This window comes from Pyrgilauda ruficollis, unplaced genomic scaffold, assembly GCF_017590135.1.
Source record: "Pyrgilauda ruficollis isolate IOZ18807 unplaced genomic scaffold, ASM1759013v1 scaffold21, whole genome shotgun sequence".
Taxonomy (NCBI): Eukaryota; Metazoa; Chordata; class Aves; order Passeriformes; family Passeridae; genus Pyrgilauda; species Pyrgilauda ruficollis.
Window position 1 is genome coordinate 3048612 of NW_024520318.1, and position 119630 is coordinate 3168241.

General features: G+C 43.3%; 3 protein-coding genes across 7 annotated transcripts; 2 read left to right on the forward strand and 1 right to left on the reverse strand.

Annotated features, from left to right (window-relative positions):
- Window positions 1-21218: 21218 nt before the first annotated feature.
- Window positions 21219-33758, reverse strand: PDCD10 (programmed cell death 10). Of its 5 annotated transcripts, none has more exons than XM_041467569.1 (8): window positions 33621-33758; window positions 27104-27310; window positions 26454-26507; window positions 25017-25134; window positions 24243-24369; window positions 23821-23899; window positions 23458-23540; window positions 21219-21923 (listed from the first exon to the last, which is right to left on the reverse strand). In XM_041467569.1, the coding sequence occupies exons 2-8, from the start codon at window positions 27197-27199 to the stop codon at window positions 21842-21844; spliced, it is 639 nt and encodes a 212-aa protein (XP_041323503.1). In that variant the 5' UTR covers window positions 27200-27310; window positions 33621-33758; the 3' UTR covers window positions 21219-21841. The 5 variants fall into 5 exon arrangements, with proteins under 5 accessions (XP_041323503.1, XP_041323499.1, XP_041323502.1 ...); XM_041467565.1 differs by having other exon boundaries at window positions 27104-27318; XM_041467568.1 differs by having other exon boundaries at window positions 27104-27318; window positions 33492-33628.
- Window positions 33759-33865: 107 nt separating this feature from the next.
- Window positions 33866-78064, forward strand: SERPINI1 (serpin family I member 1). The gene is made up of 10 exons (XM_041467564.1): window positions 33866-33992; window positions 57379-57646; window positions 58930-59160; window positions 61614-61808; window positions 62578-62782; window positions 69721-69818; window positions 74781-74867; window positions 76050-76139; window positions 77294-77431; window positions 77660-78064. The coding sequence occupies exons 2-9, from the start codon at window positions 57397-57399 to the stop codon at window positions 77368-77370; spliced, it is 1233 nt and encodes a 410-aa protein (XP_041323498.1). The 5' UTR covers window positions 33866-33992; window positions 57379-57396; the 3' UTR covers window positions 77371-77431; window positions 77660-78064.
- Window positions 78065-89934: 11870 nt separating this feature from the next.
- LOC121353835 (protein tilB homolog) lies at window positions 89935-102604 on the forward strand. The gene is made up of 6 exons (XM_041467996.1): window positions 89935-89970; window positions 97997-98090; window positions 99211-99329; window positions 99881-100023; window positions 100670-100867; window positions 102443-102604. The coding sequence occupies exons 1-6, from the start codon at window positions 89935-89937 to the stop codon at window positions 102552-102554; spliced, it is 702 nt and encodes a 233-aa protein (XP_041323930.1). The 3' UTR covers window positions 102555-102604.
- The last annotated feature ends 17026 nt before the right edge of the window (window positions 102605-119630 follow it).

Sequence of the window (119630 nt, forward strand, 5' to 3'; positions counted from 1 at the left end):
TGCCAAAAAGGGCAGAAAACCCACTGAGGTTTTGTCAGGTTTCTGACCCAGTCTCTGTCGTTTAGCAGGAAATAATTGAGTTAAAACCAGCAGGATTTCTACCATATGTTGCCCATGCCTTGGATCAAGGATTACAGGTCGTGGTTTTTTGTGAGTGGCTTGGGGTTTAGGTGAGTGATAAAATCAAACTCCATTTCCCCACAGCTCCAACATTTTCCTGAGCAAGGCAGGGGAACACAATTCCCTGTGCTCTGGCCATTTTGTACCAGTGTGGATGAAACTGTGAGACAGGAAAACGCCGTGGAGGGCTCAAGGAGAAGGATGGGCTTTGCCACAGCTTTGCAGCTCCAAAGAGAGCCTGGTGGGGAGAGCCTGGTGCTGCTGGCTTTGAGTGCTGACCCCCAGCATCCCCATGACAACAGCTGGGGTTTGCAGCAAAGGCAGCAGCAGCAGCAATGAGTCTGAGCTAATTACCTGGGGACAGCAGGAGCTGCTCAGATGGAGACTCTGCCTTGATACATCTTCATCAAAATCATCTCATGCCTTCGTGCTCTGAACCTGGGAAGGGCTGAAAGCTGAAACGCACACCACGGAGCACTGGGCACTGATTTTTTGATTTTTCCCCCCACCTTTTTCAATTGGTTGGAAAGACCACACCACGGAGCACTGGGCACTGATTTTTGATTTTTTTCCCCCACCTTTTTCAATTCCTTGGAAAGATTTCTGATCCCACAGTGGCAGAGCTTCCAAGGAGGCAGCTGGGTCACTCCTTTAGAACAGCAGCAGGGCGAAGCAGGGCAGCAGCACAAGTGCTGGAACCTCCTTTAGAACAGCAGCAGGGCGAAGCAGGGCAGCAGCACAAGTGCAGCCCCTGGAAAATGGAATTTAAGGAGGCTGAGGAGACAGCAGCTGAACTGAGAACTCATTGATAAGATCACAGTTAAAAATCAGGAGAAGTTTAATTTAAAATCTATCATCCCTGGGGTTTTTTCCCCCATGTTTTGGCCCCAGGACAACAAAGTCCTGTTGTTTGCTGCAAGCTCCCCTCAGAGAGCTGGGATTGCTGCTGGCCTTCAGTCCAAAGCCAAGGAACCACCTGCAGAACGTGGCATTTTTGACTGCACCATCACAGCCGTGATCCTGCGTTTGTAAATTAAAACTGACAGGCACTTGATGCTCAGGAGCATCCCTGGCAGTGCCCAAATCCAGGCTGGATGGGGCTTGGAGCAGCCTGGGACAGTGGGAATGTCCCTGTCCGTGGAGGGGTGGCACTGGATGAGCTTCAAGGTCCCTCCCAACCCAAACCTCCCGTGGTTCTGTCATTACCTTCCAAATTCTCCTCAGAAAAGCTTCTCACTGTTCCTTGGGGCTTTAAAAACCGAATTTAAATGCTGTATTTCTTCCCAGTGCCAGTGAAACCTGAGAATTTATCCTGAGGTTTGCAGCCAGCACATAAAACAAAACTGCTGAAGCCTCACAGCACAAACCAACATTTGCTCTTATCATTTAAAGCTGTAAATATGACACTGATCTATTCTAGCAAAATCTGGTCAAAGCCATCAGAAATCTCTTCTTGTATCCTTGGAAAAATTCATTGAAGTGAGGCAGCATGATGCTGCCCTTTAGAAAATCTTATTTAATTACTGAAGCCCATTTGAGAAGCAATACACTTCATACTTCCCCAATTACAAAGTCTGCTTCTGCCCTTAAAAAAAAATTCTCAAGCGGAGCCAAAACTAAGCTCTGATTATAATTAAATTTCCTTTTTACATGAATGTTGGTATTTTCTTATGCATTCTGAGCTCTCTGCTGGTTATTGTAGGATACTGAGAGGGTACAGGGTGCTCAAAAGCAAAAGGGAGAGGAAAAAAGAGAGAAAATATTATTTGATCTAACGAATCCTGCACTTTTGCAAAAATATGCTGGGAAATTTGTAGGGGAAAAAAGTTATTTTTAAAAAAAATCATGGCAGTTATCATGATATTATCACTAACTTCATAAGGTTTAATAGATATATCTATATAAATATAAATTTTTATGAGCAACTAGCAGAATCAAGAGCATGGAAAAGTACAATTGAACAAACATGAAAGGATGAAAAGTATTTTTAAAATTATTATAAAAACATAAAAACATATGATATATTAATATACAATATACAACATATTTGTATAATATAAATATAATTATATATATATACACACGGTACAATTGAACAAACATGAAAGGATGAAAAGTATTTTTAAAATTATAATAAAAAAACCCCATGATATATTAATATACAATATACAATATACAACATACAACATATTTATATAATATAAATATAATTTTTATATATATATATATATATATATACACACACATTTAAAGTATATATAAAAATAATTTAAAATTTATTCCAAGGCAAAGTAAATCAAAAGCAAAGACAAGAGGAAAACCAAGGGGAAATGTTGGTTCTTTGGAGAAAGATTTCAGCAACGCCAAGGCCAGAATGTTCAATCCATTATTTAATTAGTCTTATTAAAGATGTCAAGCAGGGAGTTAACACCAAGGACAGGAGGGCGAGGGCTGTCCCTGGACCTTAATGGGAGCAGACAGATGTTTGCAGAGTCTGAGCACTGAACCTCAAACCCCAACAGCTCCCGTTGAGGCACCGTGGAAAACAGCCCAGGAGCAGGAAATTGAAAAAGGCAATTGTTGTCCCTGCCTGCCAGCAAAGGGAGGACAGAACAACATGACAGCATTATTTCCATCCAGGAAAAAAAGAAGTAATCAGGAATAACATAATGATGTTAGTGGGCTGCCAGCAGAGGAGGTGAGCAGTGGCCAGGACACCCTGAGCAAGGAGAAAGCTCCTGCCAGAGCCACAGCCAGAGCAGCACCACAGCCACAGCCAGGGCACTTCAGAGAGCTGGGCTCTAGACAGGCATTCTCCTCATTACTGTGATGCCTCAGGTTTTGGCTTTTATATTTTTCACATTCTGTGCTGCTTCGTTGTGCAGTTCTGAGCTCCACATCAGGGGATGGTGAGCTCTGTGCACAGAGCAGGGAGACAAAACAATTCCTGCTCCAGCTGGGCACCAAGGACAAATGATCCAAATCTCAGCCCAAGAGCACAAACCCCGTGGGCTGCAGAGAGAAAAACAAGCAGGATGGGAGTGCAGGGGCTGAGCTGGAATTGGACACTGAACTGCAATGTGCACATGGAGCAGAGCTGATCCCAGGGAGAGACCCCGGGAGCGCTCGTGCATTTTGGGACCATTTGGGTTCATCTTGGCTGCAGCCCTGGCTGGGCTCTGGTGCTGCCCAAGGTGCATCCATGGAGGAGATCCTTTGAATCAATCCCTGCTTTGTTCTGGAACTCTGCCCAGCCTGCACAAGGCATGAATTGTGAAGGTTAAACCCAGTCAGGAGAGCAGCAAAGCAGGGCGTGGTTGGGGTTCACTCCCAGGGGAGGCTGAGCTCAGCACCTGCTGGTTTTTGGTGTTTTCAAAAATAATAACAACAAGCACCCTGGTGCCAGGCAGCTCCAGGTGCCACCTGGGTGATGGCAAGGGTCTGGTGACATGGATTTGGGAGGCACCACCTGCCAGCCAAGTTAGAGATCAGGATTATTTTAAATGCTGTTCTTTCACAAAACGCAGGAGTTATGGATATATTTAAATATATAAATATTTATACACACATTTATGCATATTTACAGTGCTGGAAAGAGGTCCAGCAAATCTGTGAATCAAGGAGACAACAAGGCAGAGCTGTGTGATTGTTTTAGCTCAAAGGGGACAGAGGGAAGCAGTGACAACAATCCCCAAGTTGTCCTGCACTGCAAGGAAGGAATTCCCCATTATCTGAGTCCAGGAAACTTTGGGGACCTCAAACTGCAGGAAGGAAAATTCTAGTTAGACACCAGAAGAAGTTTTTATAACCATTTTCATTATTTTTTAGAACATAAGTCTAGAAGAAATTATTTGAAACTTGATGAAGACTCCATTACCTGAAATTTTTGATATTTTAGAACAACTTCTGATGGCCCAGGGCTGCCTCCTGAGAGCCACTTGTCCTCTGTGGCCAGCACCCAGAGGCTGAGGAGCAGCTCACCCAAGGTAATCTGAACAAGCAGTGTGAGAGGGAAGTTCACATCTAGAAATGAAGAAACGGGGAGAAATAAGTAAAAAGATAAATTATAAAAGCTGACATTGAGAAATGCAAGTTGCTGTTGCAGGTAAAAGGTACAATAAACCAGAAAATGTGGTTGCACCCCAATATAAAAGTCAGAGAGGTGGGGAAATTTATCCAGGAATGGACAGGTATGGTCACAGCCGCAGATAACTTCTAGAAACTCAAGTTTCATTGTTTCTCTGGTGAGATTTAATTGCCAAAGCAGTAAAATTCAAGATTTGCTTCCCTAACAAGCATTTCATAGCTGAGTGACCAGGCTGGTTCCTCCTGTGAAGGTTCTCCCACCCAAGCTCCCACTCAGGATGCTGAAGGCAGCTTTGATTTGAGCACTAAACTCCAAATTCTTCTTCCCAGCTTGTGCAAACACCAGTTTTCTGGATCAGAGGTTACACAAGGCTTTTTCACCCCTTTTAAGCAATTTCCAAGAGGTGTTTTTAGTGACACATTTATTGGCAGTTGCCACCCATTCTCAGTGTCCAGCTGCACAGTCAAATCTTGCCTTTTAAACCTTGCAGGGAGTATCCCAGGTGGAAAACTCAGATTTTGCAGGACCTGCCCGTGGAAAGGGAGCACATCCCCCAGCTCTGCTGAGCTCTGAGTGTGGTGGCATTCCCAGAAATGAGCTTTGGTGAAATCCAACTCTGTTTCTACCAGTGGGTGGGAGGGAACATGCCCAAATCAATAGATGGACAACAGACACTGCTCAGCTCAAGAAAACCAGCACCTAAAATTGGAATGTTAAATGGCAGAGGGGAAAATAAAACACAGGACAGGGAAAATCAAAACCCAAGAGAACAGTGAGGGTGAAAAATGCACATTTGCAGCCCAGAAAACACAAGTTTCACAGGTACCTGCCCTAGATGTATTTATCATCTTCACAACCATGGTTCCAGATACTAAAAAGCAAAAATAGCTTTAGTAATAAAAAACACAGGCCACAGGGCAAGAAAATAGGTTTAAATCTAGATACTAAGGACTATAAACCTCTGAGGGAAATAAATCTGTAATCTAAATCACATCCATTTATAGATGGGAGACAGATTTGCTCTATAGAAGGAGCTGATTCATCTAAATAAACTACCAGGCTTGTATTTACAGCTCTGCTGAGATGACTCTGTTCTCCTTCACGTGGGTATTACTTTATTACCAGCTTTCTTGGAGCAATATTTCATTTCAGAAAAATGAACTGGAAGTCCAACATTTCATGTCAAACCCAGGATGCTCATTCCAGCCAGGATTAGCTGTGGTATTTAAGCATCTCTTCCCAAACCACCATGAAGCAACATCTTACCTTGTTCCCCTGTGAATCCTGGGGTCATGGAATTGTTTGGGTTGGGAGGGACCTTAAAGCCCATCCAGTGCCACTCCTGCCATGGCAGGGACACCTTCCACTGTCCCAGGCTGCTCCAAACCCTGTCCAGCCTGGCCTTGGGCACTGCCAGGGATCTCTGGGCACCCTGTGCCAGGGCCTGCCCACCCTTACAGGGAAAATTCCTTCCCAAAATCCAATCTAAATCCACCATCCTGCAGCTTAAAGCCATTCCCTGTGTCCTGTCCCTCCATGCCTTGTCCCCAGTCCCTCTCCAGCTCTCCTGGAGCCCCTTCAGGCCCTGGCAGAGCTCTGAGCCCTCCCTGGAGCCTTCTCCTCTCCAGGGGAACATTCCCAGCTCTGCCAGCCCAGCTCCAGAGGGGCTCCAGCCCTGGCATCCCCACTGATGAAACAACAACAGAACTCCTCATCATCAGAGTTTAACTAATCTTTTCTTATCCTTCTGAGAGACCTGTTGAAGAACTATTTTTTTTCTCTAACCTGAGAGCAGTCTGTGCAGAGGGAGCAGATTCCCAGTGATGCTCTCAGCCAGGCTGGACAGGGCTGGAGCAGCCTGGGACAGTGGAAGGTGTCCCTGCCATGGCAGGGGTGGCACTGGGTGATCTTTAAGGTCCCTTTGAACCCAATCCATTCTATGATTTATGATTATGAGATAATTTCCCGTTAAACTTAGGGCTTGTTTCTTCTCCTGCAGCTTAAAGCCATTCCCTGTGTCCTGTCCCTCCATGCCTTGTCCCCAGTCCCTCTCCAGCTCTCCTGGAGCCCCTTCAGGCCCTGGCAGAGCTCTGAGCCCTCCCTGGAGCCTTCTCCTCTCCAGGGGAACATTCCCAGCTCTGCCAGCCCAGCTCCAGAGGGGCTCCAGCCCTGGCATCCCCACTGATGAAACAACAACAGAACTCCTCATCATCAGAGTTTAACTAATCTTTTCTTATCCTTCTGAGAGACCTGTTGAAGAACTATTTTTTTTTTATAATCAGGTGAATCAGAGGCAGCAGAGCCATTGTGTCTGTGCCTCTGGCTCATGCACTCAGAGGGAAATCAGAATTGTCAGAGAGAAGCTGGAACAGCAGCACTGGCAGACCTGCATTTTTGCAAGGGTCTCCACAGACCTGGGAGTGTCGGGCAGGAGCTGTGCAGCCCCTTCCCTTGGGAAGGGATCCAGGGAAAATCCCTGTGGGGTCACCAGGGGCTCAGGTGGGAATGTCATGGTCTGCTGTGCACACAAATGGGCAGGCAGGCTCTAAACTGGTATTTGCTGGGTGTGTTTGAAGGAGCTGATGGATCAGAGGAAGTGTCCTGTTCTGCAGGGGCTGGGGTGGGATCTCTGCAGCGCTCCTGGAGCATTCCTGCAGCATTCCATGGGCTGGCAGGGATCAATAACTGCATGCAGGCAAGGAATAAACCTGTAATCACAGAAATCAAACAGGGTTTGCCTCTCACCTTTCCTGGATCACGTTCTGCTGTCCAGAGAGACAGAGATTTTACCTTGTGGGATATCCCATTTCTCAGGAAAGGAGTGGATGACGTCTTCCATCTATTATATAAATGTAACCATTTTTTACAGTGGTAATAATATATCTTGATTTTTTTTCTTTTAATTCCACCTTCATGTGTGTGTAATTTCACCCAGCTTATTTTCCAGACTCCATTTTCTCCTTTCTTTCAAGCTGATTTATCAGATGAAATCACAGCCACCCTCTAACTGATGCAGTAATTCACTCTGATGGGTGACACACACACAGGTGAAAAAATATTGGCACAACACACAAAGTCATCTTAATAAATCACTGTAAATTAGTAGGGAGAACTCATTTTCAAGCTTTTAGCATAACAATTAAGATGAGAGTGATGAGAGTGAAAAGGAAGAGCTCAGGGCTAGGTTGGATGGAGCTCTGAACAACCTGGCCTGGTGGAAGGTGTCCCTGTCCATGGCAGGGGTGAAAGGAGGTGATATTTAAGTCTTTTCCAAACCATTCTGTGATTCTGTGGAACTCCTTGGGCAATCCTGAAAAACAATTCTTGTAAACAAGGCTCTCTCCACACCAGCACGAGTACATTAATATCACTGGCTGCACTTGAAATAAAGGCATTTAAGGAGGAACTACATGGAACTATAAAGCAGTTCAAGAAATTGATCCGTACAGAAGCAGGCACATAACTTCAAAAGATACCAAACTTCACCTGCAGGCTGGCAGCAAGGGCATTAGGGAATCTGCCCACGATGAAGTGCATTTAGTGGGAATTAGACCTGGAGATGTTGGATCCTGTGAGTTCCCCAGTGCTGGTGCTCCAATGCCAGGCTGCTGACATGCTGAAATCTGTTCCTGGAGACCTGCCAGGGATTTTTGCATGTATTGAGTGCAAGGACATGAATGTGACAATGCTCTGGGTGGTGGGTGCTCAGTCCTGGGGGAGTCCTGTGGCATCAACACTCCAAGGTGTGGGAGCTCCTCTGTTTCAGAAAGGACCAAGAGGAGATCCAGTGAGGGGAGACACTGCCCTGCCCCGTGGGACACTTTGTATTTGGGGGGATCCTCATGGCAGGAAGGAATGATGAATCTGACTCCATGTTCTCAGAAGGCTAATTTATTATTTTATGATACTACATTATATTAAAGAATACTAAACTAAACTATACTAAAGAAAACAGAAAGGATTCTCAAAGCAAGCTAAACATATAATAATGAAAACTCATTACTCTCTCCAGAGTCCCAAGACAGCTTGGCCCTGATTAGCCAAAAAGTCAAAATATTTCACACCAGAATCCAATTAAACAATCACCTGTGGGTAAACAATCTCCAACCACATTCCAAAGCAGCAAAACCCAGGAGAAGCAAATGAGATAAAATTGTTTTCCTTTTTCTCTGAGGCTTCTCAGCTTCCCAAGAGAGAAATTCTGGGCGAGGGCATTTTTCAGAAAATGTGAATGTGACAGGTCACAGCTTCTGGAGCTGGGATAAAGAGTGAGTGTCTGGGAACCACCACTTCAGACCATTCCTGATCAATACCATTTCCATTTCATGGCAAATACAGCTCTGGAGGGATTTCTCCTCAACAACCTGAATTTTGTCCATGCTGCTTCACACTTCCCTCAGCACAGCAAACCTGGTACCAGTGTTTACAAACACGTTTCTTATTCTCCCACAAAGGCACAGCTATTCTATAGATGATCACAAAAGGTTCAAAATGCACAACTTTCCACTTAAAACCCAAGTGCCTTTGTAATTTTTGCTCTTCAGTCTGTACAGAAAGACAAATAAGGAAGGGTTGGAGCCTGATTGTTGCTCTAGGACTCAAATCTGCAAGGCTGTAAGAGGCATTTATGAGAAGTGGTGTTTCATGAGCTTGGTAATTTGCAGTTTGTTACAAAGACAAATTCGTTTCTGACTAAATTGTATTGTAAGTCAGGCTCCTCAGGGAACATCTGACTAAAAGGTGATGTTAAAGTAATTTCCATAACATCAAACTATGAGACAAATTATAAACTTCATAGAGGAGAAAAGTGGGGGAAAGGAGCAGGAGCTGAGATGGAACAAATTTCTTCATGGTAGTGCTGAGAACGGGGAGAACTCAGATAATGCTGTGAAAACTGCAGCGCTAAAGCTGCTTGAAAACAAGCACAGCCTTGGGTTTTCAGCTGTTTGACAGTGACTGACTTCATCCTTGAAAGCATTTCTCACACCATCCAGACACCCTGCAAAGCCTTCTCCAAGGAGGAGACTCCTGGCAGGGACAGCAGCTCAGCCCCTGCTTGGGAAATTCCTCAGGAGGGATTTATCCCCAAAGACTTCTCATCTTAAACAAGGCAGAAAGCAAATCTCACAGGTCAGTAGAGGACTGAACCTGCCAGGGCTCCAGCAACCAGGACTGCCCTGAGCGGTGGGATACTCTGAGGGAAGGAGCCTTTGATCCAGTGCTCTCCAAAAAGGGAACCCCAGCAGTGAGCACAGCTCAGACCTGACACAGCAAGAGCTGATTTGGAATCCCAGGATGGTTTGGGTTGGGAGGGACCTTAAAGCTCACCCAGTGCCACCCCTGCCATGGCAGGGACACCTTTCACCATCCCAGGCTGCTCCCAGCCCTGTCCAGCCTGACCTTGGGCACAGCCAGGGGTCCAGGGGCAGCCACAGCTGCTCTGGGAATTCCAGCCCAGCCCCTCCCCACCTTCCCAGGGAACAATTCCTTCCCAATCTTCCATCCAGCCCTGCTCTCTGGCAGTGGGAGCCATTCCCTGTATCCTGTCCCTCCATCCTTGTCCCCAGTCCCTCTCCAGCTCTCCTGGAGCCCCTTCAGGCCCTGGCAGGGCTCTGAGCTCTCCCTGGATCCTTCTCCTCTCCAGCTGAGCCACCCCAGCTCTCCCAGCCCAGCTCCAGAGGGGCTCCAGCCCTGGAGCAGCTCTGTGCCCTCCTCTGGGCTCATTCCAGCAGCTCCAGGTCTCTCTGGGCACCCAGGGCTGGATGGGAGATTGGGAAGGAATTGGGTCTCACCTGGGCAGAGCAGAGGGGCACAATCCCCTCCCTCACCTGCCCACGCTGCTTTGGGCTTGGAGAGGAAAACCAGAACTTGTCAGCCTTGGAATTTCCAGTCAGGGCATTTATCAAATTGCAGTTACCAACTGCAGCACAGAGATCCCATCTTATTACAGCCCTCACCTGGCAGGTTTCTGCATTTTAATATTTCAGTACCACTGCTGTGGCTGTTTTCCCTAGCGAGACAGAGGAGACTGCAAGGCCTCAGTGTGCCCAGCTTGGGTGGGACAAACAAGGGCTGGCAAAGGGTGGCAGTCACTCAAGGCAGCCAACACAAACAGAAAAAATCGTGTTTAACATGCTGCAATGGTTCTGGATGTGAGGGACGGCATGCAGCAAGGATGAGAGCAATTTATCCTGAATATTAGAAACAGCTCAAACAGCGAGGCTGAATTCGTGTTCGTGTGCCAAGGGAAAGGACTAAATGACATGAGAGAGTTCCTTTTCCTCCTGTAATTCCCATCGCCTCATGAGTCAGTGATAAATTCCCTTCCCATCTCTGCATTTCATTCATGTCATGCACAGATACAGCACCAGAACAAACCTCCAAAGCCTCTGATGCTGTGAGCAACAAAATACAGAGTCTTCCCCAAAAGTTAATCATCCCTCACTTTGCTCCAACATCAGCTGGATATTTTCTTGCTGTTTGGTAATTTCTTTTTTCTTCTTACAGTTCCCACTGAACAGCTGTACTATTGACAAGCTGCTCTAATAAGAATTGCATAACTCAATTATTCAGGGCTAATTTTTATCTATATATGTAACTGTGCTAGTGCTGGACTTTTACCTGACTACATTTTCCCCACAACCTTTATTACCCAAAAATATAAATGAATGCTATCACAGCCTCCCTCAGCCTAGGAAAGACATACTAAAAAAACCCTCTATGTTTACAAATAATACAAGAAAAAAGGGCAAGAAAATAATTTATATCTATATATTATATTTATACTATATAAATATATATTTATATATATTAATATTTATATAAATAAATTTATGTAAACATAAATTTATATATAACTATATTATTATAAATATATATTTATAAGAATATAAATATATAAATTTATATATATTTATATTGTTATAAATAGATATGTTTATACTGTATAAATTATATACAGTACATATATAATTAATATATATGTATTTATACTGTATAAATTATATTATATTTATACAATATTATATTGTATATAATTTTATATATAATGTATTTAAAAAATCTTCAAGCTGAATCAGTTTTCCCCTGCTAGAGATGTTTTAATTCAGATTTAAAGAAATAAAAACCAATGCCTAAAATTTAATTGTTTTTTTAAAAAATAAAACATTCTTTTGCAAATGTTGAGCTAAGTAATCTCGATGTTTTAATAATTTTCTCCCCATACACACACTTCTATTTTTCTAGTTAACTACAAGCTTTGATCCATTTTTAGAGCTGGATGCAATCTGTCCAAAGTGACATTTTTTTTATTCCAAAAGAATTTTGTGCTGAAGGAGCTCACTTAGAGTGGAGCTTCAATTGATCCCTGCATTATATCAGCACTCCCCCAGGTTCCAGCCCCCTTCCAAGCAATTTACACCTTGCTGGACCTCTGCAGGGGGAGGAAGGGATTGCTGCTGTAATGTACACACACAAAATGAGTTTATTTTACCCAGGTGCTTCAGCATTTCCTCCACCTTGCCCCCCAGCCCTGACTCCTGCAGCCACATCTGTCACTCAGAATAAGTCAGAAAAGCCCAGACATCCCCCCCCTGCCACACACACAGAGCCCTAAAATAAATAAAAAATAAATTACAGCAGTCGAGGAAGGCAGAAGCAGATTGCTGGCCCCAGCCAGTGCCCAGTGATGGGCACAGAGAAAATATTTCCAGTGGCTCAGCAGCCTTTGAACCTCCTGCCTTAGGTGGAGATAAGCCCCAGGTATTTATAGACCTGATCTCATCTCCTGTCCTGAGTTACACAATGCTTCCCAAGGACTCCCATTGAGCCAAAACAATTCACCAGTGAAACAATTCACCAGTGAAACCAATGAAACAATCACCTGTTGGATAAACAACCTCCAACCACATTCCAAAGCTGCAAAACACAGGAGAAGCAAAGGAGATAATTTTCTTTTCCTTCTTCTCTGAGGCTTCTCAGCTTCCCGGAAGAAGAATCCTGGGCAAAGGGATTTTTCCAGAAAATATAACTGTGACACCAGCTCATCCTGCCACTGTCCCTCACTGCCATAGAACACTTCCCTGGCTCTGCTGAGGGTGATTCCTCTGCTCTGTTTCAGAAGGAAAGCACGGGAGGCTTTCTCCCAGCTCTCACAGCAGTGCCCTCAGTGGTTCCGTGATCCCTGAGATGTTCTGTGTGTACCTGGTGTGGGAAAAAACCAGCCACTTTTCCAGCATGGGACCCTCAAATCTCATCTTGAGGTGCACCACGGTCAGGCTGCTTAGAAGTGTTACTGAGGTAAAGAGAAAAACACAGTAATTGTTGATTATTATATATTAGGGCAATGATTTGCCAAGACAGGCACCACAGTTTCAATTTTATGTTCAATAGCTCAGAAGTTCTATCTATGAGGTAAATAAAACTTATTTAACCATATAGAGAGGGTGGGTAAGATCCCTTTTTGGGTTTCTGTTCCTCTTTCTGGCAAAAGGGAGCTAAAACACCCCAGAGTTTGACCTGGAATAAAGCAGCACCTGAGCCAGCATCGCCTGGGAGGAGGATTTGTGTCCAGGAGAGGAAGGAGCAGTTTAAGGTACCTGAGCATTTTCCTGCTCCAGGAAGAAAACATTCAGCAGATGAGTGAAACAGTTAATATTTTCACCCTCCACACAATCATTTTCTACAAATTATGACTATTTCCCCCCAGTATTTGCTTCTCCCATTTTCTCCTGCAATATAATCCATGCAGAAAATTATCTGAGCTCTTTAGCTAAAAAGATACTGACTTATTTATTTCATCTCAATTCTGAAATATTTAGAGGGTACCATCTAATTTTGGAGTGTTCCCACACTGTAAGTGATTTGCCTTTGCTCACATTAAACGGTTCTCATTCCAAACACTGCAGCACGCTAAAATGTGACATTCCCTGCCTGCAAAGCTTTCCTTTGTGCTTGGGAAATGTCATTATTACTACTACTATTATTATTATTATTACTATTATTTCATACTGTTATCATTATTATTAATATTAACCACGTTCCTGTTTGGGACAAGGCCACCTTTGTCCTCTGCCAGTGATACCAAAGGGGCTGGGTATTTATTTCTCAAGTGCCACACTGGTGAACACTGGAGCACAGAGGATGGATTTTGACAATAAGGTGATCCAAGAGAAAAGGAAAATGAATCCTCTCCAAAATAGCAAATTACATTTTTAATATTTTGGTGGGTTTTTTTTTTTTTTCATGTGTAGAATTGCCTTTTGAGGGATGTTCTGCACATTGGGAAGGGGTGGAGGCAGTGCTGGCAAAGAAAAGATACAGATTTTGAGCTCCTTGCTAGGAAGGAATTGTTGTGGGCAAGCAAGAGCAGCAATCCCAGCCTCAGATTTCCCAGAGCAGATTTCCCCACACTCCAACATTCTCCTCCAGAAACAGCCTCTAACCCTGAAAACCCCAAAATCTTTCCATACCAACAGCAGCAGCTCTCAGGAATGATGTTCCACTGCCACACTTGGTCTAAGGAAAATGTCAAACCTCATTTTAGTACTTAATTACACAATTTCCAACACTGTCCTTCTAGTTTTCATGCTCTGCTGCCCATAGTGTGAGTCCCTGTGTCCAGTTTGAAGTTATTTCAGTGAGGTAAATCAGCCTAAAAGCAGCTTTTTACCATGGAGACTGAAAGAGAATTGTAAGTGTATTATGTGTGAGATGCAGATTGAGGGTTGGCTTTTCCAGCTCTAATAGCTCAGGGATAAAATTCATACAGCATGATCTCTCTGCTTTCTGCTGCTCATTCAGCTACAAAAATCTGAGGGATGCAACAGCTTTTACAACTCCTTTGCTCCATGGAAGGGGAGATTTCAGCAAAGCAGTGGCAGTCTGGCAGTGAGAAGGGCAGCAATATCATCCCAACAACAGGAACCACATATAATACATATAAAACCAAAATTCTTACCCAGCTCCCACTGTGGCGAGTGACCCCACATTTATTAATTAATATGGAAACATCTTGAGACATTATTTAAAGATTTAACTAATTTGTAATCATAACATGGCCCTCACAAAAAAAAACAAAAAAAACCCAAAACCAAAACCACACAAGACTAATGCTCACCACTTGGGATAGTTTTCGGAGGTCAAGAAAATAAATGTTAAGTCCATGTTTTTAATTAATTTCTACCACATAATTCTCCTCCAAATGGATTTTGGAAAGAGAGAAGTAACAAGTCTTGCCTGCAAGGCAGACAAGCAGCAGGAGGTGCAGGTTTTGAATTGGCTTTTAAGGAGTCAGAAAACCCACAAAGCTGCCAGCTGGTAAAATTTAGTTCTGACTCCTCAGTTTGGAGAGACAGACAACCCAGAGCTGAACAGAAGCAACAGCAGTTTGCAGCTGAACCGTTCCTAGCAAAATCCATTTACTTTAGGCATTTTTGATGATGAACTTTTCCACTTGCTCCTGAATTTGGGCTGGAAGGACAGTGACTGATGGCTTGGGGAAGAGCTGAGCTGGGAGCTGAGCACAGAACACAGCCCAGTGGCTGGAAATAAATGTGTGTGGAGGTGTTGCTGTGCAAAGCAGCCCCATCCATCCTCAGCAGCCTCAAAGGCTTTGGAAATAAACACAAAGTCTGGGCTGGAAGTTCTGCCCTGAGCTAAGGCTGGGGGCAGAGCAGGGACACAGGGCACTCTACAGCCCCAAACCCAGTGACCCCACAGCTTTCCTTTGCAGCCTGTAGAAATTAAGGATGATTTTGTACCAAATTAATTAAATAAACTGTCAGGAGGGGGTTTTGCACCTGATCCTTCTCTACCAGTTAGAATTGCAGCCCACATTAGGTGGAGGAGGATGTGGATGCTGCTTGTTTTGGCCCAAGAATGGGGTAAACTGGGACACCAGGAATACTTGGATATGGTGTCACTGGGACAGCAGGAACGTCCCCCTGGGCTCCACACCCTGGGACAAGGTTACACATCACACCTGACACCTGAGGAAATGAGAACTGGCCAAGGAGCAGCTTTGATCCTTAATTACTGCAGGTGCCAGCCTTGCTGTTTAACTCTTGTCTGCCAGACAGTACAACAGGAGCTTTCACACCTCAGCTCTCCTCTCCTCATTCTTTACTCTGCTAATGCAACTTGCTGCCTTCTATTGGCAGGGAATTACAGATCCATTATTGCATGTTCATGAGAAAAAGCTCCAGACAGCAAGAGGTCAACAGGTTGAGCTTCACTTACTTTGGCACTGTCAGCAGTTGGCACTGCTCGTGTTTCATGACAAAAAAGTCTCTCCTTATGCTGGAAGGGAGAAAAAAAAAAAACCCATACTTTGCTTTTATGTCTTAGTAATGCAGACATTTGGTTTTGAAAAGAACAGCTCAGTTCTCATTCAAATAAAAAATACTGACTTGCACAAGGCCTTACTGTTAAACGTTTGCTTTGGGTTTATATTTAAAGTCATGCAAAAAAGGCAGGCAAAACTCAGCTGAATTACATTTTCTTTGTCCCTTATGCTTTGTAATTCTTACTGAATAGAAATAAGGTGGGACTTTTTTCTCCCATTACCTGCAGCAGCCATGGCTCTTTGTGGGGCTTCAGAGTGCATTAAATTTGTGTCTGACAAGACTCTACCCAGGCTCCCTAAATACTGGGGCTGGGCTAGAGGATCACAGGGGGATTTTATTTAGATATGGCTGTTGGAGAGATTGGGCAGATCCAGAGGATTGAGGGGAGTCTCCATCCCTGGAGGTGTCCAAGGAAGGCCTGGAGGTGGCACTCAGTGCCCTGGGCTGGTGGGGATCAGTCAAAGATTGAGTCCAGCCTTGGAGTTCTCTTCCAACCTCATCACCTCTGTGATTCTGAGAGGTTTCCTTCTGAACCTTCACAGGCAATATTTATTATATCCTTACTGCATTTCAGCCTTGAAAGGAATTTCTGCTCTCCCATTCCAAACCACTTAAGAAAATTCTGTTTGTCACTCATTAAGCAGCTGTAGAGAACCACACAAAATTATTAATACTACACGGCTGTGCAAACAGCAGGGAAAAATTGGTTACCACATTTTCCTCAACAAGCAAGGTAAAATCCTTCCAATTAACATTTTAGTTAAGAAATTCACTCACCATGCCTTTTCTTAAAGGTTGTAGCTCAGTCTTTTAATTTTTTTCACAGCATTTTTCACCGTGGCTCTATTGGAGATTAGATACCCAGCAGCAAGAAGGGAGACAAGTGAATTATACTTTTAGCTCATACTTTATTCTCTTTACTTTAAAACTTCAGGAACTCAGGCATCTATTTCACCCATCATTTATCCTTGGAGACTAAGGCAGCTTCGGGGAAAAAAGCAATTACCTGCTATGGAAAGTCTAGGAGTTACAATTATGAAATAATAAAATGTCAAAGACACGTCTAATTTAGATATAGGGCTTTATACTCAGCTTAGTGAAACAGTACAAAATATTCTCTGAAATTTCTCTATCCATCAGGTGGAATCACTCCTTTGACTGTGATACCAAATGCAAATTCACAAGTGTTTATACAGCAGATCTGAGCGTGCATTAGAAATCAGCAATTGAAAATCTATTTTGCTTACCTTGTCACCAATAATGGGATTACAGCACTAAAAAACACTTTTCCTTCTTGGATACACTAAGTAGAACAGTTCTGTCTCCAGAGAGAGTAGGACTCAATTTCCCTTCCTCTTGGTTCTTGCAGGAATTTGATGTCTCTTCCTCTCAGTGCTTGAAGTGTCAATGACAGTCCCCCAAAAACAACTCCACCTCCCCCCATGGCCATCTCTGGTTACTGCTCAGCAAAGGAATCCTCATGATTTATAAATCCTCATGATTTATAAACCTTTAACAGCAAGAAACAAATTCCAAAAGAACAGCAATAGCAGAGTGTAACCAGACTTTCCACAGTGATCTTTGCCCAACACCACAAGGTTCTCTGCGATGCTCAACTCCTGAACTGCAAATTGTGGCTCTGTGCTGCCAGGGAAAGCCTTTGTGATCTTCACCTGGTGATAAGCAGCACTGCAAGGTGGGGCAGAGAGAGGGAAGAGATAAAATCCTTTATCATATAATCACAGGCTCAGATAGTGCCCAGTGTGGCAGTGCAGCCCAAATTCACAGCCTTGCACCTCGAGTGCTGCTGAGCCCCACTCCTCGCCCTTAAATGAACATTAAAGCCATGAACTTGCCCAAACCTGGCAAAAATAATTGTGAGGATGCCAAGGTGGACTGGGGAAGATGCCAGATGACCAGCAAGGAGTCAGTGCTGGTGCTGTCCCCTGCTCTGCAGGAGCCCTTGGTGTGACAATGTGCTGCCCCAGCCCCTGCTGCTCCCCGAGCTGTCACAGCAGCCAGGCCTGGATGGGGCAAGGGACACAAGGTGCAAAATCAGAAGTCAGGGAGAAAATGCTCAGGAAATCCAGCAAGCAAACCTAGGGGGAAGCATCCTGCATTGTCTCAGACATCAAGGTCTGTGTTACAGCCAGGCTGAGGCACAGAGAAGCCAAGGGACATCCCCTGCACAGACATCTACCACCAGGTGAGCCAAACCCTCCTCCCCTGCCTTGGAGACAACAGCACCGAGGAGTTTTGTAGCAAAATTCAAGCTTGTGTTACAGCATGAGGAAAAAATTGTTTTGTCTCAGCCCCAAAGGAGCAAATTTAGCATTGCCCAACACCTTGTTCTGTTCAGAGGTCCAAACCCTTGGGATTGTGCATTTGTAAGAAGTGAAGCCTGTGGTGGTACAAAATTCATCCCAGGACTAAGTGAAGAAGAGGGAAAAAGAACAGTTGGTTGTGGCTAAGGTTAGTGAATTCTTCATCATAAATTAAATTTATGCAGCATATTAAACTTCAATCTTTGAAAGGTTGTTTTTTTTTAATCCTTTCAGACTGTTATAAAATGACATTTAACAAAAGGAATGAGGACAAAGAAGCTGGCTTTAAAACAGAGCTGGGCAGATTTAGGACCAACATTCTCCAGTACCTTTTAACTTCTGTAAGAGAAGCCAAATGACCCAGGAGCATCTTTTCAGTCCTGTTTTTTAGCACCAAGGATGCTGCTAGGGAACCACGTTCCCTACTGTTCTCTTTCAAAAGCAACATGAGCCCAGATGTGTCTGAGGAAAAGCAGAAGAGCGAACAGTGCCAACGCCCAGGATGATCAGGCACAGCCCAGGGAGCTCCCACAGCTCCCAGCACACCCTGCCTGCAATGCTTCCCCAGGAGGGCAGTCCTGGGGGGAGATGAGCCAGGCTGAGCAGGGCAAAGCAAGATTCTCAGGCAGAACTGCCAGGGCCTCCTCCAAGGGCAAGGGATAATCACTGCTGTGCCCAATCCAGTTATTAGCATTGCACGCATTACTCCAGTCTGAAGGGGAAATCAGATAAATGTAGCAATCTAAAGTTTAGACTTGTGGCAAGTTTGTCTCAACAACCTTCCTTTCCTTCCCCACCCAAGTGAGAGAGGCAGAGCCTCTGTACAAGGAGGAGGTGACACCTGCAGAACAAACAAGGCTGCCCTGGACAGGCAGTGTGAGACCTGAACTTTAAAAGGAGCACTTTGGTGGTGATCCAGATAAGATCATATGAAAAGATAATGTTTAATCCACACTGACACAATCTGCTCGTGCTGGCTGGAGCAAAGGAAGGTCTGACACCAGGACACTGTGGGATTTCATACTCACCACTTCCCCTCAGCTCAACATAAACCTTGCTCTGAGCTGGGCACCTGGCACATCTCACAGACTTGGACACAAATCTGGGGATCAGGATTAAAGCTTCCAGCCAAAAACAAGCCAGCCTAAGATTTTCTTCACTTCTTTATAGGCTGAGGAAAATCAAAACAAGTGATTAAGACGGTTCTTTGCTTCATTAACAAATATACAAAGTTTTATTTTGTTTATTAGATTGGTTTTCTGTATGTTAACATTATCATAGCAGTTATAACCCACATTCACAGCAGAAATTTTCTAAGAGCATTTTGCAACACTAACTGCTGTATCAGAAATCCTTAAGAGAAACTTATCTTTTAGCTACTCAGGTAACTTGAATAATAAAGTGCAAAACCACAATAAAATTTGACAGACATATGTCCCAGCTCATATTCAGTGGAAAAGAAAGGTTTATAAGACCACTAGATATGGATTCACTGCACACAACAGAAGAGTGTGACCTGAAGACACCAGTTTTCAAGTTTTCCCATTACCAGACATTGATTACAATGAATAATTTTCCATTACTTTTAAGGGTAACATATAGAAATCACAATGAGGTTATAAATAAAACAGAACACATTGGCCAGACAACCTGAAGCTTAGCCCTGTATTTGGTACCTTTTACCCAATAAAGGTTTTGGGAAGAACTGATGAACAGGAACAGTTCATTTCTTGATGAAATAGCCTCTGATTTGACAAGGAACCAACTGGCAGGACATAACACAGCAGCTTGTGTGGGACACAAGTCATAAGTGGATTTTTTAGATGTATTTTCTACCACCCATGGACATAGACATGGCCTCATTCAACTTTTGATTGCCAGCACTAATTACTGTCCTGCTCAATCCAAGAAAATGGAGAAATCTCATCAGAATATTATGGGAATCAGGTGCAATTCATAAACCACAACCCAATCTTTTGTGTTTCTCTGTCTCTACAGCCACTGCTGCAGCCTCTCCAGTACCAAGCACTCTTTCCAAGACAGATGAAGTATCACAAACTCCAGGGGCCTTTTCCTTCCTTCTCCCTGACTCATGGATCTTCATGAAGCCCTTTGCAGCTATGACTTAATTGAGAATCACCCACAAGGAGACTACTCAAACCTTTTAGTTACAGAATGCAAAGATGCAAATTAAATATCACTCTAATTTCGTCAGCTCGAACATTGCTGTTCTTCTACCACTTGCCAAAAAATGACAGTTCAGCAGGCCAAGCTTTAAGAAATACCAGAAATTTTGAACTATAAATTGATTCTGCATCCCTTTACTAAGCTCACTTTGCTAAGGACACAGGACACCAGTCAGAACAGAGAACAGGTTAACCAGCAAGCTTTAAGGACCACGTCCTGCTTATAGCTCTATGTGTAACCAAAAATTGCACAACATACATTCCCAAAGAACTCATTTTTACACAATACTCTCCTTCACATTGTTCTATTTGACTACAGTCAGTGCTCTCATCGAGGAAACAATTCCATGCACAGACAGACAGCAGAACATCCAGTGCTATTTGGGAGGCTGCAGATTGCATTTCCCCCCTTTTTGATCCTTTCAGATCAGCAAATGCAAGGACCCAGCTGTTGTACCTGGGATAAGGCACTTGCCCCAGATGAGCAGTACAGCACCAGGCCAGTGTGCCAGACAATCTGCAGGGACCTTTTCTTCACCATTTAGAGCCAAACAAGGAATAGTTCTGGAGCAATTGTGCTCTTTCAGCCTGGAGTGCTCCTCCTGCAACAGCTTGTGCAGCTCTCAGAAGCTGCTTCACATTCTTCCCTAAACCTCCTAGTAATGGCCACAGATTTTGCAAACTTCCAGAGGTTTATTCTATTTCCAAATCAGCTCGAGGTGCACTTCCAAGGGATTAGTCAGAACTTGTGAAACATCACCAGGAAATTACAAAGAGAAAATTTCCACCTGTCCAGCAGCAGCTCTTAACCACCTACACAGCCAAGGTTTGTCAGTCGAGGTCTCAGATGATTTCAATTCCCTGAAAAAACAAAGTTGCCTTATGGCATGCATAGTATAGATATCACTAGTGCTACCTGGAAGAGTTCTAGCTCCAATCCTCCTCCCTCCCAAAGGGGACAAATTCAAACCCACTTATCTGAATAGTTTTAAATTCAATCTTCACTGCATATATTTCAAATAAATCTGTGCTCCAAACCTTGGAATAGCTTAGGAGTAAAAAAACCTGTTAACTTGCCACTAACAGAAGACTAAGAAAGAAGTGAGATCTAGTTTCTATCAAAAACAAAAGCACATCTCACTTCTGGGTTTATTTATTACTTTCTCACAGACATTTTAATATAATTATTCTGATATTCTGGTCTAGATAACAGCCAAAATCTCAGTTTTAAGGAAAAACCCCTCATTTTACACTGATTTGAACTCCCAGTAGCTTTAAGCACCCAAATAATTTTAATTTCTTTTTCTATTGAATGAATGTTCTGCAGTTCTAGAAAGATGAGTTATGCACTTTTGTTCACATACAAAAAGACAGTCTAACAGATGTAAACTATTTATTGAATATTTGCCACCAATATTGTTAAATACATAATCTTGCAGTTTTCCGCTTTCAAGTTAAAATGTCAGAAACAGAACACCAAATATTTACAATTCTTGTAAGGAATGTTACATAATGACACATTAAGGCGTAAATTCTTTTGGCTTATAATTCTGAAAAGAATGATAATAGCAAAAAGTGATGCAAAATCTTTCTTGTGAGATTATGATTAAGCTACAATGTTTTACAAAAATATGGTGTAAGATGGCAATAATCCCATTCAAAATCCTGCATTAGGCCCCTCGAGAGGGGCTGATAATTTATACAGTCAAAACTTTAAAATTTACATATAAAGGTACCCTATCCACCATTGAAAAGTACAACTCTCAACATATACAGTTTTCAGGCCACAGTTTTGAAGGTCTGGAGTATCAAGTTGGTTTGATGAATTAGTCGGTTGGCACTTATGAACACATTTATTGCCCTGTGGAAAGAGAAGAATATTGCTTCAGACACTTCTAGAAACATGGCAGTGGAGAAACCCAGCACTACTGGCATCTAGGCTTGGAGAATTGGAAGCACAGGGATGTTCCACCCTGTGCTGACCTACCTGAAGCTCCCTGCTGGCAGCCAACCAGCCTCATTTGCATAGCTAATCCCAGGAAGGCTGTGTTGATTTGGCAGGAATTTAAAAAGAATTTGGCTCTCAATCATCGCTGACATCTCAATCCTTTCCTTCTGGGATTCAGATAACCAAGGGAAAACCATGGAACAGATGACTGGGGCTTGGAACCAGATGATCTTTAAGGTCACAGCCATTTTCTGACTCTGTGATTGTGAAACACCTTTCCAAAGATGAGCTCTTCACCCCTCAGGAATTCCAGAATTGGCAACCCCTCCCTCTAGGAATACTAAACGTGCCCACATGTGACAGCAACACACTATTTTAGTTACCTTTCTGCACAGAGAGGTGTGGGGTCACAGAATTTTTCAGCTCAGGAATGACATCTGAGCATGGCTTGTGTTTAGTGCTGGGGGAAGCAGGGATCTCACCCAATGTGCAGCTCAGACTGACTGAAATGCCTCCTGACCTCACAAGGATAGGAAATACATCATGGAATTTCTTACACTACTGCAAATAATTAACATACTTTAAGCTTAAGCCCAGAACATAGTCCTTCTATCCAGGAATCAAAGTTACCAAAGCCTAAACTTCTCATTTTGGTATCAAATTTAGCCCCAATTCCAGGAAAATGAGAGAAAAACAAGAATGCTTGATGGGAACAGGACTGTACTCCCAGCTGGGCTCAAGACTTTTCTCTCCTTTATAATGCACCATCTCCTGGGTGCTCTCAGCCTTTGCCAAGCTCAACAAGAGCTGACATCAAAGTTGGTTCCATCTTTAAAACAGAACACTTTGGCACTGTCAGAATCTGAGGGGGATCCACTCATTCTCCAAAAGAATCACTACAGTGAATTATACAGGAATAGTGACTGCAAAACCCAAGGTGAAGACCTGGAAAATGCCTGAGTTTGAAGGCTAAAATTTTCAGCTAGAAAAAGATTCAGCTGAATCATTCCAGATACTGTGAGGGTCTATAAAGAAAGACCAATAAAAATGTAAATCAAAGAGAACCCTGCACAGATGTTTTGCATTTGCATGTGATACTTCAAATAGGTAAATTTTCTCAACAAAAAAATCCAGAATTTCTTTGTCCTTGTATATGCACTGAGAAAACACACACAGGGCCAGGAAATTTAACTTCTCATTCAAATTCAAAACTAACACCACACATGGGTGTTACATGGTGGTGAATTTAACAATTCTCCCTTTCCTCAAAGGTGAAGAAACAGCATTTTAAAGCAGCCATGGTAATGAGAGGACAAAGGTAAGGAAATAATTAGGCAACTCCTAAAAAAGGCAGCTTACACCCCAAAGCCTGTCCTATTTTCCTGTTAATCATTATGTAAATTGTTAAAACAACAGTACAAAACCAACAGGACAAAAGCATACTTACTTTCCATCTTTAAAATAGGTTTTCAAAGTATCACTGAAACTTTTGGAGTATTTTACAAACTCTTTCTTTTGGTGCTCAAGTGCCTACAAAAACAAAAACACCAGGAGCAGAGTCTTAGTTCACGTATTTCTGGGTACAGTGAGAACCTTGAGGTTAAACTGATCAGAAAATTAATTAATGTTACATCGGGAATAAAAATTTTGGGTTTTTTTTTCTTTAGAATTCCTGAGACTTATCATACAACCATTCTGTTGTTAAAGCATGGTTTCATTGACCAGCTAAGCTCTGCTGTTCATCCTTGGATGCAAAGGATGCCTCTTGTGCTGCTATTAGAAATACTGGATGAAGAGCTGGTGCACATACCCGCCGGTTCTGGTACTGGTATTTCTTGAAGACATTATTTACTGTGTCAAGGAGCTCCTTTATTGCACTTGCAATGTCCCTGTTGGGCAAGAAAAAGAGAATGTCAATATCCTCAGGAGATCCCATGAAATGCTGGAATTGAATCCCTTCCTAGCAGTCAAGTATTCCTCAGGGCAGTCTCTACAGAGGAAGTGTCAGGCATGATGGAGGAGACCAAATGCAGAGAGCCACAGCAGTGTCCTGGGAATTCAGACTTGGAACCAGCAAGTTTGGTCAAGTAACAGCCTCATCATTTCTGACTGGGATCAGGCTCTCTGGCAACGGGAACAATGCTGCTACATCTACAGAATTTCAGCATTCAGACCTAAATACAAGAAGTTTGACCTCTGCATCTGCAGCAAAATCCATCATATTATACTTACTTGATTGTCTGAAGAAACCTCACTCTGTCATTGATCTCATCTGGAATCTTACTAAGAATCTGTTTAAGTGCTCGTGCCTTTTCATTAAGATCTTGGAATTCAGGTTCAGGTCTTTCAATCATATATTCTGGCAAAAAGAACATATTCAAAACCACCATTAGTTTGTCCTCAAGTCTGTAGTGACAGCTAAAAACATGACACAAAAAGCAGTAGGATTGCCACGGTGAATTTGAAGGTGAACAGCACAGAAACAGCCACGAGCAGAGAACTGCAGTGAATAACCCCTGTGTGAATCAGGACAGTGCAACAATCACCTTCATTACTGCATGGTGGAAAAAGAGCCCATCTTACTTTATTTGAGACATTAAAGTCATCAAATTCAGTATTAAAATAACTTAAAGCCTGCAGTATATTCTCCTTCTGTGACAGTGTAACTGCTGCTTTTAATTTGAAGTAGGGAAAAAAAAAAAAAAGGATGTTATACTCCATATTTGCCATTTCCTGGTTGTTAGCATTGCAAAAGGTGAACTATGCACCCATAAAAACATAGTTCTAAACATTCATTTTCTTTCTTTCCTTGTCTTATTAGTCAAGTGTGGTGTTCAGGGAGATTTAATTTCTCCAATAGCAGTATTCAAAAATACAAATTTTCTTCTACCACGCTGAGAAAATTCTACTGAGAAACAAATAATCTCTTCTGAAAAAAAAAGAAATACAGAATTGCATGTTACCAGAGCAATTAAAAATACAGTTATCCAACACAGGCTTTATTACCTTCTACATCATCAGCTGCCATACGCAGAAGAGACTCTGTGAAATTCACATCCACACTTTTCTTCTCCAGAATTTTCATGATGATGTCCTGTGTAAGACCTGGATTTTCTTTTTCAGCCTATAGAGCAGAAACATTTTATATTCTTAAATATGCAAGACCTGGACACTGCAAGCACAAAGATTTTCATGCAAATTGCTTCAGATACTGCAGGAGTTTGCTAGGAACTTTGAGTGCCTAATGGCTTTAGACCAGTAGATTACATTAGAAACATTTTTCCACTACAAAATTCATTTTTCTTGGATTACATCACTGATTGTGTATAAGCAACTTTCCAATAAGCCCTTGCACTCATTTTAATTTGAGTAAGAAATGTTTTAATAAATGTCTCTAACCTGTTATATTTTCATAAACACCAAGCTTTGAGACAAAGATATTATATCCCCTGGAATTTAATTCACTCCAACACAGGTGCTACTCCCCCACCTTCCCCATGACATTTAAAAATGTGCCTCTCATGAATCACATCATATGCTCAGACATCATCTGGGAATTGCTCTTTCAGAAAAAACCCGGTTTTGATTGATGACATATCTAAGTACAGAGCTGGATTAACACTGGAGCTGTTCACATCACCTGTGCTGCTACTAAAAAACTGCTCTGTGTGGAAGAAAAATGAGCCTCTGTGGGTTTTTTAGCTGGCACTACCATTTTTACCAGCATCTCAGTTTAACATTATTTGCATCCAGCTTAGCTCCTTCCCAGAATTGTGAAAACACACAAAACCAACCCACACTTGTAGGAGCTCAATTTGAGACTTCAGCCCATCAAGGTACATTTAGATTTAAGTGCAGGAACAGGGAAGTATCCCAGAGTTGCACAGCTATGTCATGCCTGCCGTTATTTTGTTTCAATATTTGAAAAGATCACCACTTCAATAAAGCAATGTAAAGGAATATCTGTATTTTCACTCCTTAGGAATACAATGGAAAAGCCAGAAGAATCTTTTTTTTCCATTTACTGCTGGATTTCTACACAAACACTGAACTTCATCCACAAAAAAATCCCATTACCGCTCACTTTGTAAACCAATTTCAAAGTCTGCTACGTGTCTATTACTCATGAGAGCCTATTCTACAAATCTTGTGGGTTTTAGACTACATTTATTATTTATTCACTGACTGCTGCCTCATTTAAGCTTTTGTTCTATATGGACAAGAGAAGAGTCTGTTTAAAATTGCTCATTCAGATTTCTACTCATGACATCTGCAGACATCTCAAACTTCCAGTTCATGCAATTGTCCACTTTATTTTTAGACTACTGGATCAAGGATGAAATCTCAGATAAAAAGACAAGGAAACAAGAGAGCTGACCTTTTAGCTTCATCATACACAGCTTACTTTTGAAACAACATTTTTCAATGCAAGTTACTTCTCACCTTAATAAAAGCTGCTCTCAGCGTCTGAGCTGCAGATAGATTTACTCTTTCTAGCTGCAATAAAAGTTTAGAATTAATTATTAGCATTCTGTTGTTATCAGAACAAAACAAGTCAAGTAATCACACCTTGCCCCATAAAGCAGAGTGGAGAGGAGGATTGACAGAAGCTTTCAAATTGCTGGTCTCAATTCAGAGATACTGTAAAGTTAATCCCAAAGGAAAGAGTTCCCCCCACAAATGAAAACAAAAATCACTGGATGTATTTTGCAGCAAAAGTCCGACAGAAGATTGTGAGAACATCCTGACAATCTCTGATATTCAGAGGAAAACAAATACTAAATTATGACCATTAGCAGTAAAATTAAAATGCATCAAGCTGTTCACAGGTTTGACTGTGTGTATTTCCTGCCAGAGAATACCAGAGCTGGCATTTTTGTCAAAATCCTGTGTTAAAGGTAAGAGAAAAGCTCAGGACCAAGATAATCAGCAAGCTTTGATGAGCACGAAACTATTCATGGCAAGAAGGGTGAAACAAAGCAGAGAGAGAAGATGTGTTAGACAAAGCTTTCCCAAGATGAACAGCATGTTACTGTGGCCTCATTTCCCAAAATAAAGGGGATTACTGCATTCCAAGGTAAACTGGAGCTCACCTCATTAAAGACAGGGTACATAACAGCATAGAGAGGCATGGAAACCATAGAAGTGGTCTCTGCTTCATTCTTCATCTCTTCCATTGTCATCCTCATTCAAAGAGCCACTTCTCAAGGAAAACACTATAGAAGCAAAAAACTCCTCATTCACTGAAATGTCTCTTCTTTTTCCTCGTTGTGCAAGAATACTTGAAGAACTTGGGAAATCTATTGTCCTTAGGGTGTGTAAGAAAAGAGAAAACAAACACACAGTTACAAATGCTTGAGAGGGACAGGTTCTGAAAATGACAAGGCACAGATCAATGTCAGTTCTATTGTGTAGAAACCAGGGATTTCTTACTACTTGAGTCCAGCAAACATGGAATGACCACTTGGTGTAACTTCAAAACCCTAACTGAAATCTATTAAGTGAATATTTTAAAGGAAAGGTGCTACCCCAAGTGTTTTTCCCTTCAAGTTCTTATGGAATCAATTCTCCTGAAAGCAGGGATTTTATGTGCTATTTACAAAAATCTTGCCACCACTCATAGGCAGCAGCATAAGGTTCCTGACAACTCCCATGCAGGAAAAACTTGGAAAGCACTACATACTGCAGCCCAAACCTCATCCAGATGCATTGTGACTATTAAAACTACCTATAAATACTCCATATTTTTGCACATGCACCAAGCTGTGATTCTGCTGGAGATCAGTGCCTACTTTCCACCCATCTGAACGTGAACACTACATCTTTAGTTTTATATAAGCTGAAGTCATGTTTCCACTCAGGGTGTGCCACCAGCTATGTTAACTCAATGGAAAATTATTGTTCCAGTAACTGAACCTCTGTTTTGGAAGTTCTCCACCCAGCCCAGCTCATCATATCCAACATGGAAGGAACGCTGCTCAGACCCAGAAATTATGTGGAAAATAAAAAAGGTCACCTTACAGTTGATAAAAACCCCTTGTTCCAGCCTGCTGTATCTTCCATTAATCAGATTCTTTAAAAAATATTTTATATTACATAATTGAGTTTAAAGACCTGAAGTCCAAGTCAGAAATAAAAAGAAACATATTAAGGGTTTTAATTTTTAGATTTGTTTGGAGGATTTAATGCACTAGAGGAAGGATTTTTTTCTCCAAGCAAGCTCCAGACACCTGGCATTTGCATGTCTGTGTAATTTACTGACATTTTAGTAAGTGAAAAGAGTGAAATGATAAGAAACAGCAGAAACTACTCCAGCAATCAATATCACTTCCTGAGAGTATGAACAGGTTAAGAACATGCCAAGACATTTCTTCAAGCCATATTCCTCATTACACTCTGCACTGGCTACAGATCTTCAGGCTGTTTAAACAGAAGAACAGGTATTTTTTGTCCAGAGCAGATCTGTAATTGTTGAGCCATAATTATACAAGTGAAATTTGTTACTGATTAAAGTCAGCACAGAGAAGAAACTGAATGACTACAGATCTTGTGCACAGCTCTTCTGAGCTTGTGAACAGTAAAAGCTGAAGAAAAATTCAACATGACTACAGCAAAAACTTTCTACAGATCTTTTAACATGGACTGCTTACTGCAAAACCTCACTTTGTTTCTCTTGCTGTTCCAGCCTCAAAGTGCCTCAGAGGAGCTGATTCCCCCAGCCCCAGAAAAGGATTCCTGAGACTTTAGAAAGGGGCTTGGATGGATAAAATGTATCCACAGGGATGGAACTGCAATAGTCAGGGGTCTCACAACTTTATCACCCACCCCTGGTATTTTACAGCTGTCAAGAACACGGAGGAATACAAGTGAATATTCATCATTCCTCAAAAAGTTGAGTGTTTTCCCAAGAACTTGTTTCAGTTACATAAATTCATGCAAGGTCTGCTCACATGGGGGGAGGGAACTTGTCTGAACAAGTTTTCACTCCCTACTGCAGGTACAAGCTGTCCCATTTATTATCCATGTGTATTCCCTGCTGGATGGAGATCTGCTTGTTTTGCTGTTGAATTCCTCCTCTCTGGAAGTTCAGTGAATGTCCACTCACACATCTGACAAGCACCACCTGCATTCACAGATGAATTTATAGCACGTTTTTATCTGTAGTCTCAGAGTAAGTTTTTAAAATAGTTAATTCAGGTCACTGAACATTGTTCTACCCAAAAGATTTTTATCACAGGAAGAAGGGCAAAAAAGGACAAAATTGCCATTAGATATAATTACTTTGTTTTTATGGGTTAGCAGTATCCACACACACACAAAAGGAAATCCTAAGTGAAATGATGGATTTTTATGATGATGAAAACCTATTACACCGTGAGCTACCATGAAGAACTCATTTTCTCCTGAAGAACCATAAGCTATTGTTACTAATCCATGGTACAGTTAAAACCCTCACATAAAAACAATTATACATTATCTATCACCCCTTTTCCAGACACTGACACTCCTAAAAAAAAAATACAACACTTGGATTTATATTAACACAAAGGATACCAATTTTGCAACTGAAGAGGTGGGTTTATATATACGTGCACACAAGAAATATTTAAGAACACCAAATGCTTTTGTTGCCAAGGTATGAAAAGAAATATATTCTATTTATCACACTGTTTGTTCATTATTTCAAAAATCTTCCTGTTTTCCAGAAGATACACTAGGAAGTATCACAGTGTCATGAAGGACCTGACTGCTAAAATTCTCAAACTGTTTATCTTTACAGTTAGGAATCAACTTTGCATCTTTTGGATTCAACTTATTCACTTCAGTCTTTGTTAGTGTTAAATAGAAATAATAATTATCTTCACAAAAGCTCTGTGTTCATTGTGTTACTGAAAGTCAGTTTGTCATAGCTGCACTAAACCAAATACTCTTCAAGAAGATTCAACCCTGATTAGGGACTAAATCCTCATGAAAACTGAAGTTTCTGTTCTATTTAGATAAATTATCAGCAAGTCCACTAACCTTCAAAATGGCCTGACTCAAGCCAAAGTTTAATGCACATTATCAGCAGCAAGGAGGAGCTTTCAGCATTTCTTTTAGGATGTGATCAAAAGCAGCTCTGCACAGCTGCCAGACTTCCTGACAGTGTCTTGTAACAGCTTAACTTCAGTTCCTCCAATCTCAAAAGAGCCTTTTCTTTGAGAGGAGTTTACCCTAGTTTCATCTGTCATCTGGTTTATTTTACATTCTCAAAAAAGGTGGAATAAGATTCCATGAGAAGGTGATTTATTAGGACAGCACAGTGGAGTGGCAGAGTTGTGAAAATCCTGGAAAACTGTAGAAAAGGTGTTACTCTGCTGGCAAACTTGTTAATTGGTCTGAGGGGGCAGATGAGAGAAGGCAGCAGGACACTGCCAGATACCGAACTGAGTGTCAGCCTGATCCTCCTTTGTGTTACAGGGACCCCACAGACCCAAATCTCTGGCTGTGCAGTCAGAGTCCTGGGAGAGAACCTACAGGATGATACAGGGAATTGAAACAGAATCTGGATTTGTCAACTATGCTAAAATACCAGTTAATACAACCCTGACTGCTCAGTCCTGACCCATCAAACACACTAGGCTGGATTCCAAGAGATGCACTAACATGGAATACATGCTTGCACTGTCAGGATAAATCTTACATTCTAACCTTTAAGTCTCAGCACTAAAATATGATCCCAGCCAGTCAGCAAACATGGAGAGAGCTGGTATATTTTAGATGAGGAATAGATTTGGAAAGGTTCTTTGACAGACCTATTCCCCCACAGCTACCCAATGACATTTTAAATCATTCAACTGAACTTTAGCAGAAAAAAACCCCAAAAACCCAACTCCTGCCAAGAAGGGTGAAGAGCACAAACCACCACACTTCCCACATGTACAACCACCATTGTCAGTGTCTAAGGTGACAATTTGCTTTCTCTAATGTGTGTCATTTACTGACAGACTTTTGGTCATGCACTTAAATCAAGCAGAGCTGCTTAATACAAACGGAACCATCCCCACGTAACTGCAGCAGGCAGGATCCTCCCCAAATCCACAGCTGCTCCTAGGCCAGGCTGAACAGGAGTGAGGTTTCCATCAAAGGAAGGTGTTTGTGTAACACAATCTTCTGAATTAGTGCTTAAAGCAAAGACAGCAGACTCTCATGATTTCAACTTTTCAAGTTTTAAACCAACAGAAATATTTGGTATCAATTGGCAGGGTTTCAGCTCTGTCATCAGCAGATCTACCTCTGCACTGATGTTGTCTCTCTTCCCTTCTCCAGGCTCCATCTACCCTAGATCTGGTAAGTGCTTAGACATTAATATTCTTTTTTAGAAAAGTACTACAGAGGAACAAGGCCCAAGGCAGTGATTACAAATATTATTATTTCAGTGGTTGGCTTCTAGCAAAAATCACAGTTCCATTCCTGCTAGAAAAGACTACCTCACTGCCAAGAGGTTCTGCTCCACTTTTTGCAGGGAGGATTCAAGAAGAGGTTTCACCTTTAAGCTGATCTGAGATCCCTGAGTTACCAGAAAGATTCATTCAAGTCCAGGAAGAAAGAGTGGGGGAAGGGAAATAACAGCACAAATTCCATCTGAATTCAGAGTCAGAGCTTGAATCAAAATATAAGACCAATGTGCATGGGAGGAGGGAGTGCAGGCAATTGACTATTGCTGTTGTAAAGTTTATGGAAGTAAAAAAAAAAAAATTGCTTGCAGAATTCGCTCTTTTAACTATATACACACCCCACACCTGTCTTGGTAACTCTGTTTCTGTCATTAATGGTCACTTGAATTTAAAAAAACCCTAACCCACACATCTTTTTTTTTTTTTGGTCAGATGTTACCTTACCTGCCACTGTATTTTCATTATCAATTGCAATTATTTCCCATTGTATAACTTAGATTATTTGATAAAAAGCTTCAAAGCTTTGTGTTTCAGATACAGAATTACTTTCCTTTTTTTTAATACTGAGTATGGGTGGATTCACTGGGATTAGCATACAGATCAAGTATTAGGATAACAATCTGTATTTTAAAATCAGCAACGATAACAAGAGACTTAAAAGGCTTCCTACGGAACTGATTCCACATCCTACTGATTCTTACACCAAACAGTTTCACTGCAGAGCCAATAAAAGGAATGTCACTAGCAAATAGTATTGAAGTTTGAGCGTGTCTTCAAATGCCTCTCACTAGAACAGAAATGCAGTTTTCAAACATCTCCACACACATGTAACAATCACCTGCAGTGAAATTCACTCTGGCAAAGCAGAACTGCTTATGCATTTGATTACTGTAAGAGCAGTTCTATGACTAATTCAGAAATGACACAGACCTGTGATAAATCCAAGATGTCTATTTTTAGAACCGTATCAACTTAAAAAACAAAAACCAAGCCTAAAATGAAGTCAGGCTTATAATTAGTCCATGTTCTTTTGCTGGACTTCAAAATGGAAGTGATTTAATCTGTCCTAATACACCCAGTGTGTGTCTCACACGAGACCCTACAGCCTGTGCTCCAGTTCCAGCAACACCAGAACTGTTATACAGCATAACTGGAACAGGTCATGAATGTTGGAATATATAACCACAACTACATATCTCCGTTTCTCTTTCTTTTTCACCTCTTTGGGAATGTGAAAGTGAAGCCATTACTTTACCAAACACAAATAGGTATGACACAGCTCCAAAGGGACAAAAATACATTCCAACGTGTGAACAAATACCAGAGGAGAATTAGTTCCTCTGATAACAGGAACAGCAGAATGTTTCAGCCACCCAGTATGTGCGAGCTACTGGAAAAACACCAACCCAACGCACCAGTTCAGTGAGCAACTTAATGGGACACCCCAGCCCTGAACACCTGCCCTGACTGCTCAGTCCCCAAGGGGGGCACAGCCGGGGGAGCCTGCGGAGAAGAAATCACAGAATCAATCAGGCTGCAAAAGACATCCAAGATCATCGAGTCCGACCTCTGAACAAACACCACCTTGCCAAACACACCGTGGCACCGAATGCCACGTCCAGCCTCTCCTCAAACACCGCCAGGAACGGTGACTCCACCACCTCCCAGGGCAGCCCATTCCGATGTCTAATCACCCCTCATGCGAATAATTTCTCCCTAATGTTCAACCTACACCTCCCCTGGCGCAGGAAGGGGGAAGGAGCCGAGGCGCCCTTTCTCCCTGCCCGCCGCAGCCACCTGACAGCGCTCCGCTCCGAGAGGACGAGCTAAAAATAATACACACAAAAATAAAACACATCCGGGCCTGCGCCTGCGGGGCCCGGGCCGAGCGAACCAGCACCAGGCCGGGAACCCCGGAGCGGGGCCAGGCCCCAACCCCGCGGCCGCGGGAAGGGCGGGGAGAAGGACAAGCCCTCGGCGCTGCCTCAGGGCCGGAGGAAGGAGGTCACCGCCCGGCCGGGAGGGGAAGGGACACCCCGCGCACCTTCCCCGCACGGCGAGGCCGCCCTCAGCCGCTTCCTCAGCCCGGCCGCCCCTCTCGCAACCCCGGAGGGCGCGGCGGGCCCCGCGTCCAGCCCGCGAGAGCCGGGCAGGGCAGGGCTCGGCACCTCACCTGCCCCGGCCCGCCGAGCCCCCGCTGCTCCCGAGGGGCTTCGCCGCCGCCGCCGCGCCGGAAGCGCCCGCGAGGAGCAGGAGGAGGAGGAGGAGGAGGAGGAAGATCCGCGGTGTTACCACACACCAGGCGTTGTCCGGAACCGCGCGCGGGGCCCTGGGGCTCGTAGTCCGCGCTCCGCGACCACAAGCCCCACAATGCCGAGCGGAGCGAGGGCGGGAGCGCTCGGCGGGGCGGGCCGGGGCGGGGACAGTGACCGGGAGGAGCGGGGCTCAGAAGAGCCGAGCACAGCCCTGCACGGCAGAGCCGCGGCGGAGCGCGGAGTGGCGGCAGCAGCACCGCCGGGCAGCAGGCGGGGCGGCGGCAGTGCCGGTGAGTGCGCCCGTCGCTTCGCGGGGCTGCGTGGCCGAACAAACCGGGCGGCTCCGGCTTATTTCTTACACCGAGCCGAGCTCCGTGCCGGAGTAGCGGCGGTGCGGAGGAGCCGCTGCCCGTGCGGGGTTCGCCGGCGTTCCTTCAGCGCCGGAGGGAGGGAGGGACGGGCTGCGCCCGCTGCTGCGGGAGAGGAGGCGTTCGGGATCAGAGCTGCTCCTCCGGCGTGGGATAACCGGCGGGGAGCGGCAGGCAAGCCCAGGAGCCCCTCCGGTGCTCGCTCGGCTGCTGCGGGCGGGCGGCCGGGGAGGGACGCGCTCTCTCGCCGGCCCCGCGGAGCTCAGCCCGCGCCCCGGCCGGAGCGCTCCGGCGGAGTTGCGCTCGGGCGAAGGAAGTGTGGCGGTGCCGTGCCCCAGAACCCGCCCGCGGTGTCCCGCGGGTCCCTGCGGCCGTCCAGACCCTTCCCAGCCCGCAGCTGGGCTTCCAGAGCCCGCCTGTGAGCGGCTTCTCCCGCCTGTGGCAGCCCCGTCCTGGCGGCTCGCTCGGCGCGCCGCAGACCGTCTGTGCGCCCCGAGGGTTGGCCACTAAAAGAACTAAAAACTTGGGCATTATTTGTGGGGGTGACTCTGCTGCTAGTAAGCTTTGCGGTTTGAAGATTCGAATTACGTTGTAGGAAGAGCTCAGCGATTAAAATGTAATATTAATATTAAAGCATCAGCTCACTTCTAGGTCCGAATTTGCATTTCTGATGTGTCGCTGTTAACGCTCGCTTTTTAAAAATGCTGATCTCTTCTAATGTTAAGGCACACGAATTCCCCAATGCGAACAGGGGAACGAACAGCTGAAGCATTGAACTTGTCAGGCGTTGGCTGTAACTTCTTGCGGTGCTGCTGGCAGGGTGGGAAGAGTTGGGTGCCTTTGGGAACAGAGGGACGATGTGCAGGCGTCCGTGTGTGTTACCCATCCACATCTCCTCCTTCGGGATGAGCAAAGGCACTGGGTGGGGGGAAAACTAGGAAACAAGGTATCTGGATTGTTACAGGTGTGAATTTTCTCCTTCCCACACCACCTTTGTTTTAATCTCTCACATGTCAAATACTCTGCGCATCCTAGTATTAAAGGGCTGCTTAAAACCTGCATCGTGTGTATGAGTTTTGTGCTGTTAATCAGCTTTGAGCTCAGATATTCTTCAGTTTTCCCCTCATTTTTGATGTGATTTGGTGATTTAGTCTAATGGAAAATTACGCCCTTCTGTGTAGAGGAGAGGTGTTTAGTAAAATGTTGTAGCATAGATTGAGCCAAATGTCTGTTTAATGGTATTTTATCCTTTCAGTGAAATTAGTGTGTTTTAAATAAAGCTACAAAGCTGTAGTCATAGAGCTGCTAAAGCTTAAGATAGTTACCTCTTCCATCAATTTTGTGGTACTTTTCCAGATTCTGTCAGGTCTTGGTTGGACTTCTTGGGGTTGGACCATGAGGCTTGGACTAGATTCACACTTTGTTATTTTACATCCATTGTATTTTTTTAGAATCACTCTGCCTTGGTTGAGTGTGATGAGGAATAATTGCCAACGGAAGGGAGGAAGCAGGAATGGTTGAGGGTTATTTTTCTAAGGTGTGGGTTGTCTACAGAATTGCATAGGACAGCCTAAGATGTAATGCAATGTGAAGGCTTGTGGCAGTGTAAAGTTTCCTGTTAAAGGCAGTCATGAGTTCCAAAATTTGACCTCATGAGACTGTCTGTCCTGTATTTTCACATCCTCTAGTCCAATTTGAGTTGGGATTTTTAAATTTGCTTTGAGTTTGTCTCTTCATCCACCGTTGTCAGGGATTTGCTCACGTGTAGATGAAAGTTATTCATGAACGTGTCAGTCATCTCCTTTCGTATTCGGGGTGAACAGTTCTAGGAGCACTGTTGTAATGACTCTCTTGAAATTTATTCTGTGGATGTAAATGTTGTATTTATGTGTAGCTTAGTTCAGTTTATAACCTTGTGTATCACAGCATGTAGCGATGAAAATGGGTTAGTGCTGGTAGAATTCTTCACAGCAAGATCTGACTGCTCCCTGTTCTTTAAAGGCTTCTGCGACTAATGTTTTACTTCTCAAAATTTCAAATTTGTTTTTTGGGCTGCTCATCATCAGTGAAGACACATTGTTGGCATGCCTGAATACCTTTTAAAATAATTTCTAGCAATTTGTGTTCTGTGTGGGCAATACATTATTCTGTCTGTGTAAAGCACAGGCTGAATTAATATAGGGTACATCTGTCCTATACTGAGTCTTCAGGCTGTCCTTATCTGAATTAAGCTGTGTGTTCAAAATAACGTTAAAAATTGGTGTGTAAGCATGGTTTTCAAAGTTAATATTTGGTTTTCTCTATATGGTTTGCATGTCTCTGATACAATATAATGGGCAGATGGTAGGGAAAGATGTCTGTATAGTCAGCTGTAATTAGTGATAAATGTGTCTTTATGAATATATACATACTTTGTATGTATGAAAAAACAGTAGTTTAATTTAGGAATCCCTTAAAAAATTTTTGGGTTTAATTTGTGTCTTCCCAGCATGGTCTTGTGAACTGGATGACTAAACATTAGCAGAACGTGGAGGTGGGGGAAATAACATACCATGTATCCCTGCAGGAGGGAGGGAAATACTTTCTGAGTCTTGAATTATGAAATTGACAGGAGAACACATTTTCTGTCAATGTCTTTGTGAAATAGTCCAGGACATAAAGCTGTAGCCGCTTCAAGACAAAAAAAAAAAAATCCCATAGTTCAGTAATAACAGGGAAGTTTTTGCTGCTTATTTTCCCTGTGTACTTGGCATTGAAGCAGTACAAAATGACAGGGATGTACAGATGTATTGATCCCATTAAGAATGTGTTTATTTCAGGTGTAAATACCTCAGTGCAGTCACTAGGAACGTTGTGTTGGAGAAGGTCTGTAGCTATAAAGTAATGTGAGAATATTTCCTTGCCTGCTTGTGGCTTGGGTAGTTCTCAATAGCATCTCGTTTGGTGGCCTTAATGAAGTATCTGTGATAAAGAATTGTTCTTATGTGGTGTGATTAAAATATCAGCTCTAAGGTCATGTTCTGGTTTGTTTAATGCACTTCAAAGCTAATGATTATGAGAACTGCAGACCGTGGCTAATGGGATAAAAGCTGTGTGAGTTATCCATGTCCTTTTTGGGCTTTTGGAGTCATTGCAGAGCAGCTGTAGCTGTGAGATGGGAAAAGAGGAAATTTCTTATTCATACAAGCTAATGAGTTAAATGTGTGTATGGCTTTGGGGTTAATGAGATTTGACCTCCTGTGTTGTAAAGGATTTTGGGTTTAGTTCAGTGTTTAAATATTATGATAATTCTTGAGAAATATTTTTGCAGACCTTGAGACTCTTCTTTCAGGAAGAATCAATAATGACAAGTAATTTACTGTCTAGAAGAAGAAAGTTAAAACAATGTGATTGTATTTCGTTTTAACCAACTAGCTTCCAATTTATAGGCTGTCTTTGCACTAATTTGTGAACTTTGTGTACTTCAGCCCTGAAGTCGTTCATCATTACAAATAAAGAAATAATTGCTTAATAATGCTCTCTGTTCCTGCTCTGCCGTGTGAGTCTGACAGTTCCAACCCCGTGATGGCTTGATGGGCCAAATGGACAATCTGCCGCTTCTGGAAAGATCTATTCTGTCCCAATCAAAACTGAAGCTGTGCCATATGTGCAGGGGGGTGTCAGATGTACAAACCAAGCGCTTGTTAGCCAGCAGTGATCTCCCCAGACTCTGGAAGAGCTGCAGTTCCCGTGCTTTTCCTTTCCTCTAATTTTGTCGTGCATGTTTCTGTGTGCGGAGTAGGTTTTGGGGGGAAATCCTAATCTCAGAAAAGAGAACTCTCATTTCCTTTTTAACCTTTCTGCACAACACACTAAAGGCTTTGTTTTGCCTTTGCAAAAGTTCTGAGAGTTCTGCTCAGATACCACAGAAAGCAAATTTAATTCCCTTTGCAGTAAGACAAAATGCCCAAACTCTGCTCACCAGTTGCGTTTTGCATCCAGTACTGTTTGAGCAGCAATTCCATTCCAGCCTTGATTCTCCTGTGGAGGTTTGGAGTGAGCTGGAGGGCTTGGACATCTACTTTTCACTGTGATTTTTTTAAGTGCCCTTGGCATGTCAAGGTAGTGTTAAGAGCGTGGGTACTTTGCCAAAGACAGCCTGTCGGAACTCCTCAGCATCACTCAGCCACGGGAGATTGCCTCCTTCCCTGGCACAGCAGCCAAGTGCCCGGGTTTGGGGACTGTCTCCATGTCTGAGGTGATGTTTGCTGCCCTAGTTTTCCCCATACATCTCAGTTATGTAAGTTGGAAAGAAAGGTCTAAAGTTTTAAGGCATAATTTTTTAATTGGTACACCAAAACTGCCCTTTTCCAATGCTTTTCTTTCCCACGTTTAAATTAAAGCAGCTCCTGGAGCATTTAATGACTGTGTACTTCACACAGCAATTGGAGTTCACTGAAGCAACTCATGTTTTCTCTCTCAGATATCTTTTTCTCAAAAGAAGCATTGCTCCAGTTTCTAAACTATTTAAAGTAATTAATCAAAACCTAAGACGACAGGAACAGCTTCTGTAACATCAGGTCCTCAACTTGAGATGAGGTTGATGCAAAGGGAAAGTGCCCAAGTCCCCACCAGTGTGTGTAAAGCCTGTAGGTGAATGATGACCTTTTCATCTGCTAAGAGAGATGAGAAGTGGGAGGAAGAAGACAGGGGAACCGAGTTATTTTTACTGTAAATATGTCAGTTTATTGACTTGTTAATTTCAGATTTATTCAAAAAAGCAGGAGGAGGAAACACTAATGTCTGCCAAAAACAAAGTAATTAGTGGGAGTTGAAAGATGTCTAATGACTCTTACAAGTACTAAAGAGGAATAAACTAGTCTCTTATTAAACTGGATATGGACTTTTAAAACACTGTAGTAATTCTATTTTATTTTTAAAACATGTGCAATTGCGTATGGTAAATAAAAACCTAAAGTAACATTGTTTATTCACGGTAACATTACAGGCAGAGGGTGGGATTTTGATTTAAAAAAAATTTAAAAAACCAAAGCTGACTCCACACTTCTAAAATAAGGGTTCAGCTAACACTTGACAGAGCTTGAGTTTGAGTTGAAGATGACAGAAGAGTTTTAGATTAATGCTTAATGTGCCTTCTACACCTCCTTGGTCTAGAGTGACAAACAAGATCTTGTTTCATGACTGCATGTGCTATGGAGCAGCTTCTTTTTTCTATGCCAAGGAACTCTGGTTGTGATGAGTCCTGTCACAGGGTTCATCAGCACATCTGCTCTCCTGGTTGTGTCTGTCCCAGGGGAGCTGGGAAGAAGAGGACAGCAGGGGCTGAGAATCTGGAGGGAAGTGAGCCAAGGGTTAGGAAGGGCAGCCATGCAGCGGTTGGAAATGAAACCTGGGAGCTTCAGAGCTGAACCCTTTAATTCAGCACTGCTCTGGTCTGTGGTTGCTGTGATCTCATTTCCATCCTGCAGTAATGCTGATTGAAGTGTGACAGATTGGGATTATGTGTTGTCCCCAACTGGTGATAGTGAAAGCCTGAAGAGGGCTCCTTGCCTTTGCCTCGGGTCATTCTCTGCATCTCTTCCCTCTTGATCTACTGGCCTGCTTTATCCTCCTCCCTCCATGGCCAGGCCTGTCCTCAGGGACCTGCCCTTCCATGCTCTGCTGTGCTCACAAATCCCTGCTGCTTTTATCCCCCAGGCTCCTGACTTCTGCACTGCCACAAGGACTCGGAGCTGTGCTGGTGATGCTCTGTGGCTGTAATTGTTCGTGGTTGTTCCTCCTGGAGTCCTGTGCTGTGCACGCCTGGCTGCAGCTCCCCAGTTCACTGTCACCTCTGTGGTCACTGCAGGCACCAGCTCTGCTTGCTCTGAGCTGGCTGCAGGGACAGAGCCTTGGATTTGTCCTCCCCACGTCTCTGAGGCACAGGGAATGTCCTGGTGTCACCAAACCCCACGGGGAATTTGGAGCTGTTGGAGTCTCCACTTGCTCAGAAGCTACTTGGCATCATCTGTAGTTGACAGTTCCCATCTGTTTTTCCTACCATGCCTCTGTTAAAATACTAAAGAAAGCAGGAAATTAGATATAGGGGAAGATACCAAGGAAAACAAATATCAGAAAAAAAGCAAGCAGAAATATTTAATTACAGGAGATATAGAGCAGCAGGGCAGATAAGATACCCATGACAGTGAGTAAGAATCAAATTGACTGTAAGTAGATCTATTTTGAGGGGATGATATGCATGAAGCAAAAAAATGCCATTAGTAGTTTATCATATAGAAGAAATGTGAGGGAGGAAAATGTGCATGCAATATTAAACCACAGTGCACTTGTGGATTTGACATAACAGATAGCAGGTCCCCATATATGAAGTGACAGCAAAATACCCTGTAGCTGCAAAGGGACAAGCTTTCACTCAGTCACAACGCAAACAAGTTCTGGAAGTGATGGAAGCATATTTCCCAAGAAGAACACGAGGACATCTCATATTTGGAAGGGGAGAAAAGCAGCAGAAATTCAAATTTGCATCTAAGAATTGTTACAAGAAGCTGGGTCTCATAAGGATCTTTGTTACCTTTAGTAAAATCCCTATGGAGATAGAGGTATGGAAATGTGTTCCCACTATTTGTCATCTCAGCATTGGCAGAGACCAATTAAATTGATTTGCACCATCCTTTCCTAATCCTTATCCATGTAACTATCCTATCCTGGAGTTATTACTTAATTCATTAGGAAGTGTAGGGCTTTGGAAGAAGCCCTGGGAATATTGCTGAAGCACTAAGAGAGCAAGGACAACATTAATTTTTTGCTTTCCAAGACTCTAGGATTATCCCAGGAGCTCAGAGAAGGTAGCACCGATGGATAGGGTAGTTTTAAGGGAAGAAGGTAAAAAAAATTCCTTGTTTTTACATCTTTTGGTAGTGGACAAGTCACTTAATCTTTACTTAACCTACATTTCTCCAGTATAAAATGAAAACAGACTCTTCCTACTCATAATGGCTGGGAAGCATCTGGGGTTAATTTGTTAAAGATAAAGGTGTATTTGACTGTGATTTAACAACCTCAGTCTATAGAAGCCATGTAAGCAACTAGCTGGGCATCTCATTCATCAGCCTTGGTGATCTTTGCTGGCTCAGAGCAGGTATGGATTTTTAGAGACACTGGATCGTTCCTATTACTTACTTGAGGGATAAATTGCAACATTTATCATGGCATTCCCATTTTTATTTTGTAAATCTTTCAATACCATGATTGAAGAACACTTTGAAAGCCAATAAGTGCAAATCCCAGGTATTGTTGGAATTGTAAGGCTATTTTACACCATCCTGATCAAAGTAACAAATAGAATCAGTGGACTTGCACAACACATAAATGTTATGTATTTTCAGAGAGGCCATTAGAACACAGCATTCATTTGGAAAATATTTGGAATAATAACCTATCATTCACTCACAGAAAATTTCAGTGTTGGGTTGCGTTTCAGTCAAGAAAATACTTGATATCCTTTAGAAACAAGAAATTGTGCCATCACTGAAGCCTTGCAAGGTTGTGCCGAGGCAGGAAGCAGCATATTAATGTGAAATTTCCATCTTTTTCATGCTTAAATGGAGCAGATCTAAAGTCAGTTCATTCAACAAAATGGCAATTTGGATCTATTTTACAGAGCTCACTTGAGGCAATGTGCTCCTGCTAGTTCACTTTAAATGTGGATTCTGAAACTATTGAAGATTTTTACATATTTTGATTACCATCAGTTCTGTTTGCTCACATTTTACCTGCTTGACTAGAGAAATAAAGTTTTCCTGGGTATCTTTTGGCATATACAAAATCTAGTTAATTAAGACATGCTATACTTTCTCCCCAGAGTCAAAGTATAATGTTCAGCTGGCCGACTTGCATGAATAATCCATCACTGTGAATCATTAATTTAGAAGACAAGCTATGGTAATTGATGTCTTTATGCAAGCTATGGAAATGCTTAGGGAAATTGCTTATTTTTTTTCTTGTTAGTTCCTTTTTTTTTTTTTTTTTCATTTGGTTTGGAATATTTCTGGGCCTGAGTAGTGTGGATTCTGAAATGGATTCACCTGAGATAAGGTTCTTGTGAGAATGGGATCTCTTTCTTGAGTTTGATAAAAATCTGAATATTTTTGATCTGAAAAACTTTTAGAATCATAAGACTTAACCTCGAGCTAATCTTGTGTGCATACATTGGATGAGCCACTCTAAATTTTGGAAGTTTTCTAGGAAAAGGAGCTGGCATGGTGGTCTTAGCAGTGGCTTTAATGTGGTAAAAATGCTTTAAAAATTCCTGTCATAATTTGGTAATGCAAACAGGGATTACAAGGTAAGTTGGTATTTAGACCTTCCTGTATTACCCAGCATGTTTTTGTATCAATCTAAGCATATAAAAGGCTGGTGATGTATATATGTATTTTATATATATATATATATATATACAGTTGGAATATGTACATTTGAAGATAATTTATCACATAATTCATAAAGCTCACCTATATGCTACATTATACTGTAACCATTATGTCTCTGTGGCATGAAAAGTTACTCATTTTGTTTTCTTTTTGGGAATCTCTTCACTTTGACTCATAGTTGAAATATGAGGGTTTGCTACCAACTTAAAATGATTTTGTCTGCCTTCAGAACAAGGAAGAGGCAGTTGGCTGGTATTGAATGGGAGCCAACAGCTTGGTGACATTTCAAAAGTGGGATATCAATAACCCATATATGACTTAAAGCATATATATATTATGTAATAATGTCATATATGCATAATATTATAAAGTCTTGCCATTGATGTAATGGGATTTGGACTATAACTACGTAGTACTAAGATGATTTTTATTCCATTGAGGAAACTTCCTAAATATTTCTTGTGTGTTCTGTAGCTGCAATGCAAAGTGGACCATTTCTACAAATGTAACAATTGTGAAAATGAGCAGGCAGGCTTATTTTGTGTTCTCTTTTTTTTTTTTTTTTTTACCCTTGAATATTTATTTCCCATTTAGGCATCAAACTAGAGGCTTATTTGATCTCATGTGCTTGGCTGCTCCTGTTTGTTCCCAGCTGAGCCCTGATGTGCTGCACTTTGAGAAATCCAGCCCTGAATTTTGACATTTTACACTGGAGCAAAAAGAGAACATATTCCCAATAAATTCACATCTGAGCTGAATTCAAATAGGTTTTGCTGTTTGGGTTCAGTTTCATAAGGTAGGAGAGGTGAAATGCTGCTGATAGCTGCAGTTATTGAAAAATGGTAATCACAACTTTCATAAAGTGAGATAAGCCATGTTTATTAATGCTTTCTGTGGCCATAGAGTGACTTGGCCCTGGGACATTAAATGCCTAAATGGGTTGTGTAATTAGCTTTTTTTCCATTTACGGATCAAGCAGCTAAACACACAACATTTTCTAAGCAGCTCAAATTATTTTTGTCATGTTAGTTTAAGCCAAGGGAAAATAATTCTAATTTTTCAGGTTTTTTAAATAAAATCAGAGCTCCACAGTGAACAGAACTGGGGTCCTGAGGAGATCTCTATGCCAGCCATAAAACTCCTAAACCTGGGATGATTTCTGTATTCCCACCCCTGACACAGAACAGAGGTTTGAACCATGCTGGCCTGCTTTGGCCAAGAATTCCAAAATCATTGACCCAAACTCATGGCATGTAGTGGCTATGGGTAGAGACCCCCCCAGGCAACCCCTTCCAGAGCTTTCTTGTGTTTGCCGGCAAAATTCTCTTGTTTTTGCCTGATGTGTCTAGGGTTTGAAACTCAGTTTGTCCCATCCACTGTGCATATGCAATCAGAACAATATTTTAATGCCTTTTTTCTTTTCCCTCCATGATTGATATCAAAGAGAAGGGCTGAAATAAAACATCCCCAAACTGGCCAAGTTTGAGCTTTTAAATCCATATTAATTTCATACTTGGCTACCTCAGCTGGCATCATTGTTAGTCCAATTAAAAAATAAACTCCCGCCCTAAAGAATTTGCAGCCAGGCTGTGTCACACTCAATCCTAGGGGAAAATTCCTTAGGCGTAGGGAATACTCCTGGTTTTTGAAAGGCACTGCTTGAGTGCCTGCCAAATGTAAGCTTTTTTCCCCACAGTAACCACTTTGACCTCTTTGACAGTATCATAAACCAAATAAATACACTGCAAAATCCCCAGTTTGATAGACATTACAGAAGAAAATTTCCAGTCTGGATTTCTGGATAAAGTAATCTCAACAGTTCCTGGAGGGAGTGAGTGGGGGGTTGCCAGTGTCAAATAGGAGGTAAATATTTCTCTCCCTGAAACAATTCAGCAGAAAGACCTCTGAATATCTGAACAACCTGAGGACTTTGAGGTAGTTAAGCTCCAATTTTGTAATGTCATGGTTTGACTCTTTCTGTATAAGACAGGTTAAACGAGTAGGACCTTTAAAATGAGAACAAGGAAATGTTTGTTTAATAAGGCCCCAGTAAAGATTTTTTCCCTAATGCAAACTCGCTGCATGGGAGTGCAGAAGTGTTTGAGGTTAGGGATCAGCTGTGGCCATTCAGGCTTGTAATTACAGCTGTGATAAGTGTGTTTTCAAGTCTTGCTGTACTAAGAGTTTTCTTAATCCATTTTTTTTTTTTTTTTTTTTTTTACTTGGCCTTTCATTGCTCCTCCTAGTACATTGTAACAATTCCTGAAAACTTCTGAATCATGGGAAAACAAGTGTTAGGCTATTAATTTCTGGCTCTATAGAGACGTAAACTTGAGTCTTGCCTGGGCAAGTGCGTGGCTGTGTCTGACATCACTAATGTTGTGTTTGGGAGCCACAGTAAGCACACAAATATTACAGCTCTGTGTGGTGAGGGCTGGACTGTTTAAAGTCAATCTTTTTAATGTAGCAATGGGGGGGAAACATGTAGTGAACTTCTGCTCCATTATTTGTTACTGTGGGCTTTGGGAGCTGGAGAAGAGATGGCTCCTGGGGAAGGCTGGATGTCTTTGCTGTTGGCTTCCCTGTATTTTTATGGAAACAAGCCCTGGTGTCTCAGCTGGTTGCTCTTTGAGTGCAGAAATTCATGGCACTGAATGTCCACAGGTTTGGACACTGGATGCAGTGGAGCTGCTGTCACCTCTACACAAGCACTTCACTGCTTCAAACAACAAAACTCAGCATTGTTCTTCACTTCAAGGTAGTACAATTCTGTATATTCTGCCACGGATGAATTTGAACAAACAAGAAATCAACCTGTAAGTAACTTCAGGTGGATGATTCCATGCTCTGAAGGGGGCCAGCTGTGATTTTAGTGTCTCATGTGTCCCAGTGATAAACTTTGATGAGACAAAGGTGGCTGTGCTGCAAAGTCCACAAGGTGCCCAGGTGATCTCTGTGTGCTGTCTCGAGGGTTAGCAGAGTCCTGGTGCAGTGAGAGATGAGCTGCTGCCCATTTACACCTGGGGGTGTATTTGGATCCAGTGGAATAACTGTCCTGTGGTGACTAACTAAAGAAATGTGTGTAATTTGGGCACTGCTTCTCATCCAGCTGCACCAGCTCTAGGAGGTCTGTGTGAGGCAAGGCATTCTGCCTGCTTGTTGCCTAATGAGTTTGGTGCTGAGGCAGATTGACTGAAAACTAAAATATTTTTTCTTCTGTGACCATATTGACGGAACTGCTTGGCACAAACTGGCTCTGAATTCCTTGCTTTGAGGTGCAGCTGTCCACCATGCCCATTTGACAACTTAATTTAGACATAAAAATCAGATAACCCATGTAAAGCTTGAAATTTGGGCTCTTGTATACAGGCACAAGAATTCAGGTTAACCTACTTAGTTTTGAAAGCCACGCTAATTAAAATGATTAACCTCATTTTAAGTAAGTGTGTGTGTTACCCACCAATGGAAAATACTGGATGCACATGAATCACAGCTCGTCATACAAAAGCTGGGAGTAGTGTCAGAGTCTTTCTAGCACAAGGTAGGATTAATATGAACTTGCCATAAGAAAACATCTGAGACTTGCTGGAAAACAGGCAGTTTGGTTTGGGGAAGGGAGACAGTGAGGTTTCAACCTTCAGTTTTCATTCTGGGTGTTGGAAATGATTCAATTCCTTTCTTTAAGGTATTGTAGTTTTCAAATTATAAAAATCTGAATAGAAAACAGAACCAAAACAAAACCACCCAACCAAAAAACAACCCCAGACATCCTCAGAGCAGCACAGCACGAGTGTGTTCCTGGAGCCTCAGGGTGGGTGTGTAGATGTGAGCCAGCAGAGCACAGCACAAGTGGTCTGTTCCTCCAGTGCTTTGTGCTTGCTCTTGTTCATGGGAATTGCTGCAGCATTTACAGTCAGGTCTAACATGATGCAAACTCCTCTGTGTGGGAGAATAAGCAGGATTAAGACAAATTCAGCTCCCTGCATGTGGTGTTTAAATGGCTCATCATGGAGTGGGTACTTGGAACAGCATCAGTTCCCATAAACACAAACCAATGAGGCTTGAACAGTGAGCACAGAAGTGAGCTCCAAGGCCAGATTCCACCTTCCAGGCACAGCTTGAGTGCTGGACTCTGAACTGAGCTGTTCTGTCCATGGTGGGCCAAGAGTGATGTTTCAATAGCCACAAGCCTCCAAGGCCAGGATAAATGAAACTATCAGAACAAAAATGTGAATATTTTATTCCCCCCAGTAAAATGAGGCTTGTTTTTTTCACTCTGAAAAAACTGTTTGGTGGTTGTGTATCTTCTGTTGTGGATAAGATGCTCGAACAGCAGGAAGTAGTTTTTCCTCCCTGCCTTTCTGTTCCTAACTTTCCAGTTTATCCCTTAAAGCTGCTGTTTTTCCAGATATTCTCTGAACAATTCAGAAGCACATGCAGGACACCAAGCTTACTTCTTCTTTTCATGCCCTGCCAGCTCCCCAGTTGGAGCAGCATGAGGCTGCTCCTGTCCCATTTGTTGGCTTTTGGGTTTTTTTCCTTGAGTTGCTAAGTTCATGGACGCTTGTGAAGAAACAAGAGGGAGGAAGGATGTGAATGATGATGTGGAGATAAAAGGTTGAGGATTTTAGTGGCATTTCTGGCCACTGTGCCATGCTGGGTGGTTCATTCCTCCTGTCTAGATCTGACTTGTCTGTACTGGTGTCTGGAGTCTTGTCTGTAACGGGCAGATGTCCTGGTTGCTTACTTTTTTAAAGTATTTGCAGAGCTGCTCTCAAGTGCAAGCAATAAAAAAACCAGAATTGTGGAGTTCTAGAAACCATGGAGATAAAGAGAGACAATTGAGAATATTTGAGAATGTATGAAAAATACCAGCAAAGTAAATAGCAATGATGCTGAGGCCTGAGAGGCAAGAATTGGAACTGGCCTTAGGGTGGGAGGAAAGAAGAGTTTAATTTTCTTCTCCATGTGGAATTCCCATGCTTCTCACTCCTTTGGGAAGATCAGTGATCAACATCCTTCAGATCAAAAAGAAATTCTCATGGAATGCCTTGTTGAGGTTTTCCACTGTGAAAAATACAGAGTAAAAAAATCCTGCTACTGGCTGAATTTGGCATCAATTCTGTAGATTTTAGGAAAAAAAAGTCTGTACTTTGTAACAGATGTTATTCTGCTATGTTAGAGAAATATTTGGAGAGGCTTGATGCTGAATTTCTCCCTCAGTTACTGATTTTGCTGAAATGTCCTTGTTCTGTGACTCCATTTTGCTGGTTCAGAACTGAACCCCCTCTGAGTGACTCTTCTTTCTCACCCTTTTGTCTCTGAAGACTTTGTGCTAGACCTTTAGAGCTAACACCAAAAAAAAAAAAAAAAAAAAAACAACTTCAGAGCCTTTTTCCATTCTCATTTTGTACTAGACCTTTAGAGCTAGCACAAAAAAAAAAAAAAAAAGCTTTAGAGCCTTTTTCCATTCTCATTTTGTGCCTCAGCCATGGCTCTGCTGGTCAGGCTGGGTGCAATTTCCAAGACAGCTCTTTCAGCTGGTTTTAAACCTGGGCTTTCCTAGGCCCTTTCCTAGGTGATGATGAATTACTGCTGGTAATTAATCAGGGTATAACATCTATTTGAATGCTGAGGTTAATTGTTTTGGGTTTGTTTTTTTTTTTTTTTTCCTAAAGCAATCTCTGCCTTATTACTGTACTGTAAGAAAGTAATTCTGATCTCAGAAGTGTTAACAGAAGTGAATAATAACTCTCCTGGCTAGAGGGACGTTACCTAAATGTAAATGGAGCCAATGTTGATTGCAAGGCTGCAGCCAGTATTATTTTGTAGGAAAACAAGCTGGTTTGTATGTCACACTTGCTTTCAGTTCATGCACTGCAGACTCCTCTTCTGAAATCCTGATGCATTTTAATTAACTTTCTTCATCATCTTGACATAGCTATACCATAGCCTGATCTCTTTTCTTCTGAAGTCCTCGTGAAGGGAGCTGGACAAGGTAAGGAAGAATTAACTTCTGCTTTGATCTTTTGAAATGGTGTTTCACACAGTGTACTTTTTAAATTTAGTTTTTCTGGGATGATTTAAAGATTGTCATTGTTCATTGTGTTTTGTTAAGGATATTTGAAAACTTTCCTGAGTTGGTTGATGGGCTTTTAAAAGGCATTGAGCAAAATCTCCTCCAGAGATGCGCAATTTCTAGGTACTTCTCCTGCAGTGCTCCCTATTCCAGCAGCCCTAAGTAGTGAAGGGTTCCTGTTCTGTTTTTGTTTCTCCTTAATTAGTTGTGTCTTTTAGTCCTCCTACTTTGGAAGGTTTAAAATTGGCTGTGAGAGCTTGTATAATGCCAGGCAAAGTACACAGACTAATGTAATGTATCTGAAGTGACTTGATGTATAAATAGGCAGTTGCAAGAAAAATGCTGGAAACACTGCATTCCAAGCTCACTTGCTGTAAATGCTTCCACAGGATGTATTATTAATACATTCTGGTGCTGCTGAAGCTGTAATATCACCATGCATTACAGCAATATCTGTGACATAAGTGACAGCTTTCATCACTTATAAAACTACGCTCCAGTACATGCAGGGATCTCGCCTTTAGACTCCAACTGCAGTGATTGCATCTGGCAGTTGCATATGGTGAAACTTAGCTACTGCCCTTTTAATTAAATTATAGTGGGAGCTTGATGATCAGCTGATTTTCCCAGGAAAATAACAGAAATGGGACTTACTGTAAGTAAGGAAATTTGTGGTACGTGCAAGAGCAGGCAAGAAGTTGTTCTTGTGTCTAAAATAACTGATTGCAGTGTTCTATCTCTGCTGCTTCTGATGGTAAGAGACTATTACAGAATTAGATCTCACCCTTCCTTTCCCAGATAGCCCTAAGGAAATCTGAGGGAGGAAAAGAAATGCTGCTGTCTCTTTTGGGGCATCTTCCCTGGATGGTTGCACCCTGAGTGGAGTACTGCATTGGCCTTTTCAGTGAAAAGTCAAGTCATTGCAGAGTCACACATTGTGGAGTGTGTCATAATTGGTTCTGGAGAGCCTCTGAGAGCCACCTTCCCCTCCTGTGTCTGGGCACTGTCCCTCCTTCCAGCAGTCAGGTCAACATCTTCACCCCCAGAGAGAGACCTCGTTCGGAGAGCTGTGCAGGACTGACAGCCCTCGCTGGGGCAGGAGTGCATGGTGAAACCACCACAACCAAGCAGGCTGTGCCTAACTAAGATAATTCTGTGGAACTTGCCAGGTAAACCCCCTTTTGGTCTGCTGGAAGCAGATCCTGTGTAGTATCTGGAGCTCTCCCCAGTCAGACTGTGTTGGCTTTGTCAGATGAGCCACAGGCGCTCCCCCAGTTCTGAACCTTTCAGAATCCCCAAGTTCCATAATGCTTCAAATTTTCTCCTTCACAGAGCTTGTGGGTTTTGTGTTTTCTTATTTATAGCTCTTACTTTGTGGGGCACGCTGGAGCTGTCAAAAATAAGGCATTCTGCCAAAGTATTTCTAAAAATTTGTTTCTCTTAGACAGAAGAAACAAACAGAGAAATTGCATATGAGTCCTCCCAATTTCAGGCCTTAGAGCAGTGGATTTGGAAACAAGACCACCTTTTTTAATTGTCTAGACATGTATTTAGATGTTCGCTTTAGGCTATTCAAATTTAAGTATTTTGGACATGGCTTCTCAGCATCTCTTTTTATTTTTTAATTAGAGCTGAGGGAATATGCTTGAGGAAGCGCAATTAAGACAACTTTGGCTTGCATAATTGCCTCAGCAGGTTAGTGAGTCAGTGCCAAGCTCCATGAAAGTTTAAAAACATTTGGGATTCAATGGAAAAAAATTGTCAATATGAAATTTTTCAGTGTAACATTTGCCTTTCAGGTTTTCTCAATGCTGCTGGTGCCATGGGGTCAGTTAAAAACCAGAAATAAAGAATGCTGAAGGGCATGACTTGGCTGTGTGTTAGAGAGCAAGGTTTTAGTGTGGTCCAAACACTTCCTATGGAATGACTGGTCCTTGTGTTAGTCACTCTGTACAGGAGTTTTAAACACCCCACTATTTCCTATATCATTATTGTGCTGCTCTCTAATGAAATTAACCTCAAAGTTTCCTGCTCCAGAAGGCAATGACGCCATAATTGACAGATGGTGACAAAATCCCTTAACTTACTAATAAATGTTTGTGCAGATTGAGATAGAGATGTCATTGCACTGGGACAAACTGATTCCAACAAGCTCAGTGCTTCCACATGTGTCTGTAGAGCCTCTGCTTGACAAGGTCAGAAGCTCACATAGGCTAAGGGCAAACATTTTTTAGGGATAAACATTTTTTTGCAGCAGAGAAGATGTGAGTACATCCCCTAACAAGAAGGAGCTGCCTTGCTGGCTAAATGGAACACGTGTCACAGCGAGCCTGTGCCTGCTGTGCTGTCCAAGGAATGTAGAATTTCCCAGGCTTGTCACCACTTCCAGGGACTGCACTACTGATCCCCAAAGTACTTTGTAGATCCCTTCCTGTGCTGCCTGCGCTGCCCTCAATAGCCAGTTGGTTATCTATTAAGTTGTAGCTTGAGGAATTTAATGGCTATTTAGTTATTTTCCCATTTCCTTGGCTGTACTCTGCTGGTTCTAAGCAGCAACACCTCGTGAGTTGTGTGTGTGGTGCTGTGAGGATTGGGATTTGATTTGCTGCTGTCCCCCCCAGGCAGGCTCTGTGTGAGCACATCCCAGTGAGCTGGGCGAGCACTGTGGATCCCAGCAGGATGTTTGATCCTTGCACTGCTGTCCCCTGCACACCTGCCTGTTGTCCTGGCTGTGGAAAAATTATTTCTGAAGTGGAGCCAGCTCCGGTGTGAGCTTTATTTCACAGTTCCTGTGCTGGAAGGGAGAGAGGGGCTGAGTGCTGGGGAGGAAAAGGGAGATGAGCACAGTGAGCAGCGGATGGGAGCAAGTGTCACATTGATTCTGTGGGGGTTTGTTGTGGTAAGACCACAAGGTTCTGGAGGTGAGAATGCTTTTGCTCCAGTAGTGCTGGCTAGAGGTGCAATTTTTGCCCAACCTTCAAATAAAAATCTGAGAGGTTGTATTGCTGGACAAAGCAGAAGGGACTGAAAAGGCCATTCTTGTGTTGTTCTGCAGTGGATCAGGTGGGTTTGTAAGCAGCTTGAGGTTTGTGGCAGCAGCCACATTCCCCTGTTGTTGTAGGGCCTGAGGCAAGCCTGAACTAGCTGGGAGCAAATCGTGGACATGTCTGGGAGCCTCCTCTGCACATCCTTCAGGGTAGCCATGACAACCATTCCTGGTCTGGAGAGCAGCTGAGGATCTCACCCACTGCTCCTGCATCCCCTGGGCTGGGATGGGGCTCAGGGGGTTCTTTGTGAGGGGAAGTTGGGTTCATTGTCTACACTCTGCTCATTTTCTAAGCTCTTATTATTGGTTAGGTGGTGCCTCTGTCTGGTATTCATTGGTAGATGTGATTGCCAACAAGAAATCATCAGAGTAAATGTGCCTGCAGCAATTGTGATATTTAACAACTGGCAAAGCAGTAGTGGCTGAATTACACCAAAATCACATCCTTCCATGATTCACCTGCCACAAGCATGGCACTGTTCTGGTTGGGTTTGGGGGGAAGGAGAATCCCCCAGTTCCTGCCTGCAGCCACAGTGGGTTTTTCCCCTGACCCAGCCGGTCTTGTTCCCTGAGCAAATCCGTCTGTTGCTTTATCAAATTGTCCTGCCAGACTTCTGTCTGCTCCTGCAGCTGCTCTTTGCAGGAGACAATGTAATCAGTGCTGTTACCACACTTGTTTTCCTCCCAGGGTTTTTTTTTTAACACACTGATCAGGAATCAGCAGTTTTTCTCATTTGTACTTCCCACAACTTTGGTGTTTAGCTTGCAGGTAGCCAAGAGTAATCTTGAAGGCAACTAATCTTAGTTTAGTCTCTGTGTGCTGAGGAACCAAGGCAATGTATCACAGCTTTATTTTGTAGGTTTTTAAAGCCATAAATTAGTTTCTTTATAAAACCCTCTGTAAAGGTGTAAAAGAAAAGGAAATTATAACCCATTTTTTCAACCTGTCTGACAAGTACAAGCTACTAGATTTCAACCCTTAATTGAATTTTTGGCACCTTCCTACGCCGAGTCCAGGTCTTGCTGTTTCAAAATCCGTGGTACCTCATGTCTGTGAACTCAGTTGGAGTTTGTTGATAGGATATCTCAAAATATCTCAGCTTACAGAGAGCGCCTGCCCCTTCTGCATTTTACTGGAACCGAATAGTTCAGAGTTTGTGGGAGTGAGGGGGCGAATTTGTTCTGCTTCCTCTTAGTCATCCCAGCCTTATGCTGGGGAAAGGCAAGAGCTGGAGAAGCAGTCCTGTATTTATCAGATGAATGTTTTTCTTCAGCCATCAGAAGAATGGGTGTCCCTTGTGCCCATGCACATCTGGGCTGGTCCCAGGGCAGGTGAGCAGCAGCCCTGAGCTGGTTGTGGCCACTTGGGGAAATGTGCTGGGCTGAGTTTTGGGGCTGGTGATATCTTTGTAGGTGTTTTCTGAAATGTTGAATTAAAAAGTTTCCTGGAAATTGAACCAGGTGTGACCTCAATGCCAGTACCTGTTGAAGGTGGAGATCTGGAATTTTGTTTGTTTTAGTGTTCCATCACTGCTTTTTTTCCCTGAGAACAGTTGCAAGCCAGAACAAAACTGATATTCTCTGACAAACCTCTGTAGCAAGTGAGGATTTGTGATACACAACCGATTTTCTAGAAGAGGCTGTAGCAAGGAGAAATTGTTTGTGCTGATTCCTTGATTACCTGTTAGGAGAGGGGTGTTCATGCAACAATTGATGAAATCAAACAAAACTCAGAATGTATCTGACACACCCTCAAATGAGAAGTCATACCTTTGGCCATAATTACCGTGTGGCTGAGGAGTGAAAGCATTTTTTACAGTTTTTTTTTTTTTTTATTCTTATATTTAGCCAGTGAAAGCAAAATGTACACAGTAACATTTGAAACTGATGATTGTTGATTTTTAGACATTGTTCAGTGGGGACATTGACTCCTTTCCCAGTGCTGCAGGATTATTTAACCAGATTGCATTGATGCAGATCAGCAGTGACAGACTGTTCTGGGGATGTCTGAGGAAGACAGAAGAGACTGAGTAAAATTTTGATGATACTCCCAAGGACTGTTTAAGTTCCTGGATGTGCATTACATAATGTTCAGCTTCATTTCCTTCACTTGAAGTGTGTTTGTGAGTAGGGTCCAGGCAATTTAAAGATGCTCTCAGTGCTGCTGCAGTGACAATCCAGGGTGTGGGCTCTGACTGGACGGGGATGCTGAGAAGGAAGATGCTGAGAAGGAAGGTGCTGAGAAGGAAGATGCTGCTCCAGAATCTGTCCCAGCTCTTGGTGGGACCCAGCCCTCCTGCCTGAGGAAGCACAGACCCCAAAGTAATCCAGCCTGCAGCCAGGCAGGATCAGAGGAGCAGGAACTGCTCTGGCTGGAATGATAATTAAGAGCTGGATTCCCAGTTGTCAGCAGAGCAGTGTGAGCATGAGCCAGAAGTGTGAGAGGAATTGAACTGAGGAATTTACCACGGACGTTTCCCATTAGATGGATGAGATGAGACCATTTTCACACTAGCTGGCAAGGATTGATCCTGTGGTGTTTTACAGCCTCCTCCTCACTGACCAGCACCTACAGATCTTTAGTTTGCTTTAAGCACCTTCCCTTGCATTGGACTCATTCATTTATTTTTGTTTTTTTTCACTTTGGAGAGCATTGCCAGCAAAGGAGCTGATAAATTCTCTGCCTCTATGCATGTGTTCATTCCTGCCTCCCTATCTTCCTTTCCCCTTGGTGATATGAGGAACTTCACTGTAAACTTCATTAGAAAGCCTCTCTAGACTAAAATGATCTGGAAGGGCTGGGGAGGAAATCAAAATTGTTTGGGTTTAATTCATTCCTACTGGGAACTTCTATCCTGCACAGTTCAGCCTCTTGTGTTGCCATCAGTGGGATTTGGCTTGTAGTTAAAAACATAAGTTTGGTACTTTGTCTTGTTAAGAGCATTTCAGTATAAATTTTATTTGTCTCCATCTATTTTCTGTCCAACGAAATAATGAAAAGTAATATAACATAATTGCCTCACATGAGGAGCTTTTGGTGAGTGGTCACAAAGAAATATGATTTTGATTTGTATGTAATGTTGGGGTTCCAGCATTGTCTAATAACAAGTATTTTATTACCTTTCAGACAGTCTGACCTGCATGTTAAACACTTAATTAAGATGTATAAATTTCTCCCCTCCTTCCCCTGTGCAATTATTTAAGCCTGTCTGGCAGTAGTACACAGGACAGAGATCAGTGATGGAGTGCTGAGCAGCTGCCTCTGCAACTGCAAGGCTGGGGAACTTCCCTTTCTGAAAACTGCAGATTATTTCACATCTGTTTTAACCACGTCAGGTCTCCAAGTGAGCTCAAGCTGCTCTTGATCCAGGAGTGGAAAGCTTCAGCTCTCTGTGTAATTGCATCCACACTGAGCTGCACAACTTGTTTGTATAGATTAGAGTGGGAGAGCTCCCAAATTTGGGCTCATCCTCAACAAAAGCAAGATGAGCTCCTGCTTATCTATTCCTGAGTGCCGTTTTTGGTGCCGCTGTAGACCTGTGTGAGGGAGCTTTGTTAAGCTTTTCTTGCCTTGTGCAGCTTTTAGGATAAGAGAATAATACCTGTGCTCAGTCTATCACGGTGATGTGCTGGCTCAAGTTTTATGTAACTCTGGCAGGGGCATGCTCCAGGGCTTTTAAATAAAGAAATCTACAATGCCCATGATCACCGAGAAATCCAGTTATTTTCTAAAGCAGAAACCCTAATATCCTTAAGTCAATAATTTATAAATGGATAGGTAAAAAAAAAAAAAAAAAAAAAAAGTACTGCTATTAAGCAGTTTTGTTGGGGAAGTTTGCGGTGTGTTGATAATGTTTGGGGTTATAAATAGTGTCTCAGTGTTCCTGAAATAAATTATGATGGTCAGACTGGTGTTTTGTGCTGGGTAGTTCTCTCAGTGCCCTGGAACATACAGGCAGAAGGATTAAAGCTGATGCTTTAGGCTTCTGTGACTTTTCTGTGCTGTTCCTAAATAGAGTAAGAACCTTCAGTGGACATTTTTGCTGTCTTGCTAAGAATCAGAGGAAGACTGATCAAGTAATACACAGAAGTGAAGTGATGCCACCACAGATAATTTATTGGAAATTTAGGAAGGGGAATTTCTTACATATGTGGAATGGAGATGAGGGGCAGGGGAGAGGCAAGGCTCTCCTTTTCCCCTGAACCATGTGGCATTGCTGCACTGGCTCATCTCTTCAATTTTCTCAGTTCAGGACTGAACAAAAGGCTGATGGAGGCTGGGGGACAGGAGGAATCTTAACTAGTGCTGGCACCAGTGGCTGCCAAGGCACGTGTGTGTACCCTGTTGTTCTTTGTATTTTCTCAGCTATAAAATGCGAGTAATAACACTTAAATTATGGATCATTCAGCGCCGTGTGAGTGAATTAGATAATGCTACATAGGCCTTTGAAGATGAAATGCAGAATATAAATGTTGTATAAAGCTCACTTTGTGCCATGTCTATAAAACCTGGTAATGCAGCCCCAGGATTGCTGGGAAGCATAAGGAGAGGCACTTGGGCTGGCTGCATGCAAATTGATTCGGTGGAGCAGCAGCATTCACACAAATCTGGGCTGCGCTGACGAGCCCTGCAGCCTGGCACAACAACTTGTAAACACTTGTGGGTAAAGCTCTGAGCCTTGTCCTGTCCAGCCTCCTGCTTCAGGAGGATTTGCTCTGCCGTGCCTTGGAGGCAGAGTGGCAGAGGGAAGGAGTTGGAACGGGAGCTCTGGTGGTTGCTGTTTCTCACCCAAGGCTTGCAGCAGTAGTGGGTCGCATGCCAAGGTAGCACGGAGTTTAAAGGGAAATAAAAATGGAAGGATGGAGTTACACATTCCCTGCTCCAGGAGCTGGAATTTTACTATCAGTAGCTGTGTGAGCTAAACTGGGGTAGAGTGAGAACTGTTGCTTACCCCAGAGCATTTCAGAAAAGCTTGGGGGATGGATTAGTCAGAAGCATCACCCTTTTTTAAATTTAGTTTCCTTCCTTGTTCCCACTGTTGGATCTTTCTCGCTGTACAGTACCTTTATCCTCTGAGTGGGGGTTGACTCCCAGCTAGCAGAGCTACCCAACTTCTCACTGTTATTTACTAACAAAAGGGGGTTTATTTGGTAACTAAGGCATGATTGATTTTTTTTTTTCTTTCAAAGAATTTTTGGCTGCTTGCCACATGTTTTGCAACTGAGCAACATCACGGAACAGTAACTTTGTCACGGGTGTCAGCAAGCTCTCTCACAGTGTTTGAAAAAGTTTTACCTGTTGGGGGCTTCAAGTGACTTAGATAAATGAGTTCCATGTTACTAGAAGATCAAATTAAAGAAATAGCAGATTTCTGGGTCTTCTTGGTGAAAAAGTGCAGAAACACAAACCAGTTCCAGGTCAGCACTGCTAAATAACCCCAGTTCCAAAGGGAAGGAGGGAGGGGGTTGCTGTCTTTGGGGTCTTTTCTGTAGAAGCTCTGAGTGTTTTGTTGGTCTGGGGCTGGAAGATTTCACAAACATACCATTACATAAGGGAGGAGGTTGCTTTTGTGTGAAAATACATCGTAACTTCTGTTTTAATAGTGTCTCCTCCGAGTAACTGCATTGTGTGTTGAACTCTAGGCATGTTCTTTCCCCACAGATTTAAGACTAAAAAGTTGACTGTTTTTCCTTCTCTCAAGTTGAATTTTATATTATCCAGCAATCTCATTTTGTCTCAAATTTACCTTGCAGACCTTAAAATCTCAAGCCATGTATTTCCTTGGACTGCTGTCTCTGCTGGCTTTGCAAAGCGAAGCCTTCAAGACCAATATTCCTGATGAAACCATTGCTGAGCTGTCTGTGAACGTTTACAACCAGCTGCGAGCCACCAGGGAGGATGAGAACATCCTGTTCTCCCCTCTGAGCATTGCCATAGCCATGGGCATGGTGGAGCTGGGAGCCCATGGAACCACCTTGAAGGAAATCCGGCATTCCATGGGCTTTGACAGCTTGAAAAACGGTGAGGCCTTTTCATCATCTCTTACCTTTTGTCTTAGAAAAAAACAGGAGCAAGGGTGGGAACAGCCTACTGATGTCCATGGGTTATAAATCACTGGATTTCTTGGTGGCTTTGATGGGCAGGCTCAAAAGTGTGGGTTCTGCATGAGCTGAGAGGAGCTGACATAAAAACCCTGGCTGGGGTACCTGAACCTTCAAAAACTGCAGCTCATCTTGGTTTCTGCTCCAAAATAAGCTTGCCTTGGCCTCTAGAAAGAGAAGATTTTTAGGAACATCCTTTTGAGGGATTATAGTGAAAGCTGGTAAGGAAAGCAGTAGTTTCAGCAAAATTGCTTCTATTGATATCCAAGTAACTGCTTTGAAACCTGAATAAAATTTCTTACTTGTGCCATGTGCTGGACTTTGGAGTCTTCAGTGAAAGGATTTTGGGGAGGAATTTCTGAACACAGACGTCAAGCTGTGTTTGTCAGAGCCACTGCAGAGCTGATGGCTCTCTGTGGAGGCTGCAGCACCAATTGAGTTCTACATTTTGTCTCTAAAACAATAATCAATTATCCCTCAGCTGTAATGGAGGGAGTTGTGCAGTTGGTTTTTCCTGGGCTGCTCACTATTCTAGGATATGAGTGGCATTCAGTGAAAGTGTTCCCATGATTTCTGCTTGAAATACATCATTGCCATCAGTTTTAAGGTTTATTTTGTTGGGTTTTAAATTAAAAATTTCACCTTTAGGCATATGATGCAGCTTCCTATTTTAAAGCAGACTGCTTTAATCCTGTTCAGGATTCCTCATTACCTGCCAAGGATGCTGTACTGCCCCACTAAGGATCCTGGGAAATTCTAGACCTTCTTTTGGCATAGAAGAGGCTGTGGAGGCCCTTAGTTTTGAGATTTGAAGTTCATTTTTCATTAAACAACTTGCATTTAAGATGGAACAAAAGTTCTGTTAAGAATTTCTGGTGGGAAGATTTAGAAATGGAACCTGTAAGAAGAATTTTTTTTATTGCTCTTTTGGTGTAGAAAAGATTTCCATTGATAGCTTTGCTTCTGATGGGACTAAAATGTGTCATTAATTAGACTAATTATACCTAGTAGAAAAAACAGGCTCTAAGTAATATGATCTTGGAAATTATTCCTTCAGATCTGAAGGTGTGTGTAGGTTTAGGAACAAGTTTGTTTAAAAAAGATGGCTTTCCTCTGCATCAAACATTTTGGTGAGTTTTCAGCAGAAAAGCCAAGGAATAATTTTCCTTTCTGAACCACTGAAGGTGCTTTTTCCTTCCCCAGGTGAAGAGTTTGCCTTCCTGAAGGAGCTTTCTGACATGGCAACTGCTGAAGAAAGTCACTACGTGCTGGACATCGCCAACTCCCTCTACGTGCAGAATGGGTTCCATGTCAGTGACAAATTCCTGCAGCTGGTGAAAAAATACTTTAAAGCTGAAGTAGAGAATGTAGATTTCAGCCAAAGTGCAGCTGTTGCTACTCAGATCAATAAATGGGTGGAAAATCACACAAATAGTAAGTGCATGTGATCCTTTTTGCACTTCCAGAAGGAAGTGTTTCTGCTTCCAGACTTGTGCAGTGGTGTTGGGTTGGTGCTTTGGCTTTTATCTGTTCTGTCTGAGACTCAAGTGTCTCCTCCCAGGAGAAGAATTCTAGTATTTCTATTTTTTCCTGTGTAGGAATGATCTGTCATAAGTAATATTAGTCATTGTTAATCATGTGGCAGCTATTTGAATATTTGTTCTCTGGTCTTACCATCTGTAACATTTATTGAATGAGACTGTTTTAATGGTAGGCATTTTAATAGTATTTTAATTTTTTTTTTTGCAAAAGTATTATTGCTAGTGGCAGAAAAGTTGCCTGCAGAGGGGTTATTGGCTTGTGCTTTGGATATGTGGAGTATCACTCCTTCTCTGAGGAGCTCATACTCACAAGGTACTGAGAAATAGAATGGTGGGGAATAAAAAGCTAATTTTGAACCACAAAATCAGAGTGTATAATGTAATATTTTGCAGTGTGAGGAAACGAGATAGCATGTTGAGAGGGTAGTTGATTTTAGGAACGCTGTCAACAGTTTCACAACACAAATTTGCAGCAGGGGAGTTAAGCACAAAATTACTGTTGTAAATATGCACATTGAGAGCTGCAGGATGCTGCTTGGCTTGGCAGCTCCCAGAGAGGTGGCATTTCCTGGATCCATGCAGAGTCCCAATATCTGGGAGTCTCCTGGTGTGGGGATCAAAGCATGTTCTCATTCTGCTTCCCCGGCCCACTCTGAAGGTTGAGATTTTGGGAATAATTCAGGGAGGTCTGGCTCTGACACAGTTGTACCATTGGGAATTTGGAGGGATTGGAATCACCTGGAAGGAATTAACACATCCCCATGAAGTCTGAGCACTTAATCCATAATTCCTTTTGGAAAAGCACAGCTCCAAAGTGGAAAAGCACCTTCTGTAATGCTTTTATTCCCTTTTGAAAATGGTCTGGTTTGTTCCAAGGAAACACAGCAGCCATTCTGTTCCTAACAAACTGCCCTTTCTCTCAGGCTGCAGAAATAGCTGGGTGGAAGTGATGCAGCAGATTGCAGAGGGTTTCCATGGATGTGGTGTCTGTCGGAGGGAGAAGGAAAAGCAGGGCCCACCAGGGCAGCTGGGGGGCTCTTGGTATCAGGTTGGGATGGTTCCAGTCCCTCAGCTGGTCCCCTTCTCTCTGATTTCCCCCTTGGGAAAGGGGCACAGCACAGGCAGGCTTCAGTTCCAGCCTGTTCAGCATGTTGGGAGGCTCAGAGCAGAAAACAGAACCATCAAAGGTTCCTCTGGGCAGGAAAATTCTGAACATTTCATTAATGTATTAACAAGATGTGGCTGGAAAAACAAATATGAGTACCAAATAGAAATTTGGAAATGTTTTCCTTCTTAGTTTTCCTTTTGTTTTTTCTCCAACTCCAAGTGAGTATTGGTCACACCTCCCTCCTTAGAACATTGGAGATAAAATGAAATACAAACAGCAACCCGGAAGAAATCCAGCCCTGTGATACACAAATTTCACACCAGTTAGTCAGGATCATATGCTCCAGAAAGCAGAATTAATTTGTTTTTTAAACCATGGATTAAGGAGTAATAATCAGATGGAGGAATATGTTTATTTTAACACTTTGCATTGCAATGTCAGCTAAAAATAGAAATGAGCAAGAAAGCAATCTGAAGGAGGCTGTAATTCCTGAAGAACAATGACAGATCTGGTCAGTGCACCCAGTTTATCAAACTGGGAATGATTTTGGTGAAATACAAGGCGTTTGAGATGAGCTACAGCAGGTACCAGACTGCATTCTGATGTAAATGACTTATTCAGGAATAGGAGCAAAGCAGCTGCCATGCTCAGCTGCTGTACCTCCCATGAATAGAGCAGATGCTAGATGGTTTTCCTCTTTTGCTTTTCAAGAGCTAATGCCACTGGAACAAATGCTGGGAATTTATGTGGATTTTTGGTGCTTAGTCCTGGCTTTGAATTCAACAGAAGATCACTGAAACTACTTCAGAACTGGCCCAGGTGAAGCTGCAATGGGTGCTCTTAGCCCCTTTAAAACAAGCACCCATTTAAGTGCTTCTTTGGATTGGAACCAAAGTTTGTACAAGTCCTGGCCTTAAGATGGAAGTGCTGAACTGTTTCATAGCAGCAGGGTGAACATTCCAAATGTGACCCTTTCTCCACGTGGCTTCCTTGTAGGGTATATTTAGTAGTGATCAAGAAACAGTTGCCTAACACGTCCTTGATGGAAGGGTTTACACACCTACACTGTGATTTAGGTTTACAAAACACTGGCACTTTAATTGGAGATTTAATGAAACATCTGAATTGGAAATTACATGTTAACACTGCTTTTTATTTTCTTGCATTTTTCAAGCTGCCTTAAGTTTGGATTTAATGCTCACTTTGACATGCAGACTGACAACTGGGTTTCTTTTTAGGTATGATCAAAGATTTTGTGTCTTCAAGAGACTTTGGTGCTCTAACTCATTTGGCTCTCATCAATGCAATCTACTTTAAAGGCAACTGGAAGTCACAGTTCAGGCCTGAAAATACCAGAACTTTTTCTTTCACTAAAGATGATGAAAGTGAAGTGCAAATTCCAATGATGTACCAGCAGGGAGAGTTCTACTATGGTGAGTTAGACCTTTAGCAATTTAGAGCTACTAAATCTTCACTTAATGAGTTTGTTGCAGTAATATCCATTTGTATTGTTGTCTTTTCTCCCACCTAGAATTTTTAATGTGCTGTTTGCCCAAAGAAGGGACTCAGAGTTTGTTTTTTTCCCCCTAATGTGTGTATTATAACTGGTACCACCAACATTTATAATGACTTGCTTGGTGCCACAGGGTGGATTTCAGAATGTTTATCCGTTGGATTTCATTTCTTTGCAATTCTTGAGCTAGTTCTGCTTATCACAAAAATATTTTTCTTGTGCTGTGCTAAACATTCAAATGAGTAATGTTTGCTCTTTACTGTTGGACTGGTATAATAGAGGTTCTTTGAACTGCAGAACTAATGATCATTTTTAGTTGGAGCTTGAGCTCCAAGTGGGTTCTAAAATGTCTGGCAGCATTTTGCTCAATCTCATCACTGAAAAATCCTCTCTCCTGAATAAAATCTCTGCCCATTTCCCTGAAAGTCTCAGCAGCCTTAAATTTTAGGCTCTTCTCTGCCTAACCACTGAAAGTTATGTCCCAGAAGTGTGATTATCTACAAACAGTGTGATAGCTTGAGCTTGTATTCTTTAAGAAATCAAATGTAAGCCTGAAATTCTGTGATGAAGAAACCAATTTTATATAAAATTTTATATACAATGAAGAGGGTCATTTTAAGTTCAGTATCTAGTAAATACACTAAAGACAAAATAGTTCTAACCAGGTTTTTGTTGTTTTCCTCCTCTAGGAGAGTTCAGTGATGGCTCCAATGAAGCAGGAGGGATCTACCAGGTCCTGGAAATCCCCTACGAGGGGGATGAGATCAGCATGATGATTGTCCTTTCCAGGCAGGAGGTCCCCCTGGCCACACTGGAGCCACTGGTCAAGGCCTCCTTGATTAATGAATGGGCTAACTCTGTGAAGAAGCAAAAAGTGGAGGTGTATTTGCCAAGGTGAGAGCGTGCTCCCAGGTCATGGAAGGGGGAATTGCATCCCCATTGATGGAGGAGCAGGGTAGGGAGCCCTTGAACTGTCCTGCTCAAGCCTGGAGTGCTGCAGCAGCCACAGGAGGGTGGGCCTGGGGATGCAGTGCAGGGTGAGGGTTGTTTCAGCAGTTGCATCCCTTTCAGAGAGAGGAGAGCTCTCCAGGAAGGAAAGTTCCCTCATCAGGAGCACGTCCACCCAGAATGATGCTCAGAGTCGTGCAGAGCTCATTATGGATAAGTTCCATATAGACAGGAGCCACAGAAATATTGGAAGTCTGAGCTACCAAATGTTTCATTTAGGTGCTAATTAGGTTTCTGTGTGCTGCTATTTTCAGAAGTTCTAGTGGTGTGTGTCTGTGCAGATACCAATATTGAGTGTTGAGGGGTAATTCCAGTCAATTTTGGGTTGTTTTTTTCCCCAACTGTAAGAAGTGCTGCTTTTCCTCCTTAGAGCAGCAAAGAATAACAAGACATCGGTACCAGAAGGGTTGAAATTTGTGTCAGTCCATTTGCAGACCCAGGCTGTGTGCTCAGGGCAGATTTGCCCACATACACCATTTGGATCTTTCCTGGAATCCTGCTCCATCCACCTTCAGACATTTCTGATGCCTGTGCTCTGCTTGACTTGGTAGCAGAGTTGTTTACTACTAAATGTCACTAATAATGTACAGCTGGATCACACTGTCCTTCAAGTGATTCATGATGATTTCATGGAAGTGTTTATGTAACAATAGAGCCCATCTCTGAAAGGAATCACTTCCACTTCTTCTGTTTTTGTGGCACTGTGCAGTGGGTACGTGGCTGCAGAAAAAATAAACTCGAGTGAATCCTTAAATTATTAAAACGGTTCTTTGATTTCAGGTGACTTGGAGATCTGAGCTTGTTCCATTTCACAGGTTCAGGCTCCCTGCAGTCCATCAGCTCCCTTTCCAAAGCAGAGACCACTGTCCTGGAGCTGAGCACAATAAACAAAGCCAGCCAGGATAAATTAGGTTGAGATGGACTGGTGCTGTCAGCATGCCCTGATCCCAGGTTGAGATGGAATCCACTTCTCTGTAGAGCTTAAAGGCAGAGTGCTGAGGGTCCAGCAGCATTCTGGGGCTGGTTTTCAGTCCCATTAGTAAGAGTTTCTCTCTGATTTTAAGCCCCAGTTCCTTTGAGGAAGCAGGAGGAGCAGCAAAGAGCTGCATTGCAGGTTTTACACAGACTGAACCTGCTGCACTTTGTTCCTGAGATTTGTTTCTTGTTTGTTTTCTCTTGGAGCTTCAGGTCCCAGAGGTCTCAAAGTCCACTAAGACACATGGGAGGGGATTTTTCTCTTAGGCTGCTTTTCCTGCAGGCCTGGGCAAACCTAGGTGTGAATGAGAAGAGAAATCTGAGGATTCTTCCATCCTTAAGCTTTCCTTCTGTACCTGGGACAGCAGCCTGTGCACCAAGTGCTGAAGTTGGGCATTTTCTGTCCAAGAATTTCTGGAGTGGGAGATCCACTAGAGATTATGGAGATCCTCCATTGATTATGGAGAAAATCTGTAAAAACCAGTTTCCATATTGAAGTATCTTGGGTGTCTGATCACATGAATGGCATTGAAAACATATTAATTATGTTTATGGCTTGGATTCAGTTTATATTGGTGATTTGGGGTTTTGTTTACAGACACTCCAGGGTTCTCTGGGGCCAGGTTCTCACATGGGAATTTGAGGCCTGGGGTTTGTGTGATCATAAAATGTCCTTATTTATTCTGCCCTCAGGCTGCTTGGTTCTTATCAAAGAATGGCATAAACACCTGCAAATTCAGGCTCTACAGAGGCAAACACATGCTAATCACCTTGAGTGTTTTCAGACTACAAAAGATAACTGGCCTGGGCCTGGAATTCTGTGTAGGAATTCTGCAGTCTCCTTACAAAAAATGCTGAAATTAATTGCATGCTCCCAAGGTGTTTGATTTCCATTAGGGATTCAGAGGTGATCTACAGGATTTTGTCAATGCTCTAAATAAACACTTCATAAATATTTGATGCTGTGACTCAGAAAGGCATGTTATGAAATGTGGCCTCCAGGCTCTGTCCACTGAGAAATTGAAAGCAGCACTGGAATAAAATTAAATTTTTATATCTTGAGAGATGCTATCCAATTATAAAGTGAACATTTTTTAAACTTATACATTTGTAATGGGACTGAATGACTTGCCAAAGCAGAGTTAATCACAACTTTGCAATTTCTGTCTGCATTATCTGTGTGCAAATGAAATTGTGTATTATTCCTTTTAATGGCAAAGGAGATATTTGTACAGAATGGTTAAATTATGCTTCCTCATTTTCATTTCCAAATCATTGTTTCCAGCTTAACCCAGACTAAAATGATCAACATTTTAATCCACTTTTTGCATAGGAGTGAAACAGACCATGAATCTAATTTACAAAGCTGTCTCTCCAACATAAATTACTTGAAGAGCATGGGAGGAGCTGGTACCTAATAGTGGTGCTACAGTTTGCAGATCCCTCTTCAGGATTGTTTCACTGTGCCCAAATTTCTGGAACAACTTTCTTGCTTTTTTTTTGTGTGTATTTAAAATAGCTTTAAAATCTTTAGTGCCAAAATAAGTGGTGTTAACTGAACGTTGTTTTCTTAAAAAGAAAAAACAGCAAGCACTAAAACCACCCCACAAAACCCAATAAAAATCCAAACCAAAATGAAAAAAAAATTCCTTGAGCTTTCTGGATTTACTTTTTAAGCTGCTCTCTCAAGTCCCCCTTTGATGAGGAATGGGCCAGTGCTTGTTGTCCTTGAGACACAACCACAGAAGAGGCACAAAACTCCACTGGAACACAATCCCACCCAGCTGCACATTCAGCCCTGGAAGGAAGGATCTTCCCAGAGAAAAACCCACAACCTGCTTTGCTTCCCCTGCAGCTGAATGGGTTTTTTTGCCTAGTTTTGCTGTTAGCGGGGTTTTTCTGCTCTCTGGCTTGTTTGTTTTCAGAGTATTAAATCCTGGAGGCTGCTCCTAGCACCTGGGGACAAGCTGGCTGAAATTCCAGCCAGGATGCTGGAACTGATAGCAGCTGGCACTGCAGCCTGGGTGCCAACAGTGCCTCAGTCCCCAGGGCCTGTTCTCCAAGTGATGCCTCTGGATCTGGAGCTCTGGCCAGCCTCTGCTCCAGGGCAGCCTGCACAAGGCATCACCAGTAGGAATATTGATGTCAGGCACTGCCACCATTCCTCTGCCTGTCCTGCAGGATTTCATCCCTTAGAACCAATCTGAAAACCTGGAGTTGTCTTGCTTTGGCTCACTCAGAACCCTCAGGAATTTTTGAAATGATGGCATTTGGATGAATCACTACAGGCTGCAGTTCCCTTCTCCTTGATGAGTAGACCCTGTACCTTCATCTTCCTTGGCTCTTGAGCACCTAAAAATCACAGAAACTTCAGTGTTTTAAGGGTTGCATGACACTATAGAGGATGAAGACATCTTTTTCTCTTTCTTAAAAGGCTGTAAAACAGAAGAAAGATGGCCTGATGTGGAATGTTAATGCTTAACTACAGAATGTCAGTGACATAAATGCATCATTTTATTCTAATGCTTGTGCAACTTTTAAATTTCATAAAAATGTCCTGATTCTCTGCTGAAATCTCCAGAGACTTGCTGGTATCTCTACTTAGTCTTCAGTGTCTGTTTCTCAGATTTCCTTTGTGGTTTTTAAAGCTCTCAGTTGCTGCTGTTCCATGATTTTTGATACTGAAGTATTTAAATCAGTTTTTCAGAGTATTTTTAGCAACAGGAGCACCTAAAAGATGGTGGGGGAAATAAAAAATGACCATCTGGTTCATGATATGCAACAAACAGTGCAAATAACCAAGTGTCAGGGGTAGTATGGTGGAGCTCAGCATTGCCAGAGTCTGGGGAATGAGCTGGAGTGTCAGTTCTGTGCTCTGGGTTGTCAGCTTTGATTTCAAATATCATCCTGACTGTCTGTGAGGAGTGCACAGAAATCCAAATCTGACTGAGGGGTAACTCCTGCTGCATGTTTATGTCGAACTGCAGAGCCTGAAATTAAATTTCAGCCTGTGGAAGATGCCTTGTTTCTTTTGAGAAAAGGCTGGTCCTGATGTCAGCTGAAATATTGGAAATCTCATTAATAATTGATCTGTAACTCTCCCTGCTTTTCAGAGCATGTGAGGAAAGAGGGGAGATCTCTTTGGAGTGGGGTTTTACCACAAGACAAAACTCCAGGAAGGGAAGTAATGAGGTTTGTTTTCCTGAAGGGATCATTTGATATTTGTACAGCTGATGTGGTGGTTTTGGTCTGTTTTGTTGGTCACAAAAAGCAGGAGCTCACTTCTGTAGATGCTGGGCAGCCCCTCACTCATCCAGCTGCTCAGGATTTGCTTTTCCACAGCTTCCAGGCAGGGATGGAGCCTCCACCTCCAGCGGCTCTGCTGTCCTTCCCCCAGGCATTCCTTGCATTACAACCCATCTGTTTGCTTTGCCTTTCCTCAGATCCATGCTCAGTGAGCCTTTCCAGGTTTGTCTTTTCCCTGAACCTCTCCCAAGGCTTCCTCTTGCTCAGTGAGCAGGAGCATCCTGTGCCACAGCTGCTTTCTGGGTCAGTTGCATCTCTGAGCAGATGGGTCTTTGCTGTCTGATGGTCCAGAGACTTAAACCCACCTGATTTCCATTTCTGTCTTTCTCTGATACTCTGCACTTGGAAAAAGATGCTTTTTAGCAGTTACTGTTCTTATTTTTTACCTCAGAGTTCGCTTTCCATGCAGACTTCACTGGCTGCTTTCTTATCCTGATATTCCTTATAAATTTGGTCCTGCTGGTTCCTACCTAAATAGAGTTGAAACCCTGATGCATTTAATATTGGGGTGAAATAAGAACCACAAAGGGAAACAGCACTGAAACTCTCATAACATGTATTTTAACAATCATTTATATTCCCTGTAAAGTAGGTACAGTTGCAAGTGGTTTTCAAAACGTTTTAATGTAAATATAGAAGGAAATATTTATGAGTTTATTTTCTGTGGAATTCTTTAATGTGCACAGACAGGACCTCTGGACTGGACTGTACTCCCTCTAGCACTGGGAATCAAGTCTCAACTCATCTTTTTTAAGATTTTTACCAAAGCCTCTAAAGTTGTTGTGGACATGTTTTACAAGAGTGTTGTGAGGGTAAAAGTGTTTCGTTTTGGAGCCTAAAGGTCAGGGAAATTTGATTGAATGAGCAGCAACTTGTAGACTTGTTACTACAGTAACTGATGCAAAATCTGCCAGAACACCATGAGAAGCTTCTTCAGTACTTGAAGTTTTGTTGGTCTCTTCTGATTCTTTTGAGAACTTGCAAGCAATAAAACCACAAGAATCAGTCCCTGTGTTTTTATTCCATGCATGCCCTGGAGTTGGTCTGGGCAGAGTGAATGAACACTGCTGATGCCACCAGTGATTTAGCAGTGCTGAGCTATCTCCAGATCCTATTTTAAGTCCTAAAATTATTCTCTGGGTAATGATAATTCTGGATGATATCCATTCCACCCCAGATTTTTGGCTTCTAGTGGCATTTCTAAGTTCATTATGAAAGTAGATTATGTACTGGATATTTTTCAGGTTTGTGTAAGTGAGGAAGATCTATTTGACTGTTATCCAGTTCTGTTTGATGTCCAGATGATTCTTTTTCAGGCTGCCAAGGCTGGTGCATGCCAAGGTGTTGGACATCTCATCTCTCCATCAGCTGTGCCCTGCCCACAGCTCTGGGCCAGACTTTCACTAGAAAAGAACATGTTGTTCTTCCATGTCCCAAAGAAGGAGATTGCCCAGAAGCACATTCATTTGGTTCTAGCACTTCTGTGCCCCATCACCAAGGACTGAGCTGTGGCTGGGTCTGACTCAGTGGCTGCAGAAACCAGAACAAACCAGAGCAGCCTCCTACAGACCATGCTTTGTGCTGGGCAGCTCCAGCCAGCACATTGTAAATCACAAATAATTCATTGCTCAGTCTCCAGAGCACCCAGAGCTCACTCCTCACAAGAATTTTAGTCACTCTCCTGTGTCAGCCTGTACACATCTGGTATTTTCTGCTTGGGGCTGCCATTACTAATGTTTTTCTGCCATGTTTCTGTGTTTCTCCAGCTGTCTAGTCTCAGTCTGGCCATGCATAAAGGTCTTTTTTCTTTGTTCTACTGACACTTTTACAGTGTTTGAAAATCAGCTTGTAAATGAAACAAGCTTTTGCTTGTTTTCCACTGTCCCAGGTTGCCCAAAATGTTGCCCTCAGGACAGATCTCTGTCCTTCCAGCACACTAACCCAGCCTAGAGCAGGGCTTTTGCCAGGTTACCCTTAGTGCATTTACCCTAACAGCTATTTGTTTTCCCTGCTCTTTACTCACAATCAAAACCCAATTACAGTTGTGCCACCACACTAATTAGAAGCTGAATCAGCAATGCTTTATATTCATATTCATAGCTGGTCTTTCTTATATTATCAAAGTGAAAATGGAGCATGTATCTTACTCCTCCTTTGCCAGCAGCTCTCTGGGAAGTTCTGCTGTCCTTTGCCTCATTTGATATTCTGTTCTGGTATCTGCACAATTAAATTCAGGTTTTAGAGAAAACCTCTTGTGTAAAAAGTAAGCATTTCCATTAGCTGCTGCATAATTTTGCTCTGCAGTTTTATGGGCAGGGGGCTGCACATACCATTAGCATATTTTTGATTGCTTCTGTATTAGGAAAAATCCAGCTGTGAGTAAACTCATTTGTTTATAAGCATTTTTTGGAAGGTGTCACTAGCACTGGATCTCCTACTTTGCATTATTTATCTTGGTGTTTTCACCTAGAAAATTTAATCTTCTAATAACAGTAAGTAGTGCTTACATCTGGCTTTTTGTAATGTTTTCTTCCATTCTCCAGGTTCACAGTAGAACAGGAAATTGATCTGAAGGATGTCTGGAGAGGTCTGGGAATTACAGAGCTGTTCAGCAGCAGTGCTGACCTCACTGCCATGTCTGGTAAGAACTTCTTGTCTTGTCTCTCAAGGTAGATGAGGAAATACATTTTTCACCTGGGAAAGTTCACTCTGAGTGTTTCAGAACTGGGTCTCATCAGAGATGGAGACAAAGTGTGATCCCTGCAAGGGGCAGATGCAGACTGGAGCAGTGCATGGCTGCAGTGCCTGGGGGCAGGTGGGATTCACACCCCAGGGGGGTCACTCTGTGTCTCCAGTGCTCTTTGTGCCCAGCATGAGGAGCATTGAGCTGTTGCACAATTAATTCCTCTCCCCAGATACCTGCAAGCAGCACGGGAAGGAAGAGTTTGGAGAGAAAAACAATTTAGTCACAAATGCCACCTGCATTTGACAGAGTTTGAAGTACCCAATACCTTCAAAAATCCACGTGGAAGTGAGATATTTATGCTTTTAATACCTCCTAAAGCTGTTCATGGAGTCACAGCATGGTTTGGGTTGGAAGAGACCTTAAAGAACATCTCATTCCACCCCTGCCATGGCAGGGACACCTCCCACTGTCCCAGGCTGCTCCCAGCCCTGTCCAGCCTGGCCTTGGGCACTGCCAGGGATCCAGGGGCAGCCACAGCTGCTCTGTACTGAAGTGGCACCTGTGTGATTTTTGGGTTTTTTGGCTCCATGTGTTACTCCCCAGCCATCCAGCAGCTCCTTGGAAAGGTGGCAAATCCCTGTTCTCCACAGTCTGAGCCTGGGACAGTCACACCTGTGTGCCTTAGCCAAAGCACTGCTCATAATGCAAACCTTCCTCCCTCATTCACAGGGGAATATTTGTGATGTTCATGGCCTTTCACTTCTGCTAAGTTTGAAATATTCTTTATAGTCTATCATGTAGCTTATTCCACTCTTGGTTTGCCACCTTCACTTTTCCAGTGAGACTGAGGAAAAACTGGCTTTAGCTAATAAGAACAGAGTTGAAATAAATTAAAAACCCCTTTTTCAAAGAAATAGCATTTTTCTGAAGAAAAACACCTTCAATTTCTCTGCCAGCTCAAAGAAAAGTCAGCTTCCCTCTAAATTCTGGTCTATTTATAGGAAATTATTTACTTGAGAAAAAGCTCCAAGGAGAATGGAAAATGCACAGGGAGCCACAAAGGCAGCACCTGGCTTTTATTTAGTTCCATGTAAAATTCATTTATATATCAGGGACATCTACTTATCAAGAGGTTGGCAGAAAGAATCACGTGCTTGTGTCTTAATCCACGTGACTAATGATTTATTTAAAGTTTTGTATTTCTGACAATGGTACTGTGCAAAATCAAAACACCACGTTCTGCCTGACTGAATTAACTCCTCTGCCATTTAAAGATTTACTTGTTATTTAAGTATAGAGCAGTGTGTAGAGAAAATTCATGAGTGTTACTGTAGCTTTTCTGCTTTTCACTGAAAATAGGTTGCTCCACCTGGGTATGAAAAGGTTTTTTTGTAAATTAGGAATGAAAAAATGGTTTTAAAGTAATGTCTTTGATTAAAACCCCGCAGTTGATGCTGTCTAAATGAAGTTTTAAGTAATTAAAATACAGAATACTTTCCTTCTTTCTAATTTTCATAATTTAAAATATGGATGGAGGAAGGGAAAATAAGTCATGAAGACAAATTGTTTAAAGCTGACTTTTACAGACACCTGAATGGGACATCAGGAAATGGAAGTTGGATGTTTATGTGCATCTCAGGGGCACCCCTCTGGAAAACCTGGCACTTCATGAGGCCTTAAATGTAGATATTTCAACAAAATCTTTAACTGGACACTTAATTTAGGAAGCTACAAATCAAATTAAATCTAAAGAGATTATTGAGAAATTTCACTTAAATGTAGATATTTCAACAAAATCTTTAACTGGACACTTAATTTAGGAAGCTATAAATCACATTAAAGAGATTATTGAGAAATTTCGTTGCATTTACAAATCCTCTCCTCCTGCTGTCCTGTTGCTCTGGCATTGCTGCCAGGAAAAGTCTCCTGCAATTTCAGCAGCAACCCAAATCCTGTCATCAGCTGCAGGCAGATTGGTGAGCTCAGCAAAATTCTCTGTGGCTTTAGTGGATATAAACCACATTGCAGGATTATTTTTCAATATTCAGAATTTGTTGCTGTTTTCCCTCAATCTGCAAAATGGACCCAGGAGGAGCAGCTCTGAGCAGCCAAAGGGAAAGTGTTAATGCAGGTGCACTTTGCAGATGTTTCTCCCTGGCAGAAATTAGGTTCTTTGACAATTGCCACAGGAGAGTAGGAGGACATTCCTGTTGGGCTGTCAGCTCCCCTGCATTCTGACTCTCACTTGCAGAAAAGACTTTGACAGTATTTACTTGCATCTGATTCCATCAGGTGTCCAAAATAATCTTGAAACAACCTCTGCTGTTTGAGGTGTTACCATTGTGACTTTATCACATCATGTAAATTTGCTGCTTGAGTGTTTTAACACCACTGAGGACTTAGCATTGAACTAATTTCAGTGCTAAAACTCCCCTTCTCCTTCAAATGGTTATAATATTTCTGGCTGTTTTATAGAGCCTTAAAAGCAGCTGCTTTTAATGCAAGGTGACCTGGGTGAGCAATGAAGGGATCTCAGTGGCTTCCTTCACAATATGAAGTAGTTAGAAGAGCATCAGTCCAGTAAATAACTCTTGGAAGTCTTGACTGACATCCGTATAATTTTTCTGGGACAGCCTAAGCAAGAGGAGCCAATAAACCCACATGGTATTTTTTAAAAATGAGATTTGCAGAGCAGCCAGTTGGCAGCTGAGTGGGAGTTTGCAGACATATGGAGATAGTGACAAATGAAGTGTGGTGCCAGCAGAGTCGTGCTCATTAGGGGGCAGCTCCAGCTCCCTCCCACTCCCCAGGGGTCAGCCTTCCTGCACAAAGTGAAACTTTGGCACCAAATCCCCAGGGGGCTTCCCTGAGATGTTCACAACCAAGCCAGGAAATCCACGTTTTCTTACGGAAATCCACATTCAGAGAAGCTCCTGGGGAGAAATGAAGTGATGGGAGATGCTCAGGAGAGCCCCACCTTGTCCCCTGTGAAACCCATGAGGGAAGGTGGATAATCCTGAGGAGATGGAGCATTGTCCCAGGGATGGGACAGTCCCAGCCTGGAGCAAGGGAAAGGCTGCCTGAACTCTCAGGGACAACATTATGCTTTTCACAGGAAAATAGATTCATTCACTGCAGGGAGAGATGAATGAGAAGGATATGATAGTAGCAATATAAAGAGAAGAATCTAGAGAAGGTAATTTGGGATGTGGAATTGCTCTTTTCATCATCCAAGGACAAAGATATCCAATGAAGTGAAAGGCAACAAATGGAAAACAAATAGAAAGTGCTTCTCTCATGGAAAACTTAACCACAGGGATCTTTGCTGGATGTTCCTTGAGACTGGCAGGACTGAAAAAATGAAATTGCTCCAGAGCAATCAGAACTCTCTATACTGCACTGAATAAAGGCACTCTGTGTGTAGAAACTTGGGTTAGGGTATAAGGCACATGCTGCTGAGAGGATATTTTTCTCTTGTAAGTGTGCTGCAGTTTTCATTTTCAGGGCTTTTTGTACCTTCTTGTGGAGCAGCAGTTCCATAGCTGGTGCAGTGGGCTGGGCTAACTGGGTGTACTGGATCAGTGGCACTTTTTGTGTTCCTGTCAATTTAAAATGTTGGTTTTAATACTCAGATCCTGAAAGCTTTCACAAGTAGCAACCTTTTATACCTGATGGCAAATGGTAGCAGTGTTTGTGCTCTCAGAATTAGGGACTCTGAGCCCATCAGGTGGAGACCAATCTTCTGAGGTGCTATTTCTCATCAGGAATACTCCTTGGACTTCCATAAGCACCACCAAACTATGCAAAATAAAGCACTTGGAGCAAAAATGTGGAATATTTTTGTGAGTATTACAGGGCACAGGATCAGGCTTCAGTGCTGCAGTAAGAAAGAAGTGATTAAAATACATGATTAGGCTAAGTGGGTGTTTCCCCACTTGTTATGTTTTATTGAACATAAAAATGTGTTTGGATTTAAGACTTTTGCTTAATGTTAAAGAGAAGTGGGTGCTGCATGTGCCATGTTCCAAAGGAACAGGGTGGAAACTCAGTCCCAGCTCTCAGGGCAGCCTTGCTGAAGGCTTGGCACTGAAGTCTAGACCTGGTACCAGTTTTAGCAGCCTGGTCTGTGTTTTACTGCACACAGTCCCTGAGGGGATGATTTGGGGCTTTTGTTGGTGTGATTGAAGTGCAGCAGCTGAACTGGGAGGTTTAATTCAGTGCTGAGTGTACAGAGCAGCAAATGAGCTCTGCTGGGGAAAGACTTGCCCAGCTGCTGCTCCTCCTGCCTTTGGCTTGCTTTGCTATTACAGCTACTGAGTATTCCAATAGAGCTGATCCTTCAGCATCCCACAAAAACCTGTGAGACATTCACTGGCTTCAGCAGGCTGGGACTCAAATTAAAATATTGACAGAGAAGGATGGAACTGAAACAAGATTGAAAAAAACTTGTGGTGGTTCTTGCAGTAAATGTTCCTCTTCATCTTCTTGTAAATATAATAGAAGAAGAAAGAAAAGACCTCATTTTCCTGGAGGAAGCCTGTGTTGTACCTAGTGCAGAAATGATTTTTTTTATGCCTACAATGTCATAATCTTTTTTTCCCACTAATTGTATTTAAAATCTTGTGTCCAAGGGCTGTTTTTACCCTCTCTCTATATATACTGTACTTGGCTCTGGGCAGTCCTGAGCTGTTTTAATATCCATGGTGTAGGAGAGCACTACAAATCTGAGTGAGGTAAACAGTGGTGTTAATAGGTATTGGCAGAAGGTGTTTTAATGCAAGAAAGTTCTTCTCCTTCCCTGCCTGCTGCAGAAGGTGGATAATGGTGTTGGGGTTTTGGCAGTGTTTGGGGTGGGTTCTTTAAATGCTTCAATCTTGTTGTTGAGCCACTTGAAATATGTTCCCCTTTCCTCTGCAGATAACAAGGAACTTTACCTTGCAAAGGCATTGCACAAGGCATTTCTAGAAGTTAATGAGGAAGGATCAGAAGCTGCTGCTGCCTCAGGTACCTGACTGAAAAGCAGAATTAAATCAAATGTCTGGGTATTCTGTGCTAATTAATTTTTTACAACTGATTTGCTGTACAGCCAGGAAAGCTGAATAGCAGCATGGAAACACAGCATAGCAAGTGTGCTGCTTGCAGAAGAGAATTTTGAAAATCAGAAGTGTTGGCATTTTTGTAACGCGTTTTACCAAGAGTTTTGAGCATCCTGTGAAAAACCTCGTCTCTATTTTCTGATTGTCAGGAGAGTACAGACTGCAGTTTATGTTTCCTTCGTGGAACTTCAGCATTCATCATTTTTCACCTGCTAATTGAGATGGTCAGAGGCATTTGATCCAGCAGAGTTAGGAGGAGATGAGGGTGGTTATGGCAGCTGCATTTTAATAAACTCATGTCCAGAAAAACAAGGTGGGAAGTGCTGAATGCACCACCAGAGCTGTCCCCTGTCAGTGCTGGGGGCTGGTGCTTGGTTTACAGATTGTCACATGAAAATAAGTTACATTTGTTGCCCATATGTATCATTAGGTGATTTCTAATTGCCTCTGCTTTGCCAGTTTTTGAGAAAAGTAAGAATTTCTTGCCAGGTCTGGGTTGAATTGTGCCCAGCTGTCTCTGTGGACATGCTCCAGTCTTTATGAACAGTGGAGTGAAAATTTAGAAGTAAATGAAACACTAGGAATTAGAAATCACATCCTGGAGAAATCCATGCACCTCCAAGTAAATGTAACAAAGGGCCAAATTCTGCCTGATTCACAGCTGATTTACCTTCAGCTCTGCAATATTTAAAAACACCAGCCAAAAGCTGCAGGATCAGCCCATTTAATTTTTGCACATTCCCTGGTTATTAAGGGCTCCCTTTCCCTCTCCACTGTGTGGAACAGGTCAGCAGAGCTGGTTAATGCAGCGCACTTCCCTCTGAGTGAGCAGGACTCACAACTCCTCTGAAGGTTCTGCATCTTAAAATTTATATGCTGCTCCCTCAGCCTGGGAAATTGCAGCACTCTGCATTGTTAATCATTCTTAAAGCCAGAATAGGCAATTACTCTGCAGGTCCCTTTCCTTTGCAGTGAATATTTTCCTGCTATTTTTGGTGTTGAGTGTGGGACTTCAGGGGCTGCACGAAGGTGAAGAGCAGGAGAAGGGGCAGAGTTGTTTGACAAGTTGCCTGTGTTCTCTTTCCTCTAGGAATGATTGCCATCAGCAGAATGGCAGTGCTCTATCCCCAGGTCATAGTGGACCATCCCTTCTTCTTTTTGGTCAGAAACAGAAGAACAGGTGAGAATATTGCAGACTTCTCTGAGTTTTTCACAGCATGTCCTCCAGCAGTCAAAGGAAAATTGCAAGTTTTGACCAATGGACTGGGCTTGTATTGTGAATTTCCCTTTTTTAAGTTTGTTTAAAATACCCAATATTGAAAGACTCACCTTTTCCATGGGCCTGAATCTTTCTCCAGATAAAACACCCAACATCTGACATAAACCTGAAAAACACTCACAGAAAAGAAAAATTCACCATTTCTGTTGTGAGAACAAAGTGTTACTGCCCTGGGTATCATAATCATTGCACTCCCTGAGAGCTTGGCTGCAGTCAGCCCAGTGAAATGTGTTCCCAGTACCAAATGATTTGCATAATGGAGGGACATTGCAGCTGGGAATAATTCTGTTGTGCTCTCCAAGTGCTCAGTGGCAGGTGAGGGATGAGAGCAGCACTCACCAGCAAAAGGGGCAAGGATTAAGTAATTCCTGAGTCTGGTATTTGTAATTTGCTGTAGTGATGTGGATGTGACTGGGTGATAAAACACTGCTGTGCACCCACAGGGTTTTTATGGATCTGCTTAGGGAGAGTCACTTGTGGGACTTCATTCCCACAAACTCCATCCCAGCTGAAAGCAGGCCAGCAAGGCAGGATACCAACTTTTAGGGGATTTTTAACCATAATAAAGTTAAATATTCTTACTGTTGTAGGCACATTAGACAGGAAATATATCTGGAGAAGGGTATCTGGCCTTTATTGCTATTCAACATCCAGAAATCTCCCCAAAAAGAAATGCTCAAATCAGGACAGAGTAGAACTTGTTTGCTTTGGGGCAGTTCTTAAAATTGCAGAACCCTTGTTGCATGTAGAAAGAGGAGCTGCCAACAACTGTAGCTAAAGCCTCAAAGCCTGTTACTAATGCAGAAATCTGGGGTTGGAAACCTTTTGAAAAAATCCTGTTGGTTGCCCTTCCTCTCCAGACAAGCCCAGGTGCTCAGGTTTGGTTGCTGCCATCAGACAGGGCTCCTGAGCCATTTCCTGTACCACGTTCTGAGACATTTGTTCCTATAACAATCACACAGCACTGCTCTAGAGCTTGTTGTTGGTATTCATCATCTGAAATCCTCAGCTTCTCCTGCTTCTGACACCTTTCCCTCCTTCCCCTTTCTCCACAGGTACCGTGTTGTTCATGGGAAGGGTAATGCACCCCGAGGCAATGAATTCCAGTGGCCATGACTTCGAAAAGCTTTAACTGCCACCAGCTACCAGAAGGAGGAGATAAGCACATAAAGTTTGAAGTTAATATATTTAAGGTTTGCTGTGTTTTCCCCCAAGACACTGTTTCAAAACGCTTTTGGATCTAACTGTGTGCAAGTCAGTTCCCAGAGGAAAGCTTACAGTATTAAAGTAATGGTTCTGTTTCTGTCATTGTGATTGCCGTGTCCTTAAAATAAAGTTGTGTACATGTCAACAATTGTTTCTTGTTCTAGTGAGTTGTAAAGCAGAAAACCGCAAATCCATTATTTGTAATTTTTTTACAGTCCAAAGACTGACTTGATCAATGAGCCAGGAGCAGAATGTGTGCAGCTCTGGATAATGCAAATGGCAAAGCTTGGTGGGCATTTCTAGAGCTGAAGAAGCCCCTGTGGACACTGTGATCTCACCTGTCCCTGGCAGAGCAGGCACATCACAGCCTGCGATGCGCCGCTCGAGCAGAGAAAACTGAACAGACTGAGCCCAGTGGATTTGATTCTTGCCTGTGGTAGACTTTGTGTGAACTGTCCCACGTGATTCTCAAGTGCTGCTTTTCTGGATGCTCCTGCATGTGGCTGCCACTGACCCCCTAAGTGTTGATGCCAATAAAACCCGATCGATCGCATGGATATCCGAGACCTGTCAGTGTAGAAAGCTCTGTGTGTGACTGAAGTAAAGGAGTTCACTAGTAATGCCATTTGTGTGGACATGTTTTTTCTCCCCCGCAGCACTCTTCAATGTCTCATGTCAGGGCTCTAGAATGTTCTTTCTCATAAAAAAAAAAAAAAAAAAATCCCCACCCCGACTTAATTTTAAGTTCGGTTCGTAAATAAATATCGAAAGGAACAACATCATCCTTTTCATTTCCTAACTTTTCCTTGAGAACAGACTGGCAGGGAGGAGAATGACACCTAGCACAAGGAAATATTAGCAGGGGAATTAGTTGCTGTTTCCATTTGGAAGAGGAGCAGTACCCACTGTCAGCAGAGAAACATATAATTATTTCCTCCCTCACTGTGCAAAATACAAAAAGAACGGGGGTTATTAAAAAGGTGAGAGAATAGGAGAAAAGGAGGGAGGAGCTCCTTTGAAACAGATCATAAATACAACCCTTTGGATAATAAATGGGCTTTTCTCAGTCAATAGGAGTTTTCTCTTTGGAATTCTATGGGAACAAATGCATTTTGGCTGAAGTGCAGTTACAGGCTTCCCTGGCAATCACTCACTTCAGAGCAGCAGGGATACTGCTCCCAAAGTTATTGATGCAAGGAGAACTTCCAAAATCTGACACATTGTTCTCTCTGCTGCTGGTGCAGCTCCTGCAGGTCAGACCAGGACCCTGGGAATGCCCCCTTGGAAAAAAGGGCTTTGGAAAACATTTCCAGCCCTGCCCCCTGGAATTGTTTCACAAATGGGGTTCCTGAGTGTGTTGTTGGTGCTTATTACCTTGCTGTATTATAGTCTGGACTTGGTAAGGCAGCTTTTGTATTCAAATTTAGATGAAAATGGTAATTTTAGCTGAAAGTGTTATGCTGGGGAGGGAAAGGGGAGTGATGCTCAGAAGGAACAGGCTAATTTTACTAAGTACTGCCTCACTGCAGGTAAAATGAGTTTGCTGTGGGTTACACAAGGACTGGTTCATCACATTTAAATAACTCTGTGGACATCCCTTCATGTCTGTAGAAGTCACCATATGCTGAGGATCTCCTGTGGGTTATCTTAGGGGAAACTGTTTTTTAAGCTTTTGAGCATTTTGAACATCTTTTTCATCTATTTTTGTGGTGTTCATTCTGACTGAGAAAGACATGAGAAGCCTTCAGTCGTGTTTATTTTCAGTCCACCAAAAGCTCTTCCTGACCAATTTTGCCTTTTCTTTGTATCAGTTCCTTGCAACATTCCTTACTAAGGGAAGGGCTGAAAACAGATTGGAGCTAAAGCTTTGAATTTTGGAAGGACAGCTGCCAGGCAGAAGTATTTATAGAGGATATCAGGCAAATGCACTGATTGCCCCTGCAGCTGGATTGAGCAAAACTACAATGGAATGATGCAGAACCACAAATTCCAAATGAAACTCCCAGGATTGCCTGAGTGGGCACACAGGAGAACCAGCAGGAACAGAAATGCAAACACTTGTCATTTCACTTGCTGCTCTCCCAGGCCTTACAGATTCAAAATAACCTTTTTCTCCTTCTTGAAATTGAGAATTACCTGGTTTGCAACAACATGAATTGATTTATTTCCGTATTTTTCAGTAGTAATAATATCTGAAGTATTGTTGCCAGTTCATAGGTATATGGGTGCTGATCCATGATGGTTTTTACTCCATATTTTGTATAATGTTCCTTTCAAAGGTGCCACTGCTTTTTCACTACAAAACTAGCAAAATCATTTTGGGTTTTAGCATCCTTTTTTTTTGGTAGGTGGAATTTGTCAGTTGTAGCTCATCTATGAGTTTAGGTGTGTAGCCTTCAAGTGAAAACTGTTTTGTGTTGGAGGCTCTATCAGAAAACCAATCAGTGACACTTCTGTAATTGTGCTGATGAAGTGACCCAGGTGTGACAGTGCTGAGATCCTGCTCAGTGCAGCTGGAATTGAGTTGCCTGATGGGATCCTCTTCTCTTCCTTCCACACATGCTAGAGCCCAGGTGGGAATGCTTTCCAGAGCTGTTCTTGGAAAGATTTTCCCCAAGAATCCCTTCAGCAGTGGTGCTACTACTGAAAATTGATTTATTTTGCTGCTAGGATCTCACTTGTGCGTGACCTTGAGCACCTGAGGGTTTTTGTGGAGTCTGTATTCAACCAAAATTTGTCATGTTGTGTGAGTTAGAATGGGTTTGTTGCTATTTCAAGCATGAATTTTCATTCTCCTTCCACAAGCCCTGATAGTGGCAGAGTGAGCTTTTTTATCAGTGTGTAGCAATCAAGAACATGAGATTCCTGAAAGAAATAAGATCTTGGTGTTACACCAAAGACAAACCCAGACTTAGTCAAGGCTCTTGTGGCTAATTTTTATTTGTCAGTGGTGGACAGAAGAAGAAACCACAAGATGTCACTCTATCCTAAGGAGCTGAGAAGGACTTTCCCTTTGACAGGAATCCTGTGGGAGTGTTGCAAAGCTGGATATCCTGAGCAGAGCTCAGGCACAGGTGGATCTCAGCACAGTCAGTGGGAGATGCTGAGTTTGGAGCATCATCAGCCCCAGTTCCTGGGATTAATAATCACAGATGAGGGAACAAACCCTCAAATACCTGCTTTGTGTTGCAAACCTCACTCTGATCTTGGTGAGGGATTGCTGGAGGGAGTTCATTGCTCCCAGGGGAATTTTTGTCCTGCATGATGCCTCGTGTGCTTGGTGTGAAATGGCAGCAATGGGTTGTTTTTAACCTGTCCCACGGACAGCCCCAGAGCTGTGCTGGGGTTATTTCACTGCTGCAGGACCCAGAATTTCTTTTCTACAATAGAGAAATAACTGGGATTGACTCATTGATGTGCTGTTGTTCTCTTTTGGTTGTCTCTTAAGTTTCCCCCTTCCCTCTCTGCCTTGCAGAGTCTCTGGAATTCCTGCCCGAGCAGATTCCCTGGCACAGTGAGGCTCCACCACTCTCAGGGCTTCTCCCTGCCTGGGGAGGAGGCAATATTCTTCCTAAAATAACAAACGGTGGTAACAAGCCCGTTCCTGAGTTGTTCCTGTCCCTTTTATTAGGCAATGCTTGCTTTTGTCGCTGCAGTGTAAAACAGGAATGCATGGATTGAGAGAGATGGATGAGGCAGCCCCAATCCAGCAGGCAGGAGGAAAGCAGTGTCTTGGGAGGGAGCTGCCTTCCCTCCTGAGCTGCTCTGCATCCCCTGGCACAGCTGGGGAAGGGCTCCGGGTTGATTTAGCTGGGAAAACCGTCTGGATTTCCCGAGGGTTTGGATCAGGGCTCCAGACAGACAGACAGACAGACAGAGGCTCTGGCTGCTCGCTGGGACCTCTGGAAGCTGCTCCAGCTGGGGCTTCAAGCTGGGCAGGCTGAGGGCTGAGAAACGAAGTTCCACATGAGAAACCATCCTCAATGCACAGGGGGGATCCTTTGGAACTCATTGACGCTCTGTGCCCGTGGCCCCCTCCACGAGGGCTTCTCAAATGACATTCCTTTCATACAGCGCTGCCTTCCAACAGCATCCACGGGAAGATGTCTTTTATTTTACAGCACTAATTGGAGGCCCAAGTCATGGGCCAGTTGCTGTGGGCGTGAGGCAAGCAGAATGAAAAGCTGGGCAGAAGAAGTGAGGGATGGAAGTGCAGCTGGAATTGCAGCGTGCAGGCAGCAGTCGGGGCCGGGGCTGCGAGGGATGCCAGGCAGGCAGGTCATGGAGAAAGGTGGAAAAGATAAATGCGTGAGCCCAGACACAGATATTGATTGGAAAATTCTGGGTCTGCTAGGAGCTGGCTGAGGAAAGCGGTGGAATTGTTCCTGCAGCTCAGGAATGGAGCCCATTGCCTGGGTGTTTATCTTTTCAGGCACGCTGAATCACAAAAGGAATGATGTCTGTGATATCAGGCTTTGCTGGTAACAAGGTGTTTTACTGGCTCTCATAAGCACACACCCTCCCTGGGGAAGAGTGATCTTTTTGGACAAACTGAGGGAAAATTCCTACAGAAAAATCTATTCTGTGTTTGTGTAGAAATGCTTTTAAGTAAGGAAGGGAAAAGATACTGAGGAAATCTGGGTTGTGTCTAAATAATATTTTTATTGTTCTCATTAAGGGGTTGGAATTGCCTGTGGAAAAAGATGAGCTTCAACCTTTCCTTCAAGCATTCCATTGCTACTAAAAAGAGTTTGGAGCCAGTCACAGTTTTTCACTCTGTTTACTCTTTGTTAAAAGTCATGTTTTGAACCAAAACTGGAATCTTTGCATGTCGTAACTGGGTGATAATTTGGCCTGAAGAGAGTGAATGAAATATGTTAAAACTTAATAAGAATTAAAGATATCAGGAAGATTGCCCTGAGACCTGTAAGGATCATGCTCTGGGCAATGCCAAATCTCACTGGTCACCAGGAGTGTGGCACAAAAAGTCTGTTTATTTGGGGCTTCTGTCACTGTATTTTGTAAATGTTTGTTTCTAAAGGCAACAGCCAAAAAGTCAGCAGAGCTTAACACAGGAATAATAACATTTCTGGAGTTTATTACAAGACAAATTCTGGTCTCAGAATTCTTTGTCTCTGCTGGGGAATGTTCTCCTTGGGCCAGCTGCAGCCTGGAGTCAGCAGTGTGCAGTGACAGTCATTTTGCAGGAGCAGGACCATGCAAAGCTCTGCTGCCAGCTCCAAACCAGGGATGTGTCTTCATCAGCTGAGCTGCTTTTGGCAGGACACTTGGAACGAGCTCAGCTTCAAGGTCTGTTCCAACCCAAACCATTCTGAGATTCTGTGATTCTGTTAAAGCCCTCAGCAAAACACAGAGAGGTAAAAGAGGCCAGTTCTGCTGCTGCTGCCTGGTTTTCATCTGTCTGCATTGATTTTTCCTTCACAGAATTTTCTCCTTGGTCTCTACAAAAAGAAATTCAGAGACGGTGTGCTCCAGTTTATAAGCTCACTTCAGATTTTTTGATCAGAAATCATTTGTGAATCATCCCAATATTTCAGAGCCAGTCTCATGCTGCAGTTCCATGGAGAGCAAGGTGACCAGGCTGACTGGAGCGATTAAATTCATTTATTTGCCAGTGTCATTCCACATTTAATGTGCATATACTTACAGATAAAAGTGTTCTGAGGAGGTGAGCTCTTAATTACTGAGCTTTTGAATCTGAGCACGTGTGGGACAGAGAGTTTGGAAGCATGAGCAGAAGAGCCTTGTGTCAGGCTCACAGAAAGGCAGGGATGTCACCAGCTCTGGTGAGCACATCCAGCCACATCATCCTGAGGGACAGATGCAGTGAGCTCTGAGCAGGAATTAGGGAATGTCTGGTTCCATAGCCTTAAATGCTTCAAATGAGCAGACAATCTTGTAGTGTCAGAGCAAAGAGCACCACCAGAAAAAGCTACATTGTCATCTGCAGCCTGTTCCAAATCCCTTTGTGGTCCATCATCAAAAGATTGCCATTGCTTCAGGCAGTTCTGGAGCCTGTGCAGGTTTCTCTCAGGCCATGCCCTGAACCCTGAGTTCAGAGAACTGCCTGTGGACTGACACACCTGGCTGGGGGTTTTTGTGACTAGAAAAATTTTGCCTAATTTGCCCAATTTTACCCAATTTGCAAAAATTACTTTAGAACACTTACCTGAAAAGATGAAATGGGCTTCTAATCACAGTGTTTCCACAGGGAAAAAAAAAAAAAAACAAACCAAAAACGGTGAAGACTGTACACATGCAAGATGTAGAATTTAGAAAATTGCATTTTGTCTGTGTACACACGCACTCATTAAATGTGGATGCATTATGGGAACCACAAATCCTGTTATTATTTTGCTATTAAAAGTAAGCAAAACCTAAGCCATTACTGCATGAAACCGTGAGATAATTCAAAATAATGAAGCCACTCTGTGCCTCTTGCTTTAGAGGCTGGAGGGCTTTTCCTTGGTGCAGGATGCCTGTAAGGGAATAAAAAGGTTCTTTCCCCCCTCCCTTTCTCAGTCACGAGAGTCTCATTGCCTTGGCTGGGCTCCTCTCCTTCAGTGCCCCAAGTTAAATGAGGAATCCTGGCCTCTTGAAACTGATGGCAGCAAATTCCTCTGTCTACAACCACTGCACAGGGAATTCAGCAAGTTAATAGGAGCAGACAGATGGAGGCAGAGGGCCCTGGGGGAATAAAGGGACAGCAGGGCTTGACACTGGGGCAGTGGCAGAGCTCCCCAGCCACTGGCAATACTGAAGAGGAGCCACAACCCCTGTGGGAGGAGCTGGCAGAGATCTCCTGGTGGAATTGCTCTGGTATTGCTTTGTATTTTCGAGATAGAACAACTTTCTGGTAGATTTATTGGCAGTGCACTAAGTGTCTTGAGCCCAAGTTAATTCAGGCTCTCTTAGCCTTGATAACACTTGCTTAAAATATGCTTCCTCCTATGGGTGACAAGAGCACAGAGATTATGTTTTGATAGTTCCATGAGAAGTGGCTTCCAAAAAGCAGCAGAGAAGGCTATTTTTCAGAAGGGCCATTAACCAGCTGGCAGCCTGCTTTCCACCCCTCATGGCAAGCATGATAGTCTGAACAGCATTCAGGAGCAAGGCTGATCCAAGTCTGTGCTGTTTTCCCAGGAAATCAGGAAATGCATCCTGACGACTCCACGGAGAAAGGTTTTCAAGTGGAAAGGTTGTTTTACATTTCTATCTCCCTCAGTGCTGCAAAGCCTGCCTTATTTTTTAGGGTTCCTGCTGCATCCCAAGGGAACCACTCCCCACAGAACAGCGTGGAACAGGGAGGGCGGCTGATGCCATGGTGGCAGGAGTGGCAGGATCCAGGGGTGGGAGAACCCAGGAGTGGGAGAATCTAGGAATGAGAGAATGCAGGAATGGGAGAATCCAGGAGTAGGAGAATCCAGAAATGGGAAAATCAGGAATGGGAGAATGCAGGAATGGGAGAATCCAGGGGTAGGAGAACCCAGGAATGGGAGAATCCAAGAGTGGGAGAACCCAGGAGTGGGAGAATCCAGGAATGAGAGAATCCCCTCAGCTCTGGCTCTGGGCTAAGCTCCCTGCTCTCATGCAGGGAGTTGTCTCTCTAATGCTGAAAATGGGAACAATATGATGCTGTAAATTGCTGAGTGTAAAACAAGATTAAGGAGGAGTGGGAGAATCCAGAGATGGGAGAACCCAGGAATGGGAGAATCCAAGAGTGGGAGAATCCAGGAGTGGGAGAATCCAGGAATGGGAGAACCCAGGAATGGGAGAATCCAAGAGTGGGAGAATCCAGGAGTGGGAGAATCCAGGAATGGGAGAATCTCCTCAGCTCTGGCTCTGGGCTAACCTCCCTGCTCTCATGCAGGGAGTTGTCTCTCTAATGCTGAAAATGGGAACAATATGATGCTGTAAATTGCTGAGTGTAAAACAAGATTAAGGCTGATGGGCAGAACATCAACCTGCTGGCCAAACCACCCATGGCCAAATCTCCCATGGCCAAATCTTCCATGGCCTGCTCGGGCCAAAGTGCCAATGGATTTATTGCAGCAGGAGAATCCAGTGAACAACCAGAGCATCTCTAAACAAGCTGACAAATCTGCAGCACTTGGGAGCAGCAGCTGATGCTCCCTCAGAGACGTAACACGATTCCTATAATCACAGAAATAGATTTAATTTTGTTTATTTAAACCAGCCCCGTGTTTTGCTGTGAGCATTCATCATCTGGTGTCACCGAGCAGAGTAGGAAATGTCACCCTTTGAGTCACATCCCCAGTGACTCTGTTAGCAATGCTCTGGCTGTACTCCACAGCTGGAGAAAAAAGGGCTTCATGCCTTGCTGGCTGTGGAGCAAACACGCTCTTGCAGCTTCATTTTGTATTCAGCAGCTCTCCGAAACAGCGAAGGCAGCATGAAAAATGAGGAGAAATACTGACTGAAGCTCAGCTGCTGATCTTTCACAACTCAACTGCAAAAAATATGAGGGCTGAAAGGAGATTTTGAAGTACAGGTATCAGCAGAAATATTAAACTGCCCTAATCAAGAAAAGAACACCTGGTCACTCAGTCATTTAATAAATGAAGAGAGGGCTCTCTTCTTCCCCCAGTGTGAGGCAAAAAGAGAATTCTAATTTCCCGACTGGGAATACAGCATGGAGCTGGCAGCAAAGTGAAGCAGCTGAAAGATGGTTGAGACTGGTTCAGGGACCTGGCAGGCTGTGGCTGGGGAACACTGTGGCACAAAGCAGTTTAACAGCCCCTTCACAGCCCCTCCAGGCCAGCAGTGGGCTTGGAGCCCCTTTGGAGTCCAAAGATCAGGAGGGATGTGAGGTCTATGGGGTTTAATCCTTTTTATTTTCCATCAAAAGCTGCTTCTCCTGTCGCCTCATCTCTGCTCAAGCAAAAATGTGATGTGGGGAACGACCTCTGGAAAACAGGGCTTTGTCTGCAGAGGGGATTTTGGGCTGCAAAGAGCTGAAGCAGAGTGAGGCACTGGCTGAAGTCACTCCACTTCCAGCCCGGGGTTTGCCTTCCCTGGGCTCTGATTGAAACCCAGGAAATCCTGGAGCACAGGGAGGGCTCCAGGCTGGGCTCTGGAAAGCCCCAGCAGCAGCTCTGCAGTGCCAGCACTGCTGTGCAAAGCCCGTGGTGTGCCAGGGAAACCATCCAGGGGAAGATGCTTCAAGGTCTCCTTGGCTTTTGAATGTATCCAAGTCCAGAATCCTTTCTCCACCAGCTGAAAGATGGTTGAGACTGGTTCAGGGACCTGGCAGGCTGTGGCTGGGGAACACTGTGGCACAAAGCAGTTTAACAGCCCCTTCACAGCCCCTCCAGGCCAGCAGTGGGCTTGGAGCCCCTTTGGAGTCCAAAGATCAGGAGGGATGTGAGGTCTATGGGGTTTAATCCTTTTTATTTTCCATCAAAAGCTGCTTCTCCTGTCGCCTCATCTCTGCTCAAGCAAAAATGTGATGTGGGGAACGACCTCTGGAAAACAGGGCTTTGTCTGCAGAGGGGATTTTGGGCTGCAAAGAGCTGAAGCAGAGTGAGGCACTGGCTGAAGTCACTCCACTTCCAGCCCGGGGTTTGCCTTCCCTGGGCTCTGATTGAAACCCAGGAAATCCTGGAGCACAGGGAGGGAGCCCTGCCCTGCTCAGGGTCCCAGGCTGGGCTCTGGAAAGCCCCAGCAGCAGCTCTGCAGTGCCAGCACTGCTGTGCAAAGCCCGTGGTGTGCCAGGGAAACCATCCAGGGGAAGATGCTTCAAGGTCTCCTTGGCTTTTGAATGTATCCAAGTCCAGAATCCCTTCTCCACTGATTTAAAATAGAGATTTCCAGTGGAGGGGAAATGCCTGCAGCTGAGAAATGCCCTGCTCAGCAGGCACAGCCCCTCACTGCAGGACAAATGGGTGTGAAACCATCCAGGAATGGCTCAGCTGCCCCGGCACTGCTGTGAGGAGAAGGTGGTGTAGCCCTCGGGATACCAGGATGAGACACAGCAAATGCAGCCCCTGCCTTTGAGCAGGAACACATTTTCATTACATTTAATTTCTCCTGGCAGGCTGTGCCAGCTCCTAACTTTGAATGCAGGGATTGTGGACAGCGTGTCTGTCTCCTGCCCAGAAAAGAAGCACTGGAGAGAAGCAGGGCTCATTCTTTTTTTATGTAACACTACGCTGCTATTTGCTCCAAATGAAAGCAAGTGGGAGTCAATTATTTGGATTTCCCGACAAAAGCTGCATGAACACAACACCTTTAATAAAAACACTCGATTCTTCTCGTCGTGGTCCTCTCCTCTTTTCCCCACGATCACAGGGGGCCCTGCTTGCTGCTTTCAGCTGGAGAACATCTTTGTTATCCTTGCAGACACTGAGTAACCAGGCATTCATTTGAACTTAATTTCTTTTGGCAATAAGACTGGGGGAAATAATAGGGATAAAAAAAAATGGGAGATGTCAGGAACAAGTTCTGCCTGTAAATACATGTTCAGAGTTCTCAGCTCCTTCTTTGACTGGAATGGGGACAAGGAGCTCTGAATTTTAAACAACTGAGCTGTGTTTGTCATCCAACTGCCTTGTTTTTCCATGTTTTCCTGTCCTTTCCCTCCTTTCTAAGCTCCTGTAGAGCTGAGTAATTTTTACCACCTTGGCCCAGCAATACAATTATTTTCTCATCCCATCCTTGAAGAGATTATGTCTATTTGTCTCAAATATCTCATATATGATAACCTGGCAAAGCCACTTTAATAAAGAAGTGCTCTGGTGACTCCCAAGTATCCTGATTTTCAGGAAGGCAGGGGTTTGATGGATGAAATAAACCAATTTTTTTCAATATATTTCAGGTAATCAATTCTAAAAAAAAAGAAAAAAGGAAACATAACTCTTTAGCAGCTGGCAGCAGTTTCAAATAAATACAAGAAAATGATGGAAGTGCAATGGTGGAAGTTAGAGGAGAATAACCAGAGATGCTGCTTCCCATGACACAGGGGAAAAGGAGGCTTACTAGGCTGCAACAGGAAATTGTCTATCAAAATGAATTTAGAATGATTTTCATATGATTAAAATTACCTGATGAGACCTATGCTTGATAAATTAGGAAGTACTTAATGAATCTTGTACTCCGTGGGGAATTATTAACAATTAACTCGTGGAAAGATGAAGCATGAGACCCATGATGAAGATGTGGGTGGAGGAAATGGGACTGACCTCACGCTGGAGGTTTCATCCCCCGGTTTGTTTCTGCTGGCAGCTTCGGGGAAGATGTTGTAAATTTTGAGGGTTGGACAGGAATGGCAGCTGGGGAAGTGGAGAGTGACAGGGAGCTCATTAAAATGGGTGGCAGCTTGTCCCTGGGCTCCAGGGAGCCCCAGACCATGATCTGTGTGAGGTTCATTCCCTCTGGGAGGGCTGGCAGGTCCCTGGCACGTCCCTTTGGGGTTTTCCACATTCACACACGGGTTTGGTTCTGCTCCAGCTGAATTCTGTGGCTTTGCTCCTAAGGCTACAGGGTTAATCAGGATCTTATGTGCATCTGTGGGTTAGGGATGCGGTGACCTCATCCAATACAAAAGCCATGTTTTAAGGTAAGAGGGAAAAGAGACCTCATTTCAGTGAGGTAAATAATGGGGGGAATCATCAGCCAGGAGTGTTGTGTGCCACCAACTCCACTTGGGATACTGTCATGTTTTCTCTTTCATGCAGGCAAATTATGTCCATTATTTCTTTTGAAAAGAAAGTTTTGAGAAAGAAAATCTTGGGAAATTACTTATTTGCAGTTTTTCCTCAGTGTCAGATTCATCCAGAAATTGCTGACCTCCATTTTGTTTAGGAAAAGGCAGATTTGATACTGGAATGGGCCTCTCCTAAACCAAATAAAAATGCTTTCTTCATTCCATAATCATCTTTTCTTATAGCTTCATCCAAAGACTATTAAATCAAGGAAGGGCTCACTCTTCGGTGCCAGGCATTGTCATTATGACTTGCAAGCCTGTTGTTTTTCCAGAAGAGAGAACCAAATTTCCAGTCCTTGTTGCTTGGTTACAGCCCCTCCAAGCCTCTTGGAATCCATGGGTTTGTAACACCTCAGAAAAGCAGGCATATACAGTTTTCACTTCAATTATTTATGCAGCTTGTTGTTGGTTCCTTTTTGTCTGGTGACCCCGATGAAAAGTTTCACTAACTCTGCTCTCCTCCTGCCCAAGGCTTTACTCTGTTGTCCTTGGCTTTTCCCTGGGAATGCTCTCCAAGTGGGAATCAGACACTTTCCTGGAATCCTGAATGGGCAGGACAGAAAGGGAAGTGTTGCCTGGGTAACTCAGCAAAACAACCTGTTGGTTTGAGTGAGAGTGCCTGCTTGCCTGCCGAGGCACAGATCAGCATTTGTGCATCAAAAGCGAGCTCCCCTTCCAGGGCTGTGCACATCACACCACTGAAATACCCCAAGAAATTCTCTCTTTTTAATTGACTCATCCAACATGAATGCCCTGGATTCCTGGAAATGTTCAAACCAGGTAAGATCAATAAAAGTTAGCTTTCTGCTGGTGCTGTTATGTGTTTAGGTCTGATTTTACTGGTGGCATCGACCTGATTGGTTTGATATCACCAATTTGTATCAAGTTAACACCAAAAAAAAAAAAAAAGGATTTTACATAAAAAACATAAAATTATGTCAACAAACTGATTTATCCCTGAATCAGAAAAATGTTATAAAAGAGAAATTTCTTTCAAGTATTCTTTAACAATGATTAGAAAGTGTCAGCTCAGAAACTCAGCCAGTAATTGCAGACTTTAAAGCCAGACTGTTCATCCAGTCTGGTCTTAACAAAGTCAGTGGCTGGGAATCCTGTGTGAATGCTGACCCTGGGCACAGGAACAGAATTTCTGCTCCCACAGTGCCAGGATTTCATGGTCTGAGCATCTCAGTTATTTCTGTATAAAAGGAGGAGGGATAATATTATTTCCTTTCTTCCTACTCTTTGTCTGTCTGCTCTGTTCAATTAGAGCACAAACCCTCTGGAGCAAACTCTGTTTTCCTGACTTTCTGTGGTGCCCAGAACAACGGGGCCTCTGGTGGCCTACAGCAGTGAGAATAATTGGGATTGTTTCTGTCATTAATCAGACCTCAGGATGAGCTGGATTCTGCCCAGTTCCTACAAATTTCATGGACATGCAGAGAAGAATCCAATGGGACAAAAAAAAAGATGTGAGAGGCACAGGGTTGAGACCGATGCCCACCCTGTGTTTACCCAATTCAAAGACAAAATTACTGGCCAAAATTAGATAAAGTTGGAAAAAAAGAAGAAATAAATAAAAAAAAAAAAAAATAAGAAAGAAATAAAAACCAAGAAATTCAGCAGGGGACACACTGCTGAATTTCTTGTCAGAAGCACATTTTTATGGGCAGGTTGTAAAGATCTGAAAAATAGTGTTTATAATGGAAAGGCCGACACCATGTAAAATATGTCATTCCTCTGAAATAGCACAGAGATAATTTTTCATGGGCTTTATGAGGAATGCATTTGCCATAAAAGATCTGAAGCCCATTAGGCTGTGATGGGGAGCAATACCTTTCATTTTATAGACAGAGGAAAAAATGGTAAGTAGAAAGGCCCCAAATTACAACCTTGTTTGATTTAGATATTAATTTCTTTATTCTTAGCAGACAGAGAAATGATTCGCTCAAGTGACCTGATGAATCTCTTAATACCCTGTCCTTGCGCTCCCCGTAATAAACTCAGTTCTTAGCACATAAAGTTTTAATGAAACCTGGGTGGAATGACTACTTTGTTAAATTTCACATAACGATGTGTCAATTCAACATTTGGAACCACGGAATGCCTGTGCATGGAGCTGAAATTCTCTAATTACCATTGTTCCCCTCTGCTTTGCTGGCACGGTGAAATTTGCCAGCAGATTTTCTAAGAGAAGGTTTTGGAGCCTTCAGCAACCATTGGGGAAAGCACAGACCTTTCTATACAGAAAGACCTTATAATGATCTGCCTTTGTAGTGACCTAAAAAAGAAAAGAGAAATGTGAAGGAAAAGGAGGATAAGGAATGTTTTTTTCTGTGAAGAAGCTGCAAGGTGGAAGTCTAAACCACAGAGGTTTTGACTATATGACTATATTCCAATTGAATATCCCCAGGCAGAGGGAATTGTGCACTTTTTCCACATTGATTTTAATCTATTTACCCCCTCTTTTTTCAGCACAGAGCCCAGGAGCTCCAGTGAGGAAGGGGCTGTGCCTGTGGCGTGGGAGTCACAGATGGATAGGGCACAATTTACAGCTCCGCTGTAATCTTTTCCCAAAACCTGGGTCCCATCACCACTGGTGCAGTTTAAAAGCCATCTGGGAACTTCAGCAGGGACTAAGCAGTGCCCACAACCACACTGGGCTGCTGCAATCCCACCCTGGAACCCTGCCAGCGTCTGTACTTCGTCTGGGTGAACAAACAAAAATCAAACTCATTTTGAAGGGAATAACTCACTGGGCTGATTCTCAGAACCTATAGCTTTAATGTTTTAAGAAAAATATAATATAAAAACAGACACAAACCTGGCCTGTTGGTTCCCACCAAGGGAAGAATCTCTTGCTTTCATTCTCAGCTGCAAACTCGAAGAAGGAAGCCTGGAAGATGTTCCTAAAATGGCTGAGCATGTTCAAATGAGGCAAGGATGCCCAACAGAGTGAAGAGGTGCCCATAAAGAATTTTCCTGAACGTTACATAAAACCTGAGCCTCTTTAAGCATCTCCTTTTCATCCAACAGATACATTAATAAGGCCTTTAACAAGCCATTAATGAGGCAGGAGATCTTTTAGGCAACAAAAACACGAACTTCAAGTGGGCAAAACTGTGAAAGCAATTGGTGAGAGTGAAGCGGCCGGAGCGAGCAGAGCAGCGATTCAGCTGGATGATCACGTATCTTGCCACAGCTATCACCAGCCTATCTTTAGGCACCTTCTGGAAGGACAGTTCACTGATACCAGCTCGGTGAGGCCAGGAATTTGTTTGATGTGCTTAGGAGGTTGGTAACAATAGCTCCTAACGTGACAGCAGCGTTGCGAGGTGACAGCGTCTCCTTGGAGACAGCGAATGCATCCAGCCCCGCCAGGATCAGCATCCCGGCAGGTTCCCCCTCTCCAGAGGCCCTGGAACTCCCTCCCTGTGCAGGGCCAGAGATGGGAAGATAAGCTCTGCCTGTAGACAAATAGCCCTGTGCAAGATGTGAGGATTTTATGCAGCAGCCAGACATGTCTGAAAGGTAGGAGGGTGCAAGGAGACACGAACCTGTAGTCATTGCTTGACATGCTTTGACAACAAAGATAGAGTTACAGGATTGGGTGTCTTTTTAAAATGTACCAGCCTGTATTGCTAAAGGAGATTGCTGTGCAGGGAAAGCAGGAGTTCAAACAGAGCTGTTTTTCTTGGTGTCAGTGCCTGATTGCTGGAGGAAAAAGCTGTCCCAACAAAAATGTTGAGTTTGTTGTGAGAATGTGTGGAAGGCACGTGGATTGAGATGTGGGCTTTGTGTTGGTGCAGGCTGGATCCACGAGAAAAATGCTAGTTAATATGCTAAGAGTGTATCATTATGGTGATAGGACCTAATTAAGTTAATTATGTCTTGGGGGGGGGCAATTTTATGAAGCATAAAGCAAGATAATTGATGCTACAGCTATCAGCAAGGATGCTTTGTAGCCATAACTTACAGGTGTGTTTGTCACTAAATTACGCTCAGAAGAACTGCTTCAAAGTGTTGCATAATGTCTCCTAAAACTCCTATAAAAATAATTGAAAGGTAATAGAGCATGCAAACACTATGTCCATATCTTCTACTCTCCTAAGTTCAGAGAGTTCTCATAATAAATGTTTGCATACAAGCAGAGCTGCTGTGGAGCAGTAAATTGTGTGCATTTGAAATGAAGCACAGCCTGAATTCTGAGTTTGCCATCTCTTAAATACTTTCACAAATTGTGTTGGTAAGTTACCCCTGCAGTTCATTTATGGTTTGGCATTTCCATTGACTGGGACAACATAAATAATTGGGTGTTTGGAACCTGGGAGCAAGCACTTATGTGTGCAGGTGGTTTGGGCAGGTCCAGAATCTCTCTTAGAGCCTACAAAATCAGCAGCTCTCACACAGTGATACAAACTCTTTGCTTTGGGAGGATTTATTGCTCTTTTCTTAGTTTCTCTAGTTTGGATTTATTTTTTTCTATTCCTTCAAGATGATCTTGAAACCCGTTTGATTTGGTTCCTTCCTTTAGAATGGTGCACATTTTTCAGTTCCACAGCATCAGGACTGAATGAACTGAGATAATTTTGCTGCTAAATAAGAACCTGACCAGAGCTCCCTGAGCTCAACTGCAGGAGCAGGGCCCTTTCCATCAGAGGTGGGCTGTGATTTGGTGGGATGTAGCAAGCACCACGGGAATTCTGACTCTAGATATGTGAAGAGTTATAAATAACCCTACCACTTGTTCCAAACCTTTTATCCATTTCAGATTTAAGGGGAAAGCAGCTGTGGCTCAGTGAAAGCTAAGCCTGCTGGAGAATGCCGATTCCTGAAGAGCAGCTGGGATAAGGCTGTGAGAAGCTAGATCAGACCCCAAAACTGCTCAAAAGCTGGGACAAAAAGCCTTTCAAATCCCAAATGCAAGAGTTTGCTCATAACCCCCTTTATCCTTACTCCTCTTGAGCTGAGCTCCCCATTTTCTGTGCAGCAGGGCTGAGCCTGTGCTGCAGTCTCAGATGTTTGTTTTTCGAGGCTGCTGTTTCATCTGGAGAAAGGATTTGACTGACACTCCTTTTTAACAGCCAAACAGCTAAAATACACACAGGAGGGACTTTTCACTCTGTTTCTCACTCAATATCTTTCACTGGTGCAGTTTCAGAAGCAGCTCAGCTTTAGCTCTTCAAAGTCTTTTTGTGGGCTTTAATGTGTCCTGCACTGAAAGGCGGCGGGACTCAGAGGTCCTTGCACTGCAGTCAGGAAACCTGGAGCATCCTGGCCTCTCTGGAAACCTGGCCAAGGTGTCTGAGAGGAGAACATTTCCCAGCCCCACAGCTGACACTGACATCCTGATGAGGAGGGACTTTGATCAGGGAGCTCAGCAGTGCAGCATTTTCCAGGCTGCAGCCCGATATCTCCTCAGTGGTGTTCTGGAAAAGGCAGGAGCTGTTCTGTTCTCATTCCTGACAGTTTGCAAAACACTTCAGGCACTGAATTCCTCGCTGGGACTTCCACTGAGGAGAATAATGTAAAATATAAGGGGTTAGCCATGAGTGCTTCCAGTTACCCCCCAGCCTGTGCTCCCTCTTGTCAGCTCACACGGAGCGCCCCAGACTTCAAGGTGCCTGCAAAGAATTGTTTGGTACAGTTTTGTGGGGGTTTGTTTATTGCTGAGATGAAAAATAAATTTTGTACCTGGATTTGGTGTCAGCAGCAAAGCTGTAGCCACGATAAGAACTGGCCTGAGGGCCAGCCTCAGAAATTAGGAGCTGGTCACACACAAGATTTTTTTCCCCCATTACCTTTTGAAGTTTCCTTTCCAAACCTCTATTACAGAATTCTTAAAATATAGTCAAATACCTCTGCTTAAAAGACATCATAAATACTCCCCTGCACCCCCCAAAAAGAGGGGGAATGGAGGAATGCAATTGCCACAGAGGGTTTCCATTAGTGAAATTAATTCTTCTCTCATAAGAATTTAGGTCCATGATTTATGATAACCACCAATTTCTCACTGCAGGCGAAGTGAGAGGAAATGACTCAGCCTGGACAGACATCATGAATCTAATTTTTTTTCCCTTAATGCTTGACATAATCTAGTGTGCTGCTCCCAGAGGTGTCATTGGAGATTCATATCCAGCCGAAGGGCCTCACAATCAAGGCAGGAAATTTTGTTCCTTTCATGCATTGTGAGATCTGTAATTGCTTGGAATTGCATCCTGCCTCCTTCATTGCCACTCCTTTTGCATCAATTCTGCAGCAAAATAGGAAGGTAAACAAAGCAAGGGAGAGGAAAGCTGCGTGGCACTTGGTCCTCCAGAAAAATCTTCTGTGGCACAATGTGGGGGTCCAGCTGGTGCTTATTAAACCCAGGCAGTTTTGAGATGAAAGATGTTTCTTTCTGTCACTCCTTCCCATGGAAATCTCACTACCCACCTGACTGGGGAAGTTGTATCCATCACATATTTATTTTTTTTTTCTGGAACTTTATGTTTTACTTGCCATCACCAGTGCAGAGTTTTGTGAGTGGGTTTCCTGCCAGGAGATCAGAGAAGATATCATGTTAAATGGTTCAGCTAAAACGTTTTAGCCCACATTTCCAGGCACTGAGAGTGTATATTCCTGTCTCAGCAGAGGAGGTAGTATCTAGCTCAGAAGAAGGTAGGTTTTGAAAAGTCTTGCAGTTATAAATAGTCATTTGAATTCATCCTAAAAGATCACTTCCAAACTGAGCAAAATAACAGATATTTTTCTTAAACACAAAAGAATCTCTACAAATTTCCTTTGCTCTGATCTCATTTAACATACAAGGAGGAAAAAGCAGATCAAACAGCAAGATAGAGCTAAACAAGAATTCCCAGCACTTTTTTATTTTCTGTTTTTTTTGGTTTTTTTTTTTTTTTTACCATTTAGCCAAAGTAAATCTTTCCTTCCCAGGGCTGCTGTGTGTGAGCTCCTGCTGCTCTCCAACACACACCCCCCAAGGGGCTGCTTGCCTCGAGGTGACCTCAGAAGGTCTCTCAGTAAATAGCTGTTATTTTCCAAAATGCTGGGCTCACACAGCTTCCTGGGAGTCACCTGCAGTTCACTGGGGCTGCTGTGACCCCAGGAAAACCCCAGCAGAAAGCAGGAGGGAGGAGAGCTGTTTGTCAGGGCTGCTCCTGCGCTGAGGTCACCAGGACAGCTCTCCTCATCAGGGTTTGCCAATAATCTGTCATTGCCCATTTTAACCGATGCTCTGTTTAGCCTCTCTGTTACTCCCAGTATGAGACCTTCCTTGCCTCCCTCCCCAAACCATTTTAAAGCTGCACTTTTATTCTGTTTTATTCTATTTTATTTATTTATTTCTGCTCCTGACTGCAGTGGTTTTATGATGCTGAGGCTCCCTGGCAAGAGCTCCTCGAGCCTGTAGAATAAACATCAAATTACAGTGCTGGATGCACACCCTGCCCAAATTAAATCATTGTTTTCAAGTGTTCTGTGGTAAATTCCTAAATTGCAGCTGCCAGCCTGCACATTCTTCAATCCCTCCGAAGCACAATTGGAGAAATTGCCCCGTTTGGGGTGTATAAAATGTGACTTTTGGAAGTGTTCTTAGGCAAGGGACTAAGAGAGTACATGAACACACGGCTTCAAGCTGGAGGTTGGACTTGGTAACCTTGGAGAGCTTTCCCAAAGTGATTCTATGATTTGAAGACTCTATTGAAACAAAATTCAGCCTTTCTCCAGATCTCTGAGAATCCCCTAGAACATATCCAAGAGACTAAAATAAATATACCAATATTAGTAAAACAATGAGTTAAACCACATGTACAATGGAATGAAATAAACAACTGAGGTGTCTTTTCATCCAACCCAGACCCATAAAAGCAGGGCTCTCCTGGGCAGAAGGGAACAAACACATCATGCTGTTGAACAAGTTCAGCTCTCCATTTTTTTCCAAAACTCAGTTTTTCTAACAAAATACCAGGAAATTCCTCTTCCTGATGTTTGGACACACCTGTGAATGGCTCCTGTGTGTAAGGAAATGCAGCTCAGCTGAGGGGGCTGCCCATGGTCTGGCCTCAGGATGTGGTTGTTGCCTGCTGGCAAGTCCTACCCCCAGCTATTCTGTATTTTCTGTAATTATTTTCTGTAATTATAAAACAAACCCAACAAAATCTGCATTTCTCTGGACAGAATCCACACTGGCTCAACACCTCCTCTCTAGTTCCTCAGGTCTGACTACAAGCAATCAGAAGTTCTTGAAATCCTATTCCTCCTGCTGCTCCGTCCTGAGGGATGCCCACCACATTCCCCTGGTTTTACCCCAAAACAGAGGAGCCCTCGGGCAGAACTGGGAGCCCAGGCTACCTTTCCCAGTAAGTGTTGGGTTTCCCAGTCTGATTGCAGGTTTGTAGAAAAGAGACGAAGAGGAGCTAAGGAAAATCTCCTCCTCAGCTTTGAAGAGGATTTTGTTTCCCTCCTTTTAACCTCCAGAGCTGGGGTGGGATATAAACAGGGTTCTGCTTTTTGGGGTGAGCTGTGGCAGGGGATTTGCCTCAGCCTTTGAGCACTAAACTGCTGCTCTGGGCAGGGGGACAGTGAGCCCTGAGAAGGCTCTCTCCAATATTTGAGCCAATTTAGGGATGAGCTGTGGCAACCTCCCCTGAGCTGTGAATTCCCACAGCATTTACCAGCTCCTGCATATGGCTCTCCCTGGGGGATTTCTGCTGCAATAAGGCCAGAAATAAGAGAAAATGCAGTGCCAAAACCTCCAGAGCTTTTACTGATTCTTTTATATCTTTATTTTGCCTTTTTTTTTAAGCTTCCTTCTGACTCCTTCAAGTACCTTAGCTGGTGTGACATAGAGGAACACGGTGTTCGAGGAAATCAGCTCCTCTGTCCCCGAGTGAGGCAAGGTAAAGATCAAAAAGACACTTTGACATTTCAGCCCTAGCTCTGTTGACTCAAAGAGTGCATCCTTAAAAGTGATGAGCTGAAATCCTGCAGTTTGCCATTCTTTTGAAAAGGGGCAGCATTTCATCTCACAGTGCCCACACTTGCTTATTTTTTTAATCAGGAAAAATTGCTTAATGTTTAAATTAATTAATTTTTTAAAAAATTATTAATTACAAATTTAAATTTAAGTTTAAATTTTAATTTTAATTTTAAAAATTTAACTAATTTAATTATTCTTTAAATTAGGAAATTATCCTTTGTAATTTCCAAAATGAAAAACCACTGCCTGAACTGCAAATTGAAATTTTTTAGTATTAATGTGCTGCTGATTACTTCTCTCAGAAGCTGATTAACATTTGACTGTTCAGAATGCAGTAGCCATGTGCCAAACAGCCAAGCAAGAGGGAAACCCACTCCTGTAAACAGTGGCACATTTCTTGTATTTTAAGACTAAATTGGCTCAATTGCAATCTACAGACACACTCAAGAACAGATGGGTTTTAAAATCCAGTATTTGCATGTTTGGGAGTAAACAGTGGAAAATTTCCAGCCAGTCCTTGCTTTAATCAGGAATTTGAAGATGCCCACAACTCTAAACTTTTCATTAAGACTTTGAGGCTTAGTGTGTGTTTCTGCCTCAATACAAATGAAGTTTGGAGTGGGGCTGCTGGTTTTTGTCACTGCTCTGGAAGCTGAAACATTTTCCTTTCTCAGGACAATCAAAGGCTAACTCACAGCATGGCAAAGAATAAGAAGGATTTTAGAGCTCAGGTCCTTATTGAAAAATTGAAAACTGTTCAGAAACAGTTTTCATTCTGACCTGCAGCAGATCTGTCATTTACCAGCCATGCACAAAATCATCCCCACTGCAGATTGCTGGCTGAATGATGGGTCTGGAAATGGTAGAAAAATCTTCCCATTAATTTATATCTCAGGAGCCTGGAAAGTTACACACCTATAATATTATATATATTTCTTCATTACAGAATCTTCCCATCAATATATATATATTCTTCCAGCAAGTGACTAAGTGCCAGTTCTGTATCACATCCTCAACTGTAAATCTTTTCCTCTGACCAGGGCCCTCAGAAGAAGAGCTGTTTTTCAGAAAAGAAGAACATACTCTGAAAAGAAGAAAACAAGTAACTGGCACAGAGAAATGGGAAAGGAGGCTGCAAGAGAACTGGGAAAACTGTGCTGTAAAACTTTCTCATTAACACTTTGGACTGTAGCTGTAAAGAAGCCAAATAATCATGTGCTGGCTGCTCACTGCATTTAATAGATTTAAACCTGTTATAAGGAAGGTGTCCCTGGCTGTGGCAGGGGGTGGAATTGGATGAATTTTGAATTCCCTGCCAACCCAGACCATTCTGTGAGGACTCCATGAATATTCATATCTGGCTGCTGCACAGAACTTTGGTGCCAGCTGAGTTTAGAGGCCAAAGCAATAAGCCACAACCACTCAGTCCTGCTCCCTCCCCACATTGGTAACCCCACTCACAGAGGAAGGAGGAGATGGACACAAATTCATGCTGGAGAGATGGTTCCCTTCTTCCTTTCAAATAATTAAGGAGTCCATCACTATGGTTCTGAGGTGGATTTGGCACTTGGTACCACCAATTGTTATAAGAGCAGCAGCATAAAATGTGTTCTCATTTTAACTACCTCTGACTAGTTCTGTATTTAATGATATAGCTATTACAAAGCAAGAAAAAAAAAAAGTGATTTCTCTTATTTTTCCCCTCCCCAGGAGTTGAACCTTTCCTTCCAGGACCTGGGTGATCTTTACCAGGTGGAAAACTTCCAGAGAATCCTCCGCAGATTAATTCGGGTGGAAAAGCTTTGGTTGGTGGACAATTCTTTGACAGACCTCAGTGCCATAAGGTTGCCAAGGTAGACAAAATGCCCTGCTTCTATTTTCATGTAATCTGTTTCTATTTTTGTGTAATATCCCAGAAATCAAAATTTTTCCTGAATTGACAGCTGGAGCAGGCTCTTGAGAGCTGCCAAATCTGCTCTTGGGGGGTGCTGGAGTGAGAATCCATCAGTTTATTGCTGCTCTGAGCTCATGTCATCCCCAGGCTGAAAATACCCAGTGAGGAGATCACATCCCATCCCCTTTATTCCTGGGGAATAATTAATGAGTCCAGCCAGCTTCAGGGAGATCTGTGCCAAAAGGGGAAGTTGTTGCACACAGAAGGAATCTCTGGGAAGAGAGGGGGAACACAATCCAAGCAGAGAGGCCAAGCACGACCATGACAACTATAAATTTATTTTACCATCCATCTGTTGCTACTCTGCTGTTGTGTATTTCGGTGTATGGAGAGCTGTAGTATTGAGAACAGAAATAATGATGCATCTGTTGTACAATATAAAAAAATAAGGGAATATAAAGTGCAGGGATCTTATCTGGCAGTCCATGACTAGGCAAAACAGCACAAAATGTAATAAAAAACATGAAATGTGTGTAAAACCCATCCCTGTTGTAGGGATTCTGTCCCAGATGTGATAGTGATGCCATACACTTTGTACTTTACAGATGCAGAGAGCTAAATGTAAATAAAAACCACTTTACGTCCTTCAAACAGCTGCCAAAGATCCCTCAGATTCAGCACTTATCTCTCGCTGAAAATAACATCACAACCCTAAGTGGGATTTCAGACTTCAGACACACTCCACTGGAATCCCTCATCCTCAAGAGGAATCCCTGTGAGTTCCAGGAAAGATACAGACAGCTGTAAGTCTGACCCTCTCGTGGCTAACAAAAGTGATACACACAAAAAAATGTTTGTCAGAGTTTCAGACAAATGGGATCTCAAACCCAATGAGCTTTATAAAGAAGGTTTTTGTTTTCATGTGGTTTTAATGCTCTGAAATGCTCCAGGGACATGGCTTAGTGAGCTATTATGTGATAAAAGCTCCCAAATATTCAGAAACTGCCTATGATGCTTTTTAATGGCATGAGTGGCAGTTCTGGAACTGAACTAAGCCCATGGATCAAGTTTAGAGACAGTAAGCAGGGCAGATAAATTAGATTCCCCTTTATTAATAGAAATTACCTATTACTCAAACTCTCTTCAGTCTCCTTGCATCCTTGGTGGGTTCTGCAAGGAGCCTAAATTGCATTACATGTCAGGGCTGGAATCAGGAGGATGTCTTGAAAGATGGGAGCAAAAGCAGGAGAAAATGAAGTTCCCTTCATTTGATTTCTCTGGATTCCCCCTGCCCCTGTGGCAGGGCTGTGGGAGCTGCTCTGCCTTGAGCAGCCCCTGGAAGTTGTGCTGCAGGCTTTGGGATGGGCTGGAGATTTAACAGAGCAGCCTCAGCCACTGGAAATGCAAATTCTAATCCGAGGCATTACAATCCAAGAAAATCCAGGACAATATAATCTGTTCTAAGCCTCACTCAGAAAATCTGCATGGTTGCATGTTTTGCCCAACTACAAACACAGCCAGGTGTTGTTATTTTGAAGCTAAACCTCACAGAATGTGTCTGAAATGGGACACATCTCCTCCCATCGTTCGAAAAAAAGAAAAGAAGTTTGAAGAAGAGTTTAATGAAAACATTTCTGAGTTTGCAGTAAATTTCCCTTTAGTCTTGTGGGCATCCCTTGGCAGCGTGGTGCTGATAAAGGCAGGGAGGCAGATATCAGCATGGAAGGGGAAAAGTACATTTTAAATGATGGATTTCACCTTTTATTTGCACATCTACAAGTCCAGGAGAACAAAAGCAGATAAATCACCTTTTAACAATTCATAATTGTGTTTCTACTCTCAATCTGCCAGTTCTTAGGGCAATTAAATATTGGTACTATTTGGTATAACTCTGGTGTTATGTTCATTCTCAGTGTTGGAAGATGGATTCCTGAAGTGCTTTATTGGGTCTGAGGATATAAAGGTGGTGCAATAGAGTGAAATCTGAGAGTTTTAATTAGCTCTTTATCAGATAAATTCTGCAACAAATGACAAATCAAGATTTCCAACAACTCAAATCTATTTTAGATATGTTTGAATCCACTGTTTCTTTTTTTATCAGTGTCTGTTTTGTTCTCAAGGAAGATGGATTCCTGAAGTGCTTTATTGGGTCTGAGGATATAAAGGTGGTGCAATAGAGTGAAATCTGAGAGTTTTAATTAGCTCTTTATCAGATAAATTCTGCAACAAATGACAAATCAAGATTTCCAACAACTCAAATCTATTTTAGATATGTTTGAATCCACTGTTTTTTTTTTTTTATCAGTATCTGTTTTGTTCTCAGCATTTCCCAAGATTATTTTTCTCAATTTCTGTTTTTTCTTTTGTCTCTCTTTAAGTGTGTTCTCCAATTTGCCAAACCTGAAAATACTGGATGGTATCCCAAAACTGCCAGAGGACTGCTCACCCCCTGAGGTCAGGTTTTTTTACAGAATGTGTACTATACTCTAGCACAGTATTTTGGTAGGATCACAACTGTGCTACAACCACCTTACTTAAAAAAGACTGTAAAGCCTGCTTATGGAGGTTCTATTTTTTTTTAACTAGTCAAAGAGATATTGAAACAGAAATAAAACATTTTTGAGTGCATTTGTGATACCAAGTAAGTATGGGTATGGATGTGTATATAAGACATAATGTTCTACTGGATATATGAGTTTATTAAATTTATTATTAAGACTTATTATTATTCATTATTAGCAAATTTTAAATTTATTATTAAAAATAGTGTGTGATTTTCTCATCTGAGAACTCTGTGTCAACAACAACTCACAATTATTGACTCCCACTGCATTTAATTAGAACATAGCCAAGCTCAGACCCCAAGCTTCTTGTGGGGAATGACACAGGGATGAACACCCAAAGAAAAGGAAAACAAATCCCACAACTGAATAAAAAGCCCCACCAATGTCCAAGTGCTCTTTAATGAGGAAAAGCTGAGCCACCCCAACCATTTTGGCCCTAACAATTAAAAAAGATCTTGCTTTGGAGTTTGGTGTGGCCAGAGAGCACTGGGGAGGTAACTCCTGAAAAGGAAAGGAGTTTTTTGTCTGGCTCTGGCATTGTTTGGGGATGTCCTGTTGCTTAATGGAGGCTCCTCAAAGCAAAGCCACAGGAGGGGAAGACCTGACAAGGGATTTGGGTATCTGGATGCAATTATCCCTGAGAGGTCTCTGTCCTTGCCTCTGATTGATTTGTTGTCCAACCTTTAGTGTTTTTTTTTTCCCAACCAGCACACAAATAGCTGTGCCACCAGCAGTGCAGGGGGAGAATGACAGAGCCTGGAAATGAAGCCAATTAAGGGAATTGCCTGATTGCAGAGGCAGTCAATAAATCCTCTGCTGTGTGCTGGCTGCAGGGGCAGGTGGGTTCAGCTGCAGGAAGGAGGAATGAGAGCTCAGCAGGGCTCTGCAGTGGCAGGACTTGGCAGCAGAGAGGTCACAGCAGCTCTGTTCAACATCTGTGCTGCACCCAGGCAAGAGAAATCGGCAGCTTGGAGAGTTTCCAGGCTCTCCCTTAGGGGTCTCCTTGCCTCTCCCAAAACGGGTGATCAAAATATTGCACGAACGAAATCAGGAGATTTTAAATGTGTTGCAGGGTCTGGCTCAGAGGATTTTCTACAGCTGGGACAGGAAAAGGCAGTGGAGCACTGCAAAGAGGGGTCAGCTTGGTGATCACCCTCGGGAAATCTTGAATTTTGGAGAAGAAGAGCAGGGCTCACAGGGCTGGACCAGCAGATCCAGTCAGTGGGATCCAGCCCAGGGAGCAGAGCAGACACCACAAACCCCTCCATAAACACACCCCAGCATCAGGAGGGAAACTCAACAACACACAGCAAAGAGCTTTTTGTGCTTTTTCAAAGGTTCAGAGAGAGGTGGTGTGGTTTACACAGAAACAGCAGCACAGCCAGGGCTTTGGAACAGGGAGACAGAACATTCTGTGTGCACGTTGCAAACTGGTCCAGAGAACTGCAATGCTTGCTGTGGAGGGGATGAGAACTGACAACGTGAAAGCTCTCTGTGGACTGAGGATGGTCTAGAAATGAATCCAGACACCCTATAACACGTTATCATTATAAAGACCCCCTGTCGTGTCAGGGAGTGGAAGGTTGAACACAAAGGATATATTATTTTATAATTATATATTTATAATTATTATAATAATATATGATATAATTATATATAATTATATTATTATGGAATATAGTATGTTGATCTATATATAATATATATTATAATATATAATAAATAATATAGAAAAATTATATAATTTATAATATATAAATATGTTATAACATATAATTATAATATAATTTTAATATATTATATATTATAATATATTATTTTCAGCTGAGGATATGTGTAAGAAAACACTGTGTTCCTGGAAATGAGGCAGGGAGCTAGAGCAGAGGGAAAACAGAGCCTGGAGGACCTGCCTTACTGACCACCTGACCCTTAGTGACCACCTCACTGCCCACCTTGCCCCTGCTGCCCACCCTCCAGAGGCTTCCCTGGCCAAGGCAGGAGCAGAGAGCAGCTGGGCACTGCTGTGGCTGTGGCTGGGGGCAGGACAGGCTCACAGGCTTGTCCCAAGCCCAGCCCCTCAGGAGCACTCAGAGCAGCAGTCACAGCACGCAGCACTCAGGGAGCTCTCTCCCCAGAATCCAGCACCACAAAGCGAGGCTGGGATGGGAAATTGCTCCAGTCCCGTGGGCAGAGGTTTCAGTTACCAGCTCCTGGTAAAGCTCCCACCCACCTCTTGCAGATGTAATTAGGAGCTGCTCCAGGAACAGGCTCAGGGGCTCTGCTGCTTGCACCTGGGTGCTGGGTCAGGCACGAGAGAAAGGCACAGACACTGATTTATTCTTCCCAAACAGGAAGCTGGTTCTGCTCTCATCATTTTTCATTTCGTTATTTTAATGCTCTGGCTCTGGGATCCCAGGGAAATATGAGGTAATTCTGGGGAGCCTTGCTGATTTTATTTAAAGTGCATCCAGGAGCAAGAATGTGCTGGTGATGTTTGAGTCATTTTGCTGTGAGGAGATTTAAAAGGAGATCACAGAATGGTTTAGGCTGGAAGGGACAGAAAAACCCATCTAAATCAACCCCTGCCATGGGTTGCTCAAATCCCCATCCAGCCTGACCTGGGACACATCCAGGGATCCAGGGAGAGCCACAGCTTCTCTGGAAAACCTGTGCCAGGGCCTGCCCACCCTCCCTGGGAAGAATTCCTTCCATCCATTCTGAAATGTAAAATAACAGCTGCCACCAGTGAGTTCAGTATCAAAGTGTCATGAAATCAATTTCCAATTACTTACAGATTCCTTTGAGCCTGACATTTCATGAAAATTCTGCAAAGTGTTCCCAAAGTCTTGCTTAATATCCTAGGACAGGTCCAGGGCTGATGAGCCCAAAACTGTCTCATTTAGCTGTCTCTTCACTTCTCATTATGTCTAAATCTCTCGCTACCAATGAGAAAAGTTTGAATAGAAAAATTTGAGCAATATCAGATTTAAAAAAAACAAACAACTAACATATTAACTAAATGAACAGAAATAAAAGAATATTTTTTTCATTTAATTATTTGTTGTGATCCCAGGAGTTTCAGGGTTTAAAAGATCTGTAATTATTACAATTCATGGGTCATGGAAGTGAAGTTGTAGCAGAGAAGTTGTACCAGAGAAGAAACCATCAAGCCAGGGTTGAGTTGAGCTGTTGGGGCTGGGCTGGACACGATGATCTTGGAGGTCTCTTCCAACCCAGAGATTCTGTGAAGGCACTCACAAAGCAGGGATCAGGTCACCAAAAAGGGCACAGTGAGGCTGTTAACCTTGGAGAAGCAGAACACTCTCCCCAGGGAACCTATAGTCTGAGTATAACAGACTGTGTTCATTTGTTTCACCATTTCCTTCCTGGCTGATTAAAATCAAAACCTCCTGGTCTGTGTGAGGCAGATTTCAATCATCACCACTTAATTTTTGCAGTTCAGTAAAGCATTTTCATCTTCATTTCTGATGATTTCCTTGCTATCAACACCAGAAGGAAAAATGAATTTATTGACTGTGCTGATTGGCACTTTGATCTGTTTGGATACATGTATGGGACATGCAGAGGCACATGGCAGGAAGCATGGTGGAAATAAGCTATTAAGAAATCCCAGATCACTCATTTTTTTTATTTGTAATCTATCATTCCAGACAGATTTGGTTTGGAATTGCCAGGTACACACTACATTATGCAATTGAAAGCCTTGAAGGTAAGGAAAGAAGGCCATCAACAACAAATGCTTTGGTAAAAACAGCCTAAAAAATAAATGTGCTAAACTAAACAGGGATGAGAGAAGCTTGGACAGTAATAAACTGGGAATGCCCAGAAGGTTCATGATTAGTCAAGCTGCAGGAAATGGTCCAGTCAGCCTTGCGGAGTGAAATCCTAATAATTTTTTTTTTTCTGATTCTCTTTCATACTGGTTATTTTATTTTTACTATGTGATAACATATTTCCCATTCCTACTCTCCACAAAGTCTATTTTTTTCTTGTAGGTTTCTATAATTACTTTTTACAACCTGAGCACTGAGCCAGTTTAAAAATGCTCCTATTAAAAGATGTGGATGGTGAAGTCAGAGTTCCTTTGATGCACTTTAATTTTCTGTATAAAATGTACAACTCCCCATTTTCCTGAGCCCGAGGACACCCAAAAAAGCATCTTCACCTGTTCTCAGGGCTCCCAGCCAGTCCTTGGCTCTCACCTCCTCTCAGCATTACACACCTCTGAGCTGTGCTCTCCCAGCTCTTGTCCTGCTGCATTTTCTGTGCCAGCTCAGCCCCTCCTGTGGCTGCAAATCCCTTCCCCACGTTGGGCTGGTGCTTCCCACGAGCCCCAAATTCCACCCCAGGCTGTCTCTGGGTGCTGCAGACCAGAATTTCCTCCAGGCTGAGCTGTCCTCTCCTTGCCCACTGTCTGCTCCTGCCCTGCAGCTCCTTCCAGGGCCACCAGAGCATTTGGGATGTCTGGAGCTGCATGGACAAAAGGAAATGGGAGGTGGTGCAAATTCCGTGGGATTAAACAAATCAGAAAAACACCACCCTGCCTGCACAAGCCATCCCTGTTTGTCTTTCAAGGGCAGAGTTCCTGGTGAGGACAGATGTCTAAAAGCAGGGCATGTGTTCAGCTTGGTGGGTACTTGGAATCTAAAAGGCAAAGAACAAGTTGTTCAGCCCTGCTGCATTTTTTGGCACACTCAATTCAACATTTTACCCGAAGTATCAGCAGTTTGCTCTCCTCTGCTATTTTGTTTTATCTTATTGTCTTCCTTTAAGCATTGCAGCAAATACAACAATAAAATCAGAGCTGAAACTCCAAAGGGTAGATGAATGCCTGAGGAAAAAATGGAATACAATGTTAATTCTACAGAGGGGAGTGCTCCAAGTGCTTCTTGTGTCCCATGCCACAAAGATGAGGCAAAAATATCCCAAGATTTTTACTGTGCCAGTGTCACACTCAAGCACTCTGAACCAAAAATCTCACAGCATCAGAGTGCCTAATTATTGTGTTTGGTGCCTGATACTTGTCAGCTGGAACGTGCCAGAATAAATCCATGGTGAAATTCTCTGCAGATGTAATCCCACTTATTCTAGCTGGGTTTATTTACACCACAGATGCCCAACAGTTATTGAAGAGGCCATAATTCAATGTTCCTTAACTCTACCTTTAATTCTGGACATTCACAGCAGATTTAGGGCCATACCTGGATGTCTGGAGCAGTTCTGGTGCTGGATGCAGCACTGGTGAGCTCAGGAGGGAGCAGCTCACAGGAGGAATCATCCCCAAGTTTCTCCAAGCTCCAGCACAACTGTGTGGCTCTGCAAAGCCCTGTACAGCATTCCCCACATTCACTGGGGGATATGGAATCATAAAATAATGGGACAGCCTGGGATGGAACAGAAGTTGAAGATCACCCAGTTCCAGCCCTCAGCCATGGGCAGGGACACCTCCTACTGTCCTGGGTCACTGCATCCAGCCTGGCCTGCAACAATTTCAGGGATGGGAAATTTTGTCCAATTCCAGCTCCAGGACTGAACTGAGTTCAGCCTTCCTCCTCCAGCCTCCTTGTGTTGCTTTAATTAAGTTGTAATTAATCTCTTTCATTTAAACAAATTGTTTTCCTCATTTACCTGGAGTTGCATCCTTTAATTTGCACTGGGGCTGCTTGCAGGAGAGCCAGGGTGCAATTCCAGAGAGGAGGAATCACTGCCCAGACATCCTCAGCTCATCCTTCCCCAGAGGTGAAGGGAACTCTGCTGTCACCAGCTGGGACAAGGCTCATTCTGAACCACAGGGCTTTGCAGCTCCCTCAGAACCAATTCCAGCTATTCCCTGGAGTCTCCTTTTCTTCATTTCACTGTTAGAGCAAACCCCATTGACTGGAAGAGAAGATATTCACAGAATTAGGGGCTCATCTATTTGAAAGATGTCTGTTTGAGCACTGGGAACTGTCACTGCCATTAACATTGTCTCAGGTGAAATAACATGACCTGAACTATCCAACAATGAGAACTGGAGAGAGCAGAGCAGCCACAAAACCCTGGCCAATGAGCTGAAGTGCAGCTGCTAGAAGTTCAAATGAATGAGAAAAAAAAACCTGTTTTATTCAGTGGAATGAACTACAGCCAAAAGAAACACAGATTTCACAGAGAAACACTGAACTTTTTGACAATAATAACCAGCTGCAATTTGCCACTCTTTCTTCCTTAAGCCATTCTGGGTCTCTTGGTTGTTGAGTTTTTGCTGGAAGTTGTACCCAGCATGCCTGAAAGAGCCCACCTGAGGGAGCTGGCACTAGGTCTTGGCTTTAAAGTGCCTTTTTTCCTCTTCGTGCTAATTTTTTGGGTTGTGCAAATTATTCTCCAGTGCTTCCTGCAGGCCTCAAAGAATTCCATTTCATAGGATTTCTAAAAGGATAACATCCTCTTATTATGGAATTATGGAGCTCCTTAAAATTGCCTAGATGTTCATGTTAAAGGTCTCTTTTAGTCCCAGTGTGCTGGTTCTGTGCAGGGAGACTCCCAAAACCCTCTGTGGGCTGAGCACACTCAGGGCACCCCACAGATCCCTCCCAGGCTGTTTCTGCTGGGCACTATTTCACCATTTCTTCCTAAGAATTATGAAATTCAAGTTTCCCACCTATAATTTCACCTTCAGATGGAGCCCAGTGGATATTTCCTCTGCCTGTCTTGGGAGGGTGTTAGCAGGGAGCTCCAGGAGCTGCCTGAGCTGTCATCAGGCATCACTCCCTGCTGAGCTCCTCTCCCAGGTGTATCTCATTGCTGAAATCATTGTGGTGGTCAGGTGGAGGTGACTCAGTGCTGCTTCATGGGTGGAAAGGATGGGCACCACCTTGGCCAGGTCAGGTTGGAATGGATCCTTCTGGGGCTCCCTGGACCAGCCTTGCTCAGGTAAGGGGAGATCCTGCACCCAAAGGTGCCCAGATTGCCCCACAAATTGCTGTGCTCAGCAATGCTCAAGTGTCATCCCTGCTTTATTCTGGAACTCTGGCCAGCCTCTGCCCTAGGGCAGCCTGCACAAGGCATTGGGGCAGTGCCAGTTCCACCAGGATTTCCCTCCACATCCCCTCTGTCCCCCTGGGTGTGCTGGAAGTGCCTGTGGAGTGCAGGGCTGGGCTTTGGGAGCAGCATTTGGGCTGCAGTGTCCCAGGAATGGCAGACTCTGCCTTGTTCAGGTACCAGTTCATGAACAGAAGGGGTTTTACTCAGCAGGTATCTATTCACCCAGCATTTTCCCCATTTCACAGGAATAATGTCCTGTACAGCTTTTTCATCCCCTCAGCCACCAGAGGGGATCAGGCTGTTATATACAGAGGAAAATCGCTCTCAAAATCAGTTTTTGAGGGCTTTTGTTGCTAAGTTTTTATTGTATGATGGAGAGTCTTTGCTGCTTTAACATCACACAATGTCTCAGCTCCTAATCCTTTCACAATTAAGCAAATATATTTTGCTTTCTTGAGAGATAACAGAAATCCTGCTTAAAACACAAAGCAAACCCAAACAACGAGAACAAAATTCTTGCACAATGAAATTGCAGGAGCAGCACTGAGGAATCATTTCAACGGCAGCGAAACCTCTCCACAAAAGTAACTCCTGCCAGCAGCCATTGTCTGCAGGAATGGTTTTAAAGTATTTCCACGTTTTTCATGCACTTTTCTTTGACCTTTAGTGCAAGGCCATCTGTGCTGAGCAGCTGATTCTTGTGCTCCCTTGAGTGGCTGCTGTAGATAAGCTTCAGAGTGTATAATAAGGACTAAAACCTGTTGGAAGGATGCATTTTTAAACATCCCCCTTCCAGATAAAGTTTGCTATAACTAATTTAGCCCCTGAAGGAACAAGTCTATTAGCCCTTTGATAGCTAATTTAATTCCTGATAATTTATTGTGCTGGATGGGTTGGGAAAACAGATTCTAACGCCTTTTGGAGGATAATAAGAAATCATCAGGGGAACTAAAACGCTGTGGAAAAGGAAAATAGTTGCAAGATGAGGCTGAGAGAGCTGAAAGTGCCTCCCTGGCATGGGTTGTGTGGGGAGATTGCAGCTTGAAGGGGATCTGAGGGCAAGGGCAGTGTCTGGGGAGAGGATAAGGTGAAGAACCTGGCTTGAGGGAAAATGAAGTTTTTTAGGCTCAGTGTTTTGGCAGTTCCTGCTTTTCACTGTTAAATAAAAAGGTGTGTGATGAAGCAGGGGGCAATAGTTAAAACTGAGGGATTTTTTTCCATAACCTCAGGGATTTCTGTCACTTATTTGATTTTTATCTGTTGTTCCCATAGACCTTTATCTCCAGGTAAGGCCACAGGGTTCTGATTTGTGCAGATCCCCTGCTGCCTTCTGTTGTTGACTCTGGAGCTGGCACTGTGCTCCTCTACTGCCCAGCCAGCATCAGAACAAGTTCTGTGGAGAAAGAAGACCACTGCTTGTCACTTGCTATGTGTGTGGCACCCCAGGCTAGGGACAGGTCCTGCCAGGGAGCAGCCAAGCTCTCCCGTCTGCAGGACATCCTGCACTGGAGCCTGCAGTGCCTCATTCCAGCCATGCCCTGCAGCAGGCACAGCACAGCTCCACCTCACCAAAACCCCTCTGAGAGCTGCCCCTGCTCCTCCCTGATGGGTTTTGTGGCACCACAGCTGCTGCCAAGCTGGTTTGGTGGCTGCCACGTGTGGGCAATGTCCCTGCCGTAAGCCCAGCCGGCAAACCCTGCAGCTTCCTGCCCTGCTCAGGCCTGGAGCAGGACATTTCAAGGCACAGGAGAACCCTCCTCCTGTTCCCTTCTCACAGGTTTTTGTGCCATTTTTCAGGCTGCCTTCTTTTCCTCTCTGTCCCTCCCCAAGATGCAGCCATAACGTTATTAGGGAATAACTTGTGTGCCTGAAGCAGGAGGTAGAACAGAACACACAGATACAAACCCAGCGTCTGAAAGAGAGCAGAACACACAGAAACGAACCCAGCAATGGAAAGGAGTGTTTGCACAGCTCAGATCTCAGGGGGATGAGCCCTGGGTGGCTTGAGAGGCTTTCTGCCACCTCAGAGTGCACTGAATCCCTGTGGGGATATCCCTTCCTCTGGATGGTTCTCCCTCTTGGAGAGGAGTGCTGCCCACAGGAGCAGCTCCAGGGGGTGGAGGCAGCTCCCAAAAATCCAGTTCCAGCTGTCAGGGCTGACAGGTTGTTAGAGATTCATGCTCACTTATGAGCCATGAAATAAAGCTCATCTCCCCTGCAATTTACTGCTATGCAGTGCCATTGATTTTTATGGGAGCTGCCTGGTGTTTCATAGCACAGTGTAATTCTGCTCCTTTTTTTTCTTGGACATTTCCAATTTGCCCATCGTTCATTTAATGGCTCAGTCAAGATCCCACAGAGCTTTTTATAGTATTTAAATGGGAGACATTAGCATAGCATGGATGCTTTAATACACCTATATATATGAATCTTTAATACATTCTTATTGATCAAGCCCTTATATGATAACAGAGGACTGTCCTCCCTGTTTACACAGGCAGAAAACTCAGGCACAGAAGGGAAAATTATTGCAAATGTCATGTGCAGGATTTAGCAACAGAGGACTCAAACCCACTTCTTCTAAGCTGTAGAATCACAGAATGGTTTGGGTTAGGAGAGACCTTAAAAATCATCCAGTTCCAACATCTTCCACCGTTCCAGGCTGCTCCAAGCCCTGTCCAACCTGGCCTTGGACACTTCCAGGGATCCAGGGGCAGCCACAGCTCTTTGGGCACCCTCTGCCAGCGTCTCTCCCTCCTCACAGGGAACAATTTCCTCTCAGTATTCCCTCTAACCTTACTCTCTGTCAGTTTGAAGCCATTCCCTTGGTCCTGTCACTCCAGTCCCTCCCAAACAGTCCCTGTAGCTCCCTTCAGCTACTGGAAGGTCACAACTGGGTCACCCCAAACTCTTTTCCAGGCGGAACAACCCCAGTTCTCCCAGCCTTTCCTCATGGAGCTGCGCTCCATCCCCCTGACCTGACTCCTGGACCCTTTGAGAAGGTTTTTCTTGCTGTTTTTGTCTCCAGGAGCAGCCTCCTGTCTCTGCCTCTCTGTTCCTGGTTTTCCATAGCTCCTGTTTGTGCTGGTGATGTTTAACCCTGCTCTGCCCTGAGCCTTGATTTACAATCAGATGAGAATTGTTGCAAAGGGGCTAAAACAGGTCGGAGGGTTTAAAAGGCCCTAAAGGAACTAATTAATTAATGAGGGTAAATTGTTGGTAAGATGATGTGAGCGTGTGGAAACAGCTCTTGGGGTCATTAAAAACCAAGAACAGATTTATTGGCTGCTCAGATGTCAATGATCTTCCCTTACAAGCGTGGACATTGTATCCTGTGAGGGAGCTGGGACAGGCAGGGAAGGGATCTGCCACTGCTAATGCAATATTAACCAGAATTCCTCTCTACTTAATCCTCTTATTAGGTATTGCATTACTGGCAGTGTTGCTGCCTGCTGTGGAGGCTGAGGGAGGAAGGAGCTGTCACCTCCTGAGCATGTTTCAGGGGTTTGGACACTGAGGGCTGATCCAGCAATCCATTTGCAGGCCCAAGTGGGCCCAAATCCTGTGAGGAATGGGGGAAATGCCCTGAAGTTTTGCAATGCCCACCCCGACAGGGGGCTGGGGGTGCTGCCCTGCGAGGATGGATGTGTTGGCTCGGTTATCGGGTGTGAGCCTGGAAACACAAAATGAGCACGGCCTTTCCCTCCCTACCCACGAGGAGCCGAGCGAACCAAGCTCTTCCTCAAGGCCTGGAGTCCTTGTTTTTCCTGTGCTTTCCTTGCCTGCATTCTCTGGGTTGAATTTTGTGGGTTTTGGAGGTCGGGAGGGGGTTCCAAACCCCAATGCAGCTTTATGGAGGCAAGGGAACAAATCTGGAAAGTGACTCTGTGCTTTTATCCAAGGTGGGTGCTGCTCCCCCAACTTCAGCAAAGTTGGGAAGTTGCTCAGAAGGGATTTTCTCATTGGTGTTTTTGTACAGAGCTTCAGGATCCCAACCAAGAGTTCTCCAAAGCCCAAAACTCTGAGTTCCTGTGGGTGATTTGGGGGTTGTGCTGCAAAGCAAGGGGACTCAGTGCAAGGATGAGGAATGAGCAGGCCATAACTTTCAGCCTGCTTCACTTCCCACCTGTTGAGAACAGGGAGAGGTGATGTGGGATAAGCAAATCCCAGATCAGGTTATTCACCAACAGAATTGGCAGTTGTGGGATTGCCCTGGAAGGGAAAAAATATTGATTTAGATTTTTTTTTTTTTTTCCTCTGCTGCTTAAAATGCCAGCAACCCAACCTAGAGCTTCATCTGTGATGCTTTACCTGCAATGAAAAACACCACATCTGTTGCACACCTAAGAGATTTAAGGCACCTTTCTGGAAAGCCAGGGCTCTTTGAAATATTCATGAATCTTCAGCAGTTTCCTAAGATACAGAGGAATGTCAAATAATCTCCTCTTCCCTTTCCACACTGTAACGTTTAATACCTTGAGCTGGGAAACCTTTGCAAGGTGGAAATGCCCCCTCCCTTCTCTCCTCAGGACACTGATGGTAATTCCTGTGGTGCAGATCAGGACAGGGGCAGCTCAGCTGTGCAGCTGGGGTTGATTTAATGGGGATGTTACCGCAAAGGCTTCAATGCAAGAGGTCAATAAAGCAGTTTTTAGTGACAAGGGCAAGGCCTGAGGTGTCAGTGCCATTCATGGAGATCCACGTGGAGCTGTGGAAAGCCAGAACTGCTGAAGGCAGGAGAGCTGAGTGGGAGTGATGTCTCAGGTTTAGCTTTTCTATGTTTCAGGTTCTGTGCTGCTTTAGTGTGCAGTTCTGAGCTTCACATCAGGGGATGGTGAGCTCTCTGCACAGAGCAGGGAGACAAAACAATTCCTGCTCCAGCTGGGCACCAAGGACAGATGATCCAAATCTCAGCCCAGGAGCACAAACCCCGTGGGCTGCAGAGAGAAAAACAAGCAGGATGGGAGTGCAGGGGCTGAGCTGGAATTGGACACTGAACTGCAATGTGCACATGGAGCAGAGCTGATCCCAGGGAGAGACCCCGTGAGCACTCGTGCATTTTGGGACCATTTGGGTTCATCTTGGCTGCAGCCCTGGCTGGGCTCTGGTGCTGCCCAAGGTGCATCCATGGAGGAGATCCTTGAATCAATCCCTGCTTTATTCTGGAACTCTGGCCAGCCTCTGCTCTAGGGCAGCCTGCACAAGGCATCAGGAGGAATAAAACAGGGGCAAAAGGCCAGAACTGGGCTTTGTGCTGCAATCAGGCAGTGCTAGAGCAGAGGTTTCTTGGAGGCAATCTGACAGGAAACTTTGGATGGGGAATGCAGCAGGCACTGAGGTAAATTGCAAATTTAATGATGTTTGCTGTGAGGACAAGCCCTGAGGGGGATGTCTGACAGTGTGGAGCCACCATGCAGAACAGCCTGGAGAGCTGCTCATTACAGAACAGCCCAAATCCATGTGGGAAGTGAAGCAGCTGAAAGTTATGGCCTGCTCATTCCTCATCCTTGCACTGAGTCCCCTTGCTTTGCAACACAGCCCCCAAGTCATCCACAGGAACTCAGGGGTTTGGGCTTTGGAGAACTCTTGGTTGGGATCCTGAAGCTCTGTACAAAAACACCAGTGAAAAACTCCATTCTGAGCAACTTCCCAATTTTGAAACTGCTGAAAAATTTTCCAACATTCTAATTTTAAGCTTTCTCCAGAATAAATCTGTCTCTTCAGGAACAACATGGATTGAGGCTTTGCAGATCTGTCACTGTGAATGATAACACTTCCACGAAGACTTTCTTCAAATCACAGCATTATTTTCAACAAATTTATTTTAAAACTCATCAAAATATTGATTTTGAAGTTGGAAGCATCTCAGCATTTTTAATTATTTCACCACATCCCTTCCTTTTACAACCAAATCGATGTATTAACGTGGCCATCTGGCATGGCATAAAGCAGGGAGGGAACCATTTCCATTTCTAATTTCCCTTTGTTTCCTAGAGCATTTGGCAGCCCAAGGAGTGCAGTTGGCTCTTTTGTGCCACATAATGCTCGTGTTCCTCAGGGAAGGAGGTCAGTGGGATACAGATATTCATAGAGGTCTGGCTTGGGCTGCAGCAGAGTCTGGAAACTCAGAACTGAGCTCAGCTACAAAAGCCCATAGCCCAAGGCTCAGGTAAATATAATTCTGCACAAATTGCTTTGTGTAATAGATATTTCTGTATATCTGTATACACACAGATGTAGAATTCCAGGGTGGTTTGGGTTGGAAGAGACCTTAAAGCTCATCCAGTCCCACCCCCTGCCAGGGGCAGGGACATCTTCCACTGTCCCAGGGTGCTCAAGATCTTTTCCAACCTGGCCTTGGGCACTGCCAGGGATGGGGAATCCACAGCCTCCCTGGGGCACCTGTTCCTGCTCCTAACTACCCTCACAGTAGTTAATAACCAGCTAAAATTCTCCCTCTTCCAATTTGTACCCATTATATATATATATATATATATATATATATTTGAGTATGTATATATATATGTCATACATATATGTATTTTATATATATTACATATTATACATATTATATATGTATATATTAAATATACATTACATATACAACATAAATTACATATATACATATATTACATATTTATATAGACATTATGCATCCAGTCCCACCCCCTGCCAGGGGCAGGGACATCTTCCACTGTCCCAGGGTGCTCAAGATCTTTTCCAACCTGGCCTTGGGCACTGCCAGGGATGGGGAATCCACAGCCTCCCTGGGGCACCTGTTCCTGCTCCTAACTACCCTCACAGTAGTTAATAACCAGCTAAAATTCTCCCTCTTCCAATTTGTACCCATTATATATATATATATATATATATATATATTTGAGTATGTATATATATATGTCATACATATATGTATTTTATATATATTACATATGATACATATTATATATGTATATATTAAATATACATTACATATACAACATAAATTACATATATACATATATTACATATTTATATAGACATTATGTATAAATACATATATATACACATATATATTATATATGTAATATGTATATTTATACATATATTAATATATATTTTATATATTTTTTATATTTATTATATATACTGTTATATATACACATATATATGTATATTAAACCATATAAATATATACAATATCTTTTTATATTTATAGATATATATATTTATAGATTTATTAAATATATGTATTATATATAATATATATGTATACACATATATATTTATATTAAACCATCTCAGTTTAAGGCATGGGAGCTGTCACATTGCTCACCTGTCACAACAAATGACTGGCAGATTGGCTGCCTGAAATGCAGGAATTCCACTGGAATGTGTGCTGTGCACAAACAACGCAGGTTTTCTGCAGCCAGGAGTGTCCTGCACAGGGCTGCCCTGGCCCCTCACCACAGCTGCAGCTTTCCAGGGGTACTTTCCATCCCCTGCTGGCAAAGACTGAGCCTGGCTTTTCAGGGCAGACCCTGCAGGTCTTGCCCTCCTCTCTGACAGCAGTGGGAAAATGGATCCCACACAGTCTGGGAATTAATTCCAAGATCTTGTGTTCACAGAAGTGACAACTTTATTCTGCTGAGCACCCAGCAGTAGCATTTGTTAATTAATTAAGGCTGCTGCCTTTTCCAAAGTGCCATCTATGACTGGTTTTTGTTCTCTTGGTACAAGACTGCAGATAAAACTCCCTGGCAGATTTAACCTTTCATTAAAGCTCACCTTTGTGTCTACTTCAAGCCATAGTTACTCTCACAACTGCTCCAAAGGCAGTTCTCTGATCCTGTGGCAGCTTTCCCAAGCTCTGGGATGGGCATCCCCTGGAGGGATTGCTCCTGCAGCTCCCAGGGCACCAGGAATGTGTTCCAGATATTTTTGGGGTGCTGTGATGTATGTGGCTTACAAAAGGAGCATTATGGTGGAAGAATTGTCCTGATAGTTTTGCCACATCTGAAACTTCTGTGGAGCGTTCATTTGTGCAGTGGAAGTGCAGATGTGGAGCTGAGGAAACAGCTGGCAGCAGAGGGGAGCTGAAGAAAGGCCAGGAGCTTGTACACACAAGGGCTGGGGGCTAAAACAGTGAGAGACCATCCCAGGTCAAAGCTCTGTTATAAAATAGTTTTTTTAACTGACAAAACCATTTGCTGTGTGGTTGAAAACTACAGAAGATCCAGTTTTATATTGGTGACCATGATCAGAAGGTTCAGCAAGACTCTGGGGCTAAACTTGGGTTCAGTCTGGAGGATTCCTCTCAAAATCCTTGTCCAAATCCCTGTGCTGGCTTTTCTCTGCACCCCTCACTGCAGTAGGGTTTAGCACCTGAAATGGTTTGAGAATAAAATGAGCATTAAGGTCCAATTAGTGTGTTTCAAGGAATGGTAAGTTATTGATACCAGAATGCCTGTGGATTTTTGTGGTGTGTTTCAGCACACAGGAACAAGTAAAGCTGCTGTTCTTCTCATCAGCTGAGTCCCTGACTACAACAGAGCTGATGGATTCCTAGAATACTCTGAACTTCTAAGGAAAAAAACCCCAAACTTTACTAGCAGATAGCAAAATTATTTGGGTTTTTTATTCTCTTTGGTTGTGATGATGATGCTGATGAATGGTTCTGCATTTGAACCAGCGAGAAGGGAACTCTGAGGGCTGCTGCTGTGGCAGACGATGTACCAAATCTTGCTCTGGCTGCCCAGGTTTTCTTTCTGCCTGCCTTGCCCCTGCAGGTGCTGTGTGAGTGCATTTATCCCTGATGCAGCAGAGCCAGCAGCTCTGGGAACTCTGATTTTACCTGCTCAGCCTCGCAAAGCTGAGGCCAGCAGGGAGCAGGGAGTGCCCTGAGGCTCCTTCCCGGGGAATCCTGAGCAGAGGTGGATACAAGGTGTGAGCCCTGGATTTGTGCTTGGGTGACAAATGGATTTAGGGCTGTGTTCCCAACCACAGCCTGTCCTGTTTGCTTTTACCAGCAGTGCCGCTCGGAGTAGGCTCCCCGAGGTGAGCTCTGGTGTCGTTGCCAGGTATTATTTAGCATAGACTCCATGTATTTCAGAAGGCTGATCATTAATTATGTATTTATTAAGAAACCCATTGTTCTTTCATAGGTTAGTTCGCTACAGGTTGACCTAATTGGTCCTTTACTTAAAACACCATCACCATTGGCTAATTAAAAAAGCACTCTTTGGTAAACAAATCTGTATAACACATTCTACATGTTGACAATACCAGGTGCAGCAATTTAAGATATTAAGAATTATTTCTCATTCTTTTCTCCTTCTCATTCTTTTCTCTGATTTTCTCAGGCTTTCTCAGGCAATACCTGGGAAAGTTGTGTGTTTCTCTCTGTGGCCAGAGAGCTGCTGCCACACCCTGAAGCACCCCCTGACCCACAGAAAGAATTCCACTGGGTTCACTTTTTGCATTGTGTTATTTTTTCATGTGTTCATGGCCGGAGCAGCTCTCATCATCCTCTTGACTGACCTTGTGGTGGGCAGGATTCTCTCATGATGCCCAGGCTGGGGCTGGACCAGAGAGGCTCTGCAAAGATGCAATCAAAAATTCATGGCAGCCCTTAAATTAATTGCTGCAGTGACTAATTGACTCAATGACCAGACACACTATTTCTGGTCAGAATTTTATGGTGGGGTTTTGTTTTGTGTTTCAGTGGGAGGCTGAGGGCTCCTGCCTTGCTGGTGTTTCCCTGGGGGTGTTCTCAGCCAAATCACCAGGACTCTCCTCTTGTCTGTAGCATGGATTTTCCTTCCTCCATCAGCAGAGCTTTCCCAGTGCTCTCCCCCTGCTCCCTGAACTGGCTCCAGTATTCTGATGAGTCCCTGCCAGCCCTGCTCACGGCTGCTCTGCTGCTGCCAAATCCCAAAGTGATGGGAGTTTTCCCTTAGAATTCCAGCTTCCTCTCTGGCTG

Coding starts and splice junctions, on each gene's coding strand:
- PDCD10 (XM_041467569.1), bottom strand. CDS start 27,199: ATGAGGATGACAATGGAAGAGATGAAGAATGAAGCAGAGACCACTTCT. Junction 24,370..25,016: donor GGCAGCTGATGATGTAGAAG/GTAATAAAGCCT, acceptor TCTTTTTGCCAG/AATATATGATTGAAAGACCT. Junction 21,924..23,457: donor ACCTATTTTAAAGATGGAAA/GTAAGTATGCTT, acceptor CTCTTTCCACAG/GGCAATAAATGTGTTCATAA.
- LOC121353835 (XM_041467996.1), top strand. CDS start 89,935: ATGAATGCCCTGGATTCCTGGAAATGTTCAAACCAG. Junction 99,330..99,880: donor AGAACTGGGAAAACTGTGCT/GTAAAACTTTCT, acceptor TCCCCTCCCCAG/GAGTTGAACCTTTCCTTCCA. Junction 100,868..102,442: donor CAGGAAAGATACAGACAGCT/GTAAGTCTGACC, acceptor TCTCTCTTTAAG/TGTGTTCTCCAATTTGCCAA.
- SERPINI1 (XM_041467564.1), top strand. CDS start 57,397: ATGTATTTCCTTGGACTGCTGTCTCTGCTGGCTTTGCAAAGCGAAGCC. Junction 57,647..58,929: donor CTTTGACAGCTTGAAAAACG/GTGAGGCCTTTT, acceptor TTCCTTCCCCAG/GTGAAGAGTTTGCCTTCCTG. Junction 74,868..76,049: donor AGAAGCTGCTGCTGCCTCAG/GTACCTGACTGA, acceptor TCTTTCCTCTAG/GAATGATTGCCATCAGCAGA.